The 101376-nt window shown below is 34.4% G+C and overlaps 4 protein-coding genes across 4 annotated transcripts; all 4 read left to right on the forward strand.

Annotated features, from left to right (window-relative positions):
- The first annotated feature begins 15794 nt into the window (after positions 1–15794).
- Positions 15795–16377, forward strand: LOC136969136 (protein FAM200A-like). The gene is made up of 2 exons (XM_067263228.1): positions 15795–15815; positions 15928–16377. Exons 1-2 carry the CDS (start codon positions 15795–15797, stop codon positions 16375–16377), a joined length of 471 nt encoding a protein of 156 aa, XP_067119329.1.
- A 3029-nt stretch (positions 16378–19406) lies between these two features.
- Positions 19407–80336, forward strand: LOC136969140 (ATP-binding cassette sub-family C member 4-like). Its single transcript, XM_067263232.1, has 27 exons — positions 19407–19489; positions 43652–43762; positions 44070–44175; positions 44319–44537; positions 46557–46646; positions 48446–48609; positions 49436–49561; positions 49646–49895; positions 50192–50305; positions 52841–52927; positions 54868–55059; positions 59009–59103; positions 59204–59290; positions 59359–59455; positions 63145–63321; positions 64272–64453; positions 65041–65312; positions 67957–68036; positions 68798–68948; positions 73734–73967; positions 74040–74140; positions 75458–75655; positions 75718–75873; positions 76854–76943; positions 77053–77225; positions 79795–79900; positions 79995–80336. The coding sequence occupies exons 1-27, from the start codon at positions 19425–19427 to the stop codon at positions 80169–80171; spliced, it is 3900 nt and encodes a 1299-aa protein (XP_067119333.1). The 5' UTR covers positions 19407–19424; the 3' UTR covers positions 80172–80336.
- Positions 61160–61943, forward strand: LOC136969141 (NADH-ubiquinone oxidoreductase 75 kDa subunit-like). Its single transcript, XM_067263233.1, is given in 2 exon segments — positions 61160–61519; positions 61521–61943. Coding segments are annotated over 2 exon segments (687 nt in total). The 5' UTR covers positions 61160–61255.
- A 2276-nt stretch (positions 80337–82612) lies between the features above and the next one.
- LOC136969159 (peptide transporter family 1-like) lies at positions 82613–100970 on the forward strand. Its single transcript, XM_067263255.1, has 18 exons — positions 82613–82693; positions 82757–82797; positions 82921–83002; positions 85146–85287; positions 85414–85497; positions 85787–85886; positions 88704–88794; positions 90598–90678; positions 92403–92485; positions 93396–93476; positions 93548–93637; positions 93744–93788; positions 94935–95056; positions 96690–96771; positions 98669–98782; positions 100227–100355; positions 100434–100541; positions 100716–100970. Exons 1-18 carry the CDS (start codon positions 82657–82659, stop codon positions 100851–100853), a joined length of 1650 nt encoding a protein of 549 aa, XP_067119356.1. The 5' UTR covers positions 82613–82656; the 3' UTR covers positions 100854–100970.
- Positions 100971–101376: the final 406 nt, after the last annotated feature.

The raw sequence follows: 101376 nt of genomic DNA on the forward strand, positions 1-101376 counted from the left end.
CATATTAAATAGATACGTCTTGGCTGTAACTCCATTCACGTAAGATGTAATAAAATAGCTGTTGATACTGATCTAATAATACGAACCACTATTTGCAAAAATTATATTTAGAATAATTTACAATTAAAAATTTTACCTGATTGGGTTTAAATTGATCTCCTCCGAAAGGTGATGCACAGGATTTTGTTCCTCCAATTCCAATAACAATCAAAACTAAACTAACCATGGTAACAGATCTAAACAAAAATACTAAGCGTCTTTAATGTTTCTAAATTAAATTTACACTTAACAATTAAATATTAATTCAAAATTCTCAAATTATATTTTGTTTTATAGGACCTATATAAACTGAAAGTTATAATGAAACATTTCACTTTTCTGAATAAATTTTTTCACATTTTAATTATAAAAATAACTCTCTTTGAAAACTTACCTCATTGGAAGAAAATTCGGCACAGAAGACGAGGAAATGATTACTGACCCAATTACAGTTAAAATGCTTGAATATAGTAATGTTCTAAAAACATATATTATTAATATCTTATATACCCAATTACAAAAATTAAAATATTTTACAGATAGAAATTTAAATAAATTTCATTTATTATTTTTACCTGAATTTTCCTAAAACACTGTCAGCAACTATTGCACCAACTAAGCAGAGAAAAAAGGTAGTCATACTGAATCCATGATATATATTAGTTGCTGTGTTTTCGCTGTATAAAAGTTCTTCAGTGAAATATAAAACAAAAATATCTGGAAAGAATAATTATTACTAATTACTTTTTACATTAATTTTATATTTTTGCTTTTAAATTCTAAAATTTTTGCTTCTAAATGTTGTTGCGCTTTGCCCTGTTCTATAATGTTTGAAGAAACGTGCAGTGACTAAGAACAAAAGAATAATATGCAAAATATCATGGCGGGTGCACAGAAACGAAAATTTCGTATGGTCCAACAATAATTTTATATTTACATGCCCACCAATGGCCGGGTGGATAAAACCATCTGAAGACTGGCTGGTAGTGGATTCGCACCACACTAATAGGTTAGTCGCGTGAAGTTTTTCGGATTTTATTCGCGTATCTTACATCTACATTAAGACCATTTCCCTCTTGGTAGATCGCACAAGTGTTGTGTTGTTATCCTCTCAATTGAATTCAATCCATTTATTTAGAATATTCAGTTCGTAAATGAATCATGGTTTTGTAAATAAGTTGTAATTTTTTCGTGTAAATTGATATATTTCATAGATGTAGTTATTTATTCATTGCCAATTGAAAATACAGTGGAAATTCAATTATTCCAACTTGATATAACTAATAATCGAATTTTCGTATGATCCAGAAACTCGTTTTTTTTGTATTTTCTGTTCATCAAGTTCCGTCCATTTGCAGTTTCACGAACTATATTACTAAATTGCTATACTTAATAGTAAATTAATTCACTCAAAATTTAACGTAATGTTATGTATATGTTACAGTCAAAACCCGTTTTTAGTTAGAACGCGTTTTAACTAGTTGAAACTAGTTTTAACTCAAATTCATTTTTGACTAGCAGTAAATTCTAGTTTTAACTAGACAAAACGGGTTTTAACAAAGACATCCAGTATAAACTAGTTAAAACGCATCCTAACTAAAAACTGGTTTTTACTGCAACATATAGAGTGATTCGGGGTAAGATGGTAAGCGGGGGAAGATGCCTACTTTTCGATATTTTCAAACGGTGACGTCAGATATTGTCATGTGTTTGTATGATGAATCGTTGGGCCAATATTGAGTGCGGAAAGCTGTAGTTGGCTACCGTTACCTCATTTTCTACATCTGAGAAGAATAAAAGCAAGATAAGAACGAAGTTTTTGTTGCGAAATGTTTCTAGAATCATTTTAAAACTAAAAGTTAAAATAGAATTTATTAAAAATTGCGAAAAACAATTAATGTGTGATGTAGTTAAGGTTCTAAAGTTTCCATTGTGAGCTACCGCCGATCCCGATCAGACATGCTAGAACACGTGATTCCACTAGGCATCTTACCCTGACAAATGGAAAAGATGCCACATTTTTCTTGGGGTAACATGCCTATTTTTTGTTAATTGAATTCCAATATGCCTATTTTTAATAAATTTTTGTTTTCTCGTTTTATTGCAGGATATGCATAGAAATTATATAAGGACTTTTCAAAAAGGTTTTTGGACTGAAAAAAGTTTTCAGCTAGCTATAGAGCACGTTAGAACGGGCGGAAACGGGCGGAAACTTAACAATACTTATATATACTATACTTATATGCGTTGTTATACTTACTATGAAGTACTTTGTACTACATATGCAATAAACTAAATTTGGTTAAGATATTCGAAAATTAATTTTATGCAATTATATTTGTTATCTTACCCTAATGGCATTTGGCATCTCACCCGGATACTTAGGGTGAGATGCCTAAAATGCCAGACAGTGAAAAAGTCGTCATTGCAAACACAATACATAATTATTTTTGATATACTCCAAAGTTTTATTTGAAAAACATGCTCAAGAAAATGATATTTTCGTTAGAGGCCTCCAAAACTCAAATTATCGCTATAATTTCTTTCATAAGCAAATGTTAGGCATCTTTCCCCGAATCACCACACACAACTTTATTTCCCCTAAACATATTTATGTAGCTAAAATTAGTTTTAACTAATGTTAAAAGTTAAAACTAGTTTTATCTGAAATGAAAACATGTACAGCAGTAAATTATTAACTAGACAAAACCGGTTTTGTCTAGTTAAAACTAGAATTTACTGCTAGTCAAAAATGAATTTGAGTTAAAACTAGTTTTAACTAGACAAAACGGGTTTTAACAAAGACATCCAGTATAAACTAGTTTCAACTAGTTAAAACGCGTTCTAACTAAAAACGGGTTTTGACTGTAACATATATATGACCTAGCTTCGCAACCCCACTATCGACAGACTACGTAATAATTTTTACTTACGCGGATAGTTTGATCTCTGTGTATTATACTGTGTAATGTGTAAAAAGCTACAGTTTTAGTTCTTTTTACCTTTTCGGATAATAGAGTTTCCGCTCTACATACATATTATATGTTTAGATATATTACTCGTAAGTTATAAAGCCCTGGCTGTTTAAGCATTGCCTGTGATGTTTAATGACTTTCATAAGTATTTTTATTCTCTGTGGCTCACATACTGTTAATTACAACAACAATATGAGAATAAAACAAACTATACTTTTTATACTACTTTACAAAAAATATGCAAAAACTTACAAAATGCTAAAGAATATTCGACAAAATGAATAATAATGAATTAAAGATTTATTTATTAACTATTTTACAAACAGTTTAATTCCTATATCCTATTCTTAAAGACAACTGAAGACTTTGGACATGAATGTATTTAAATCCATTATAGATTCTTAATAAAAATAAAAATGGTTACTAGATTGGTTTTATTTCAAAAATTAACGAAATTGTGATATAATTCAATCCGTTTGTCTGAGGAATGCAGTAAATGCATATACTATACTTTTAAACCAATAAAATGATTGAATCTTTAACTCACTAAAGATTATTGAATAAATTTGACGTCGTATAAATTACATTTCTATTATACAAAATTTAAATAATTTGTGTAATAAAAAAAACACCTTACTTTCTAAACTACTAAAGAACATCGATTCTCCAAATAATAGTGTCAGAATAAAGAAAACGCCTTTTGGATAAGAAATTCTTTCCTGGAAAAAATATACTTCATTAAATTTCATTTTAATACCATTTTGGTGTAAAAATAAAATACTGCTACAGTCATACAGAGTCTATAAATCATAACTACTGTTGTGATTATCTGTCAGTAAATATGTAACTATATTTTATACAATTATATGATATAGAAAATAAAAATTAATAATCTAAAATAAGGAAAGTAAGTTAATATTTTCTTATAAGTATAACAGTTTTATTTTTTATCTTAATAAATAAAATGAATATTGTATACAAATCAAATAAAATAGGTATGACAGATTATTTTCCGGAAGAAATTGTATTTACTTACTCTTTCTAAAACTGCTTTTTTGGATTGAAGTAACGGATTTTCTGTAAAATGTATATATATTATTTGAGAATTAGATACAATTAGGTAGAATATGTCAAATACACTAGCATACTTTCATCCATGGCAAGTTGTGTATACGATATACGACGAGTTCACAGTTCAAAACTGATAAAACTTTTTTCATAATTTGTTTTCTATTTAACAGCGAATGTTATCTAGAAGATAAAGATAAACCAGTTAATAGCGAGGTTGAAGCCGAAGTTTTAAACGCGGAAACGTACGTCGGACGTTCAGCGCCACTTTCCTGTAAGCCTAGAAGTTTGATAATGGCGTTTGGAAAGTCAATGGAATCTTGCTGGACATTCCAAACGCTATTGTCAAACTTCTAGGCTTACAGGAAGGCGGCGCTGAACGTCCGACGTATACGTTTCCGCGTTTAAAACTTCGGTCTCAACCTTGCTAATATAGTTTAAAATATTATCTTTTATTTCTGGTTTAATATAACTTAGAAGGAAATTTCACTATATCCCATATATAGTGTCCCACTAGTATGGAACCGTAGAAGTTATGTTGATCTTTGTTTATTGTTTTAACACGGTGCTGAGTACGAAGAGAGAAATTCGTTTTGTTGGTGGGGACTCGTAGTCAGTGTGTAATTGCAGGCAACTTCACTCTGAATAAGAGTCTCCACAATCAAAATAACGAATTTCATCCTCCTACTGGGCACCATGTAGAAGACCTGTAATAGATATAAATAACACTTTAATTATTATGCCTTTGTGTCCTTTATCTTAACTTAAATTTATCAATAAACAGGACTTATTATACTGGAAAATTATGGATGCAGATATTTAGTCTTACAGATAAGAAATAATATTTTTTATTTAGTTCGCGCAGGCGAATTACTTACGCATCCTAACTAAACTGGATGCGGATTTAATATCTGCATCCATAATTTTCCAGTATAATAAGTCCTGTTTATTGATAAATGTACTAGTATACAAAAATAAACTTAAGATATAAATAACACCTTATTCTTGCCGAGAAATGTAATTTATTACATTAACAAACGTTTTCAGCCTGATTTACAGGCCATCTTCAGGTTGAGAACGAAAATGGAATTTGGAAAATGGATAATGAATTCCATTTTCGTTCTCAACCTGAAGATGGCCTGTAAATCAGGCTGAAAACGTTTGTTAATGTAATAAATTACGTTTCTCGGCAAGAATAAGGTGTTATTTATATGTATGATTTGCAGAGTACTTGAGGATAGACCTGTAATAGACTAAACAAAGATCAACATAACTTGTGATTTCAGATTTATGGAGTTTTTATTACAATATAGACATGAAGAACCCATACTCATTTTACCGTCATTCTGCCTGTTTCCACATATGCCTTTTATCTCTAGTTATTTTCAGGTGAAAATTAATCAGATCAAGTCATTGCTTTTATTAGAGAATCACATTCATTTTTATTTCTATATTTATAAAAATTTATTTGATTTAATATCTAATCCTTATCTCAAAGTGATATTTACTTTCATTTTATCTAGCCCGCTGACACCATTAATAATAATATAACATACGAAAAAAGTGTCGAAAAAAAAGAGAAAGTTTATTTGTTTAATAGAAAGAAGTTCGCATGTTACACGAAATTGATAGTGGCCATAATACAAATGATAACGGCCCCATCGAGTAATTTATCCACCATTTTGAATAACGAGAACTTCTAGCGCTCTCCAATGAATTGGTGTCTCCACGAAAACGCGAAAAACTATTTAAATACAAAAATGTTTTGTCAGAGCGATTCAAGGTTTCATTTTTTTACTCTTTCTACTCTGTAGGCCAGGGGTGGGGAACTTTTTTAGCCATTACCACTGGCTATTACCCAAAATATATTTGTGTAAGTCGATATTACCCCCTTCATTTTGAAAAGGAGAAAATCGATACAAATTTAAATTAAACACTATTTATTGAATCATTTTACACTGAAAATGAAAAAAGTTTCATAAAAATAATAAATAAAAGACAAACCAAATAAAATTTTGGAACAAAATAATTTCATTGAAAACTTTTACTCTTTAGGTTTTGGAGAAATGATGTTGTTTCGTGTTTGATACAATAACTTTAAAATTCGGGCTTTTTGATGTCAGAGCAATTTGAATACAGTTATTCGGCATTCAATCGATTTCTGTTCTTAGTTTTTATGTTCATTAGAGTGAAAAATCCTTGTTCACAAAGGTAGGTTGTTGCAAATGGCAGCAACTTTTTTACCGCCTCCTTATGTGCAATTTTATAAGCCTTTGCAGCTTCTGACATCCAAAAAGACAACAGATCTGCTTTTGCAATTGAATACATTCATTATTAGATCGAAGTTCAAAAAGTGCTTCTGCCAAACCTTGAGGATCTTCCGCGATGTTAGCAATTTCACATTTAAAAAGGATCTACAACTCAACTGACAGTGTGTAAATCAAGATCCGGAAAGTAATCGAAGAACCGCTCTCTGAGTTTGATAAGATGCCTCATAACTGTATCCTGAATTGTGAAAAAATTACTTTTGATGTCATCAAAAGTAATTTTTTCACAATTTTCCAAAAACAAAGCTAACTTTGAAAAAGAAGCTATCTTGTTTTGTTGTACTTTCTGTCTCCAATATAAAAGCTTTAATCCAAATGCTGACATTTTTTCTCTGGCTGAAATGGAATTAATGTTTTTTCCTTTCAATTCTTTGTTCAATACATTTATATGCTCAAAAATGTCAGATAAATGTGCAAGGTGTGCAACCCACGAAGAGTTTTTAAACTTATCTGCGAAAATATGCTTTTGATTAACCAAAAAATTTCTAGTTCGGTCTTGAGAGACCATAGTCGATTCAGAACATTATAATCTTGTTTATTAGTGTTGTTGAAATATAGTAAAAAAGGAAACGGCAAAGACATCACAAAAACCTAAAGGGAGTGACATGCCAGAGCAGAAGCTAACAAGCAAGCAAGTGGACAACGCAGTATACACACGCAGGATGGAAGGTGAGATACAAAAACTCCTTATTGACATTAATTACTTTAAAATGCATATTAGAGAAAAACGCACGCTCAAAACCTTATCACTACCGAAATCTATTGAGAATGCCATACCCAATAGATAAGCAAAGATAATTAACCTTAAAATATTAAAGGCCGCAATTAAATATAAATATATAGCAATTGACAAAATTAAAAAGAAAATCAAGAAACTCGGAGTTAAAAATCAAATTAACTTAGAAAGATCTGAAAAAGACAAATTAGATAATTATGAGGATAAGAAAATTACATGACTGAGCAAAAGATTTGATTACCCAGGACCCAAAAAAACCAAAAAGTGGAGAGATAACTTGGTACTAAACAAAACCAATGTAGAGATACCAAAAAAAATATGCTAAATACGCTACAAAAAGGATTGGACTTTAACGGCCCAAACCAATGGGACAAACTAGATATCATATCACACCTAGACTATACATGCAGTAAAATAACCTTCCCAGAGGAATACAACGATATAAAACTAGAAATTAGTAACAAGCTAAAAAATTATGTAAGAAAACGAAAATAGAGGAAGAAAAATTACTGAAGAATTGTACGCCAAATATAGTGATAGAATAAAAAAAATTAAAAACCTACTTAGAAACAAATGACATGGATATCATAAAAGCAGATAAATCAAAACAGATTATTAGAGTGAAACAAGAGTGGATCGAAACCAAAAAATTAGAAATAGTCGAAAATGGATTGTAAGGTATGGAATCGCCAAGGCGCGCGATTCCCACCTGTTTTGTTACAACGAACTTTCATAACGGAAAAGTCGTTAAAATCGGCCGGTAGAAACGACCGTTAGGAACCTCCGTGGGAAGAACCGTTAAGTTTCAAATCGTCGAACGACGGACGATTGGCCGGCGGGAAGTGACCGTTGGCGGCCGTTGCGGGAACATTCAAATTTGATTGGAGTAGGGTTCGAACGCCGTCGACTATTTAAGCTCGGATCGAAGTTCGTATCGGGATCGGCTGGCATGGTATCGGAGGTGATTGGATCGGATCGGATCGGATCAAGGGAGATCGTCGTTATCGAAGTGCTAACTAACTCTCTCGTTGGAAGTTACGTGTTTGTGTACGAACTTGTTCCTGACTCGGAGGTTTTGTTAATTACAAGTCTGTTTGTTCGTAAGGAGTTCTTTCGACGAATTTGTACGGGAATAGTCGGTTGTTGTTCAGACTATGTTTGTGCATAATTAATTGTAACTCTAATTTGGATTATTTTGTACATTTACTGTAAATATAAAATTTGTGTTTTTCGTCAAACCGACTGAGCGGTAATTATGAACATTACTGGCGCAGTCTCGACAGGATATTTTAGATTACGTTGGATTATCCTGGATTATACTCCAAAGAATCGGAAGAACTGAGCTACGATAGAGAAGCAGACGTACAGAGCATCACCAGCAATTAGACCCAGGTAAAGTTTTTGTTTCTCGCTAGCACACAGAGATGCCTAGACGCGCGAAATCGCGGCAGCTAGAGGCTAGAGATTGGGAGGATGACGAGCAGGGAATGGCGCGTAGGACAAGCAGGTCGAGTCGTGAACTCGAAGCACTGAAGTTGCGGATCGAGCTCACGAAAATCGAGGCGGCAAAGAGAGAATCGCAGAGATAGAGTTAGAACGGTTTAAGTTACGGCTGGAGATCACTGGGAAATTAGACGATGCGAGGCGGCAGGAACGGCAAACACGATCCGAAGGACTTAAAGTCGAGGGGAACTGCGACTTCGAGGATAGAAGAAGCTCGTTGGGAAACAGGCCGCGGGTAGAATGGGATAGGCCAAGGGAAACTGACCGGCAGAAAAGAGGATGTCCTGATAGGCGGGTAGACGACGAGGCCGAACGCATGCGACCCAAGGCAGCGGACCGCGTGGTGGTGGAGGTGAGAGCATCCAAACTCTCTTGCCCACCGGGGAGCGGGGAAGCAAAGGATCGGGTCAAGGCAATGCGGGGAGAAGGAAGGCCCACGTACGTAGCCGGATCGAGGACGAGGAACCGCTGGGGTCAGGGTGGCCAAAGTCCCCATGCTAAGAGTAGAAAGTAGGCGCAGCTCACAGGTAGACCGGGACATTAGAGAGCCTAGTGGAGTCGCGGCAAGACGAGAGGAGGCAGTTCGTAATATCCAAACCGAGGTCGGGAGGTCGCTGAAGGAAGCTGAGACAGTAAGCGGCAGAAATGGTCCCCCAGTTAAGGACGTTTCGGGAACGGAAGCGTCGGGGTTAAGGGAGTCATGGGTCCCTAAAGCGGTGACGGGAACGAAGGAGGAAAGCCAACTCGTTGGAGCCTTCGGTCACCAGGTAGAGGCAGGCTTAGCGTCAGTACCGCTTGGATTGTGGGAGGAAGGACGCGAAGAAACGCCAGGATCGGCACGGGTGACGTGTGCGATCACCAATAGGTTAGGGAAAGCGACAGACGCCCTCTTAACGGAAAGGGACTTCCGAGCGCTGGTAGAAGCGAGAGAGAAAGCGGATTCCGAGGCAAGAAAAAGGGAATTAGCTGAGGAGCAGAGTATATTAAGTGCGGTAGCGGGGATGTTCGTGGAAGCGAGCGAGGGGGTTAAACGAGAGCCGCCCGACGACAAAAACCGGGGGATGGTCATAGGACCGCTTGACCAGACACAAGGGCGGCAGCGCACGGCCCAGTGTGAGCGGAGGGCGCAGTCTGAGCAAAATAAAGCAGGGGACGCGACTCCTATTGCGAGGAGATATTCCGGTAGCGAATCGGATAGCCGAAGCGAACGACCCGCCGCGAACAGGAAACTGGAGGGCGAGGACGCTGATGAAGGGAGGCCGGGAGTCAGAGCAGTAAAGAATGGGGTAGCTGGGACGCCTCAGGGTCAAAATTGTGGCGTCGGGGAAATAATCGACTTGGGAGATATCGGCCGGGAACCCGCGACTCAGTTGGCGCAACACGCCGATGACCAAAGACGAGCGATCGGGGAAACTAGCGAACCGCTGCTAGGGTTACCGAATACGACACGGGATGAGCCTCTGGATGCTACGAAGGAGTGTCATTCCGTGGACGACTTGGCCGGATTGATTGGGCAACAGGCGAACGTGATCTTGGCGACCGTCACTCGGGTTCAAAGAAAACACAGCGGTGAAGAGACCCGGAGGTCTCGGGCCACGGCGGGCGCGGCCAGTGGCCAATCGGAACCACCCACACACGTGCTAAGTCCGGAGGGAGGCATATCGCCGGTCCGGAAAACGACGGACAACGGTCACAACCGAGCTCGCGGTAAGAAACCCAAATTCCGTGAGAAGGGCCGAGCGACATCTGGTGACCAACAAAACCGGATGACGCGCCGAAGGCGACGGGGACGACCTCCTCGTAGGGGGACCCGCGCGGATAGGTCTCGGGGATCCAAGGGGTCCTACACTATCGCGAGGCATCTCTGTGCGCGGGTTATAGCGAGTTTGCCCGGTTGTACCGGAGGTAAGGGTCAGTCCGCACCAACGGACATGTGTAAAATTGCTGAGTGTTGTTGGATCAAACAGGCTTGGGCTAAGCTCAGTTTGATCCTTGGCCGCGGAGGTGTAAGGTATGGAATCGCCAAGGCGCGCGATTCCCACCTGTTTTGTTACAACGAACTTTCATAACGGAAAAGTCGTTAGGATCGGCCGGTAGAAACGACCGTTAGGAACTTCCGTGGGAAGAACCGTTAAGTTTCAAATCGTCGACCATCGGACGATTGGCCGGCGGGAAGTGACCGTTGGCGGCCGTTGCGGGAACATTCAAATTTGATTGGAGCAGGGTTCGAACGCCGTCGACTATTTAAGCTCGGATCGAAGTTCGTATCGGGATCGGCTGGCATGGTATCGGAGTGATTGGATCGGATCGGATCGGATCGGATCGGATCAAGGGAGATCGTCGTTATCGAAGTGCTAACTAACTCTCTCGTTGGAAGTTACGTGTTTGTGTACGAACTTGTTCCTGACTCGGAGGTTTTGTTAATTACAAGTCTGTTTGTTCGTAAGGAGTTCTTTCGACGAATTTGTACGGGAATAGTCGGTTGTTGTTCAGACTAGTGTTTGTGCATAATTAATTGTAACTCTAATTTGGATTATTTTGTACATTTACTGTAAATATAAAATTTGTGTTTTTCGTCAAACCGACTGAGTGGTTATTTTTAACATTACTTGGATCTTTCAAGGAACTACCGATAGACCCTCAAGAAGTTATTTACGTTGAACTTAAAAAACGAATAAATAAGTACGTTAAATTAGACAATATAAAGAAAGAAAGTAAACAGTATATTTTAACAAACGAAAATATCAGAACCCCTAAGTTAAACATACATCTAAAAACACATAAATCAAGTGAGAAAACAAGACCCGTCGTCGACTTCAAAAATTCAGTCTTATATCATTTAGAAAAATACTTAAAACAGAAATTAAAAATGTATAAAAACTCTGAATACTCCATCAAGTATACCGACGAGCTTATACACCAGTGTTTCGCAACCGGTGTGCCGTCACAAGGTGAAAGGTGTGACGTGAACTTTTACATATTCTATTAATTGTCAAGTTTTATTTATATATTTTTATCACAATTGCTGTGTTTCTTATGCTTGTATTTCATTCTCTGACGCAGCACTGGTGAAATATGATGATGTTTGTTTATTCTTTATTACAAGCCACGCATTTTTATGTATTCTAAGAAATTAAATATAAAATAAATTTGATCACAGGTGTTTTGTTACCCTTGCCAATTGTTCTGTGTACGTGCTTCTCCCAAAAGTGCTGGGATTAGCCCTGTCCTTTATTACTTTATTACTTTATTTTGGTACTTGTCCCTGTTTGTTAGTGCTTTCTCAACTTTATTACATTCCTATACCGATTCACCAACCCATTGTTAGACTTTCCTTTGAAGAATATAGGTCCCGCGTCTGCAAATATTTCAGTTCTATCTTAGCTGTGCTCTGTAGTAGTCCAAAAATTGTGATTGCTAGTCAGTCTTATTTTTTTTCTATTATTATTAGACTATTTAATTTTTTCTAAGATAGACAAATTCCTTGTACGGAGTGTTCCTTCGACGAGTAGAAGTAGTGATAGCATTGAGCCCGCAAAAAAGAAACAAAAATTAGTGCGCCGGCAGTATAGTGATAATTATTTATCTTGCGGTATTTTTGGTGTGGGGATAAAACGTGCCCAATCCCCGAGTGTATTGTTGGTGGTGAAAAACTTACTAATGCTGCTATGATGCCCAGTAAATTGAAACGACATTTGTCAACAAAACATTCTTCTCTGTTAAACAAAGATGTCAATTATTTTCGTCGGTTGTTGGAACAAAACCGAAAACAAGCAGCATTCATGACTACAACAGTATGTGTTTCGGACAAAGTACAGGAAGCTAGCTATTAGGTAGCCGAACTTATCGTAAAGGCCAAAAAACCACATATAATAGCTGAAACGTTATTAATGCCTGCTTGTAAAGAGATGGTGGGAATAGTCCTGGTTCAGAAGCTGCTAGTGAAATATCAAAAATTCCTCTTTCTGATGACACAATTAGTCGCCGAGTTATTGAGATGTCCGGTGACATTGAAGACATTATGAAGGAGAAAATCAACAGCAGTCGAAAGTTCTCACTTCAGATCGACGAGTCCACCGATATTAGCAACCACGCACAACTTCTTGCTTATATTCGGTAGGCCTACATCGATGGTAATATAATTGCAACTAATTTCTTTTTTTGCAAACAACTTCCCGAGCGAGCCACTGGCGAAGAAATATTTCGTGTAACTAACGAATATGTGCTCCAAAATGAATTAAAATGGAAGGACTGTGTTAGTGTTTGTACAGACGGAGCCGCAGCTATGACAGGCCGAGTGAAAGGATTTGTAGCTCAAGTACGTGAAATTAATCCTAACATACGATGCGATCATTGTCTTATTCACCGCGAAGCCATTGTTGCTAAATCTTTGCCACCTTCTCTGAAAGCTGTGCTGGACGAAGTAGTAAAAGTCGTAAACCTTGTCAAATCGCGACTCCTAAATTCGTGTCTATTTTCCGTTTTGTGTCAGGAAATGGAATCAGAACACACCACCAGTGGCGTGCCGTGACATTTGATGATAGGGAAGCTGTGTGTCTGTAAGAAGCCGACTTACAGGGGCAATCAGTTAATTGCGCGTCAGTGATGGCCTAGGGTCTATTCGTACGTGCGTGGTGGCGGAAGAGACGTATCTGACAAAAACCGACAAAAAAGAAACATAAAATAAACATATACTATGTACAAAATAGTTTGCTTTAGGACAATCAGCCGTTCGGACATCCTGGGCGTCGCTGTGGTTCATCGATGGTCAATCGAAGGTGGCCCCGGGACAGTGGCATCGACAAGTCTGTAGGGCACGGGGAGACTTCCTCTGTTGGCGTCGGGGACAGGGTCTAAGTCCGAAGTGGCACGGGTTACAGGTTGGCACAATAGACGAGAAATTGTTTTTTTGTTTTTGTTTTTTTTTTCTTTTGCGCGTTCACACACGGCGTTTTGGTTATTCGGAACGTTAACAGAGTGCCAGGTGTCCTCGATTGTCGGAGATTATATCAATCTCCGGTTCTTTCTTTCATCCATTTTGATTGGTCGTTCTCCCTCAATCACGCTTTCCGAGTGGTTGGTCTATCGTTACTAAACGTAACGAGCCTCTTACCTGGAGAGTGAGAAAAGTCAAAATCGAAGACGAATTCAATCTTCTACCGATCATAGGACGACTTCCTTCCGCAATTTATGGTTTCTGCCTGGAAGTTTGATATAAAAAATGGGTGTCCGACTACAAACAACTTTTACCTATGTTTTTTTAAACTAATAAATTTTTCTTTAAATTAACCGTTTTTTAGCGTCTTTCGTGGCGGGTCAGACCTGTCCGGAACCTCACATTTCCATAAAAATTTTACACAAATACTGGAAATGACAAAAATAAACAATTTATGTACTTTAGTTCTAAAATACAATTAATACATACATAATACAAATTGATATGATACAAACAATAATAGAAAAACTTGTTTTTTTAATTTTTTACAAAGTAACTCTATTCGGCGATTTTTTCCGCAAAAGTTGTTAATTACTTTATCATAAAAGTCGCTGGTCGTCGACTTCATCAACGTATTTAAAAGCTTTTTTTCTATCAAAAGTTGCTTTCGATAGAAAAAGAGCTTTCGCTAGCGACGACAATTTTTCCTCTGACCGAGTGTATGAATGCACTCGGTTGGACCACGAAGCAAATTCATACATTGACCTTCCTGGCCAATGTATGAATTTACTTCGTGGTCCAAAAACTGCGCTCAACAGACGCACTGGTAGATGGTACCATAAAAATTAATGACATTAAATCATATACAGTAGAGCACCGATTATCCGACTTAATTGGGGACTGGTGCTGGTCGGATAATTGAAAAGTTGGATAACCGAAAAGTATGAAAAAATACATTATTAGTATAGTGTATTAGGCCTGGTTTAAATACTGGCCTCCCTTTCATGGTCGAGCCAGTGCTGCCAGCTAAAACACGCAAAAGTTTAACAAAAATAATATTAAAGTAGCCAAGACATAATTAAATATTGTAGCGCCACATCACTAGCGGACATTTGAATTTGCCGACTAGAACGCGGTCGGTTAACCGATAAGTCGGTTAATCGGGGGTCGGATAAACGATGCTCTACTGTAATTCTTTCAGTACGTCTTTGTTCGGATCGACGTTAATTATAATATGTTTTATGTTTAAGAGTTATTTGTGAATATAGTCCGGACACGTATATAAATATTGCGATTCACTACGTAATTTAGATAAATCAAAAAATTTCCCATAAAATTTATTTAATTTAAAGAATTAAAACACGCTTGGAAAAGTTGTTTTTCATAATATTAAAATTATTAACATCTAAAAGTGATAAAAATTCTAAATATTTTATGTCTGAAAATCTGTCAATATAATTACAGTATAATTAAAAAAAATTATAATTAAATATAACTTTGCAAAAAAACGTACATAAAAATAACATTGAATACTCTTTACTTTTTAAATCTTAAACAATTCACTTAGTCAGATAGCTTCCTACCAGTGGCTAAGGAATAGAATCGTTGGAAGCGTTACACGTGTGTAGCTTCCACCAGCTAAACCGGGTGAGGTTAGTGCTCTGTAAAGCGCATGCGCCAATGCCCTCTGGCTGCTTTACACCATTCAGTTATTCTTGCCGTGGAAGCTGTCTCGGAAGCGCTTCCATTCAGCCACTGATATTCGAATATACAATAGCAATCTTATCGTTTTTTTCACATGTGGTATAGAAATTTGTAATAAAATACATAATGCGGTTATAATAAAATATTAATTTTAATTAATTCAAAGTACGTTAAAATATGAAAATTTATATTTTAGAAACTACAAGGGAAGGTCATTGGAAGGTGGAGGCGGCGCTTCCACCGCTTCCAATAACGGCATGCCACTGCACACCACACTCCTGCTACATACAGAAGTACGGTGGTTATCAAGAAGAAAAGTGATAACGCGAATATTGGAACTTAAAGACGAGGTACGTGTATTTTTGACTGTCAAGGGGCACGAGTACGGGAATTTATTTGCAGATGATGAATGGGTATGTAAGTTGGCCTATCTTTCTGATATTCTCGTACAATTGAATGAGCTGAACAGAAAAATGCAAGGTAGGAACGAAAATATTCTTACTAGTATGGATAAGATTCAAGGATTTGTAAATAAGCTAAATTTGTGGATACAGAGAATTGAAAATGGTTCGTTTGAAATGTTCTCGACTGTATGGTCACTTGCTTCCGGTAATAAAATGATGATGGATCTTTAATTAGATTCATCATCATTCTATTACCGGAATTTTATTACAAATCCTACAGCAGAGGTTCAAGGAGTATTTTGGAGACAGTGTTGAAGATATCGACTGGGTTCGTAACCCATTCGTTGCGATTTCAGAGTTTCTACCTATTCATTTACAAGAGGAACTCGCGGAATTAGAAGCAGACAAAACATTGAAATTAAAACTCCTCGAAGTGCCTTTGGATACATTTTGGTTGACAATAAAAAGTGAATACCCGGCTATATCCGAGATGGCAGTTAATATGTTATTGCCATTTTCAACTACGTATTTGTGTGAACTGGGCTTCTCGACGTTGACTGAAATTAAAACATCAAAGAGGGAGAGACTCAGATCCGTCGATGAAGGAATGAGAGTAGCATTGTCAACGATTCCACCACGGATCAGCCGTCTGTGTGCAGCTAAGCAGGCGCAAATATCACATTGAAAAGGTATGAGTAGAATTATTTATTTTAATAGTAGTAGAAAAGTGTATTTTCTACACTGTACACTCTACAGCGAATTAAAGTTCATAAATTTTAATAACGCACGAATTGGTTAACGCAACATCTGTTTAATAATAATAGGTTAGTGGCGTAACGTAATTTTATTAATAGTATAATATATACGTTTTTAAGGGGAATAACATTTTGGTGTGCCGTATTGAGTCGTGTCGAGTCATAGGTGTGCCGCAAGTAGAAAAAGGTTGCGAAACACTGTTATACACGACATGAAAAGTATAAAAATAAACAAAAATTATAAACTCGCAAACCTAGATATAATAAATATGTATCCCCCGATAAACTGGAACCTAATAGAAAGTACGCTAAAGAACATTAAGGCAAAGGAAGAGGTAATTGATTTAATAGAATTCGTATATAGGAGCAATTATTTTGAAGTTAACAATAAGTTCTACACACAAAAAACAGGCATAAGCATGGAATCAGTCGTAGGCCCGAAACTAGCAGAATTTGTTATGGTAAATATAGATCAAACAATCAATAAAATTGCAGGCATAAAATTTTATAAACGATATGTGGATGACATAATTATACTATATGACCAAGAAATAATAAAATTGAAAGAAATAGAAGAAAAAATAAACAAATTAAATGATAACATTAAATTTAAAGTTGAGAAGGAGACAGACACAGGAATAAATTATCTAGACATTAAATTAACCAGGAAAGCAAAAAGGGTCGAATTCGAACCGTTTACTAAGCCATGCGCGATCAGAAAGGTAATAAGCTATAATTCAAACATCCCACTGTATATAAAAAAAAAAAAATGTATTCAACATGAAGTTTAAAAAATCGTGAACAGAACAAGCCTACTACAGAAAAAGGAAAAACATCTTAATGACCTAAGAACTAAATTCCTATTAAATGGCTACCCTCGACGAACAATAAATAATTGGGAAAGTAAAATCTACAACAAAAGATTGGTAAATAATCAAAGCAAAGATAAAAGCAGTTTAAGATACATCCCCTTCCCCTACATTAGTGGTTTCTTCGAACAGATAAATAAAAGTTTCGATAAAATGAATATAAAATGGCACCAACCTATAAAAACCTACAAAAAAGAATCCAGCAGACTAAACCTAGCGCAAATGAACAACCAGACAAATACAACACTACTGACGTCGTTTACAAAATACCTTGCACACGTGTCCCACCAAAAGTATACATTGGTGAAACAAAAAGAAGATTGGAAACAAGATTAAAAGAACACATCGCGGACCTAAAATATAATAGATTAATCTCTGTTTTTTACGATCATTGCACAATTCATAACTGCAACATAGATAAAACTGATATTCAAATAGTTCATAAAAAAAAAAAATTGGTACAAAATAAAATTTAAAGAAAGTTACGAAATATCGACAAAAATAATATTAACAAGAACCTTAGCATCGAAATCCATAAAAGATGGTTACAACTACTAAAATTTAAAAAATCTTAAAACCTTAAAAAGTATATTTATACAATTGTAGGCGTGGCTGTGTGCAGCATTCTGGGTGTAAGACTTTGTGCGGAAGGTGACTGACAGATGTCCTCCAGATGCAACACATGTTCATTACGTAACAGACTGCGAGGGGCAAAAGCCCGAAATGCGTTTTTGTAAACTTTATGAAATAAATATCAATGAATTTTGCTAAGTGTGTTTAAATTCACCAAGTTGTGACATCAAACAAAACAGGGATTATTTATAATAACAAAATGTACACTTGAATACTTTAAACTAATTTTTAGGTTTAGAATTGTTTATATAGTTTTCCCATCTTTATTTACAAAGTGTACAGCTTTACAAACTTCTGCTCAGCTGAATAACACAAATAATTCTATTTTTAACAATACAAATGCAATTGCTGATATTCAATATAAAATTTCTGCTATAAATGGAAATCGAAATCTCGAGTTGTGGTGATATTTAAGAAGTCATGCTTACGTAGCGTAATGAAGTGATGTGTGACTTCATCCACGTTTTTTTAAAACATGTAGATGAAGTCATCCAACCAAATCAAAATATATGAAAACAAATTTGTTTATCTCAACAAAAAGAAAACAGGCACCGTTCTTTTGACTAATGCATAGTAAGTTTAAGGATTATGCAAGAGCTGTATTTCAAGAATAGTCTAGTCGCAATCCGTAGCCAAATGTTGCTGCAATTGTCACGACAAGCGATCGTGTTGTGTTCGGGGTGAATTTTCCTGTTTACAAAAACAGAATCTTATACGTCCATTTAAGAAAGGCTCAACAAATTAGAGGAAAGACAATAGGAGAAACAAGTCCTATGGACTTGTATCTCCTATTGTTTTCTCTCAACAAGTCCATACGAGAAAACGACCCGGTTTTAAGGAGAAAATATTATTACAGCAGTGCTTCGTAGTTCGAATTTAATTCATTCCAGGAGGCCGTTTGAACTCTGAGTCGTTCGAAGTATGAGGTACCACTGTACAATGAAATTTGTGACGTATGCGATAAAACATTTCCCTGTTTGTATAGTTTGACACCACACAGCATACAGAAATAAATGTTCATATAAAAGATATCTTTTTAAAAAAGTAGCAATGTTATAAGTGGGAAATCAAGAATTCCTAAGAAACAAAAAAATACTCAATATCTATAGTTTTTTAATACCGTTTCTTCTTTCATCCTAATATCCATTTACAAACATTTTCAAATTCGTTTTATAAAAGGCATAATTTCACTTATTTTTAACAAAGTACATATATAACAATAGATGTCACCATAGAGTAGTTCGATACATTTTATAAATTATTTTCAAAACATTTAACACACTAGTCTAGTAGTTGTTTTGTTAAAAATGACACTAGTGGAAGTTCTCCAATATCATATGATTGCTACACTGTTTATTACAGGTTAAAAACTGCAGAACGCTCATTAAACCTGTACTGCACAGTGTGTGCGTGCGCATCTAAAAACGTTGAGTAATAATAATTCATATACTGTAGACACTTATTAATAGCATAAAATGGAAGGAGAAAATCGCAATAACCCATATGACTCAGCTGGTGTGTTCTCTCGAATCTTTTTCTGGTACGTAATCTGTTCTTAATTGGATGATCTTAAATTTATAATTTAAACAAATTTCCGAGTTTTCTAACATAAATTAAGTTTTACGTCAATATGCTTTTGTTCAGGTATACAAGTTAAAAACATGTTTACGTGATTTCAAATGTAATAGTATATAATGCATTCGAATAGTGATTTGCGAAAGTATAAATCAAAGATGACAAGGGATATTTTCGATATTTTCGGCTATCGAACAAGGTATTAGTGGAGCCAGGTAGTTCGATAATTTTTAATTATACAGTAGAGAACCGAAAATCGGAATCAATTGGGGACTGGGGTTGTTCAGATTAGTGATTTGTTCCGATTACCGATTATGTACTGTACAAATAAATATATTAACCTGTCCGATGTTGAAATTTTTCTCCGTTGCGTGTCGTGTTGAATTTTCGTCGATTTTAAGCCTAACGAAAATTTTTATAATAATAATCGAGGCTATCGTATCGTTAAAAATTATTTCTGCATTTTGTACAAACAAAATAAATATATTGAAGATTATAAAAACATGAAAATTATACTTTAGAAGTAAATTTAGTATCAAAAACGTTCGATTCAGCACGACACAGTCCGACTGAAAATCGTTCCGATTACCGGGGTTCCGATTAACGAGTCTCTACTGTACTAAACTTTTGCGTGTAAACTCTGTTACGAGATTTTATATTAAAAAATAACTTTTATATTATTAATTATTATAAAAAAGAGAAAAGGTAGAGATATGTTTTGATGGTAAAAATGAGGTTTTGTTTAAAATGTCAATAACGAGTAAAATTTTTATAACGTTTGACCACTTTCAACATTTATCAATAGTTTAAAGATAATGTGAGTATGAAATTACCCTGCCAAGTTTGAAAACTTTTGATTCATCCACTCCTGAGGTATAATGCAATATATACTCAACACAATTTTGCAAGGTTTTTTTACACTTTGGGCTGTTTGAGCTCAAAATTACGAGAAATGCAGAAAAAACTAGGGGTCAGAATTTGACCGATCATCATGCTTTTCCTTTTTACTTTTTCGGATGTTATCCGGGAAAGCAAAAAGAGAAACAGTTGAACCAAACCCTAAAAACTCCACGCCGCCATTCCGTTGATGAAGCTCGAACCCGCGATCAACTGTTATAATTAATTTAAATTTTACCATTTATTAAGTTATTTATTCTGAATGATTTTATAATATAAAAATGAAAAATAATGTATAATTGTTTACCCATTTGCTAAACAATACATTAAGTTAAATACAGGTAACTTTTGTATAACGGATATTTATACTGAGTGATTTCGATGTAAGAGTTTATGTGAAATCAGAGGCGGCGTAAGGCGTGGGCGACGTGGGCCACCGCCTACGGCCTCGCGGTCCGAGGGGCCTCGCGCCTCGAAGCATTACTTAAAAGCCGCGAACGCAACGAAAAAAATTTACTCGTCATAAAACGATAAATATATTGACATATTAAATTTGTTTTCATTTAGAATAGCAACATTTGCTGGCGTTGCGTTGCTATCGCGGAGAATCCCCGCCAGCCGAAGCTGGTAATTTCCCAATCTGTTTGTTTACGTTACTTTCTCGCTGGATTCAAAAAATGCTTGTCTCACGCTCGTCAATTTATTGAGAATAACAGTTATGAACTGCCAAAAGACGTTAAAAATGAAGGGTAGTCAAAAAGAAAAGGATGTTCGATTATGAAGGCAACGCTCAACCTATACGGTCACCCAAAAGCCGGTATGAAACAGATTTTTAACACTATGATTGATTCTATAATAAGCAATATGGATTCGAGATTTATGTCTTTAAATCAACATTTTGAAAATTTTGGTTCTCTCTATGATCTAAGCAAGTTAAAATATATTCCAAAAGAGCAAATATTAGAAAACTGTCAAGATTTACACTCAGTCCTGCGAGTGGGTGAGAGCAGTGACTTCCAACCTTACGAATTATATGAAGAATTACAAACAGTGATCCCAAATTTACACAACTTCATTAAAGATGTGAAACAGCTGCTCCAATACATAACAGAAAATAACTTGAAAGAAATTTACCCAAATATTTACATTGTCGTTCGAATTTTGTTAATAATACTGGCAAGTACTGCATACGCTGAAAGGAGCTTTTCAAAATTAAAACTAATAAAAAATTATTTAAGAAATACAATGAGTCAGGAAAGACCCAGCTTTGGCAGTTTATCTATTGAAACATATATAGCATCTACGCTGAATTACGATACAATTATTAAGGAGTTCAGTAAGGCTAAAAGCAAGAAATTTCTGTTTCTTTAATTCTTTTCTTTTTTTTTTTTTAATTTTTCTTTAATGTTAGTTAAAGAATAAAGTTTTCATTTTTATGAATAAAAATTTGACAGTTTCAACTGCTTTTTATTTTATAAAATCCGTCTTCTTGCGCCACCCTAGGGCCTCGCGAAATGTACCTTGCCCATATCAAATTTAGGTCTTGCCCCGCCACTTTGTGAAATCCTCTATTTATATTACGCTAGTAATTTTCCTTCAAGTATTTTTCCTAACAATCTTCATACAAAATATAAAAACTATTCTGTACTAACAAGTATGCAATCTTAAACAATGGAAATATCCTTTGGACCTTTGCGTAAGCTAATTGCTGCATAAATTGTAATATTTTTTCATTTTACTTTTCTGGCTTTTATATATAAAAGATGAAAAGTATGGCGATCGGTCAAAACAGATCTTTCAAAATTTACATTTTTGAACTCAAAACATCTTGAGACATTCAGAAATGCAAAAAAAAAAATAATAAATAAATAAAAAATAAATAAAACTAAAATCGCATGTAATTTCTGTGAGTATGGATGTATAGTGTGTGTGGGAGAGAGAGTTTTGTTCACTCGATTTCAAACCTTAATAACGCCTGCACTTTTTGTCGAAATTTCTGAAATTTAGCAGGAAGGTTTGCTTATTGGGGACGTTGGTGCTATTAAATTTTGATAGTTAAATGTAAACAGGTGGGGAGATAAATGGGTAGTGTTTATCTCCAGTAGGATCAGTATTAGCATTTACAAATTTTTATAAAATCCATACCTATTCTCAAAAATTAGCTTCTTGCCTTTAAATAATTAAAATATTAAAATATTTAATATTTAATAATAAAATATCATAACAGATGGCGCCACGAAACGTTGCAGGAAAAGGTAATCAACTCGTTTCTAGATTTTTCAGTTTAGATGATAAAAATAGTATTTAGTTGATAATAAACGTAAACAAGTTAGTTAAAGTGATAAGTCATATCAATAGTGAGTTATCAAAATAGTTTATCTCGTTAATAGAACTATTTTATGCAGTTTTTTATTTTTTGTAATTCATGTTTAGTTAAATAAAATGTTTTCGATTAAATAAAACTTTTCTCTCATACAAAAGAGACAATTTATATTTTAAAAATTTGTTTTGGAACGTAACCACGCTATTTATAAGTAATGTAGATCTGTCATAACACGACACTTTGAAACTTAACTACCGCGTTATACGAGAGCTACCTGTATTTCATATTTTTTTTGAATAAAGAATTTAGAAGAAAATTTAAATAATAATAATGGGATAAATTTTAAATTGGCAAAATGTAAACATTAAAGGGAAGTGGACAAAACGTTTTACCTGAACTACCGGGGAAGCCGGGATCGAATCCAGGCTGGAGACCTTCGGAAAGTTTTCGTGTGGGGTCTATTCCGTATACGTCTGGCTTCCTCTCTTATCACCGGCGCCCACATTTTGGGACTGGTAAAACTCAACATGAACCTCATGAAAACCCCCCTTAATATCTACAAAGGTCTACCAGGAGGTTTTTCTATAGAAAAACAGTCCCGATTTAGGTGTTTAAAAGGTGAAAAAAATACTGGACCAGCCTATTGACGACGCGTGAACCCGCGACCAGTTGGCAGTGTTCAGCAGTTTTATCCACTGGGTCACTGGTAAAATCGTGATGAATATAAGATGACAATAAAGATAAAAATTGGATATTCAGTCGAACCGTTCGAGTTATATTATATATATATATATATATACACTCTATTTATATATTAAATTAATTCTGTTTAAATTGTAAAGAGAGCACACGTCATGACATTGCTTTCATTTTGATTCAAACGGAAAATATTTGATATTTTAAATTTTTTCATAAATTTATAGAAGCATGTAACAATTTTGTATTCGGTCAATATACAGTTATAATTATAATTTATTATAAACTTGCAATATAGGTCAGTATATATTTCTGTTTTGTTGATATGAAAAAGTACACGCGATTAAAGAAATGCCAAATATTTTCTAGAATAAATTTACACATCTTTAATTTTAGCTGATATTTCATCGCATATAAAAAATATTTATAATCAAATCAATATGGAATCTACATAAATTAATAATAAACTTCTATAATTACAGTGGAACGTACTGTACATATAAACAGTGAATTTACACAATAAAAAATCAGCTTTAATAAGTAATATATATATATATATATAAACAAACTAATGTATATAATATAGAAATACGTGGAACGAAAATATAATTATTTCATATAATAATAGAGTAACAGTATGAATATTTAAATCAGCAATAAGTTGCTACAAAAGTATATTTGTTATATTTATAGTATCTTAAAATATTAAATAGTGAAACACGAAGAAGACAGACTTCACAAGTGTTTCAAAATGGTGATGCGAAATATAAAACTAAATTTTAAAAATCCAGAAATGAGTTGTTAACATTCCCGGCAAATTTTTGTGGCGCCATCTGTTACGATATTTTATTTTTAAAATTTTTATATTTTTAACTGTTAGGGGCCGTCCATAAATTACGTAAGGGAAATTTCGGCCATTCTAGAACCCACCCATCTCTGTGTAAGAAACCGTAATATTTTCTTTGATCTCCCTCCCCTTTCCTATCTTACGTAAGATTTAGGCATGATTTAAAAGATTTTAACAAAACAAATTTTTTTTATGAAACCCTAAAAATCTTAGGTCCAAAATATATAATTATTAATTAGTTAATTAATATGTACTATTATTTATAAAGACTTTATGCGAACAAATTTAAAAATATAAAAATTTAATGAATTCGAATGAACAATTTATTTTAAGAACTTTATTTTTTAATTATCAACAATCTTTTCGTTATTATCATCATTAATCAACGTCATAATATTAATTTTTACATTAATTTTAATTTTCACAAAAGGACACAAAAAACTTTGACAGATCGACTAGCTACTACACGTGCAAACAGAAACGTCATACAAAACAAGAGAGAAAAACCACCACACTACCTTTCTCCCATGATAAAAAATGTGTAGAGCGCGAGTATGCTAGCGATTTATCCCCAGATATCGGCTGCTCTGTACTACTACCAACAGAAGTGAAGCAAAAGATCTCCAGCTATAATTGCGTTTTATACGCATTCTTTACTCACTGTTTCTCGTCTAGGGGTTTAAATAGTATACATATACTACACACTTGTCATTAAAGCCTTCCGACGCCCATTTTATGCAGCGGAGAACGCTTTTACCCTAGATGCTGGCTGCTCTGTACTACTAATATTAAAAAGAAGTGACAATTGTAAAACTGTCACTTCTTTTCAATTGTAACTGTCACTTCAACTCCTCCGGTAAAACTGACCCATCAGACAGAAAGTATAATTGTCTAGTTTTCTTTCCTAATTAGATTATAATACATCATTAGGTAGATAGGTCTAAACTTTTTCCAACAAAAACATATTTTATATGTTTTTGTTGGAAAAAGTACAAATGGTATTGAGTTGCTTATAACTTCTGATCCTTAGACATGAAATGTAATATAAATGTATTCCATCATTAACCTCTTACTACATCATAGCTAGATAAAACGTGTAATTGTTCTTAGAGTACAATATATGGAATATACTTTTATGTTTTTAATATATTTTATAATGTCAAACATGATGATTTTAAAGAAGATCAAAGTATGGATAAAGTCTATAAAATAAGAGACCAAAGAGGAACAAATAGTAATTCCTAAATACGTATTCTAAATTAAACAAATGCCTGTTGGCTGGTTGGCTGAGCATGGCTTCATCAAAGAAAGGATTTACAAATAGGTTCAAAACAGGTGATATTAGATGGAACAAACCATGTCACGTGTCCTGATGTAAATAAAAATAGCTAAAAAAAACTTCCTCTCAGAATCACTGGGAAGGATAATCAACACAGGAGAACCTTATTATATCCCAATAACCACAAATTTTAATTAAAACTAACGTTTTCGACCATAATCACGATCTTCCTCAGACTTTTGATCAGTACAATTCGAATATGGAATGCGTCGAACAATATGTTCTATAGATATAGTTATAGCTATAGAATTTCGGGATTTGAATATATATCTGAACTGAGGGGACCGAGACGAGTTCAACGATACGCTACTTTTGGACCGGAGACGAAAAATAAAAAAGTTATCATACTTTTTTCCAGCGATCGCGCGATGATCGGGAGTCGCGTCGCTCTCTCCGCTCTAGTATCGCGTGTGTAACAGGCAGTCCGGCAAGTCGGCCATATATACCTTCAACAGAGGCAAATGCTGATCCACGAGCACACAGATCGTCTGCAGTTGGAGTTAAGTCCTTTTCGCACGTCCCCGCGCTCCTCGACCTCGGGGCCTACGGCCCCTCAGCCGCCGACACTCTCGCTATCGCTCGCGATCGACTAGTACAACGAGCCGCTTTCGCGGCTTGTCCAACAAACCTAACCTATCCCTCGGGAGACGACCGTAGTCCGACGTTATGGTTTGCAGACTTTACTGCAAGATGGCAGCACTAGCAACTACGGTGCCGTCTGAATGATAGCATTAAAAAAGTATAACAACTTAAAAACTATGACCTTCTTATTTTTTGTCTCCGGTCCAAAAGTAGGTACCGTTGAACTCGTCTCGGTCCCGAGTTCAAATATATACTCAAATTCTGAAGTTCCATAGCTAGTAATCTATAGTACACCCATATGGTTGAATTAATTTAAAATTCCAAACATTTAAAAGCTAGAAGATAATAAAATTTTAAAAAATATCTCATTTTTGGTTAAGATATGTACGAAGAGAAAGTATACCATTTAAAAGAAAGTAGAATTATTAATTAATGTGGCTTGTGCTCGTCATTCTCTGTTATCTGGCCCGCTGTGAAAAAAGTTTAGTGACCCCTGGTCTAACTGAAACACCACGACAGAAGAGAAATATAGTAATGACATTCACGAGGACGATAAAAACGAGGTACCAATATAAAAGTAATTTTAATGTATAAATTTCGCTCCGGTGGTTCGGTTTTCCCGAAGGGGTCATTATAGCAGATGTATCACACCGGAATAGATTTTAATCTCTTCATTTCTTAAAACCTTTTGTAAACTTAAAATATGTATAGATAACTTCTATTTAAATGTAAATTGTTTGTGTAACATTAATTGATGTATTAAGTAATTTAATAAAATTTAAATAGTGTTTATGTGAATATTCAATTGGATTCACTTCTGGGTAATGATGGTTTTTTTTTACAATTCAGAACAATAACTGCGAGATTAAAGTTTCTTCTAATGTTTAAAGCAGCAAATAAGTTCTGCTGTTTGGACATTTTTCAGAGCGACAGATATTTATGATATAAAACTAAATTATAAATGTTGAAGTATTTTAAATAAACTTTGTTATATTGCAGAACATTTACTATATTTAGTGAAGTCCTTGCATAATGCATTTATTCAAATATTATCAAGTTGTGTATTGTATAGTACAGAAAATAAAGTTGTTAGTTACTTTCTTGATTCCTAAAAAGTTGTTCAAGAAATAAATATTCTTTAAATAAAACTTAAAATTATTGAATTGTGTGATATTTTTGTAACAAAATTCTACATGGAGAATTTTGACGCTCTCTAGTGAAATCTCGCAACTTTCTCGTAAATATTAACAAATTCAATGAAAATTTCTATTGATACATCTTCAACAAAATGTTTAATAGATAATCATCTGCTGAAATTACAACAAATGAAATAAAATGAAATTACTGAAATTTATTAGATATATCAATATGTAAACTTTTACAGAAATAAAATATTAATTATTTAATGAAAGAAATCATTGTTGTGTAAACCTTTGGTTCTGACTTATATTTTTAATAACAAAATATCACAGTTTAACAACTTTTTTAGTACGGTATTCTGTCAGAACTAGAAGTTGTAATTATGTGTTAAACTAATGACATCTGATTACGAACCTGAAAGACTGAAAATGTTTATGGGAAATAACTTTTCATTTGAAAGTTTTTGTGGTTTTTTTTTTTTTTTGTATATTATGTGCAGCCTGACTTAAACTTATTAATACACTACAAAAAACTATGGGAGGTAGATTTTAACTTATTCAACCAAGTTATTTCTAACTTTACGTGATTCAAAATTATGAAGTATGCAATAACAACACTGACCACCGGTAGCCGTTTCTGGACAATCAGACAAAATACCTGTCTTATTGTCCAGAAACAATGTTCTGTCTAATTGTGATACGAATTAAATCGAAATATTAAAAATGACAGTACAATTAACAATGTAGAAGAAGAAAGACTGTTCTCAAATCAAACGAAACAAGTACAAAACATTATTGTAATCGAATTGTGTAGATTTTGTTATTTTTGAATTAACCTTGCTTAGGAAAAGTGTATAGCATTTTCTATAACAGTCTTCGAAACACATGTCAATTATAATAGGCACGAAAAATAAAATTCACATTTCCACAAGATTTGGATTTTCGAAGAGCATATAAATATGCGTCTCATTTTCGTTGTCAACATTATGCTCTACTCAGTGGAAGAAAGTATTTACACATTTCCTGACAGCAACTATCGCTCATCACAGCTCAGACAAAGTTCCATTAATAAAGAAAGCACCAGAACGTTGGCATGTCTCAAACGAAAACATTTTCGTAATATATTAACCTAAGTTTATTACATTGCTCATAATAAATTTTACGAATTCTATAAAATTACAACAAAATCATCCATACATAACGTAATACTATTTTTTGTGCTTTACAATTGTCACTTCTTTTTAATGTTAGTAGTACAGAGCAGCCAGCATCTAGGGTAAAAGCGTTCTCCGCTGCATAAAATGGGCGTCGGAAGGCTTCTAATGACGAGTGTGTAGTATATGTATACTATTTAAACCCCTAGACGAGAAACTGTGAGTAAGAATGCGTATAAAACGCAATCATAGCTGCAGACCTTTTGCTTGACTTCTGATGGTAGTAGTACAGAGCAGCCGATATCTGGGGATAAAGAGCTAAAGACGTTAATGTTGTTACAAAGTAACATGTGGAAAACTAAATTTTTACTTTTGTTTTAAATAATTTATAATAATTATATTTTCGTGTCAAGTATTTCTGTTACTGCACACGTGTGTGTAGGGAATTGTGGAAGTGACGTCACGCTCAACATGTTCCCCACCGGTCAGGGAAAATTTTCCTGCGTCAGTTGTCCCTACATCAGGGGTGGCGAACTTATGGCACGTAAGAGAAATCATCTGGCACGTGAAGTATCATATGATTTTTGTCTTTTTTAATCATCTTTTCTGTTTATCACCTGATCATCCTTTTTTAATCAGATTTTTTACATTTATTCGACTTAAAGCGTATTCGTTTAATTTCTTTAAATATCATTATTCGAAGTCTAAGACTTTGGCACGCATTAACATCTTTAAAGCTAACTATGCTTACAATATGGCACGCGGACTCAAAAAGGTTCGCCATCCCTGCTCTACACGATTGTCGTGTGTACGCGTATTCGCGGGCTAACGACATCATTTTAACATTTTTAATGTCGCTTTCTCTCGTAGATGGAATGTATTATGGTGAATTAAAGTAATTCGTTTTGTTAATATCGATGAGTCCCTGCGTGTTTCTTAATAAAGTTGTTCTTAAACGAAGCAAATAGCCGGAAATAAAAAATCGTTCGTAACTTTTAAACGGTTGATCGTAAGTAACTTTTTTTAATACCAATCGATTCAGCGTGTCAAATTACAACTAGATATGTCTATGTCTATTCGTTAATATTAAGTTTAAGACCTTTTTCAGCTGGATACCTTTTGCTTTACTCTAATTGTAAAATTATTAAGTCCGACTTACTGAAGATACACACAACCCCCTTTAGCTCTCCACTGTTTCGATTTTTAATCACCAAAATTCAATTGTATCCATTCCTCTAACAAACAACCCTCTGCAAAATTTCTGAAATTTTCGACAAAAATCCCAGGAGTTATTAAACTTCAAAGCTGAACAAAATCGTGCCCCACACACACCTTAAGCCGAGACTCCACTAGCGTAAAAACGGGCGTAAAACCTCTCGTCGTAAAAGCCTTTAATCACGTGACCATGATATTTTACGCCTGAGCAAGTCGTAAAACCAGCGTAAAAGCGAGTTGAGCAGTGTTCAACTTTCGACGCGAATACGGCCGTAAAACGGTATCTTTTTTTGTTTTTTTAACTCTTTCCGTCCTGTGGGCACTAAGAGGGCCTCTTTTAGTAGGCCCATTATGGGTTGGCCAGGCCCACAATGGGGCGACCGAGTGGTGAGGGACGGGGCCCGACATATCCGAACGGACCACCCCCCGAAAAATTCCTGGGATTATTCGACCCGCTCGGATTCGGTCCCGGGTCTCCCAGAGCAAGAGGCTGCCACCTTGACCGCTCGGCCATCCGGCCGTCCGTGAAACGGTATCATCCACCAATCAGAAGTCAGTGAAATCTAGGTCATTGTGACACGGTGCGAAAATGGAGGAAAACGAGCTTTTGTGTATGTTCTTTCGTGGCTACTCTAGAATAGATCTGGAAAGATTTATCAAAAACATCTGAAAGTATTCATGTATTTACGACAAGAGGTATCCCGATTATAATAATGGATGCCTAAAACACGCGATATGGACGGCCAAATGAAAATCCTTCAATTTCGAGGAGTATATAATAAAAAAGCTAAGCTTATAAGTGCTGTATATTATCTAAATAATACGATAATAAAAGTTAATATATGAAAGTAAAGATACTATTTTTACTACATTTGTAATTATAGTACAGAAAAAACTCGTAGAATATAATCATTGTCTTTATATCGATATAACACGTATACAACCGTACAGGCGTAACTTCGACAGCACCGTCGCCGTAAAAAGTTCGCTAGCCGGACCTCCACCGCAATCTGAGCGCAAACGCAAATAGGTTACGTGATTAAAAGTTTTTACGGCGAGGGGTTTTACGCCCGTTTTTAAGCTAGTGGAGTCTCGGTCTAACACCCATACATACAGGAAAAAATCCCGAATTCTTTTTGCATTTCTCGACTTTTCAAAGTGACCTGAGCCCAAAGTGTAAAATTCTTCCGGGATGTCATTTTTTGACCTATTGCCATACTTCCCATCAGTTATATATAACAGCCGGGGAATTGCAGTCGTGTAAATCAAAGCTGTAGGAGTAAATTATGCCATGCGAAATGTAAATTTTGTTTCTTAAAATTGAAATGAAAGGGAATATATGAAGTCTGGAATTGAAAAATTAAATTGCAAACGTTTGTACGAAAAATAAATAATGCGTAGAAATTGTGGAACGAAAAATGTGCGCTGTTGCTCGTTTTGTTTGAGAAAATAGTATATGTATTTAATACATTATATCGAATGATACTGCAACTTATATTGTTTGTTATAATAAATTTAAATATCATAACCACACTATTTGAATTATTTATAAAATAAAAAATTAAAAATGTATGATAAAATACATAACTTTAAATATAAAAATATATTCAATAATAAAGACGTAAAAAATATATTTTGAACGCTTGACAATATATAAATAAATATTGTATATTTTTACATATTTAAATATATATTTCGTCGTGGATTTTTAATTTTGTTACGACGTAAATTTTGAAAATATCCGACGTCATAAAAAAATTTTAAACGTTTCCGGGAAGGTTAAGTAACTCGTTGTTGGATTTTCTTAGGTTTTAATTCATTGGGATTATTATATCTGTTGTATTCTTCAGTTTTTTAATTATCATCATTATTAAAACCCTATAACAAAGTACAAATTGTTAGTTTGTAATTTGTTATAGGTTAATTAATCTTTATCAAACGCATGCATACTAATCATTTTAATATGGTATGCATATACTACACTTCTTACAGAAAAATCAAGAAACAAATATAAAAGTAATTACGTCTGGACTTTTATGTTGTCTTATATTATAATTATACACATTTAACTCTTCCGCTTTTCCTCTATCAAGTTACAAGTCACGTCGCACATTTCGCAACTTTTTACTTCTAAGCAATTGAGAAGCTTATTACATGGATTGTGTCAAGCCTTGGTTTGTTTGTTTCGTTAAGTTATGGCAACGCAACATTTGGTCGATTTGCCTGGAGAGCATGCCTTCCGGGAGATCTTTTTAAGGGTAACTGGCTCCTATTCAAGCGTTACAGAGGTGAAGAAAACCCGGAAAAGTCCACGTGGCCAGCACGACCTGGCGAGGCGCGAACCCACGTCACGCCTTGGTAATTCAAATATAAATTCAGTAATTATTACTAGCGTTCGAATTTTTTTGGTAAAAACCAATCTTCTGGTTTGGCAACATGACGGGTGTAACATAAAAGGCTCAAACACAAGATCCTTTAAAACACTTTCAAAGTGCCTAAAATTGTCTACTTTTGACATTTTTGCTTTTTTACTCTACTTTTAATATTTATACTCGATCTGCCATCAGCAGTTAAATTATTCCTAACGAATCTTGCTGGATTTTCCTTCTATTTAACATGCGGAAGTTGAAGTTGTATTGTTGATTCGTAGTATTGATTGGCTAAGAAATCGCAACTACAAACATTTCAAGCTTAAAAAGCCAGGGTACCGATCGATCGGTGCCTTCGGGGACAAAGGGTTAATTAATGTTAATAACACAGATGTGTGACCAAAATTTTCAAAAAATATCGTATTAAATAATACAAATGTTTTAATCCCAATCATCACTTAAATATGTTTGGGAGAAATAAATGATGTAGCTAAAATTAGTTTTAACTAATGTTAAAAGTTAAAACTAGTTTTATCTAAAATCAAAACATGTACAGCAGAAATTCTAGTTTTAACTAGACAAAACGGGTTTTAACAATGATATCCAGTAAAAACTAGTTTCAACTAGTTAAAACGCGTTTTTACTGTAACATATATATCTGTATCACAGGAACTTAATCTGGATGCTGATCGGTCTTTTTATATTCAGCTGTGGTTGATGTGAATATTTTGTGATAGTAACAGATATGTAAAATAATAATACAGAGAATAGTAAATCATAGGAAACTTTAATGAACTGTATTGACTGAATTATGCTTTGTATCATCTTTTGTATTATTAAAGCTATTATTATATATTATTTTCATTAGCAAACCATCCCATGATAATGGATCGTGTAAAAAAGAAAATATAGTGAGGATTTTTTACAGTATTGTTTTACCTCAATAATTACAGCAGGAATTAGAAACCGCAATGTATTATTTGTTGTAAGCTTCGTGATGAACTCAAAACGATTTTTAATCAGAAAGCAACACCGTAGTTCGAAGCACTTTTTAGTGATAAAAGTCAACTACAGAAAATAGCTTACTTGGTTGCCACCTTTGACATCTTGTGACATCTGTTGCCAAATGCAACAGGTCTCGATTTGTGTGAAAAGATCCGATCATTCCAAATGAAACTTCAGCTTTGGCAAGAAGATTGGATGAAAATAAAATTTACATGTTGCCTACCTTATCTGCTTTCTTTGAGGAACATGACGTTGAACCTGATAAAAGGATTACGATGATAATTTCTGTGAAAGAACACTTGCAAATTTACAGACGAAATTTTATCGTACTTTCCAAATCTTCCTGACACCCCATTTTCACTTGCCAAAAGCCCATTCACAGTCAAAGCAAGCTGAAGATGTTCCTGAGACAGCACAAGAGGAGTTCATTGAACTTATTAACAGTGATGCAGCGAGAACTGATTTCTCTACAATGCCAGTTACAAAACTCTGGATCAAGTATTAAGGTTTAACACTTCCATCAACAATGGAAGTGTTAAGCCTTAATCCTGTCCCTCTCCCCCGTGGGGAGGAATTTCGAAAAATCCCATCTTAGTGTGCGTGACGTACCCTAACTGCGTACCAAATTTCAACTTTCAACTCCTAACCGTTTGGGCTCTGCGCTGATTATTATTATTATTATTAACAACTCGTGTCGATTATATATATAGATTAGAACTAAATATTTCACAATATATAATTACATATTGTTTTTGTGATTGATCACTCTGCTTTAATTATGTCCAGTTTGTAACAATGAAAATACATCCTTCTATTTACATAACAGCAGCAAAATTACAGTTATGAAGTAGAAACGAAAATAATTTTATTGTTCGGGGTCACCACAACATGAACTTCCCAATGCCGCAGCATTGGGAAGGTTAAGAACCACTGTGTTAGAGCAACTTTCGTTCTTTCATATATAGGGTATTAGTAAATAAATGGTAGAGATTTATATTCTTCTATACGGAAGATGGCGCTGATAGTTATCCTATAGACAGTGTTCAAATCGGGCTCCTCAATTAATCGAGTTGTGAAGCGGAAAATTATGGTTTTGTGTCACGATTTTGGTGTCATCCTACTCAGCTAAGTGTCCTGCCCACGTCGATGTCAAATTTGGCCCGATGTGGCCAAATTTCTCCTTGAATCACGGCGTTTTTCTTTCGGAAAATCGAAGCCGGTTATCCTGAACAGGACAGTCGCTTTTTCGGATCTGAATTCCACGCTCAACACAGGACTCCAACGTGAGTGACCTGTCAAAATATCTACAAAATAGGACCAGTAGTAATCGTGATTTAGTATTCAGTATGTGTTTCTACGGCGAGTGTCGGCGGGCTCCCAATGACAGCTGTTGACGAATTCTTTGGTTGTTAGTAAGCGGGCCTCATCAGCAACCTTCTGGTTAATTTTGTTGTGGGTGCATACATTATTTACTGTGATATCGCAATTTATATTTCACACAAAGTACAAGCACAGGCAGAGGTCAACGACGTTAACGGTAATATCAACGGCCGTTCCAACGGTTTCTCCTAACGGACATTTTCATGGTTACCAACGGATTCTTTGCTGAACAGCTGTGTTTACTACGTCTCCTCTACTTTCATTCAGACATTTACTACGATTTACTACAAATTAAACCAATTGTTACGCGAGTAGAATAAGTTAATTTTAAGACATAGTTTAATTCTATCCTTTTCACTCTGCTCGGTCAGGTGATAACTTGGAAGAGCAGAGTTTCTGGAACAGTGGTTTCCACTATACAATACACATCTTCAGCTTTGGGAATAGGTACTGTACTCCCACATACACGGGATATTTACTTGGACTCTAATTATTTAATATTTGTTGTTGTTATCGTTGTTGTTGTTGTTCTTTTTTTAATGGCCTCAGAGATAATTGAGAACTTCTTGAATAAGTCCATCCAGGTTATGGATGAGATAAAGAAATATGCAATCGAATTTCCGAAATCACACCTTGGAACCAGTCGTCACATTGATTTTATAACCGAGCGATTCATCAAAGTTGTTAAACTTGCAGAGGATGCCATGAGAAACTATTACATACCAATCACTATGGTGGAAAAATTGAGTAGGACGCAGCAAGCGATCGCAGAGAAACTGGACGATATTAGAAATAGAGTAACGCAAAGGGCACCACCAGCTCCCTTGTATAGTACAGTAGTCAGTATGGGCGGACAAGCTAAAGAAAACAGGAAAGTTCCGGAAAACGACAGTCCGAAAGAGGTCTTGCTGGTTTACAGCAGAGACAAGGATAATAAAAACAGTGATTCAGTACGAAGGATCATGCAATCTAAAATTAAACCGACTGAGTTGAAGATCAAGGTAGAGAGGGTCCGTCGGATTGGAAAGGGAGGTATTGCGGTAGAATTGAGGTAGTGGCGACGCTGCTACCCTTGAGCGAAGCATCGAGGTAACGTACCTGAGATAACGGCCCACAGACCCAAAAAGAGATGGCCACACGTAGTGCTGTTTTCGGCACATACGGACATTACAAAAGAGGAATTGCCAAATCTCTTACACTCCCAAAACCAACTTTTACAGGACAATTTCACCGAGAAAGAATTCGAAATAGTTTCGACTGAAATTCCAGCTGGGAAAAAAGGAAGCCATATACAAGAACTGCGTGGTGGAGGCATCTCCTGCTGTTAGAAGGATACTAATAGATCTTGGAAAAGTTAACCTAGATTGGTTGCGCTGCAGGGTCGCGGATTTCTTCCCGGTCCTGCAGTGCTTCAAGTGCTGCCAATTTAATCACGCGGCAAAAGACTGCCCACAAACTAAACACACCTGCAGCCAGTGCACAGGGGACCACCCTTTTTGTGACTGCCCTAACCGCAGGGAAGCACCAACCTGCTGTAATTGCATATTAGACAAGACCAAGAACCACAAACACAACACGAGGGATGTCAAGTGTCCAACATATCAACGGGTTAAATCAATTATTACTACAAGAACCGACTATGGGATATAATCAATTCAACAACATTCGTATACTGCAAAGCAATACTCAAAGAAGCATCTCAGCCACTTCCCTCATCTATGAAACACTAGATAATTACGACTTGGTCTTTCTACAAGAACCGTATTGCCATAATGGCATCCCCTCGTGTTTACCTACGTCCTGCCCGATCCTCAGTAGTACAGGACAGTACCCGTGGGCTATCACACTGGTACCCAATGTTAACTTAACAACATTGCACCACACTAAGTACAGTAACGAGCACATCGTGACTACAGAGATTCTGTTTAACAGTGAAAGACTTATTATTATTAATATCTACTTCCCAGACTGGATGGAGAGCAAAGGCTTCCTCGAGGACCTACAAAGAATCTTAGATACCTTTCAGGGAATCCACATCATAATGGTGGGTGATATGAACGCCCACTCCCCAACTTGGAGAGGGGAAAAACTAGACAGACACGGGAGTCTCTTTGAGGAACTTATACATCGCAAAGACTTCCTCTTACTCAATAATCCAATGTCTCCTCCCACATTTTGCTCTCTACGGGGAAATTCTTGGATAGGCGTGTCGACGTGTAGTTCTGGCCTTTACACCAAAATTGTGAATTGGAGAGTTCTCCCTGACGAAACTTTGAGCGACCACGCTCACATTGCATTTGAAATCACATGCTCAAAGAATGAGCACTCTATGGAAAGCACCCCTAGAAGCAAATTCGACCCCAACAGAGCTGACTGGAACCGGATTAAGGCATATTTGGAGGGTCATCTCAATAAAATCTACTCTGAAAATCAAGGCGATGCCAGAGTCCAAATTGAAACAAATATAGACATTATTTGCAAGGCGTGTGAAACATACATACCCAAAAAGACGGCCAGGAGAAGGAAAGTTCCCTGGTGGACTCCGGAACTTGGAGAATTGCGCAAAGAAACCAACAAATTAAGACATATCTACCAAAGGTATGTCTTAATTGGAAATGAAAGCGAACGTAACCGGCATAAAGAAGCCTACCTAAATAGCCAACGTGCTTATAAACAGGCTATCAGAGGCGAAAAACTACGTACGTGGCGTGAGTTCTGTACCATTACATCGAGAGTCCCGTGGGCTTTTATTACAAAAATGTGTACGAACAGATTGCGTAAAATTAAAATACTGACTGACGAAAATACCGGAAGCAACCCTGCAACTATTACTCAGATTATGACTCAACAGCTTAAGTTCTGTCCGGACGACGATCCCAAGGAAGATACTGAATGGCAGAGAGAAATTCGTGCTAATAAAGATAAACTTGAACAGAGTGAAAATACCCCTTATTTTATTGAAGCGGAGATAGGTATAGCGTTCTCAACACTAGGGAAACGCAAGGCACCGGGTCTAGATGAAATTAGCACAGAAATAGCGATCAAGTTATGGGAAATTATTCCATCTTACCTTACTGACCTTTATAACAACTGTCTGCGACACCGAGATCCTGGAAGAGGGCTAGAGTCGTTCCCGTGTCTAAACCGGGACAGTTCAACGATGTCAGACCTATTTCCCTGCTTCCAATCATAGGGAAAGTCTTGGAGAAACTCGTTAAAAATAAACTTGAATGGCACGTGGAACATCACCAAAAGCTCAGCGACAGACAATTTGGTTTTCGGCGCCAGAGGTCCGCGGAGGACGCCATAGAACAATCTGTGAACAATATCAAACGCCTCCTGCAAGATAACAAATATGTCCTAGGGGTCAGCCTTGATATCGCTAAGGCTTTTGACAGCGCTTGGTGGCCCCTAGTAACACTACAGCTGCGCAACATCGGCTGCCCACGCAAGCTACATAGACTTCTGCTAGACTACTTCAGAGACAGGGAGGCTATTCTCCAATATGGCCAACAAGAAGTTAGTAAAAACATAACAAGGGGATGTCCACAGGGGTCTGTCTATGGGCCCCTGCTCTGGAACTTAACGTTTGATACTTTCTTAAGAAGCAACTTTGGGCAAAACTCTTCCACCACGTATGCGGACGACGTGCTCATGCTGATTGGTGGCAGGTCGAGAGCCGAGCTGGAAACCAAGGGAAATCGCCTTTTACAACTCATCAGCACCTGGGGTGACAAGTACAAGCTGACGTTTAATTCCCAAAAAACAAAGGCCATAATTTTCAATGATCCAAGGGAAAGGAACCTATATCTAAGACCCCCAACACTTAAAATGAATGGTGTGGCCATCCGCGTGGGAAAAACTCTTAAGTATTTAGGCATAACACTAGACCACAAACTTTCCAGGGACTCTCATATTGAGAACACCACAAAACGCATCGGGCTCATATTTCAAACGTTGGCGCAGGTGGCCAGGAGAGATTGGGGTTTCTCTCCTGAAGCCCTTTCTGCCATATACGACGGCATCTTCATCCCGATCGTCAGTTATGGTTGCGGCACATGGGGATGGGCCGTTTCGAAGGTTCATCCCAGGAGGAAACTGGTGTCGCTCAGAGGCGGGAACTTCTTTTAATTACAAAGGCCTACCGCACAATCAATAATAACAGCCTTCAGGTAATCGCAAGAAGATCCCCACAGACATCGAGATTATTAGGAAGAGCAAGATCCAGCAATTTAGATGGGGAAAGGATATTCCAATTGGTGATGATATTATTGAATCACAGAGAATGGAAAAACCGTACCCGTACTTTAACACATTTCCTGGCGTAAATGATAACTTCACTACTAGCAACTACACACGTATTAACGCTAACATCGAAATTTATACCGATGGATCCGGCATTGACGGGAATATGAGATGCAGCTACGTTGCATACGTTGATCGTACGGAAACGCATCACCAAAAATTCAAGCTACATCCTATTTGTACCGTGTTCCAAGCTGAACTCCTGGCCATCAACAACGCAATAGACTGGTCCAATACGTATCACCTACACCAGTGTTTCCCAAAGTGTGGTACGCGTACCCCCAGGGGTACGGGAAGAGTTTAGTGGGGATACACGCTGCACCGTGCTTCGGCTGTTCCTGGTGCAACAAGCAGTTTACTTTTTTTCGATTACGAACATAGAAAAATAATAAAAAACTTAGGTATTCTTGAAACCGTGTTTTCTTATATGTTGAGCATCAAACACAAGACCGTGTTATTTATTAAACACTTGGCACTTTTCCACTTCTATTAGTTGATCTATCAACTAATAGAAGTGGAAAAGTGCCAAGTGTTTAATAAATAACACGGTCTTGTGTTTGATGCTCAATAAAAAAACTTCGTTACTTTTTAGCGGTTTCGCCGGGTGCTGTGATTCTGTGTATTCCTCCATCTTATGGCCAAGACAACAGTGTCACACAAAAACCTCCAGTATCTGCACATCGAATTGTTACAATGTGCGCGTGCGTATTTTTAGCTTTTGTGCGATTTTTCTAACAGGAAAGGTTTGTTATGTGGTTTAGTATTAATAAAAACTAAAAATGCCGAATAAACCAATTTTTCTGTAGCTAGTTACTACAACTAACAATTCTTAGCAGAGACTTACATTGACAGTGCTTCTAGAAAGACGAAAATGAGACCTAAAGTCCATATCGCTATATCTAGGAACAATATTTTCCACATAGTCTTCTATTTTGGCTTTTTCGATTTTTCAATTGCAGCAGCATATAGAAATGGAATATCCTCGTTATCTTTGGTTTTTGATTTAAAGTATATGCAATTTTTTGACGAGGGGTACTCAGCATTAAGAAAATTATACAAAGGGTACACAGATGTCAAAAGTTTGGGAAACACTGACCTACACCAACATGCAGATTTCAATCTTCACAAACTTTCTCTCAGCCCTAAATATAATTCACAGTTGCAAACTCCATCCTCTGGCTGTGGACATTAGGAATAAAATTAACACTTCTACAAACAATTTCCAAATCAACTGGGTCAGATCCCATCAAGGAACTGAGGGAAATGAGAGGGCGGATGCCCTTGCGAAGGAGGCAGCACTGGACCCTAACAACCAATACATCTATGACAAGATCAGTCAGGGCACCCTAAAACACCTACTTTGGGAAGAGGCCATTGGCAAATGGCAAACACGCTGGAATGAGATGAATCAACACATCACTTATCAATTTATTCCCGACCTTGAACAATTCCTCAAGATCAGCTGGTTTACACCTGATCACTACACGACACAGTTCCTCAGCGATCACGGCAGCTTCGCCAGTTATCTGGCCAGATTCACCGACCAAGCTTCCGAGCACTGCTCCACCTGCACCGTCAGAGACGGCGCCACTCACTATTTATACGACTGCACCATCACCACCAGCGAGCAAACAGAACTATGCGTCCTCTTAAATGAAATTCATACAGACTGGCCCTGCGACATGAAGGATATATGGAAAACTACTGAAATTTTTCGTACTTTCAAAAAGCTAGCCAAAAAAGCTATCATAACCATCAATCCGCTCCTTCAAAGAAGGCCACATCGAACAACATAATGGAATTTAGTGTAAGGGCCATCTCAGCCTAATTCATGCACATGGTATTTGTTATTTGACTTGAATAGCCATTCAGTAGCACACTCCTTGTGCTACTTCTATTTCTACTTACTCTATTCATATTTTATCATTGTAACTTGGTTATCTTAATGTTTCTCTGCTAAATGCCTATGTTCTGCATCCAGTTTGTAATTGCATGTCATAAGCTATGACAGCATTCTCTCTTATGTTCATTTCCTCACTGTCCCTGCGTGTCTAGCTGTATCGCGCAATTTTATGTTATGTATATATTGTTTCACCACTCTTTTGCTGCATGTTATCTACAATATCATAATTGCTTTACATTTAAATTGTACACTATCTCCCTGGTAGTGCTTCTGGCGGAACAGGGAATGTGTGAATATACGTTAAATAAATAAATAAATAAAAATTCTTCTATACGTTGTTTTGAAATTGCTCACCATGACTTCTCTTTTGAATGTCTCAATAATTTATTTATACAGTAAGCTAAAACAACGTACAGGTAATAGTGTAAGACCGCGGATTCTAGCGGGAAATTTGTGTAAATGAAAGAAGACTTTCATTTTTTTGTTCAAGAATTTTGGAAACAATCACCAACAGAAAAAACTCCTCGCTGAGAAACGGAGCAGAGGTCTCCAGTAACTATCAACAGTTAGGTGGGAAAGTTGAGTTAGCTGTCAAGAATTCGCAAGTCATTGTCAACAACCGATTGTTTCCCACATTAACACTATAAAAACTCGCCCCCCCGGAAACTTAGCGCGCTCGCATAGGAAGTTATTATTGTACTTGTGTCGGTCTCCATGCCCAGGAACGAAGTCCCGTCGGAGAAGACCTACGGCAACTCTTCCACATCTTCGGCGACCGCCCTACATCGAATTATATCGTCCAATCTCACACCAAGAGGTATTTTGTTAGGATCTTTGTAAACTCTCCCTGCCGCAACGGCAATAGGCTTAGCTCATAGCCACCTGTTTGTTTTGAACTTGTAGAGCTTTATATCTACTTGCATATAACCGCATAGTATCGTAGAATCGTTTGTAATCGCCTTGTATGTTATTCTAGTTATTCAATAAATGTTTTATTTGTTTTATTTGTTCACCTGTCTCCTGTCAATCAAAGACGCCTGTCGACTTACCGACGCACCTCCCCACTCACTTTTTTGCCCTCCTAGCCATCCGAAACGACAACGAGATCGGGTTTTGCCAACCCGTGCAATGTAAGTGGTCAGCGAGGATAAACCCCTGACCCTCTACTTATCTCACAATAGGAATAATTACAGTGTAGAATCGAAACGGATGAGTGTTTCTTCCTGGTGGAGTCAGCACATTTCTACTAGTTTTATAATTAATATTTATGAACGAAACTTTTGCTAGGTAATCACAGCATTTGATTTAAAGTTTTTAAACTTAAGCAAAGCTTCGAGGGTACTGATTCATCGTTACTTTGGTAAATATCAATTTTTGTAAAATTTATTAACAACAGATATAATCTCGTTCGATATGAAGTGAATAAAGTATAATAATTCATTGTATTAGTTGACAGCAGTATAAAATTTTGATTTCAAACAAATGTTTGATATAATGTGCAATAATTTCACAACGAATAAACATGCATGCATAAGTGTTATATCTAATTGTACAAAACAATATTCTACGTCTTTCTGGCTCAGTGCCAGCAAACAACTATGTAAGTAGACAAAATGTTACAAATTATCAAGTTCATGTGTCAGTTCTGATATATAGTATTTTTTTTTTTCTTATAAATTTTTCTAAGAAAATGTATTGAAAAATATCGTATTTAAAACTAAAGATATTAATAAATGTAAGTGATTTTTTTTATATAGATATAATGATAATTTGATTTTTGGTGAACTTTTAAAACAATATTGCCTGACTGACCTATATTGCCTTAGGAGAGATCGCGAAATAAACGTAAACAAGATGACGGGGAAAAGGATTAAAGCGATACGAAATTCATAATACACTATAGGAACGTGTTAGCTGAATGACCTTGGTCGAAACAGTTTTTACTAAGCCATTTTGTTAAAACCCGTTTTGTCTAGTTAAAACTAGTTTTAACTCAAATTCATTTTTGACTAGCAGTAAATTCTAGTTATAACAATGACATCCAGTAAAAACTAGTTTCAACTAGTTAAAACGCGTTTTAACTTAAAACGGGTTTTTACTGTAACATATATATACAGGGTGGGCCAGCGAAAACGAAACGGCAGAGTGTTCGTGTTCGTTCAAGCAAATCGCTCGGACAGGTCGATTTTATTCTCGAGGGGACATCTTTTGCAATAAAGTTTTTGCGATTCTGAATGCAACAGACAACAAAAAAATTTAAAAACTCATTTATTTTGTATTAACTAAACAAACATTTATTTCGAAAAAAATGTTTGTTTAGTTAATATTCAGATTCGCAAAAACTTTATTGCATAAGATGTCCCCTCGAGAATAAAATCGACCTGTCCGAGCGATTTGCTTGAACGAACACGAACACTCTGCCGTTTCGTTTTCGCTGGCCCACCTTGTATATATATATTTGCAGTAGTTGATGATTTTACATTTACCCAGTAATTATAATTCATGAAGTGTCGTTTTATCTTCAATACTGCTGATTTCAACACAGTAGCTGCTCTCTACACATGCGTAACTGGTCCGCATAAGTACTGTACATTATGGTGCCAACCGTCACATACACCTGTATATGTACGGGGTGTATGTGATGGGGTTGGCGCGATGATGTCATCATTCCGGGTACTCGTATATGGGCGTATCTGCATGTAGGCGGACCCGCCTGGAAACGGATATAGGAGCGGTATCTCGGTTCCTAAGATCATCGGAAATATCTGTTTTCCGATGGTCTTAGGCGAGCACTGTAAAAAGGTCGTTCGACCCCCAAGGGGTCGCGACCCATAGGTTGAGAACCGCTGCTCTAACAGAATACCGAAACGAACTGTTCATTGATTGCTCATGGTATAATTACAAAGTATAATGTAAGAAATTATAATAAATTATATTTTTTCTAACATTAATGAGCAATAAATATCATTTCAGTTGGCTGTTTCCATTATTATTAAAAGGAAGAAAAAGGCGTTTGCAAGAGAATGATTTATATGCAACTTCAAAGTATCACTCCTCACAATATCTCGGGGATCTTCTTCAGAAGTAAGTTTACACTTAATAAATTATTAGTATTACGATAAACTGAGACATTTCGCTATTTTATTGTGTGAGGATATCCTTGTATTTCTACGAGTAATTTTAGAGGCCGTGTTAAAAATACGAACGAGAATACACGGGAATTTCATCCAAAAATGTTTCCACAAAGAAAAATGTTTGAAGCCAGCATTGTACTGTACATAAGAAAAACACCCTAATTCAAATTTGTCTGAGTCCCACACGTCATTGTAGAAGGTACATTACCATGAGGAATTTAAATGCTTTCATAATTGGCTGTTTAATCTTTCTACAGGGAGTGGGACAAGGAAATAAAACTGGAAAATCCAAGCTTGACGAAAGCCATATTAAGGTTTATAGGATGGAAATATATGCTGCTATGTCTACTTCCAGTTATTCAGGTGAAACATAAAATATTTCCAATTTTATACTCCATAATTTAGATTAAAAATTAATCTGATTATCAATTAAACTTATAAAAACTACTTTAAACGCAAATAGTAATTTTGTACATTAATACATTGATTACTCTTTGTATTTGCAGGAAGCTGTTTTAGTCCCAGTTCAAGCGTATGTTTTAGGATTGTTAGTAAATTATTACGATCATGCAGAAGAAAGTAACAAACTACCAATGTATATAACCATAGTAGAATTTTATGTTTTAGCAGGGATGTTTTTATTAACATTTCTTACTCATCTTATTATATCAGAAATGTTAGGCATGAAGATAAAAATAGCTTTTTCCACAATAATGTACAGAAAGGTGAGGAACGGATTTAATTTAAATGAATTTTATTGTGTCTAACAAGAATACAACAAGCAGAATTGCAACAATTATATAGATCGAGTCTAATTGACATAGACTATAGAAACATCACATAAATAACTAAATGTAGATAAATAACAATTTGGTTTTCAGGATTTTGCAAGTTTAACGGTTTGGTTCTGAAGATTATTCAAGTTTTACTAATCCATTTTAAGGATTTTGAAAATTTAACTCTGTAATTATAAAGATTTTGCAAGTTCAACACTGTTTTAAGGATTTTTCAGATTTCACTATCATCTCAAGAAATTTAACTTTTTTAATTTTAAGGATTTTTTGAATTTAACTTCTTGGTTATAAAGATTTTTCAAGTTTAACTTTTTGTTTCAAGGATGTTTTGAATTTGACTCTGTGGTTATAAAGATTTTGGAAGTGTACTCTTTATTTTTAAGTATTTTGCGATTTTATCTATTCGGTTTTATGGGTTATGCAACTTTAACTTTTTACTACAAGGATTTTACAAGCTTAACCATTCGGGTTAATGTTGCCCTAGGATCCAAGATGGCGGCGCTTCCGGTCGCCATCTTGTTTTCTCACGCACATGAGCAAACAAGATGGCGACCGTCGACAATAACCTAAACGCGCCTATATTTAAACTATTTTTTAAACTTAAACATTTTTAAAACGTAAATTTGCTACTTACTTTTCCCCGTACTTTGGTTTCATTTCCTTCTTTTGGATCGAAGACGAAAAATAAAAAAATCATCATACTACCTGAAATCCATCGATAACTGGACGTAGTGAATTACGAGATTGGATACATCAGTGGTTCGAACAGGGTTTGCCTGGAGTGTACGTATAAGTTTAAGCCTATGGGGAACTGCAGCCCCGCGGCTCGCTTCGCTCGCTGCTTCGGCCTCGGAATATTTTATAACATCACCTAGGTAATAAATAGTAAAGGATGAATCACTGATCTCCGGTAGGTTCGTCAGGAGCACGAACATTAGAACGCCACCAAAATTAAAAAATAATAATAATTATCGTAATAATTAACAAAAATTTAGGTATAAATCTCATCTAAATAACTTGGTTGTAGAAAAATCGTACAGAAAACTATCGTATAGTACACACAGCATACAACGACAAACCTTCGCAGACGTCACACAACCTATTATTTTGCATATTTCCACGAGAAACAGTCATCTATGACGTCATATTTATTAACTTGCATATTTACGCACGACCACATTTCACGGCACTTTTAACAAATTTGCATATTTTGTCACACGTGTTATTAGAGAGCGCTCTCTGTCGACGTTTTCACCGAATGTCCTGAATCGAGATTACCGGAAGCGCCGCCATCTTGGAACCTAAGGTAACATTAACCACTATTTAGTTTTAATTTATTTTGCAAGTTTAATTGTTCGGTTCTAAGGATGTTGCGAGTTTATACGTTTCGAAAAAATGTGTTTGTATTTCATTTTTAATATAAAATATTTGTAACAATTTAATCAATAGGTGTCCATAAAACAACTTTGATATTCGGGTGCTAATGTAACCTAATCGTTGTGCTAAATTGTAAAAACACAAAATTATCACACCGTTCCAAAGTCTTCCCAAACAGTTTTGTATTCTATAAAAACGTTTTACCACTGTTAAGTTTACAAATTTATTTTTGGGGTAACTACAGACAATTTTAATTTTCTCCAATCGATTTAATTACATGAGTAGAGGATCAAATAAACCTAAAAGACTTGCACAAAGTACCGTTCTACAATAACATTAAACAAATAATTTTTTAATTGCAATAATATTTACTTGTAGAACTTAGAATGTCCTTTGTGATTTAGCCATCGATAGTGCCAAATTTTAGGTATGACAGTACCAATTTTTCGATTTTACACAGACGAATTTAAAATACGGGAAACAGAAAATTATATTCTTTTATTTAGAACTTCGTTTGATTTAACATTAATTTAACTAACACTCGGTATTTATTTTTTATGATTTTACATGCAGGCAATTCGCTTAAGCGCCTCATCTTTGGCGAAATCGAATATTGGCCAAATGGTTAGTCTTCTTGGAAATGATGTCACCAAGTTTTATTATGTAAGTTGGAATTCTTTTACATAAAATAAATTTATTAACATTTTACGCTGATAAAGCTTAATTTACATTACACTTGTAATCTGTATGGGTTATAATTTGAAAGTTCTGATACAATGGAAAAGTACGGTGAGATATTTATTGAATAGTTTTATCACGTGACGAAACTGAGAATTGCACTAACTATTGAGCAACCTGTAAAGTGTGTCCTTTGGTTTGCAGAGTTTGAAAGTGTAAAGGCTGCTAAGCAATGTATTGATATTGCACACTTGAAAAAACTTGGTGCATTACGAAGCCAAACTTTGGTGGTCGTAAACGTGACCCCGAGAAACAAGCTTTCGTTTCCTCTTCATTAATGCATGGGTTGAAGAAAGGTCCACGACAGTCGTCCTTGGAATTGATTCTGACAATACACCTCATTTTAACGTATTGATCGACGTTATCTAAAAATATACTTGCAGTGCTTGTAGTGCAATTTGGCATGTTGTGTGCGGTAGAGTGAAGTTCAATAATAATGCCATTTTTACTTTTTCCTGTGACAAAAGTATCTAATGACACACCTCTCACCTCACTGTTGCGACAGAATTTGAACTTCATACAACTAATGTGTTTATTATGACACAGTTTTCAATTTATACCATCCCAAGTAGACCGTTATTAGAGAGGAATAGGCCGATGGTCGAGCGTCTAAAGTGGCAGATTACCTCTCTGATGTATCCCGAATCGAATGTAGACGAGTCAAAAACACTCCAGGGATTTTTACGCTGGATATGTCGGATAGTGGCGCGTTATCCTATGGACAAAACGAGCAATTGCCTGTGTTCCCCACCAACAGGGAACCCCAAACCAATCTCTTATAAGAGGATATTCCCCACAACAATTTCTTCGAAGAAAAATTTCTGAAGTCAACATTGATCATGATTGTCTCTAATTCAAATTTGTCTGGGCAACGTAAAGTCATAATCCGCCACTTACGTCGGACTCCGTCCCTCATCATTCGGCCGTCATTGTGAGCCTGGCCGAATCCATACTGGTATTGCTAAAATAGATCCAAATGCCCACAGGACGGAAAGTGCAAAATAAATTAGATTATAAAATAACTTATTTTCATTGAAGTTAAAAGTTAATTTTATGATTTTCAATCGAAATAAACATCAATGCTTTGAATGGCGTTACTCACTATCTTTCAATAGACTCAAATTTGACTTGGAAACCACGTCGATTTGGAAACCAAATCACTGACTCCGAAAATTCATCATTACTCTTTAAGATACCAGTAATAATGTTTTAAAGTGTAAATTGTTACATTGTTGCTGACTTTCGGATGTTTAATAAAACCATGAATGCCATCATCATAAAACTGTATTGAGTGAGAAGCGTTACGGATGCGATCATCTTGCATCATAACAATCCACAGCTTCAAGTTGATCATTTATCCAAAAATAAAATCCAAAAGAACAATTGGGAACTTCTCTTAAACAGAATTGAAGTAAGTGCCTTCAGATTATTATTTGTTAATCTGTCTAAAGAAAAGATTTGAGCCTGGCACTAAGAAATATATGAAGTCTTCTGCAAGGAATGTATCGTTGTATGCAAACGAACAAAATAGTCTTGTATGAAGAAGGAATTTTTGATCTCCTAGAACAATGGAAAATTTGTAGCATTTTTATTCAGATTAACTCATAATTTATAAAATTTTTCATACATTTTTAAACGTTTCGGTTCATGTTGATGGTAATATTTTATAAAAGTTTTAATTTTATTATTTACTTTTATGATTTATTTTTGCTTTCTTTCAACAGAATATATTTTCTTTGGCATACGTCTTTGCTGATCCTCTTATAATCGTTGCTGTAGTGGCTATATTATGGCAGTATTTCGGTTGGACTATTTTAGTTGGAATTTCAACAATATTTATTTTTGTTCCCATACAACTTATATTGGGAAAAGTGTATTCTAAACTGAGGTAATATACTCCTGTTATTCTGTGTTGTTTTGCCTGTTCTCTTTAAGTTTTTGAAATTATTTAAATATATTTTACTTATTTTCGTAAAACGCTGATAAAAAATAAAGCCAAATAAGTGTTTTTAAAAATATTCTTAATAGATTAAATTTAATTCCATGAAATTTTCTTTCAATTTGAGAATGAGTGAATGATTTCTCATGGAATGAATCACATAATGGTTCTATTGCCGAATGTAATTTCGACCATTTTTAATTTAATAACCAGGAATGGGAATAGCCAATATGCAAATGGTGCCAAGAAGGACCTCCTGATTTGTTATATGATAAATTTTAGGTTTAGACTTGTTAGAATAGAATGCAGAACAAAATATGCTGCCTCAATGGCAATATGGCTGAGCCTTTGTGGTGGCAGCCTACCGTTCTGGGAAGCCGAGAACAGAATCCAAACTAGTCGAAAAATTCCAGAAATTTTTCGAGAGCGGCTACTTTCCCATTGAATGGCCGAACTCATAATGCTCTTGGTACCCACAGGCCGGAAAGAGTTAAATATATATATATATATATGTGTGTGTGTGTGTACGCAATACGCAATAGTTGAATTATGAGTTAAGTTTGAATCATAATTTTAGAGTTTAAAGACTAGATTCAAACTAAAGTTTCTTGAGAAGTTTGACACCTTTATAAAATTGATTTATATTTACTTTATTCTCCATTGCTAAAAGGTCAAAAACTATGCAATGTAATGCTCATGTTTCAATCAAAGTATTAAATAATTTCGCCAATTATTTTATTTCAATTTTAATATTTATTTATATTTTTCATGACAGATTACAGATTGCTAAAGCAGGAGACGAAAGGCTGAACCTACTTAACGAGATGATTGCTGGTATGAGATTAATTAAAATGTACACATGGGAGAAACCGTTTACCTTATTAATAGAAAACGCCAGAAAGTATGCAATTCCTACAATATATTTTTTTATTTTTTTGAAATTTAATTTAACTCTAAATTCGAAATCATTGTACTTTTCCCGAAGGAAAGAAATAAGAAAGGTGAAAACGTCTTTATATCTTCGTGGAATAGCGCAAGCATTGTCATATTCTTTCTCCAAATTATTCTCTTGCCTTACTTTCCTGGTTTTTTTCTTTTATGGAGGTCATTTAACTGCCCAAATTGTATTCGTCAATATGAGTTTATCAATTTGCCTCTTCCGCAGTATTTTCTATATGTTTTCGATTGCTGTCACTCAATTTGCAGATAATCTTACATCGATAAAGAGATTACAAGTGAGTATTACATAAAAAATGATTGTTTAAAACGACCTCCACAAATAACAGAAACTTAAAATACAAAGTTTTGAAAATTTGTATAAATTTTATAAATTAATTTTAAAAATTAAAGTAAAATTGGCTTCAAAGTTTTATGAATAAAATTAATAACTTTGTAAGATTAGAATGATACTGGAAATCGAACCCCTCTACTTATCGTTTCCTTATAACGCATTTTAAATATAGTTTGAAATTATAAAAATATTATTAATAAATATTTAATTCAAATTAAACTTCTGGAATTTACGTTTCAGGATTTTTTACTACTTCCAGAAAAAGATAACCGTGCAATTATAATTAAAGAAGACAAATCGAATGGAACAAAATGTGGAATATGGATGAAGGATATTACTGCTGCGTGGAATAATGTAAAAAACTACTTTTTATATATATAATATTACTTTACAATAAGCTATATATATATAAAATTGGTATATTTACAAGAATATAGTGTCTCAAACACATCTTTTTATTTTACGGGCTCTGTTATAAATAACAAGGAAAGTATGGCTATCGGATCGATCAAAAATCATCTCCTTCCAATATTTTTGGACTCTGGGGACCTTGAAATGTCGAGGAATATAAAAAAAAGTTCGAAGGGTTTCTTCTCTATGTATGGGAGTTAGTTTGTGGGGGGCACGATTTCGTTCACCCTCTTTTTAACTCAATAACTCCTACGATTTTGTTGAAAATTTCTGAAGGTTTACAGGGAGGTTTGTTTATTAAGGGACGCTCCCTTTTTAAGGCTGCTGTTAAATTTTGGTAATTAAAAGCCGACGGGGTAGGAGATAAAGGGCGTCGTGTCATACCTCGAGTAGGGTCTGATTTAATGAAGACTTTACTAGTTATTAGCATCTACAAAACAACCATCCTCAAAATTAATCATAAAAAATACATTGTAAAAATACAAAGTATTAAAGACAATACGAATACAAATTCTTGTCTTCTCCTTTCATGGATCATGCTCCTGTGATGTCGAAAGAGGACGACGGAGAAGACAAGAATTCGTATTGACTTTAATATTTTGTATTTTTACAATGTATTTTTTTATAATTATACTAGCTGACCCGGCCACGCGTTGTTGTGGCTCAAAATGTATCTATTATAAATGTGTAACACTTCCCCCGTGGGGGAATATCGAAAAATCCCTTTTTAGTGTATATTCTGTTGACGTCACCTATTAAAACGCAATTAAAAACGCAAAAAAACCGCATGTAAAATAGTATAAATAGAAGCCGAGTTCTTCACAGTAAGCCTTAATCCTGTCCCTTTCCCCGCTGGGGAATATCGAAAAATCCCTTTTTAGTGTATATTCTGTTGACGTCACCTATTAAAACGCAATTAAAAACGCAAAAAAACCGCATGTAAAATAGTATAAATAGAAGCCGAGTTCTTCACAGTAAGCCTTAATCCTGTCCCTTTCCCCGCTGGGGAATATCGAAAAATCCCTTTTTAGTGTATATTCTGTTGACGTCACCTATTAAAACGCAATTAAAAACGCAAAAAAACCGCATGTAAAATAGTATAAATAGAAGCCGAGTTCTTCACAGTAAGCCTTAATCCTGTCCCTTTCCCCGCTGGGGAATATCGAAAAATCCCTTTTTAGTGTATATTCTGTTGACGTCACCTATTAAAACGCAATTAAAAACGCAAAAAAACCGCATGTAAAATAGTATAAATAGAAGCCGAGTTCTTCACAGTAAGCCTTAATCCTGTCCCTTTCCCCGCTGGGGAATATCGAAAAATCCCTTTTTAGTGTATATTCTGTTGACGTCACCTATTAAAACGCAATTAAAAACGCAAAAAAACCGCATGTAAAATAGTATAAATAGAAGCCGAGTTCTTCACGGTAAGCCTTAATCCCGTCCATCTCCCCTTCCGTAGGGAGAATTTCGACATGTATATTATATAAAAACACGTGCATATTCGAATGCAACGTTGTGTCAAAATTTCAAAGGAATCGGTAGGAACAAACAAACGTTGTATTTTATTTATATAGATAGGTAGAAAATGATCTGCTTAGGTCCATTCTCACAGAAAAGCATAATGCCTCACAGAAAAGCAAACTTAGGTCGTCTGAAGTTAGCGCCATCTGTTGGACATAAAAGCCTTAATCCATATATAAATATATTTTTGAAAGGGGGGAAATGGTGATCTTCACATATGCCACAAACCTTCGCGGGAATGTATTAAACAACTTCCCAAAGTTTCATGGCAATTGGATAAATGGTGTGGTAATGCATGAAGGACAAACACACACACACACACACACACACACACACACACAGACGTACATTCGTTTTTATATATATAGATTACGTCCTGGATTTTTATAATTTTTTTTACAATGCCTCGAAATTAATTTTTTTGCAATTTTATCATAATTAAACATATAAAAAGTGCTTTTCAATAAAATATCGTAACAGATGGCGCCACCAAATGTTGCCGAAAAAGTTATGCAACTCGTTATTCTTTGTATCAACGGCATTTTATTTTATTTATTCAAGAGTTAAAAGTAGTTTGATTGGATTAGGTTGGATTGATGGAATCAGACGAAGCTATCGTTAGGCGACTGCCATGTAGAATTGCCTCCAGAAAGATTTTCCATGGAAAATTGACTCCTTTGTAGGAGTTAGACACATACAAATGTCGGACGTAGCAAGACTATTTGCAGAGACAAACCACGACCTGAAATCGCGTGTTGTTTATCAATAATTATTGTATTCAGTTCGGTTACTAATTAGAAAAAATGGTGTGGAATTCCAGATGTTTGTTAGAAATTATACTGGTAAATACAAAAGTATCATGTATGTATATCGGGATAATAACTTGATAAACTTTAAATCTTGCATCTGTTAAAGAATATTTAAAGTATAATAAATAGTATTTTTTTTATTTTTAAGGAGAACAATACAACTTTGAAAGCAATATCACTTGATGTACAGGTTGGAGAACTGTTAGTTGTTGTTGGTTCTATTGGATCGGGAAAGGTACGATTTTTTCTATTATATTTTAAGCCAATTCTCACGAATGAAAATTTTCAGGTGACAATTGGCTTTAGCAATTGTATTTTCGTCTCTGTTGATTATCCCCAAAAAAGAATCTGACTGAACGAGCAATTATTTATTGTAACACGGTCGCAATGCCGGCTGCAATTTTTAATCATATTTTTAATTTACTTAATTTAAAATATATGCTCGCCACCTCAGATTAGTAGTGGAGAAAGACATCTGAATTAAAATAACGTAACTTTCTGTTTGCGCCAGAAGTTTGTATATACTTAATTGGGGCCTAATATACATCTAATAGTTACTAATCCATGTGAGGAATAATTTTAATAATTAATAACCTTGACACTATCGTTCAATACATTATAATCTGTGGGCAATAGTATTTCTGCTGTTTTAATTACATAGTCTGTTCTTGAAACAGGACAGAAAATTAAATTACTCTAAAATTACTGTATTATAAATATAAATTTATTATTAGCGGAAAGAAAATGTAGTGAAACCATTAGAATATTTAATTTTTTTGCATAAATTTATTTAAGTAATGTTTGATGTTTCACGATGCATTACAATCAGACAATATTCTCTGTATATTTATGATAGACTCTTAAATTATATTTAGTAATAAAGAAATCAGTTTTAAGGCTCATTGTCTTTTGTAGCTATTTATTAATTTAAAGTATTATAAAATGATGATTCTGTTACAGTTCTTTATGCATTATCATCTTTGAAGAAGATTTCCATTAAGGCTTGGGAATTCTTGGGAATTCTGTGGTAGTCTCCTTAGTATTGGTGAATTTAAAACCATTCTAGGCAATTTTGTGAATTTCAGCATATCGTAGCCAGGTTTCATTCATATTTGAAGTTGATTTATATAATTTCCAAAATTTTAAATTATAAACTTAAGTATTGTATAAAACGTGTGATGCAAAGAAGAGTGATTTCATTTTCAATATTCTATAGATATCAATCTTTAAGAAGTTCGGCATTTGATAGCCTAATTTTCACATTTAAATAAGAGTTTCTAAAGTAAACAAATTTTAAAGTGTATTCCACAGTCCATAAGTGTTTAAAAAAACTTGATTTATATCAGTTTACTATAACTGTTTACGGTCCTCTCAAATAATTGCATGTAATAAAGTTTTTACTTCCGCGGTCCGAGCCATGAGAGCATTGTCGAAAATTCAAATCTCATTTATAGGTCAAGTTTGGTGCTTCGAACTCCTTCGCTCTGAAGACCTTAAACTGATTCTTGATAGCTTTTTTAATAGTAGAAAAATATATTGAAGAATACAAATTGTCTTCACAATTCGTTGTTTTACAGTCACCATTCACAAACTAAAAAATACAAATTATCCGTTGGCAATGTTTTAATGAACTATTTATTTTAGTTTATGGTATCGTCTCCAGAAGATCTTTTTAGCCAATAGCATTTTTTACAGAGGCTAGCCTCAAATAAAAGGTCGTCTCTGTAAGTGAAGATTAGTGTTTATTTATTTATTTTTGCCAATGGTGACTTTCAAACAACAGATATTTTTCGTCATGCAATGTACTGTGGGCTATTTTTAATGGAATTCTTTTAATGCATTACTCAGATGAATAGATTCTTCTTCATCTCATTTGTGAGTCTGTAGTTTTTTTTATCTAATAAAGTTTCCTCAATCTACAAATTATAAAACATGACACTAAAATCATATTTAAAATATTCTTATAAATTTTCGAAATATTTTAGAATAAAATGTAATTTATAATTTGTTTATAAAGTGAATTAAGACATTATAACAAGATTACATTATAGAACAAGTCACTAGTCACTTTACTGACTAATGACTTGTTCTACTGAGTATTATTTGAATAAGATGCCTATTCTAGAGGTTGTTTATCATATAATAAATTATTATTTCAATACTATATTTTAACAGACTTCTTTGTTGATGGCAATCTTGGGAGAAATTCCTATTTGTTCTGGAGAAGTAGTAGTAAATGGAAAAATCGCTTATGCCTCCCAAGAAGCCTGGTTATTCAACGGAACTATCAGGGAAAATATACTGTTTGGTGACGAATATCGAGAAGATAAATATAATGAAGTTTTATATATAACAGCACTCGAAAAGGTAAGACTTGTTATAATTTTTTTAGTAATAATTCGTTTGAAACTTTGATACTATTGCTCATCCATCGCATAGATCCATCACTAAGAACAGGTCAAAAAGTGAATCTGCTAGTTCTTTTGAGTTTTCATAATATAAAACACTTATGCCTTCTTTCTCAAGTTCATCATGGGTGCAGCCAGACCCACAATGGGAAAGGATGGGTCCAGACAGATTCGTTTTATAAATACAACTGACTCTTTAGCTCAATAGCGTTTGGAAAGTCAGTCTCCAAACGCTATTGAGCGTTTGGAGACTGACTTTCCAAACGCTATTGTCAAACTTCTAGGCTTAGGAAAGCGGCGCTGAACGTCCGACGTACACGTTTTCGCGTTTAAAACTTCGGCCTCAACTTCGCTAGTCACGTGAAAACCTTAAACGTTTGAAACATTTAATTTTTTGCATTTTGTCTACTGTTAATAAATATAAAATATTTGTAGATTGAAAAAAAATTACTTTTATTATGTTTATTTTTTAGAGTATAGTAGTAGTATTGTTGGTTTATTGACGTAAAGATTTATTTTACATGCCCTGTACCTGCCAGTGGCACAACCAGGGCGTAGAAAACAATATAATTGGCGCTACAGAATGCTACATTGTAGAGACAAGATGAAAATATAGAGTGGATAAAACAATAAAATAAAACAGTTTCACGAATCACCGCGTTACAGCTTGTATCGCGTGGAGAAAGAACAAGATGACATCCCCTGTACCTAAAGAGAAGGGCGGCATTGCCGCCCAGCAGGGGAGAGGAAAACCCGAAAACGCAGCCCCTCAGGAGCTATTTGGTCCCCCAACTGCCCCATCTTGGAGCAGCTGATTGTTAGTAAGAATCGTCTTTTTTGCGAGCCTTTTGAAGGCGTGAAAGATCTCTTGACTTTTCCAAATGTCGGTAAGGTCGCAGGATCAGTCTATGTTAATTTCATTCAGGAGAAGACTCATTTCAGTTCTCTCTTTGGCAGTTATAGTACAGTCGTATAGGTAATGGTTAGCTCCGTCTCTAACCCCACAGGTGGGGCACTCGTCAGACTTTCTATTGACAAACCTCGCCAAGTAGTGAGCAAATTTCCCGTGGTTACTCAAAAACTGAGTAGTATAGTTGTCAGGGGTAAACCACTTTATTTTGTTGTGTTGCCGGAGGTCAGGAATGAATTGCTTAATGATGTGGTGCCCAAGTTCGTTCCAGTGAGACTGCCATGCATCTATGGCCTCCTCCCGCAGAAGCCGTTTAAGAGTCCCTTGGCTGATTTTGCCGTAGTCGTAAGAGATGTTTGGGTCGAGGGCAGCTTCTTTTGCAAGGGCGTCCGCCCGCTCATTCCCCTCCATACCCTGATGTGATCTGACCCAGAATATTTGAATGTTATTATTGGATACGCTGATGTTGTTCCGTATCTCCACTGCAAGTGGATGGAGCTTGATGCTGTAGATCATGTTAAGGGCAGATAACGAGTCAGTGTAGATGTCGATCTTGAAATTCGAGTAGGTGTTGTTAATCCAGTTCGTGGCCTTGCTGATTGCCAGAAGCTCCGCTTGGAATACATTGCATTGCGGATGTAGTCTGAATTTTTGGTTGTGAATTTCCTCACTGTTGTCATAAACAACATAAGCGCAACCTACACCACCGTCAATACCCGAGCCATCGGTGTATATTTGGATACTGGCATTGTTAAGGTTACTCCAGCTACTTGAGAAGTTGTAAGTGGGGGTAATGGTATCACCGAATGAGTGAGGCCTTTCAATATCCACAGATTCAATTGTGATGTCGCCTATCTGAATATTCGTTCCCCATTTGGCTTGTTGCATCTTCGTTTTCATAGAGATCTCAATGTCTATGGGTAATTTCCGTGCGATCGCTTGTAGGCTAACATTACTAGTGGTGCGATAGGCCTTAGTTAATGACAGAAGAGCTCGCCTCTGTGCGGAAACCAGTTTTCTTCTGATGTGAACCTTTGAGACGGCGCTACCCCATGTGCCACACCCATAGGTAGCGATTGGGATAAAGATACCGTCATATATAGTCGAGAGGGCCTCAAGAGAGAGGCCCCAGTCTCTCCTGGCCACCTGAGCAAACGCCTGGAAAATAAGGCCCGTGCGGCTAGAGATATGCTCAATATGCGGAGCCCAAGAAAGTTTGAAATCCAGAGTGATGCCTAAGTACCTGAGGTGTTTCTCCACCTTAATGGAGTTGCCATTCATCCTCAGGACGGGGGGCCTGAGGTAGAGATTGCCTCCCCTCGGTTTGTTGAAAATAATTGCCTTTGTTTTGGCCGGGTTGAAGTCTAGTTTATGGTTGGTACCCCAGGTGCTAACTAGTTTGAGGAAGTGGTTTCCTCTTCCTGCTCTCGATCTGCCGCCCACCAACAGAAAGACATCGTCCGCATAAGCGGTACAAGATTTTTGCCCAAAATGTTCACCCAAGAAGGCGTTGAAGGTAATATTCCAGAGCAAGGGCCCGCACACGGACCCTTGCGGGCAGCCTCTAGTTATCTGTTTTTGCACCTCGTGTTGCCCGTATTGCAGGACGGCTATCCGGTCCCGAAAATAATCCTGAAGCAGGATCAGTAAGTTGCGTGGGCACCTGATATTACGCAGCTGAAATGTCACTAAGGGCCACCAGGCACTGTCAAATGCCTTGGAGATGTCAAGGCTGACCCCCAGGACGTATTTATTGACTTGCAGGAGGCTATTTATGTTGTTAACTGTGTGGTTTATGGCTTCCTCCTCTGACTTTTGGTGACAGAAGCCGAACTGATTGTCGTTTAGTTGACGGTAGTGTTCCACATGTTATTCCAATCTAGTTTTAATTAGTTTCTCTAATATTTTCCCTAATATAGGGAGCAGGGAAATGGGTCTGACATCTTTGTTAGGACCCGGTTTGGGCACGGGAACTACTCTGGCCTTTTTCCAGGCTTTTGGGAATATGGCATGACTAAGGCAGTTATTATAAAGATCGGTGAGGTGCATTGGAATAATTTCCTACAGATTGGTCGCAATCTCTGCGTTAATCCCATCCATACCAGGGGCCTTGCGTTTTTCTAGTGTATAAAATGCCATACGTATCTCCTCTTGAGTGAAAAGCAGAATGTTCTCGCTGTCCACTAGATTATCTTTTCCAGCGCGGATTTTACGCTGCCAGTCGTTGTCGGTCATGGGATTGTCTTCAGGGCAAAATTTGTTAAGCTGGTTAGTCAAAGTCTGTTTATTTTTTAGAATTTGAACGGATAACCTGAAAAAATAAACATATCTCATGGTTGTCTTGTAAGTTGACAACCGTGATACTCATGATTTGAAGAGTGGCCGACAGGTGGCAACTTTTCTACGGCCTGATGGCCGAACGGCTAAAGTGTTAGGCTATCGCTCGGGTAAATCCTGAAACGAATGGAAAATGTCTAGAAATTTTTGTGGGTGGTCCATTATGGATATATCACCTGCTCCATTGTATCCTTGCCGAATATGTATTTGGCTCGATAAAATAAAAATGTGGGTTTTCTTGTGCCTATAGAACAGAAAGAGTGACAACAAAGCACGTTCTAGGCATTTTTGCATAATATTTGCAGATGGTCCACGAACACTATTCGCAGAACACTTGTGGATTGTTCACGAAACACTAATGTATTGGGCTAACAGTTCGAAATTTTCAAACGCTTACCATTAAATTTTAAATTTTTTGCTTATAGAACTTAAACAATAGCATATTTCAGAAATAGTATTCATGCTTCAGTTAATTTCTCGCAATTTTTCGACATCTGTTAAACATGTCTTCAACTTTTTCTTTGCATGCCTGAAATCTTTCTCTTTTCTAATAGGGTTTGATAATTTAAAATAATTTCAAAGTTTTGAGAGTTGTATGCAATTAACCTGAAATTTCACTTTTCGCATGAAGATAACATTTTGATAATTTAATTTATTTTAGGATATTAGTTTATTTCCTAAAGGAGATCTCACACGCGTAGGAGAAAGAGGGACCACAATGAGTGGTGGCCAAAAAGCTCGAATTAATTTAGCTAGGTAAGTTAAAATATTGGTCCAGACAGCTTGTATCTATTATTTTTAAAAACTTAAATACTCGTATTTTTAAATTTTCATGTAAATTTTTATTCGATTTTAGGGCATTGTATCGGGATGCCGACATATTCATTCTAGACGATCCGTTAAGTGCTGTTGACACTCCAGTAGCAACACACATATTCGAAAAGTAAATTAAACTTTTAGTAAATATTTTTTATATATATGAGAATTTATCTACGTCTAATTATTTAACAGGTGTATAATGAAATATTTATCGAATAAAATATGTATTCTTGTTACGCACCAAATTCATTTCTTACAATACGCAACCAAAATTTTAGTATTAAAACAGGTGAGTAAATATCTCGTTTAAATTCCTTGGAATATGTTCGTTCTCAAATGTTTATATTTGTTATTTACACTTAACAAAATTGAAAATTAAAAATACTATTTTTAATTTAAGATAAAATATTAATATTAGAAAAAATATTGAATTACTTTTCTCATACTTTCTCTTCTCTGATACTGTAAAGTAAAGCAGAAAATTAATATTGTCAAGCTTGTGTTTTGTGTAAATAGTGTATGCTTTTACGTCAAATTGACGTAATGGTATGCACTATTCGGACAAAACTAATGCACCTTAAATCTTTTGCAACGTGTGAAATTTACAATTGAAAGAATAACACTGTCGTGTTCTCTAATAAACTGAAAGCATTAAATATCCTTCTCCGTAAACGGCTATTCAGCAATTATTCTTAAAACTAATGTGAATAACAGACAGTAAAGGGAAATTATTTTATAAGTGTAAAGGTTGTGTCTTAACAGAATAAGGTCAAAAGTCACACGGCCTTGTAAATTACCCCCACCTGCGTTGTTTATTTGTAAACAGGAGGGAAAACAAAAGGAGCGTCGCTCTGTTTATTGGCCTCGCGGGTAATCGGGCGAAAGACCGATTGCCATATGTCAAACTATTAGAGAAAAAACATAAGAAAATGTAAACAAAAGCAAACGCGATTGTGAGCTTGACTCGGCAGAGGACCGCCAACGTCTTGGAAAGCTTCGGATGAAAGGAAAGATTGTGATTAGTCGGAATTTTCTGTCAAATAAGTCCTTACATAACGGAACGACGAAGAGAGCAGGACAAGAAACTGCACGTGGGACCCTCTAACACTTGGACAACCCACAGAGCTTAGAGAGACTGTCTCTCTTCTTAGAGAATCCTCTGGGATGGGTAGTGTAGAGACGAGACGGACCACGCAGTTGATCCGACTCCATCAGGCGTCTAGGCCTCTCCAGAATTTAGTAATCCCGGAAGAGGACAACCTGTTGTTTAATGTACCACGTGTCATCATCCTGCATATACTATATTTCTAACTTGTGTAATCTACATTCTGGATTTGTAAATAAACTGTAAATAGAGCATAATTTGAGTGTGGAGGTATGCTTTTCTGCCAACCAACATAAGAACATTTCTCGAGTCAAGGTTATTTACACTCGTAAATGTCAGAAGCTTGCGTTCCACAAACTTTCAATGGGCCACAAATCTGAAGAGGACCAGGCCGAAGAAATATGGCAACGTAACGGAGACGTTTCCAGTAAATCCTAACCGTATGCGGCTTATCATTGTCTTGCTGGATTTTCAGCTCTACCATGAAAAACAACACGAGGGAACAGGATTTCCTGAATGTACCACAATGCCATTAATGTTCCTTCCATCACTGCTAAAGATGACCAAGTATCATACGAGATGGCTGCCCAAATCAGCACACTAGCAACTGTGGCAGTGTGCCGCGCAGAATTAAAGATAGGGTTGAATCGCTTGAACAGCTAGTAAAAATAATCCTACTCAACGTAAGGATGCTGAACAAAAAACGTATAAGGATAAATCGGTAAAACCAGTTAGATATATAGACCGCGACTCACGTATGAATTATATGTACGCTGAATACGGAGATGGTAGCCTCGTTCAAGACGAAAGTGGTAATCCTATAAAGTGGGAAGCTGTATAGTTGTTGTGGTTAAGGTTACCATTAACTCTAAGGAATGTGAAGTAGAGCCTGGGCTGACTATAATCTAAGCCTGTGAAGTCGTGAATATTGAAATCCCACGCTTTTGTTATCATGAGCGTTTAGCAATTGCCAGTAACTGCAGAATGTGCTTGGTTGAAGTGAAAGGCGGCCCTCCAAAACCAGTAGTTTCTTGTGCAATGCCAGTTGCAGAAGGTATGGTTATCTATACTGATACCCTAAAAGTCAAAAAGGCACGTGAAGGAGTGCTCGAATTTTTGCTAATTAACCATCCGCTTGGTTGTCCAATCTGCGATTAAGGTGGTGAATGTGATTTGCAAGATATAACAATGGCCTATGGAAAAGGAACAAGCAGGCTTGATGAATATAAAAAGGCTGTATCAAAAAAAAAAAATACATTTTGGACCGCTGATTGAAACTGCGATAAATAGATGCATTGATTGTACTCGGTGCGTTAGGTTTTTGTTCGACGTTGCAGGCACAAATGAACTTGGAGGAATTGGAAGGGGAGAAAATGTAGAGATCAGTACTTACATAAAAAAGCATATTAGTTCTGAATTGTCTGGAAATATCATAGATCTCTGTCCCGTAGGAGCTTTAACTTCAGAGCCTTACTCGTTTAAAGCGCGCCCATGGGAACTATTACATTGCGAAACTATAGATGTGCTCGATGCTGTGGGAAGCGCGATCAGGGTCGACTATCGCGGCCCTGAGATTATGCGAATATTGCCAAGACTCGATGAAGAGGTGAATGAGGAGTGGATATCAGATAAAACTCGCTTTGCTTACGATGGACTCAAAGTACAACGCTGAGAGGGTTACCCAAGTATCCTAAAAAAGGTACAGAACCTTATCACTTCTCATAAGATTTGCAGGCGATTAGCAGTTTCAGATTAGCATCCCAGCTATGTTTGCAGTGGTGGAGTAGCAAATGTTTTATTTAGCGACGAATCCCGGTTTTCAAACAGAACCAGGATTTGTCTCTAAAGAAGACATTTGGTATTCCATCGCTGCAAACATAGCTGGGATGCTAACCTGAAACTGCTAATTGCCTGCAAATCTTATGAGAAGTGATAAGGTTCTGTAACTTTTTTAGGATACTTGGGTAACCCTCTCAACGCACTCTGATTACATCACCTTGCATGTTCAATAGCAGAATAAATGTAATCATTCAGAGATCTATGACGAGTTTTGCAGTATTCGGACCAATTCTATGGATGTGCATAACTTTTTAATGAGTGTATACAGTATTTTTAGTTTTAGTACAGCTATAGTTTTTGTTCTTTTAATATCTAAAAATATGGAATGAAGTTCGTCCAATGTTCTGTATAAATCAATAAGAATTATAAGAATATTTATCTACATTATTTTCAATATTTCAAATGAAGTCCAATTGAACTGAAATTTAATTTTTTCACAATTCCTTTTCTACACACTTCTTCCTTTCAAAAAAATTTGTACAGTCGTACATATGTCATATTCAATTCGAAAACATTTCAGTCGTCTGTACGAGTTAATTTATCGGAAATTAACTTAAAATTTACACTTTATTTTAATATTTTGCATATTACTTCAGTCAAATAAAATTATTTTCGCCAATTTTCAATTTAAATCTCGTCGTAAGTTTTCGTCAAACCAAACGTGCATTTTAACAAACTCTGAAAGAAATGTGAACGACACAACGAAACTTAAACCTTTTGTGATCAATTCATCATACCAGACTGGACCGAAGTATGGACCTAAAATAATATCTAAGATGAGAGAATATGCCACTTTCAACATATCAGATCGTGTACAGTTAGGAAAAAGGATAGCTATCAAGTGTTTCTGTTTTTGTATCCACCTTAATCATGCCCCATCAAATGAACTGTAATATAAGACGTGAACAGTTGAGTTTTTTGTTTTCCTTTCCATGAAATTGTATGTTCAAACACAAGATTTGCGCGTCAATCTTAGAATTTATGAAAATAAATTTTTGACATTAGTTTATATTTCTTGTTAATTCTCGTTTTAGGGAAACTGTGCAGCGTCGGGCGACTACAACAAAATCATGAACTCAGGAATCGACTTGGGAATTTCGGCAAAGAATGAAAAATGTACTCAAAAAGAGATGGCTGAAGAAGAATTACTTAATACAAAGGATGTAGATATTTTTCATAGCGTTGAAATTGAAAACACGGCCAATCACGTGGTACGTTGTCAAAATGTGTACTCGTATTTATTTACACGTATTTTTGAAAATTATCTCTTGTAAAATTTACAAATTTCATTTATTTAAAAAAAGGCATCAGTTATATCGAAGACATTCGTTTTATGTATTCAATATCACGAACTCGATAATGCACTATTAAACTACATAATACAAATAGATAAAACACTATACATAATACAAATTACAATTAATTATCTATGATATCTCAAACACTGTGTAGTAGTAGAGATAACAGAGATTGGACAAACTGCTACAGTCTTGAGCTAATTTACTACGAAATATTGAAACCATTGTCTGATTATAATAAATTAGAAGTCTGTTTATAACAAAAATTCTAATTGATGTGCATTGTCCTTGGTATACATCTACAACAGATAATTATATATTCGTGTATGGCTGATGAAGGTCTTTTGAACCGAAATGCATACCAGTAATAAAGTTACATTCCGTTGATAGAAGTGCCATTTCGATGTCCTGAGTAGTAGTGTGATAAGACACTGTTATCTCTACTACACAATGTTTAAGATTTATTCATTAACAATCACTGATACAAGAAGCTCATATATACTATAATTAACTAATAGTGTCGTAGTTCTACTGAAACAATTGCATGTTTAACAGCATGCAATGTGTTCTGTGAACTTTTTATTATCGTTTGTATATCTTCAAAATATCCGGAATATACGGAAATTTTGGATATTTACCGCTAACAATACAAAGGCTATTAACATTAGAGATGCACAGTTATTATCATACGCCTAGAAAGCCTTATATCCTTAATTATATGACTACTGCTATGAATTTACTCAACTCTGTCGAGGAATTTATTACTTTAATTGTTTATTTTTCTCTAAATTATTCGAAAAAAATTGTAACTCCATTTTAAAACATAATAAAATTTTATATATTTGTTTCTTTTATTAAAATAGAAGGAAGAAAATGTTATAGTAACAAAAGATAATGAAGAAAACTCATTTAAATCGTTGGGAATATCTGTGTACAAAGCATACATTGATGCTGGAGCTAATCTCTTCTTCAAAATTATGATATTGTTTTTCTTGATTGTGTCTCAGGCTCTTACGAATGGTGGCGATATATGGCTCTTAAAATGGTACCTAATATCTTATAAAGTAGTAACAATTATTTTAATGAATAAATTTAAATTTACAATGCACTTAGAGCAGTGATTCTCAAAGTGGGGGTCGCGACCCCCAAGGGTTGTGAAAAATATTTGGGGAGTCGCTGAAAAATTGATGCCAGATCAATTTTTTCAAATATTTTATAAATTTACTATGGATTTATGTTTAGAAATAATAGAAATAAAAAATATATAAAATAATTTTTACTTAAATAAATTGCATATATAAATAATAGAAATAATATAAATATTTAAATACGAGTCTAACCCCCTCCCTCTGAGATGTTTTTTGACACATACTTATTCTTCGGGGGTCCTTTGAAATTTTTAAGTGCAGAAGGGGGTCGCGGTCCAAAAAGTTTGAGAAACACTGACTTAGAGCATTAACACAAGGAAAACATCATGTTTTAAAGTGTTAGCAATGTTCTAAAGCACATCACACAATTCAGTGTGACGAATTAATGTATTATGGATATATTGTTTAGTGTTGTATGTAAATCTTATAATTTGACAAACACTATTTCAAACTTATAGAAGTAATTATTTCTTTGTATTTTCAGGGTTAAAGATGAAGCAACGTTTACAAAAAATATAGAAAACTTTACACTAGCAATAAACAACGGCAATGAAACCGGGGGTGAAGATTTTCTTCGTAAACGTGAATTTAACGTTTATGTTTATGTTGAACTGATATTCGGATTGTTAGTCGTGACTTTTATTTCCGTGTCATTATTCTATGAAATGTCCATGGCGGCATCTATTAATCTTCACAGGAATATGTTTCGTTGCATTATCCGCACTCCAATAACTTTCTTGGATATGAATCCAATAGGTGAGATGTGATCATTTTTATATTAGGAATAAACGTGTGCCAATCTCAAACAACGTAAATTTAACAGTTGCCTAATTAAAGCTGCAGAAACTCACGAGGAAATCTCGGGTTTTTTCACGTGTCTAATACCTAAAAACGGGTCATCTTTCCGTTTTTTCGCGTGTGTAACACATAATCGGGGTCAATTTTCCATAATAGTCTTTCTTCTTGGCAGAAAACCCACATCTTTCGAGGCCTTAACCCATCAAACAAACAATTTTGTACGAATTATTTTAAAACAGAAAAAGAATCTATATAACTTATATAATCGAGGTGGGTTAATAATAATAATAAACGCAGAGACCAAACAGTTTTTTTTTTTTTTTTTTTGTAACTCTTTCCGCCCTGTGGGCACTAAGAGGGCCTCTTATAGAAGACCATTATGGGTTCGGCCAGGCCCACAATGAGGCGACCGGGTGCTGAGGGACGGGGCCCGACATATCCGAACGGACCACCCCCGAAAAATTCCTGGGGATTATTCGACCCGTTCGGATCGATTCCGGGTCTCCCAGGGCGGTCAGCTGCCACCTTGACTGCTCGGCCATCCCGCCAGTTACGGTAGGGGAGAGCGGGGCTAAAAGTTCCCGGGGTAAGTTGTTCCGATTGAAATAGCTCCACATGGAAAAAATATATATATAATTAGTAAATATTTCATAAAATCGAACGTTTCTGCGCACCGACGGCAGCTATCTTAATCAGGCCAGTGACGTCCGGTACATTGGAAAGAGAGCCTGTACGTCGCTGATCCACATAAATAAATATTTTCGTGTTTGATATTTTTGGTATATCTGGCGAATTTAAATAGTTAGCAATTAGTTGTTTGGTATTTTTATTCAAAAATATATCGAGTATCTTGATATACTACGCTAAAACTGTATATGTCTCGTAACCTAATCTAGTAGCTGCTGTTTTGAACCCATGTGCTATCGGGGCTAGATGTTCCCTTCTTTCGGGGCATGTTGTGACCTTGAAACAACTTGCCCCAGTTCATCTGTACCGGTAATGCAGTAAAAATAATGTTTTTTTCCTTTTGCAGTATGCAGACTTATATTCGAAAAACAACACGGGGTTCTGTATCTCAGGAGTTGATGCAAAGAGCTGCAGATGCAGTTATTAAAGATGGTAAAAAATAAAAATATAAACTGTTGCCAGAGAATTAGATATTTGTCATATGACGTTATATAGATTTGTAAAGAAGTTGAAATCTGGAGTAGAAAACGCTGCGATTGGCTACAAAAAAGTAAAATTGGTCTTTATTAAAGAACAGGAAAACAAGTTAGCAGAGTATTTGTTAAATGTAAGCTTTACTGACGAAAGACAAATCTTGGATCAGCCAGGGTCATCAGGAGTTGTAAATTTGCCTGCAACTTCTGGTGTTATACAAGAACTTGGAAAAGATGTTCCTTTCTCCCCTTTTCTTTAAGTAAAAGTTATAAATGTTGAAACATAAAAATGTTTTCTTTATAATAAATTTAAAAAAACAACTAATTATTGATAAGATATTATTGATTAGTCTTTAAATACATACTTAGTTAAATAAATTATTGTTTTTTTACATATTACACCTTCCATAGATCTTATAACAACTTGCCCCACCCTGTTAACAACTAGCCCCGAACCGGGGTAAGTTGTTACTTTCCGACTTTAGGTATTGTATTATTAATTATAAAAAAACTTACAAAAAATCAACCCTGAAAACTGTATTTATAGCAAAGTTAGATATACAGTAGAGCGTCGATAAGTGGAATGGCCGGAAAGTGGAACGATTTTCAGTCGGACTGTGTCGTGCTGAATCGAATGTTTTTGATACTAAATTTACTTCTAAAGTATAATTTTCATGTTTTTTATATTCTTTAATATATTTATTTTGTTTGTACAAAATGCAGAAATAATTTTTAACGATAGGATAGCCTCGATGATTATTATAAAAATTTTCGTTAGGCTTAAAATCGACAAAAATTCAACACGAAGCGACACGCAACGGAGAAAAATTCAACAGGAAGCGATACGCAACGGAGAAAAATTTGAACATCGGACAGGTTAATGTATTTTTTCGTACAAAGTCGGAAACTGGAACAAATCATTAACTGGAAGGACCCCAATTGGTTCCACTTATCGACGCTCTACTGTATTACTAAATTTTAATCTCTTAATACTTATGCTAGAATTATGTTTCCTTAACAAAATATAAGGTTGATTAAAAAACGGAACTTGTAGCCCCGCTCTCCCCTACGTCGTGAGAATGTATACTAAAAAGGGATTTTTCGAAATTTCCCCCCGCGGGGGAGAGGAACAAGGTTAAGGATTACCCCGAAGAACTCAGCTTCTACTGTACTACTTTAGATGAGGGTTTTTGTGTTTTTGCGGGAAATTGAACATATTTTTAGACCCATCTAAAAATTCTCTAATTAATCTCGGAAGAGAGGGCACCTAATTCTTGCACCCGATGAAAACGGGTAAAATGGCTATAATCTAATAATCTTCGCTCTTGTTACTTTCTGCCCGAGCAACGCCGGGCTCATCTGTTACTATTTAATATAATTTTATATATTATTTAATAATTATTTTGTCGTATTCTGATACATTTGAAATTTTAATCTTTCAGGAAAGATAATAAATCGGTTTTCGAAGGATATGATGAGTGTCGACGAAGTGTTATCATACTTGTTTCAGCATGTAATAAGGGTAAGTTATGAATTTTTTAAAAAGTAAATAAATGTAAAAATTGTAATGTCATTAACAAATTTTCTTATATAAATATTAGTTATAAATATACTGATAAAACACGGAGATAATGATGAGAGCACGACAATTTCAGTTTGTCCTGGTTAACGTTTTTATGTTCTGTATGATAATTAAATGCATTGTTCCGAACATGGTGTATCAAATACACTGAAAACGTTTGATTTTGAATAAAACATCGCTGTTTGTGGAGTAATTGATTATTTTATCTTTAAACTGATAGAACGCCAACGTATAGAATAATGTTATAAAGCTATATTAGCCTCATATTGACATGAAATTCTTGCATACAAGAAGTCTGCTTTATGCGAGCATTTCAGGGTTGGTTGGGGTGGAGAACCCCAGAGTATTTATTCAAAGGCATCAAAGAATATTCATGCCAAATTTGGTGAGGATGCAACGAACGGTATTGAAACCTTTACCTTACTTACATACAAATATACAGGGTGAGAAAGAAAGTCACTTAACACCCCTGCTACAGAATATAGAATGTACCCAAAAAAGTACAGCACCTTAGTTAACAACGTATGTAGGAAATTATTATAATTGAATTTATAGATTTTGGTTCTTTTTAGATAGCACGAAAAATGCATCCTATGCAAACTAAAATGCCATTGATTTATTTATTTATTTGAAATTAAGATGGATAGACATTTTAAGGAAACATTTTTTGTAATCTGGCATTTTTTACACAAACATTTCAGATGATCGCTCTTCTACTTGGAATATTTATTGTTGAAGCAATCATTAATGTTTATCTGCTGATATTTACTATTGTTCTAACGATTGTATTTTATTTCCTATGGACTTTTCACACTCGAGCATTAAAAAGCATAAAATATTTGGAAGGAAAAGGTAAATATTTTTGAAAAATAAATCAAATAATTAAATCAATTTAATTCTTATAAAGAATATTCTGTAAGGATTGTTTTTTTTTTTTTTATTCCTTTTTTATTAATTTGGAATTTCTAAGTTGTATTCATTATAAAATTTTTAAAGGCGTAAAATGTTTATCTGGAATATAATTTATTATATTTTCATTTTAATTATTCTGTAACATGGATATTATCTATCTTCTAATCCAGTGTTTCTCAAACTTTTTGGACCGCGACCCCCCTTCTGCACTTAAAAATTTCAAAGGACCCCGAAGAATGAGTTGTGTCGAAAAACATCCCGGATGGAGGGGGTTAGGCTCGTATTTAAATATTTATATTCTTTTTATTTATATGTGCAATTTATTTAAGTAAAAATTATTTTATATAGTTTTTATTTCTATTATTTCTAAACATGAATCCATAGTAAATTTATAAAATATTTGAAAAAAATTGATCTAGAATCAATTTTTCAGCGACCCCCGAAATATTTTTCACGACCCCCTTGGGGGTCGCGACCCCCACTTTGAGAATCACTGTTCTAATCCACTTGGCCTTAGGGGTTTTATTCACATATGTAACACTTATTGGTGGGCAATTTCCTATGAAAGCCTTTCCTGCGAGCATCTTTCCTTGGCAGATCTCCACAATGCCTTATTCTATTAATGTCATCAAAAATTTTAAAATTTCCCTGATTTTAATCAGACTGTGGTTAAAGACGTTATCTTTAGATAAAAAGGTATTTTTAATAGTGTTGCAACGAATAGTATATTCGGCCAGGAGCGTGGCCGAGTAGCCGAATATTCGACCAAACTGTTCGGCTCGATTAACGTACCTATGAAAATTGGCGCGCAAACCGCATTATGGCAAGGACCCTGCTCTCTATTGGCCCGCTGTCACTACGCTTCGCCAATCGCGTTAATTCTTGACAGTTGTAACGGATAGACAAGAACGTCGTGGCAGTATGTTATAAGTGATTATATCAAACTAGTAGCCCGGGACGCCCCCTAGTGGGCGTTTTAGCAGTATTACAAATTTCTATGAGGCATGTTTAATGCACTTAATATATGAAAGTTGTGCGCGCTTAATTTTTAAAAGTTTGATGCACTTAATCTATCTTCTATATATATATAACCCATTCAACAGGTGTCCGTCCTTCCTTCCGTCCGTCCGTCCGTTCGTGCCATGAAAGGTTTCTATTATTATATTAAAATATTAGCTTAACTATTTCACTTATCGTTTTATCGTAGCGGTTCAAATCTATCCGGTTTTTCGTTATTCGCCCCCTAGTGAACATTACAGGCATTCCGTGACAGTAATAAATTCCTATTACAAATATACTGAATTATTTATATTGTTATATTGACCAAATAATAATGTATTGGCCAAATGAATAATAATAATTTATATTGTTAATTTAAATAATAATTAAAATTGTTAATTTAATTTGAATGTTTGAAATATGACACACGATAGGGGCGCCTGTAGTGTCGGTTATCAAACGGTTACGGGACGGACACCTGTTGAATGGGTTATATATATAGATGTGGATAACAATGAAATGAACTACACGTGTAAATAACGGAAAAAGAACAGAGAAGGACCGAGAAGTGAAAATGTGAAAATAAATATTAAATTGAGTTGATAACATAAACGAACAAGTCGAGCAACTTATTGGCGCGAAATTCGCGGCCGTCAATGCCAAATAATTGTTCTCATAGACTTCGGAAAGCTAAATGCTTGTAATGAAAGTCACTTAGAATGCACGGGCGAAAGCCTGGAGCCGTTCGGACTACCAAGCCGTCTCGAATCTGTGAAATCATAACTGTGACTTATACCGACGCCCTATCTATCTCTTTTCTCCGTGATCACCAGGCTACGAGCCACGTAATTGTAAAATGGAAATCTACGACGGAAAAGTGACGAATTGAAAGTATCGTGCGCGCACGTTATGATGTATGCATAGGCGTACGTGGACTAGAGCGATAGAGGAAAGAGAAAGAAAGAGCAAAGACGAGCGCTTAAAAAGAAGGATAGGCAGTGTCAGACCCTCAAATGTGCGACGATTCTGGAACGAATAGGTGGTGCTGATCTTTGTAATTATAAATTGTGAATACATGTGACTAATATTATTTTATTTTTTATTTTGTGCAGGTTGTAAGTTATAAATAAATATAAACAAACAACACTAACCCGATAACATTAAATCTAAATACCAAAATTATTAATTTACTGTGTTTTTATTATTTCTTATTCCTGTTTTTGGATATTCGGTATTCGGCCGAATAGCGAAAACTAGGCCGAATACCGAATAGTAACCGAATATTCGTTGCATCACTAATTTTTAAGCTATTTTTTACCCTGTTAGTCTTAATATGTATGAGAGGGTTTGGCTTATACTACTATCAATAACAGACTGATAATATTAACTTTAGTCTTTTTGGCTATTATATAACAGAGAGAAAGTATGTCGATTGTTAAAAAACTGACCCCCTCCAAGATTTTTACATTTTTAGACTCAGATGACCCTCGAAATGTCCAGAAATGCAAAAAGAAACAAAGAAAATTTAGGAGTTTTTGTATGTATGGTTGTTAGTGTGTGTCAGTGGCCTGCCGTCATTGGAAGCGGCGAAAACGCCACTTCCACCTTCCAATGACCTTCCCTCGTATTTTCTAAAATATAAATTCTCATATTTTAACGTACTTTGAATTAATTAAAATTAATATTTTATTATAATTGCATTATGTGTCTTATTAGAAATTTCTATACTACATGTGAAAAAAACGATAAGATTGCTATTGTATATTCGAATATCAGTGGCGGAAGGAATGTCGAAACCGGGTCAGCTTCCAAGCAGCCAGATTATAGGTATTGGCGCATGCGCTTTACAGAGCACCAACCTCACGGTTTAGCTGGTGGAAGCTACACACGTATAACTCTTCCAATTTTATATCCCGGACCGGTTCTGGGCTGTTAGCCGCCTACCTGCTAGATATTTGGCCGCGCCCTCGCCCGATTATGTGAATCATGAGTAGACTAGATTTATAACTTAACCCAACCGATAGGAGTTTACTGGCATGTTTTTATGATAGTTCTGTACAGTTGACAGGAGTTTTAAAAAATCCATTAAAATATTTGATATATTTATTTTGCATTTATTGTGCTCTCCCATCTTATATTACTTACGGATTTCAATGTTAAACCGATGATATTACGATTTAGTATGTCCCAACTGTAAGGGGATGCAGAAAAAAGTGTACAATTCTTGTATAATGTTAAAAAAATTTAACTGTTACTTTGGCAGCATCATTTACAACCAAATTTAATGAATGAGACGTACATACAAGATACAAAAAAAGCTCTAGAATTTATTTTTCTTAAATTTACGATTATGTATCTGTTGTCATAAAAATTTGTCTTTTCACTGTTTTCCCAAGACTACAGATATTCAAGTACAAAGTAACTGGTTTCGACTTATTTCTGCTTAAGAAGAATTAATAGATTAGGGAAATAATTAAGAGATTAGGGAATTGGGGAAATAAATAAAACCCTGCTGAAAGAGTCGAATTTTACTTAAACAAAAGCTTAACCCAACCAATCTCTAGCCCAGTACAGTGGGGACTGATTTATTCGTAATATTAGATAATAAAGACAGAAATTTTTCAGTTCAATGAGAGTGACTAAAAAATTGTAAATTTTGGAAATTTTCGTGGACACTGGTCCTAAAACGAATTAGTTAGAAAACAAATGACCGACAATCTACTTAGTATTAAGTTTAAGATATTTAGATTTTTACAGCTATGGTGAGAAACATTAAAATCTACAACAACCCTGTCGCGTCCTTTGAGATATACTAGTGATGCGACAAAAGAGGCATTTAACATTGACTGGTATCGGCACCCTCGGGATTTGGCAGACACACACTGCACACCTACCTGGACCGTCTCTGATTCCATCCATTAGCCACTCGTATCGAGCTATTTGACTAAGTGGATTGTTTTAAAATTTAAAAAGTAAAGAATATTTTATATTATTTTTATGTACGTTTCTTTACAAAGCTACATTTAATTATAATTTTCTTTAAAAGTATATTAATACAATTGAATAATATATTGTACCAGGTATGTGTATCCACCACACATTTTATTTCACCGAGTAACTTTTTACAATTTATTTTTAATTTTAGCCCTTATATCGTGGCTAGCGATTCAAAATGAAATTGTGATATTAAAAATACATTTAGAGAAGTCTACCGTTTTTACTGGCTTATCGAACAAATGAATACGAATGGACCCTAGACCATCACTGACGCGCAATTAACTGATTGCCCCTGGAAGTCGGCTTCTTACAGAAACACAGCTTCCCTGTCATCAAATGTCACGGCACGCCACTGGTGTGTGTATAGGGTATGCACGATTTTTTCACCCGCTTTGAAGCTTAATAACTCCAGTGCCTTATATCAAATTTTTTTTGAAATTTTGCACAGGTTTGGGTTGTAGAGAGAAATGTTTCTAAAATTTTCAAGAAAATTGAACCATTGTTTCGTGAGATATGGTTCATCCCCTTAATATTTCCGAACCAATCTGAAGACTTATAAATGCAATGGTAACAATTATTAGGGATGAAAACAAATAAAAATTGTCAGGAAAGTCCCGCGACAACGTTGCCAGCTTTTTAATTATTATAATTACAATAATTTGTCAATTTTTTGCTGTTATTCAAACGAATTTAAATTAATAGAAAACTTAAAATAAATTTTTTTTCCAGCAAGAAGCCCCGTATTTTCTCATCTTAGCGCATCACTTTACGGATTGACCATCATCAGAGCTTTCAAAGTAGAAAACAATTTCAAAATTGCATTTAATCAGTTTCAAGATAAACATACAGCTACGTGGTTTCTTTACGTAGCAATAAATAGTTGGATTTCAATATATGGTGAATTAATTTGTTTTATAAATCTTATAATTATTATCGTTATGTTGGACGTGATGAAACCCACAGGTAAATACATATTTATGATTCTTATGCCCCATATATTGATATTTACTTTTTATGATATTTTCTGTTGTTCAGAAAATGCAGGAAGTAAAGTTGGACTGGCATTAAATTATGGAATATTGGTATTTTTATATTATCCGTGGCTTGTTAGACAAAAGTCTGAGATCGATTACCAAGTAGGTGTTAGTTTTTAAATACCGTTTCAAATTCATTAAAAATTTTTAAATAAATTCAATTGTGTTGGATTGGTGGGTTAAGACAATGCAACAACGGGCGATTCGCTAAGCTTCTGCTAATCCGATCAGCTTCCTGTCAAGAAGATTTTCTAGCAGATGCTCTAAAGTCGCAACGTGAGAGAATCCATCGAAGTCGAACGAGGGCTTGGTTCCATCCAGACAATGGCGAGGGCTCGCCATTGTCTGGATCATCCAAGGTGGTCATCCAAGAGTGGCGCTATCAACAAAATCGCAGATAACAGCTGCAGATCCATCATAGTGAACCGCTTACCCAATAGCCTTTCTACCTCCCTGCTGAACAATTATTGACAAGAATGGAATACGGGTTGCCTTTCTCGAGGAGCTGCATCCACACCAGATGGGATCTTCTCACTAGGTCACCAATCTGTTAAAGAATGTTCCATTCACCGCCCAATATTGGGCCAAGTGTGCTCCCTATATTAAGCCAAACTCTTAAGCACTAAAATCCGCGTGCAGATAGGAAGACTTTGTTTATGTCAATAATGCATCGTTAATTTTTTTCGACTCTGTTACATACAGCAGAGGGAAGGTATGGCGATCGGTCAAAAAATAACCGCCTTTAAAATTTTTACATTTTGGACTCAAAGCACTTTAAAACGTCAAGAAATGCAAAACATTTCGGGGTTTTTTTTCTGTATATATGGATACTAGTTTATATGTGGGGAGCACGATTTTGTTCACCGTAACTGAAGCTAAATAATTCCTCTGCTTTTTGTAGAAAATTTCTGAAATTTTTGCAGGGAGGTTTGAGTATTAGGGGGATTAGTGCTATTAAATTTTGGTGGTTAAAGGTAGACTCGATGACTAAATAAAGGGAGGTTGTATGTATATCGTATTTCGAGCAGGGTCAGACTTAATGACGATTTTATTCGTCATTAGCATTTACAATTTTTTATATACCCTTCCCTGCCCCTCAAAATTTAACTTTTTGCCATTTGATAATATGTAATTAAAAATATGAAAATTTGTAAATAATAAAATATTATAACAGACACACGCAGTTTTAAATAATGTCAGGAAAGTTAAGCAACTCGTTGATAGTTTTTTGTATTTACTGTAATTGTATACATTTATGTAAAGATATTAATAGCACGGAAAAGAAATTAGTTTTTATACTCATATAATGTAAAATTTATGCTTATTAGGCGAGTTTTATTTACAACTATTAATGGTATTAAGTATTGTTAAGATAAATTTCATCATTTGTCTCTATTAATTCTTAAATTGTTCTTGCAGATGAACTCTGTTTCACGTATACTGAATTACAGCAAGCTAAACTCAGAAGCGGCATACGAGTCTTCTCCTGATAAACAGCCTCCCTTCGAATGGCCCGAGAGAGGAGAAATTAAATACGACAACGTTTCCTTACGATATTCAAAGGATAAATCAGAAGTTTTAAAAGAATTAACATTCCACATCTATCCAGGGGAAAAAGTAAGATGTTTAGGTATCTTCGTACACTATTTCAGTCATGTTTTACTTTATTACCATTGTAGATAGGAATTGTTGGACGAACGGGAGCAGGAAAGAGTTCTGTAATAGCGGCTTTATTCCGTTTGATAGAACCAACAGGAAAAATTACAATCGATGGAATTAATACTAAAGACATCGGTCTTCGAGATCTGCGCAGCAAAATGTCAATAATTCCACAAGTAAATATTAATATTTTTTGTTGGTTTAATTCTGCAGTTAATAATTTTCTTCATTTTTAAGTTTTTTCGGTTGTTTTTTGTATCCAATAATGCAGTTTCATAGTAAAAAATTTGGGTACAATGGGGAATTCGCAAGTTTGGCAATCTTTACAAACCTTGTCTCACTTGCGAATGCCCCCATTGTACATGAAGTTTTGCCTTTACAAGCTTGTAAAGACAAATACAAGTGAGGCAAGTTTTCCAATACTCCGTTCCTACATAAAATTGTTAAGCTTTTGCAGCCTCGCACATTTTGTTTTTTATGATGAAATGTTTAAAATTTGGACTATTATTTTGACCAAGTCCATTTTTTTCCAAGAAATTACTAAAAATTATCACCTCGACTATAGGTAATAATTATTTCAGTTCTTTTGTGTACAGTATATGATTACACATAATACAATAATAACTATTACATTTATTAAGCTGTAATATAAAAATTTATAAATCTGTAAATTCCCACTGTCCTCCGTCTGACTGTCAGTCTTTCCTTAATCTCGAGAATGAAGTCAGATACATGATAGATGAGACTAGATGTGGAAAGCGTTATTGGCAGATGATCCCGATTAACTATAAATAAACTTCCGATACTAACCAAAAGTCATGTTATTCCAATTGAATTTTTTCCCTGAAAGGAGTTAAATAGATGACCGGCACTTTTCTACTGCTAACAGGAAAAGTATTATATACAGGGGCAAGCCACTATTGAGGTGGAGAGCATATTGTAGCCCAGCATTGCGACATCTTCACAGTGCTGGGCTGCAATTTTCAATCATATTTGTCACATTGCTTGTTTAAAATTATAATTAAATTTTAACAACAAAAATATGATCAAAAAATAACAATTTGATCATATACATAAAAATACATTAAGCTTTAGATATTATATTAAAAACATAAATAATTGTGCTAAATCTAATCGAATATGTTTATTACTTTAGGATCCGGTATTATTTACCGGTCCTCTGCGCAGAAACATCGATCCTTTTAATGAATACTCAGAAGAAAGATTGTGGCAAGTAATAGAAGAGGTTGGTTAAAAAGAAAAGAATTTAAATTATTATGTAATTTGTAGTTTATTGTAACCATAACTTTTAATATAAAACTGAAAATCTCATACACGCGATAAAATATCTAAAGGTACAATTAAAACAAGTGGTTGGAAAATTACCTGGAGGACTGGATACAATTTTGATGGAAGGAGGGCGCAATTTTAGCGTTGGTCAAAGACAATTGATATGTCTAGCCAGGGCAGTTCTTCGTCAGAACAATATTCTTGTATTGGATGAAGCAACATCGAACATGGATAAAATGTAAGATAGAATTTTTTTAATGCCGTGAGAGTTTTTAATTTTCTAATTTAATCGCAATTTCACATTATGATGTTTCATAATAAAGTCAATTAATTAGTTTTATTTTTTGATAAAAATTTTTTAAATTTACAGTAATTCGTTTAGCACTTATTTGAAATATATATTTTGCCGTTTTTTAAATAAATGCATAAATAAAATAAAATAAAACAATTTCATATTGTCTATCTGTATGTTTATTAGTCAGAATTTAAATATTAAACAAAGCCGTTTATTAAATCTTAGGAAAATATTTAGTCTTGAAGAAAAAGTTACGTTTACAATTGTAATTTCTATTGTTAATAGATAAAAGTATACTAATGCATTGTTATGGTAAGTGCATTGGATGGACAAGATTATCAAATGAATGAAAACTGAGAGACTAAATAAATATTGCGTTATAAAATGAAAGACAAAACTTGGGAATCTGCAGAGACCAATAAAACAAGAGTGGTTTAATGAGAGATGGAAACAAGCAATTGACATAACAAATAATGCGGAGAAAAGACAATTTATAGAAAATGAGACGGATATAAAGAAACAAGAAGAATTTAGGCTTGGTTTGGTGGAATTAAGCAAGGTAATGGGCGATCTGTCAGGAGATGTATATTCCGGGAAGATTTCGAAGGGAAACAGGCCCTTACATAAGTGTTAGATAAATGAAGAAAACCCGGAAAACTCTGAGGCCAGCCCGTTGGTTATGCGCAAACCCATTACCAGTTTTCTGTTGTTTTATTTATTAGTGGACAAAATTTAGAAGATAGCAAAAAAAGCAAGCAAAACTTATCACATTTATGTGATAAGTTTTGCTTGCTTTGTAGACTTGTAAGATTTGCTGAAAGGGACGGGAGGAATAAGCAAAGAGCGCGAAAGAAATTAAACAATTTTATGTTTTTACCTCAAGAAGATTTCCTCGGAGTAAAGAAAATAATATTAATTGAAAAACACACTTCAATACACACTAGTGTAATGGGTAAATATGGGTCATTGATTTCTAAAACTACAAGAAATTCATATCTAGCTAAACTTTCCATTAAGAAATGGTTAACTTTTTAACTGTTTTACATAATTTTGCACAGGCATATCCTCTAATTAGAGATCGTCTCTGCGAACGAAGATTGTTTTGTTCCTGGTTATTGGACATGGTGGAAATGAAGACAATTTAGTTTCTGTATATTTTATTATTTTGCGAGTTTACCGTCAGCTTTTTTTAATTGAAATTAAAAGTTAAAATCAATATTGAAGGAGTTAAATATATTAAAATTTTAATAAATTACTTTTTTGAAGCATTTTTTAGATTGCTTTTATTTTCTCTACATCAAAAGTTGTTAAAATGTTAAAATATAAACACAAAAATAATAAATAAAAATTTAATTTATTAAAAAAACAATTCAATAAAACGATTAATCTGTTAATGCTGGTGAAATAAGTAAAAAATCACACGTTCACAAGTACAGTCAAACCTGTTTTTATGCGGGGGATAGGGACCGCATTAAAAAAAAAACGCATAAAAAAAATCGCACGAAACTTCACGAGGGGCCATAAAAAGTAGTTTTCGCAACACAATTTAAAAAATATTTTTTTATGCGGTCAATAGGGACCGCATAAAAGAAGTCTCACATAGAAAATAACTCAAAACCGTACGAAATAGAATTTATTGACAACAGATGTCAGCACTTGACTGCATCGTCTGGTCTATCGTCTGTTTTACATATTTTTGTCCAGGTGGTGTTTTGTTGACTTAAAAAGTAAATTATTTCATTTTTCGCATATTCATGCAATAATATTACTATAATAACTTCATTTATGCTATAATAAGTTTATTTAGCTATAATAAGTCAACGTGAGACATGACGAATCGCACGAGACTAGTCGCCAACTATACCGCACAAATAAAAAATCGCACAAAAAAAACCGCACAAATTCAAAATTCGCACAGAAAAAGACCGCATAAAAACAGGTTTGACTGTATAGTTAATAAAATATAATGTCATTATGAAGTTCTTGTGCAGCACTTTATTATGTATAAAATGTAAATTATATGGAATAAGAATTATATTTAATATTTCAAGTCTGATGCAGCAATTACAACAAAACGTAATATTCACAACATGTCGCAATAACTTATCGTGTTTCGTGATAAGTTAACAGTTATAAATTTTTCAAAACTGCTATAATATATCCCTTATTCTGTTATAATTAAATAAGTCATCAAAAAATTCCATAATGCCTTTCTAAACACCCCATTCTGTAACGCTTACTTGCAATATCCATTCACCTGCATATGTGCATTATGTAATTCATGAAGTCCATAATCTAAAACTTCAATGGAAATACCAGTTTATATAATAACATTGTCGTAGAAATTAAGATGTCTGCGTGTCTGTCATTACATTACATAGAAATGTATATAATGCAGTCATATGTAAATTTACATTAATTGGAAAATTGATTATATAATCAGTTCATTTGCAATAATTGTGGCACGTTTTTTTTATCTACATTCTTAAATGATAAATATTTTTATTTTCAGCACGGATTCTTTAATACAGAAAATCATTCGGGAAAAATTTGAATTTTGTACAGTATTGACAATAGCTCATCGACTGAACACCATTATTGACTCAGATAGGGTGCTGGTAAGATATTTTGTAAATAAAAAAAAAATATATATATATATATCTGTAATGATAATGTCATACTTCATTATAATAGTACATTTCAATTTGACAGGTTTTAGATGCTGGAGAAATTCAAGAGTTTGACAAGCCGCATGTACTGCTGAAAAACGTCAGGGGTGTTTTCTATAACCTGGTTAAGAAAACGGGACAAACATCAATGAAAGAACTTTGCGAAATTGCTAAAGATAAATATTTCTGTAAGGAGATTGTTATAAAAACGAAATTATAAAATAATTGATCTACGTTCTGTTTGCGTTAGGAGTGGCTACTCCAGAAATTAACGTAATTTAATAGATTTTTTCACAAGTCGTATTAATGAAAAGGGATTTTGTATTTGTATTTTATAAAAAGTCATTTAATGATAATTTTTTTATATTTTACACAATAAAAAAATATATCATTGTATTTGTCATATTATAATTATAGTATTTCCTTCCTGTTGAAAATTACTTCTATTGTACTGTACATTTTCAAAAAAATAAAGTTAACGCTTACAATCGTATAGGATAGTGTTGTTGGAATAAAGCACGCAACACTTGGACAGATCGCCAAGGAAGTGCTTCCGGGAGGGGATAAATTGGCCCCTGTCTAAGTGTTAGGCACCTGAAAATGCCTGGAAAACTCTACGTTGCTAGCACGTTGGTTAGGCACCAACTCGCGGTTAACTACTACTGTAAAGTGGTTTTGTTTACTCTGTCACAGGATACAACGTCTATTGTATTACTCTTTTCCTGCCATTCTGACCTTGCGACGTATCACTAGGAGGACTTATTTGGAAAAATAATTTAGAATAATTCAGAACAAAAAAACTGCCACAAGAATATTGTATTACTTAAAATCAGTCGGCAGCATCACTCGACCAGTGTATCAAAGGTAGTAAATTTAGTATATTAATAAAAAGGTAAAGTCAAAGCAAAAGTGACCAACAACCTAGACGACTTGACAGTGCCCCTCCATAATCAAACAGTTTTAGAATTCAATGTCATTAATGAAGGTAATTGGATCAAACATGGCGGTAGAGATTGGGCTCGTTGACTGGTAAAATAGCTTTAATACAACTGAATGGGCAAAACAATGATATATGAAACGGGTTATACTATTTTTGTAGTGTTTATTTTCTATATTATACCGAACGGAAAAGTGTAAAGCGAAAATTATGATTCGGTATTCATCGTCATCATGTAATGTAATTACTGCAAATTGCAGAAATTTCACATTCGAATATTTAGATAGAGACTTGTTTCATTCTTTGTGTCAAAATGGCATGTCCCCCTATGAGGCACGAGATTGAAAAGAGGTGGAATTCAGATCATGCATGAAGTTTAGTTGTTCCTCCAATGAAAAAGTCCTTATTTCTGGACTGATAGATCTATTTTGCCCACTGCAAAGCAATTTATAACATTCGTCAGTTTTGCTTGATTTCTAATCATCTAATCAGGTCTCAGCAGTTTGCCACAATTCAATTATAATTGAAATGTTGAAATTTCAAAGGAATCTTAACAGTTGTGAAAGAAATGACCGAAAGACTACAAATTCGCTATGAATCAAAGTACGAGTATTGAAAAAGACAAACATGGTTTTGAGACTTGGTTTTGTGAACGTTACCTTTAACGATCAGAGTTCACGTGGGACAATTCATTTAGCTCTTTGTCTTTTCCACCTTAGTTCGTATTGATTACGCTGTGTTTCGTCGCATCTAACAATTTTTCGGATATAAACTTAGAATCTGCTATGTCGGCGACTACTTCGCAAGCTCCCACGTATCTGCTTTTGCTCAGATAAATCATAAACCTCGAACATAATTTTGGCTTCTGTAACTTTTCCAAAAGAACGATGTGTGCATCTTCACTGACAGTTCAGATCTTTTGCTATAATTCGGCATGTCATACGACGATCTCTAACCAGAAAAAAGTAAGCATTGTCGACGAACTTTTTTTTCAATTAACGTTTTATTTTCATGAAACCATCAAAAACATTCAAACAACCCTGTATAACCCGGGATCTTATATTGGTAGGCTTGTTTCAACTGTTGCAAGGTTTCTTTTGAAGTTTTGCTAAGTTTAAAATAAAACATAATGACTCCACATTAATCCATTACAAGAATTTTGACGTAGAAAAATGACATTAGCGCTTTACGCCAAAACTGCTATACTCATTAATATGTCTTAATGTTTTTATTGCGTGACGAAAACTTCCATACACTAAACATAGGTATAAAATAAGAAATAAATGAATATATATTCAATTTTTTAACTTTGTTATTTCTTCTGTCCAAAGCGAAAATCAATATGATTACAGTTCTATTTTTAATAATCGATTAATCCATTTATTACAAAAAATTAATACATTATAGATAAACCTTGCAGTTTATCGTTAGTGACATAACCTCGTTCTAGATAGAATAAGGTTAAACTTTTCTATTGTAATTATATAAATACATAAAACAATATAACAATAACTATTGTAGAACAAGAGCATTTTAAACGTTCCGAAAGGCAAATAATATTATGCTCTTTATAATTGAGTAATTAAAATACATTTGTGAAAAAATAGTCCATCAGAACAGAAGATTTATATTATATTTTTTGTGATAAGATAAATAACTGAATTTAAAATAGCATTTTTATTGATTTCAGTTATCGGTACGTCATCATTTGAATAAAACTTTCACACTCGATAAATACGATAAAGCACGAAAACAGTTTTCATTTCGAATGATGACTTCGTTCAGCGATGAAAATGTGGATAAAAGTACATCAATATTTTGGTATTTTTAATCGATTTATATTTTTATTTAATCTGAACTTTTTGTAGCTACTCCGTTACTTTCTTCTCAAAGAACGTCTTCAGTTCGAGTAAGTACATAAAACAAAGTAACAGTTATAATTTGTCGCAATGTTTTCAAACTTCGTCTGTACAGTACATTATACTTTTTCTGTATTTCATAATTATTTAATCAAATAGGTTTTTCTTTTCAGGAAAAGCTTCCATATCCAAAGGCCGCATTGTTCATTTTGCTGCTTCCGTTTGGAGTTTACTTTTTCTATATTTCATTATTAAGTAAGTTGTTTTATCAATTTTCTTACGTTATAAAATTGCGGTGAGAGTTATTTTATACGTTAATCGATAATCTCCCTATATAACTGTATTTCGTTCCCTCTAAGTTGAACGTTTTTATCGTGGTACTTTCTGAAAGTGACTCGCTGTCGATCTTCCAAGGGCACGTTGATCAAGAGTAAAAAGTTAAGCCAACAAAGGAAATATTGTGGTAATTAATGTTATCATTAAGCATGAAAAGCATAATTTGGCATTTTAGGTATGGAAATTACTTTTTAACATACGAATACCTTTGTACTGAAATCAGTGTAGTCACAAAATCGTAATAAAGCATAATGTGTTTGCAAATACAGGTAGGCCTCCTACAACGCAGTACCTTTACAACGCGTTTTCGCTCCAATGCGGTTGGAAAAATGCGAAAATTTTCTTACAACGCGGTACTTTTACAACGCGGTTTAGGGTATTTAGAAACGAATTATCTTTCACATAATAGAAAAATCTCAACGGATCACATAAGTGCAGTGGAACTTGATGGAACAAGCTCAGATCTTGAAATAAGGCCAGTCAAACATTCTCGAACAACTATAAGTGACGATGAGGACTGAATTTGAGCACAACATTGTTTCTTTTTGATTTTGACTTGAAATCATAATTTTTTTATATGATGTTGAATTTTATTTAAGCTTTTTATGTACATAAATTTAAAAAAGGATGAAAATGTTACACCTTAAAAGGTTTTTCTCTTTTTAGAACTGAATCCCAGTTTTTGTATTAAGTTGGTGTCTCCTATAACGCGATTTCCCACAACGCGGTATTTTCAAGGAACGTATCTACCGCGTTGTAGGAGGCCTACCTGTAGTATAAAATGCGTAATGTAGTATGTTCAGCATAATATGAACATTTGTTCCAGGAGACCCAAAAACCGATTTAGTTTAGAGTCTTTCTGCAAGCTCTGTTATGTATTATGCCTAAAAACGTACTAAAATATTAGAAAGGTAACGTTCCATGACCAATAATCTGGAGTTTTCCATTTTGTAGTCAATCCCATCTGAACTAACTCAATTACGTGAATACAACTCGGATTTGTTGACAGCCTCGAAATTAGCGAGTCAAACAAAATCCACTAGTAAGAGGAAATATATGATATTCGGTAGACTACTAAAGATATACTAAAGATAAAGAAATGGAAGAATTTATCAAATTAGCAAGTTTGTCAAAATTTGTATTCACAAGTCTTTATGCATATAAAACAGTTTTAAACACCTCTGCTGCATTATGGTGCAATGTTTATAAGTGAGGCAATGTATTATCTTCTTTATGTGATGCAATATACATTAAATTAAAACTAAATTAAATTTTGTCGAATTTCTTAACTATTTTTATAAAACACAATACAGCATCGTGTTTAAAAACATAAAGCATAATGCTGGTTACCTTAGTAGTAACTAATTTATAAAAAATTGGCTAATTGGAGTATTCTTCTGGAAGTAGATTTTGATAAATGGAAAAGAAGTGAAAAACTTGGATCGCTGTGAAAGGCAAAACAAAACTTGGAAAATCAGGGTGAATTCATTCCGAAAGGCCTTAACCTGGAAAGTGGTTGTATCTAGATGTTAAGTACGTGAATAAAGCCCGGTGAACTACACGTTCCAGTCCGCTGGTCAGTTTCCAACACGCGATCATCTACCACAGACAGGTGCAATGCTCTTCAATATTCCACCGGCCAATCATACATGAAATGTTAATAAAAAGTAGGAAAAGTAGAATTAAATGTTTAGTGAGTGTTAAACAGGTCATGAAATAAACGGGTTTTAGCGAATTTAAAATAGTATTGAGATTTATGAGTGCAAGAAATTAAGTGAACTTGTTTAAAATGACGACGTTGTAGTTGGATTTTATTCAGAGGAAGCAGCACGTGTGGAGTGGACCTCTTTCCGTTCAGAGAATACAAATAAGTAGTTGAATTTAAATGTAAATTGACTACGTTTAAATGTAAATAAATTTTACAGTAACAGAGTTTGTGTAATTCGGAATTTCTCTGTAGTCAATCAAGTGACAGGTAATTTCGTGCATATTAATGGGTGTTAGAAATAATTTAATTGCAGAAACAAATAATATTAATTTTAATTTTTTTCAAATATTTTAGACATTCTTATTTTATATCTTACCCAAGAACTTTTGTACGACGATAACGAAGCAATTAATATATATCACGCTCTTTCTATGGCGACATTTTTTGTAAGCATATTAGGTGCAATACTGGCTGACAATGTGTTAGGAAAATTCAGGTGAGAATAAAACTTCAATTAGTTAAATTATCAGAAAAATTCGTTTGTTTTATAACAATTCATAACATATAACCGTAGTATTAATTAGTAGTAGAGATAGTATTAATTGTATATTTTTATTTGTAGAACAATAAGTTACATGTTAATTTTAACAATATTTGGATGCCTAATCCTCACTATGGCTTCTGTCCCAAATTTTCTTCCAATGAGGTAACTTATGAATTTATTCTAATCTGTATTATCGTACTTAAAAATGCCAGAAAAGGTTTACAATAATTCAAGTTCTTGTCAATGTACCGTAATAATTCGTGTATTAAAGAAAACATTTTATCGTATTTTCATTTAAAATTTGAATTTATAAATTATAATATTCGTGTGATATATTCTTATATGACATATTCTCATGTGACATATTCTTCAATTATCTGATTCTTGTTTTTAAAATATATGCAAAATATTAGTAAAATTTATATAAAAGCTGTTTTATCTTTGTATTTAGATTGACGACTATGGTTAGTTTAATAGTAATATGTATTGGAATAGGAGCAGTACAACCTTGTCTCCGTGTGTTTGGAGGAGATCAGTTTCAAACAAATCAGGTCCTTTTTCATTTATACATTTGTTAAATACTAATATACTTCGATTTACGATCCCTCGACATACGATGGTTTTCTCTTAAAGCAGTCCTGGCCGACTTATATTAAAGTATGATTAACCTAGATAAGTTAAAAGCACCAATGATCTACTTCACATCGCCATTCTTCTATAAAAGCTTAATAATTTTAATAAAATTATACTACAGAACATAGTTATACTTAATTATTGTGCAGTAATTAACATTAGAGATCATCTGTTTTTGGTAAATGCGCTAAAAACATAAATCAAACGACACCATTTCTATTTCATCCTAATAAAAAAGAATTTTCTTTCTTTTCGTCACACAAATCGCAAATTTTTCTCTTGTTTGGTTTACTCAGTTTGCACTTAACTGAAATATCTTAAGATATAACTAAACAATTACTATAAAAACCTAGCAAAGACCTTTGACACAGAGCGCCACACGTTATCTTATGGAGAGTAACCTACTTGAATTTTCTTTTTACTACTTGCCAATGGGCAAGTAATTAAAAAAAATTTCTCGATGAAAGTCACGAATTTAATTGGGCTGCAGCTTTGAAATTGTAGACCTACACATTTCCACTATCGTCTATCTTTTGACTGTCCGTCCTTCGCGTACCTCGAGAACGAAGTTACATAGATTAAAATTCAGACTACTCCAGAAAACTTAAGGCCGGAAGTCCCGATTAATATACGAACTTCTAGTCGAGACCGGAAGTCACGTGATATTTAATATTTTAATTAAAATTCTGTCGTGTTCCTTGCGTTTTAACCTGCCATACCTTCAGCAATCGACTTGTTGGCCATCCCTGCCATAAGATTCTTGTGGGCCTAGCCGTTTCGCCAAACAGAAGTGCATATAGTTAAAACCAACAAAGCTGTGTACTGTGTAGGCATTACTGTACTATAACCTGTATAATTAACATTGATTATTGTTTATAATTATCTTAGATTAAAAATTCATTACAAAACTATAACACTTTTCTAAAACGATCATGTTACATTTCATCTGACAATGTGTATTCGCTTGCGTATATTACGTTGGACTTGCAATCAAATGAATAAGGCTGTTAAAACGGTCGTATGTCGTAAGTCGAAGTACGTCTACTTATTGCTTATTTCGCTCTATCAATAATACTATTAAGTACTCATGAAATATTCATTTATTATTAAAGATGTCGCAGCAAATAGTCATGTATGTATGCTTTTAAATCGCATAGAATTTATTTTTCCTTGTACTAATTATTTTACAAATGCGTTTAAATTTTCTTAAAATTATTATAAAATAGGTAAAAGACTAATTTTGAGGGTAGAGATAAATCTTATTTAAAATAAATAAATAAATATATATATATATATATATATATATGGCCTATATATATATGCTAATAACGAGGATAATTGTCATTAAATCCTATCCTCCACGAGATACGACACAGAACTCCCGTTTATCTTCCCACTCCTTCGATTTTTAACTACCAAATTTTAATAGCATGAGTGCCCTAAATAGACAAACCCCCTACCAAATTTCTGAAATTTTCAACAAAAAACACAGGAGAAATTAAGTTACATAGCGGATGAAAAAATCGAGCCACCCACATACACACACTAAAATCCACACATATAGAGAAAATCCTCACATATTTTTGTGTGGGTGCCGGGTGGTGGACGGAGTCTCGTTCCTCTTTTTTCTCGGCTAACAGGTCCGTTAGACCTGCCCACGTCAAGATGGCGGTTCGGATGGGTTACGCGTTACGCGAGTGGAGGAAGTGGATGGGTACGACGATAGAGCGGCGGTGACGATACCCGAATAAAAGACATAACCAACGGATAATAACAACAACAATTTATTTAGGCTAACGTTACAATTAAAAAAAAGAGGCGGGCGACTGTCGCCTAAGCTCGGATCCGCGGAGGATTACATGGAGTTTAATCCTCCATGTAATCCTCCGCGTATGTAAACATACGCGGAGTTTACATGAAATGGGGTCATACCTCGAGATCCGGGTCGGTTTCCTCTAGGACGAAATGGTCCTTTAATTTCGGTCGGGTTTTCTTCGGACTTCGGCGCACACCCACACACAGTCTCAACGACACTACGTAACCGACCCCTTTTTCCCCTTTCGTCCCCCTTTTATCGTCTCGGTCACGTTTCTCCGTTTCACCAATCAACATTTTTTTTATGTTGTTCCTTCTGATTCATCTTTTTTTTCCGTGGGAAGCCAGCGATAAAACGATGTATCATTACCGGTTTAATTCCGGTGGGTTCGACCTTTCACATTTGCATTTCTTCATGCTTCAAGATCCACTGAGTCCAATAATTGGGGGGGGACATGTTTTGACCGATCGCTATTCTTTTCCTCTATCAAATATGCATATATCGCATATTAAATAAGCTGAGGAAGAACATTTAAAGTGCGGTCCAGACTATCAAAGTCACGTGATGCGGATCTAACATAATGGAGTATAAGCAGACTAATGACTTAGTCCGTTTAAGAAAAAACTGGCTACGTCCTTGGCTGGATCGAAACCGTTTTATAAGACATTATGCCCCCAGTTTTACGTAAAGTGTACCTGGATATGATATAAAAAAAGATAAAAAAATGTACAAATAATAAATAATGTTTTACTTTATATCCACACTACTTTTTAGATAATTTCTTAAATAAATTATATATTTTTTTAAATACACAATTTCGTGCAAGTTATATAAATAAATTGTTTATAGATACTAAAAATTAACTCAATTTTTATTCCATTAATAATTATAACCATTATAGTTTGTATATAATTTACAGAAAATAGAATTACGCAGATTTTTTTCTCATTTTTCTATCTCCTTGAGATTTGGGTCGATGCTATCGATGATTCTAGTGCCTATTTTTAGAGGTAAAAGTGTGTACTTTAAGTAATAAAATAAATAAGAATTAAATCATAAACTTTAGCAGTGTTCTGTGAAAAAATTATTTCCCCTTCCGTCAAACATTTTCACTCATTTTTATAGTTTCAATGGTACCGAATACGAATCTGACAACAGAATTAATCTAACACCCACCATTTTTAAAAGAAATGATGTTTTTGAAGGAAAACATTTTTGTTCAAAATATCATATTTATTAGCTAATTGGCTATGTAATAAATGTATGTTAATTATTCCCTTTTTATAATTCTATACATTTCAAAAATGAAACACTTAATGACACGCATTCTTCCTTTTCTATTCTTCTTCTGAATTCTCTCGCTCTGGATTTCAGCAGTAATCCGCTAATATGTTCTCGTTCCACCTTTCGATATACCTTCAAAGCGAAGATCCTTCAAACGCTGTCTTATTTTGAAATAACAGAAATTTCCTTCATCAGATTACAAAACCTTTGCTTCACGAAAGTAGTCTTCTTTTTTGTCCTTATCTTTCACAATGTTTTTTACCAAACAGATCTTGATACGAAGAGGTATGAGGATTTTAGTTTTCCCATCTGTGCGGGAAAAGCAATATTCTTCTTACCAAGTATTGACTAATAAAAAGAACTTGATCGATTGTCCCATTCACATAAAAAACCAGCAGAATTTAGTGTATCCTCTTTGAAGATCTGATAGCGTTGAAACCACTTTGAGATCAGTGCACGGAATACCTTCATATTTCACTAAGTTTTTTTCATGTGAAGATCATAAACAAACGAAAGGGATTAATATTTGTTGCCATTGTGAAGCAAAACTCGTTTAAGCCTGAACTTTGATGTCCGTAAAGAGATCCTGGATTTGAGATCCTGAGTCCATAAAGAGATACCGCATTTGTTGGAGCAACTGAAGCTCCTCCAACAAATGCGGTATATCGATGCAAAAAAAAAAAACGAGATTGTCTTCCATTGAAAAAATTTCGCATTACCTGATTCACTTTCTCTGTAACAGGAAGCATCTACTGCTTGAGACGCAATGCAATAGTTGAGCCCTTCTTTTTGAAAGATCCAAATCACAAATCAGATCTGGCATCTGCCAACTGACACCTGTAGTGTATTAAGATGTAGCACCTGATTTAAGAGAATCCATTTCGGATTTCAGATTCATATTCAGCACACTATGATATAATAAAAATATCGCATTTTCTTTCACGGGAGGAGGCTGATGCAGAACAGTGTAATAATTCTTTTAACTCCATTTAACTTTCTAATTCTTTCTGTGTTATTTCATTTTTCACAAAGATGATTAATTCTTATTTATTAAGTAATGATTGTATGCTATTCCCCAGTATATCTATACACACAAAATTCAGACTAAGCACTGTATGTATGCATGCACGACAGATTTCTTCTACAACGTTCAAGTATCCGCGTCAACTTTGATAAGAATATTCTTTGTCACCCTAGGAAAAGAACTGTGAGTCCCACCTTAGTACCCCTAAATCTTACCCGCTCTTAAGTTAAGCTCGGGCAATTTTTTTTTTTTATTTTGCGTTTTGTTGTTATAAATATTCGGGTCAACAAATGAAAGTTTTACTTACCAACACCCTTGCTTTTATCACCCTCTCTCAATCCCCACTCCTCAAAAGCTCAAGTAATGCCTGGCACACGGATAATACGATAATAACACTGGAAACTAGCATACAACACTAGTCATTTCTTACTAAACAAACTTATTCTTCGAGGAAATTAAAATATAGTAATAGTAATAATAAATTCTTTCATATCTTTTCATTTAGCCAAGATTCATTGCTTTGGAGAGTCGACGTGCTATCCTTTAGCTTTTGGTTTTAATTTAATTATACTTATACTGACTTTAGGTAAGTTAATTAATCATAGCTTGAGATTAATCTAATTTTTCTTAATTATAATTTAAAAAGGCGTTGACTGCATTTTCCGTCAAAAGATAAAATACATAGAGTTTAGATAAAAATATTCCAGCAAGCTATACATTGTTTCTACTAAATATTAACTAAATACAAATGTACTGTACGTAAGTATAGGTAATAGGTTGTGGGCTATTACCTGGCCCTGGACTTCCTCTTCCTATGTAGCCAAATTCTACCTCCATGTCCATGAAAAATACTGACACAGTATAAATTACAGTTAAGAGCATCTTAAAATTAGTAAAAAGCATTTTTTTTCTTTTGTCAAAATAGTCAAATGGACACAGTCAAAAATGGGTGGGAAAACTGTGAAGCTTTTCTGCGTGGTTTCATACGCTTAAGGCTGCGTTAACTGTATAAAGAAAGAGACTCTAGGAGCATAATTTATAAGAATATTATTTTAAAACAAAGTAAATCTGTGTGAGCCTTCTCTGTATGTTTGAGGAAGACTCACAGTTTCTACAATCTAATTTTGACGACGTCAAGCCACTCGCGCTTTGAATGTTTTGCCTACACATCAAACATTTGATAATGATCTCGATACTCTCTATAACTTTATAAATTAAATTGTAGCACTATCTTTAATAGAAGCCACGATAGGATTTCCCCCACAAGAAGTTGAGTATGCACGCAATCGAATAGCCCATTATGGATCACCTATATTTTGATGCCATTGTATTTAGCTTACACGTAGAAGCAAAATAAATACTAGTGCAATGTTTTTGTCTATAAACTGTAGAACAGGAGTCACCAAACTACGGCTCGCGGGCCTGATCCGAACCGCGAGGTCAGTTCATCCGGCCTGCTGTCGCACTGTATTAAAAATTAGCTAGCATCTGAAAGTAATATAATTTTTAGGAAAATTGATGAAATAAAAAATTCGGCGACTTTTTGAAACTTTGGATATCAGAACGCTTTTTGTGTAAGTACGGGGTGGTTATAATCAAAATTGCCCTACTCAGACCTGTCTAGAACCCGTTCTCGTGGACGTATTTTGATGAAACTTGCTATACAGTATATGTTATGTGGACTTGTATATGTTATATGTTAAACTTGTATATGTTATATGGACCGCTGTAAGGCGTTTTGAACATGTAATTGATGCAAATGGATTGCACACTGAACAAATGTTGTGAACAAAAATCTTTTGCGTGTTTTCATTTTGTGTTTCTTGTTCTTCATGCGCCATTTTTCACCTAGTGGTAAAAATTCGAACTAAATATTTTTTTGCATTTCCCTTTTCCCCATAGCCCATATAACATATATACCAAGTTTCATCAAAATACGTCCACGAGAACGGGCTCTAGACAGGTCTGAGTAAGGCAACTTTAATTATACCTGTAATGAAGTTTCTAAGGAAAGCGATTACGAGCTTGCTGCAGAAACTGTGTTTATGTATTGGTAAATAAATATGTTGGTTGTCTTTATTTTTTGTGTATTTAATATACTGTATTGAACAAAATAGTTATGCGGCCCGTGCTCGTCATTCTCTCAGTTATGTGGCCCGCTGTGAAAAAAGTTTGATGACCCCTGCTGTAGAGGATTTTCACCAGCTGACGAATCAATTTAAAAGTCTTTCTTCTTTATCAAATTTTGAGTCTGAAACTAAAATAAAAAGAATAAATAATAAGAAGAATTTATTGAAATTTCGTTTACAGTAATTTTTCTAATTGGATATCCCACTTATAAAATTAATCCCATTTCTGGAAGTGTATTGCTGAATGGAATCAAGTGCATAATGGTAAGTATATTTTCTTTTGTTGAAGTAATTAAAATTAATTATATTGCAATTAATTCAGGTGCAATTTGAAAAAAAAAAAATTGTAGACAAACTCCCACAGTCGTCCGTTTGTCTGTTCTTCCTTAATTTCGAGAACGGAGTTAGGTAAATGTAATTCGAGACCAGATATGGAAAGCTCGCAGGAGACCCCGAATAACTATACAGGAACTTCCACTTTGCATTCCAACGCATTTTACATTATTACAATACTGTTCCTTTTGAATATTAAAAAGTTCCATTTATAAACATAAAACTAAATAAATTATCCCAAAAATATCAATTTAATAGCATCGGATCATACCAAGGATCATTAAAGATAAAGAATTTGCAGACAATCGAATTTGCAGACAATCGAAAGATATCATTGTAAACAGGGCATACTAAATACTAGAGGTCCACTCGGCCACAGGTGGGTAATATTTTTTAGAAGTGATGTGTCCTGTAATATGGGAAACAATACTAATATGATGCATCACTTCTTTATCGGATACTTTGAACTGATTCTACAAAAGTGAAATTTATATCAATTTAATCAGATAAAATTGATATAATTTGATTATTCGTATTGAAAGTAGAGCATATTATAAAAGTACTTTTCAATTTAAAAAATTATAAAAGAAACCAACATGTCAACGTCATGTCAACTAATAAAGGAACAAAGAAGTCTTCCTTCGCAAAGATGACCTTTTATTACAGGCTACACTTCTAAAAACATATGTAAAACAGTTAAAACGTGCAGCGATGATTAAAGTTTCTTCTATTTTTGTTAATATTGTAAAAATATCGTCTGCCATTTTAACTGAAATTAAAATATCTATTGAAATCAATTTATAATTTGCCATAATGTTTGAACTCTTCTTTTCTTCCGTAGCATGCAGTTGCAAGGAAAATTAAGTTGAGGAAAGTGGTTATCAAAAACCATTGGTTGGATTACGCGGATGATGAATTCGATGTAAGTTATATTCTTTCCTAAATTGTGAAGCTCCAATCCTTAATTATTCAAACATTATATACGTATTTCAGTCTCAAACAATTTTTGATATGAAAGTAACTCTTCGAGTTGTGTTGATATTATTGACATCGTCTGTAATTGTTGCTTTTACGTTACTGAGGGTAATTATTTTAAAAAGTTTTATGAAAAAAATCTAAAGAATGTAGAAATTGTACCTGTGCATTAAACATTTAATATCATATATTAAATTTATATTGTATTTTGAAGGGATCGAGTTTTATATTACAAGCGACGAAACTACAAAATACAGTGGTAAGTAATAGTTTCGCCATTTTTAAAAAAAATTTAAAAATCTGTTTTAGTAAAGAATGCTAGTAGGATTTACCGAATAAATATAATTTAAAGTACAACAATAAGAGTTTAATAATATATTCTACAATATCTGTTCCGTTTTTTAAAACATCCACCCTTTAAATATACTCTAATTCACGAACTAGAATAAGTGAATAGACAGAACAGTAGGCTGACACTTTAATGCCTTGGTCATTTGATCGGTCATGTTGAGAGGTTGAAAATATGTAGGCCTACTTAGTGGTTGCTGTAAATTTCTGTACGTTTATATGCTTAATGGTGGCTGTAATTACAGCAAGTAATTAAGCATCAATATTTAGTTTTAAAAAAATGCCAAAATTTTGCAGTTTCCAAACACTGCTTTTACATAAATCTAACGTTTTTCAAAAATGACGCAAAATTATGTTTGATTTTATAGACATTATAGTACTAAAGCAGCGGATGACACGCGTAGAATCCAGTTGAAGCATTTTACAGATACACTATCCTTGTAGCCATCTTGAATTTCGTATTTATCTCTTCCGAATTTCGCTGCTCTTGTTAGCAACGAGTATCTTAAAACGAAAGTCAATAAACAGATTTTCGACAAAAAAGCTTAAAGAAGCTTTGTTGAAAGATAATGGCCTGGTAGTGGTTTTTAAAACAGCTTTACTTGGCTACGCATTAGGAACAAGGCCTACAGAAACTGGCAACAATGGTGAGCGTGCCAATTCCAATTATTGCAGAATGAGATTATAAATATATTTTTTCATACGAGAAACTGGTCTCTGATTCTTAATAATTTGGAACTCTCTGAAATTATTAATTCAACAAAGAAATTCCAAATTTTTTAAAATAAATTCACTCTAAATTAGTCATGTTTTCACACATGTTTAAAAGTAAATAATAATGCTAAAATCAATTTTAAAAACACATTTAATTTAAATTATCATTATTGTATATAGCCTATATATAGTTATATATATGTATATTTAATTTTTCATATAAATTTTGGCATATTTTACAAATTTGATTTCTTTACCATTATGTAAATTATTAATGAACATTACTTTTATATCGGCGATAATTTGCTAATTGTTAAAATTAGTTTCTCATAAACTTTCCCAGTTAGGCTTCAAGATAGAACCAGACCAACTCTCAATTTTAATGCCGATAATAGGCATAATGTCCGTTCCTGTATTTGAATACGTTGTGTATCCTATCTGCAATAAGTGTAACTTGCTAAACAGGTATATAAATTATTTAAAATATTCTAACCATTTTATTATCAAAGTATTACGTGATATCAATTCCGGGTATGAACACTGCATATTCAAACACGTTGATAACACTAGCATAATTGCAAATAAAGCGTCAATTAAGAGTAATTACATAAAAACGTACGAGCATTGCTAATTGCAAATCGTGAAGCGCTTTCCTTTTCCAATTTCGGGAATTGGATATCCTAGAACTTCTATTTCTAAATCTCCAAAACAAAAAGTTACAATGCCACATGCTCGTTAATCTTCCACTGGATCCTTATTGTTCTTTTGAATAATCTTTCATTTTCATCAGACTGCAGAGATTGGTTCTCAGTGCCATCGACAGGGAGAGCAGTAAATTTTTACGATGACCATGGCACTTAATTGTTTTTTATCCCTATCAAATTTAATTTTAATAACAGAAAATAAAATATTTAAGACTGCTTTTTTTCATAATAAAACATTTTGCGTATTTTATTTGTTGAAAAACACTAGAAAAGATCCTTCTCCATACGAACTGCTCGTACTCTTATTCTCTAGGGCATCAATCTGGAATATTTATGTCGTACGGTCCTCAAACTAATCTGATGTTTAAAAATTGAAATATCTTTTGAACGTCAGAAATTCGTGTTTACTGCAACCAAATTTTTGATCGTATGAAAATATCAACAAAATTTAATTCTAAAGTTAAATACTGAATCTCATATTAAGCTATATGTTTTATTGTAAACGAGTTGTATATTTGTCTCAACAATACTGTAATTGCTAGCAGCATCTTTCGTTTTGTGTACATTATTACAAATTAACAATGATCAATACATTTGGGATTTTTATTTATGGCTGAAAACTTTAATTTAATTATATGAAATTTATGTTGTAGTATACTATGCATAAGTTATTTCTCTGTGTGCATATTACCTTACATGAAGTGTCAAAGATTCTATTTTTCATAATATATCATTGTTTTCCTTAATTATAACTTTTGTATAGAAACGATTTTCGCAATTCTGCTATAATTTAAAGAACAGAAAAAGAAAAACAATGCTTATCAGGTAGAATTTTATGTAAAAAATACATCTAACCCAACAATAGATTCACATACTTAACTACCTGCAGGATTCTCTTCCGGGATATAGGGCTAAATAATTACTAAACAATTTGGCGTAGGCCGCCATTTCTTGTTAAATATAATAGATAAATTTTATTTTATTTTAGAATATTATTCCGTACATATCCTTCTAGAATTTGATATAATTTTTTAACTTTCATTTGTATTTAAACTCTAATTGTTCCAATATAGTGCTCAATACCAAAATATTTGCTAGATAAGATATAACAACTGACGAACGACTGAAAGTACTATCTCCTTTGTGATATTATTTATATAGTTAATCACAATAGTTATTATAAAATTTTAGGGATAAGTAAACATACTTAAATTATAAATAAGCCTAGTACGTATTGTCATGTATAAATAACGTTTGCAGTATATTGAATAATTGTATAAAGTAGGAAAGTATATATGTAAATACAATTTTTATTGTAAGATTATTTATTTAAAAATGTACTATTATTTTCCTTAAAATATTAATTAGTTTTTTATAATTATTTTTTATTTTAGTACTTTGCAGCGGATAATTTTCTCCAGTATTTTAATTTTATTGGCGTTCGCTGCAGCCGGATTTCTTCAGTTATCAATAGAGGTATAATAATTGTAAAGTAATTAAAGCAATATTCACGATATGCCGCTGGATAGTCATGAAATAACTGACTAATAGCAACGGTGATATCACTGTCAAATAAGGTCTTTCGAGTCCCAGTATACATACTCGAACTCGATAAGTTATTAATTCTAAAATTCGATGACTCCGAATCCAAATTTTATTGTTATGGGTTAGAAAATACAAAACCAATTGAATAACATACTTTTCCACGACTTCGACTGCATTTTTTTAATTTAACGCTGAGAAATTCTAAGCAAAGGCTTCAAATTTACGTCAACGTATGTATTAACCAATTATTGAACACACCTTTTATTTATCAGTAGTGTGTCGTGAATATTATAAAAGCTTATCGATAAAATTAAGCGTTCAAATACTTAAAATTAACTTTTTAATTATCATATTTTACTGAAGCAAGCCTCAAACATTCATTTTTTTAAAATAGCTAAATAATGGCCAAGTTAATTGTTACTTACATCAGATTAATTTCGATTTTTTTTAATACCCTTTTTGCGTGTTTATCGAAAGAGCTGACTGAGGACATATCCTGTAAATTCATCTGATGTGACAGTTTTCTATTGTGGTGTTGTTGATGACTATTCTTCTAGTAAGATATCTTCTTACTATCGTAATTATATCGTACTCTAGATTCTGAAATTTGCCCAGAATCGCATAAATCCTCGTAAGATATACCACGAGAATACCATACTGTCGTTCAGCATTGATGCTCTTGCTGTATGAGCGTGCTGCTGCAATCAGAAGAATTCAGTTTCGCGGCAAATTCTCCCTCGGTGACATAATCGCTTTTCTCTGTTTAAAGTGCAGAGTAAACTGTTCAAAATTACGCAATTAAAGCGAACATAATAGAATTTATTGTTTCAGGTAGAAATTTCATTGTTTTAACCTATAAATGATGCTTGATCGCATGGTAAGGTAAAAGTCTTGCATAATAACTGGGTTTCGTTGATACGATCTTTCTATTTCAATACAATAAAATATGTAGTTAACTACCGATGAAATATGTTCAATTCTTGAATAATTAATCTAAACAATGTCGTATAACTGTATTTATTATAATTATTATAATTCTTTTTAAATACATACAGGGTGTCCACCTATCCGTGGCAAAAGAGATCTTTCCGGTATTGGTTAAATTAGATGAGATCGTGGACTGTAGCGGACACAAATAAATAGGATATTACGGTGTTGTGGTACGCATCTGTTCCGCTGCTATATGCGACTAGAAAAACATGTAAAGCATTCGAATGTGAAACGTGATAATATATTTACGACGTGATGACCCACAACTTTTTCGGCATATTTTATCGACGACGAGGCACTGTTTTCCCGAATAAACTTCACAACGTGCATCAATGGGCAGAGCGCGTCATGATGCACACGATATACGAAACAAAATAGCACGTTTTACTCTAAATTTCTAGTGTAATATTTTGTGGGGCTTCATTTTTACCCACAGTCGTTGATGGCATCCCGAATAGAAAATATCACCTTTGTAAATGCTATTTTGACTTTTTAAAAGTAGCTAATACACTGCTGTACAGTAAATATACTACACTAAAACCTGTACAGCAAAAGAAAAAACGGTGACTTAAACTTTCTGAAAAAATAATACTAAAATTTCAAATAAAAATTATTCATTAAATTTGCTTAAATTTTGTTAAAATTCTTTGAAAACAATACTGTAATATTAATTCGGGCACTCTTCCTTGAAAGATCGACCAGGTGTTGGGTTGCCTTCTTGCTGTTGAATTGATGAGATAAGCTCTTATCAATCCAATAGAAAAATAACATCAATAACGAGTATGTTTTATACATATTAAAATTAAAAAACACAGTTGATAATTTCTAATTTTTTCAGAAAAATTCATCGAACTGCAATTTCAAAAATAACCTTATTTTTGTAAATAAAAGCACTCCATATGAAATGCATCTGGGAATCCGTTTAAATTCAACTGTAAGGAATGGTACGCAGGTAAGTCTTTCCAAATGTAATAATAACGACACAAAAACTTTATAAAAATATTTAGCAGCATATAAAAGAAAATATGGTTGGTTTTTTAATTATTCCTATCTTATCAAATCTAAGAGGGTTTTTTCAAACCTATTGTGAGTTTGAAAAGACGTACGTTTGAACCCACAATACGTAGGCCGGGCGGATAGGTCTGGAAAGAGAGATATTTCTGATACTCTAAAACTTCCTGGGGAATTTTGACTGCTTGAATCTGATTCCGGGTTCACTAGACGAAGGGCTGACACCGTGATGCTTTTGCTTCCACGGACATTCGTCGTTCTTTATCACTTACTGAAAAAATAATAATTTTCAAAATTTACTTCTATAAATTACATTAAATTTAAAATGTATTTATATAATTGAAATTAATTTCAATATCCATTTAATCTTAAGATATTTAATTTTCACGAGAAAATAAATTTGAATTTTACATAATTAGATTAAAGGAAACATTATCCAAGATGATCTTCATCTTAACGCAACCGTAATAAACTGTACTATGATAAAAACGAATGTTAATTATACTTTTTTAAACTATAATTCGACTGACGTCACTTTGGCTATTTATTCCGATGACGATGTCGCAGCCACAAAGGTAATTATTCATATTGCCATACGTACTGTTTTTCCATTTTAAATTCTTTTGTGAGCATAAACATGGTATATTTTAATGCCCATCATCGGTCTTACTAGGCCCTCAATGGGTGCGATGTGTGATGAAGTACAGAGCGCGATTGATGAGGGTGCGTAATCCCTACAGAACCTGGGTCTGTCTTGGAGAGACCGCACTTTAAAAATTTGATTTCGGATTTGCAGTGCGCTTGGTTGTCATTTTAACCAGTTTGTTACCAGACCATCTTCTGTATATTGCAATAGACTAAAAATATGTATTGATTACAGTGGTGGACAGATGACAAAAATTTATATCCTTTCATTACGACTTCGGTAGGAATCGAGCACACAACATAAAATTTATTTTTATTATTTTTGAAATCTGATTAAAATTTCAAGGAGAATTTTAAGAGCAACATTTTACCAACCGTGTATACGTAGTCTAACGAGTTCAATGATCATGTAACAACTATGAGTCTTCCGGGTTCTTTCGCATGATTAACACCTAAACAAGTGACCAGTTTCTTATAAAGCATTCTCGGAAAGTATTCCCACTGGCAGATGGCTCATGTGTTCCGTTGCTTATCGCATTTTATCGTATTGATTTCGTATATTCGTGCTATTGTTATTTTTATATTGTTTTAATTTAAAAAGTACTTTCTCAGCATGGACATTGACAGTAGAGTTATAAATTAATAACTCTAATTAATCAAATTGGAGAATTAGTAATACAAATTTTACACATTTTAACAGTTTCGACAAGAAAAATATATGTATTTTTTATTTACGTTAGAATTGGTGGCAAGACGATACATTAGAATGCAAACCTCTGTCCATCTTACTTCAAATTCCTCAATACGTATTGCTGTCAATTGGAGAGATAATATATGCCATTAGTATCATAGAATTTGCATATAAAGAAGTAATTCTTTTAAATGTTTTCAATTTGGAATTTCGATCAATATACAATTAACCTAATCCAACATTTCTGTTACTAAAGGCTCCTGAAAATATGAGATCCATTGTTCAAGCTTTTCTTTTCGTGAATGTGGCGTTTGCAAATTTCATAATTCTCATTATTCAGCAATTAAAATTTTTAACTGAAGACGTAAGTCTTTATTTCTTTCTATTACTATTATTATAAACGTATAAATATATGAAGAAGGAACATTCAAAAAGTATCATAAGAGTAAATGTAGTTTCTTTTAATGACAATTTGCGTAAATTTAAGATATTTTTGCTTTATAATACTGTTGTAATAAACTAATGTTTATTTTTCTAGTCTTACAGATTATTTTTTTATTTTGGCCTGGGGATGCTGGATATTATTGTTTTAATAGTTTTGTCATACAACTATAAATACAGAAATGACGTTATAGGATTTGAATCTCCGTCAACAAAGAAAAGACGAATGCCATAGAAATGAACAATGTCTTTTAAATAACAAGCTATTCTCTATTGTAATATTTGTGTGAAGATATAAATTTTATGTATTATAACTACCTACATACAGGAAAGAAAAAATTATTTATAGAATTTTACTGATGTATTTATTTTCATTTATGTACGAGTCAGTGGCGTAGCGTGGGTGTCAGCCTCCCGGGGCGGAGGAAAATTTCGCCCCTTAAATAAAATACGGGAATCCCTACAAGTCAGTACAGACGGTGTTGTCAGTCGCTACAATGAGCAAGATGTCGTTATTATACATTCATTTAAAGAAAGAGGATTTCCCAGTTTCGTCACAGAATAAGTAATGAAAAATTCCGTGCTCATTTCAATCGGTCCGAATCGTAGGTGCGATAAAAAATATGAAATGAAATGGTTCAAATTTTTACAAGATATTATTATTATTTATTGTGAAAAAATGCCGCTCCCTAAAAGTGCTGCCCGGGACGGGCCGCCCCTGCCGCCCCCACTACGTTACGCCACTGGTACGAGTATAT

Source organism: Centruroides vittatus, unplaced genomic scaffold, assembly GCF_030686945.1.
Source record: "Centruroides vittatus isolate TY-2023 unplaced genomic scaffold, ASM3068694v2 contig_1743, whole genome shotgun sequence".
Classification (NCBI taxonomy): domain Eukaryota; kingdom Metazoa; phylum Arthropoda; class Arachnida; order Scorpiones; family Buthidae; genus Centruroides; species Centruroides vittatus.

Bases quoted from the DNA above. Each gene is read 5' to 3' on its own strand.
- LOC136969136 (XM_067263228.1), top strand. From the start codon at position 15,795: ATGGATAAGATTCAAGGATTT. The intron at 15,816-15,927 runs GTAAATAAGCTA...ATCTTTAATTAG, and splicing joins TGGATAAGATTCAAGGATTT to ATTCATCATCATTCTATTAC.
- LOC136969140 (XM_067263232.1), top strand. From the start codon at position 19,425: ATGGAAGGAGAAAATCGCAATAACCCATATGACTCAGCTGGTGTGTTC. The intron at 63,322-64,271 runs GTACGTTGTCAA...TTATTAAAATAG, and splicing joins AAAACACGGCCAATCACGTG to AAGGAAGAAAATGTTATAGT. The intron at 75,656-75,717 runs GTAAGATGTTTA...TTACCATTGTAG, and splicing joins ACATCTATCCAGGGGAAAAA to ATAGGAATTGTTGGACGAAC.
- LOC136969159 (XM_067263255.1), top strand. From the start codon at position 82,657: ATGATGACTTCGTTCAGCGATGAAAATGTGGATAAAA. The intron at 82,694-82,756 runs GTACATCAATAT...AACTTTTTGTAG, and splicing joins CGATGAAAATGTGGATAAAA to CTACTCCGTTACTTTCTTCT. The intron at 90,679-92,402 runs GTAAGTTAATTA...TTTCGTTTACAG, and splicing joins TATACTTATACTGACTTTAG to TAATTTTTCTAATTGGATAT.